At 38.1% G+C, this 144,179-nt stretch overlaps 2 protein-coding genes across 3 annotated transcripts; both read left to right on the forward strand.

Annotated features, from left to right (window-relative positions):
• The first annotated feature begins 61,352 nt into the window (after positions 1 to 61,352).
• LOC139121826 (arrestin domain-containing protein 3-like) lies at positions 61,353 to 95,925 on the forward strand. Of its 2 annotated transcripts, none has more exons than XM_070687029.1 (8): positions 61,353 to 61,529; positions 82,307 to 82,516; positions 83,005 to 83,139; positions 85,057 to 85,292; positions 87,910 to 88,092; positions 88,706 to 88,906; positions 90,283 to 90,475; positions 93,023 to 95,925. In XM_070687029.1, exons 2-8 carry the CDS (start codon positions 82,399 to 82,401, stop codon positions 93,157 to 93,159), a joined length of 1,203 nt encoding a protein of 400 aa, XP_070543130.1. In that variant the 5' UTR covers positions 61,353 to 61,529; positions 82,307 to 82,398; the 3' UTR covers positions 93,160 to 95,925. The 2 variants fall into 2 exon arrangements, with proteins under 2 accessions (XP_070543130.1, XP_070543131.1); XM_070687030.1 differs by having other exon boundaries at positions 61,375 to 61,456.
• Positions 95,926 to 103,428: 7,503 nt separating this feature from the next.
• On the forward strand, positions 103,429 to 110,800 carry LOC139121827 (arrestin domain-containing protein 3-like). Its single transcript, XM_070687031.1, has 7 exons — positions 103,429 to 103,788; positions 104,953 to 105,096; positions 106,079 to 106,320; positions 106,776 to 106,958; positions 107,094 to 107,294; positions 109,016 to 109,205; positions 109,846 to 110,800. The coding sequence occupies exons 1-7, from the start codon at positions 103,671 to 103,673 to the stop codon at positions 109,884 to 109,886; spliced, it is 1,119 nt and encodes a 372-aa protein (XP_070543132.1). The 5' UTR covers positions 103,429 to 103,670; the 3' UTR covers positions 109,887 to 110,800.
• Positions 110,801 to 144,179: the final 33,379 nt, after the last annotated feature.

Genomic DNA, 144,179 nt, shown 5'->3' on the forward strand with positions numbered 1-144,179 from the left:
AGACACAAACTGTGTGTAGCCTTAACGTCATACGTTTATTGTTACTGTAAAAGCGATGGCAAGAATGTTTGTGCATGTGACATTGAACCATTGGCCTTTGAATGAAATGTTACTGTTGCTAAATGTACTAAATTAATGTGGATACTACCACACGAGTAAAGCGTTTAGAGGAGAAAATATAGAAAAGAGATAAAGATATAATTCAAAAGGAGTGAGACAGATCGCGACTTGCCAGTGGAAACAGTAAGATCATTCAAAATACTGAAATCATAAAACCAAAGATGAGCACTTTCACTTACGAAGATGGTCTTGTTTTCCTAAACCGATCGATATTAATATCATATAGAAAGATCAACCCGCATTCAATGGTGTGCGATTGCAAGAAGGTAAAATCCACGGATTTCGTTGGTATTCTCGCGGGATTTTGCGAGATGAGCGTCACACGAGCCGAGGCTGGCTGCGGTTGACAAAAGACACACGAGGATTTAGTTGAGTTTGTTCAAAGGGTTAATCACCCGTGCCCTATCGTGGTCGGGACTGTCACTCCGCGTTTGCATGGACTTGAGTCATTGATCCTTGTGGATGATATCCGCCTGACACATGACGATTATGCCCCAGGAATATTCTAGAGTACAGGGATAAGTAGGATTAGGCTGCCATACTATTTTATCACTCGGTAAAAACACTTTGAACTCTTCTAAAGTATCTCCCGAAACGTTTGCGAATGTAGTTGCATTGTTCACTACGCCCCCTTAAGGCTACACTCACATCTCGAAGACGCATTTAGAAATAGTCACTAGTGGGTTATTTTGGTCAAACACATCACTATTCACATCTTGCAAAACGTCAAGAAAAGGTGTCTTCAGTTTTCGACAAGATGTCGTGACGCTACGTAAGGGGTCTACAATTTAATGCATTAAATACAAAATTCTCTCTTTGATGAACGTTTACTACCGTTCGAGACTAAGTCTGCAAGTAAGAGCTTTAACTTTAAGTTTATAACTCGGTAAATTCCACGCTCGTAACATCCGATCGATCGAACGGATTGCCATAAAGCCGGAATAAGCCGACTATACCCAATCGGTGATCGTTACATTTAGTAAAATCGCCATGGTTAGAAATCAGAACATTAACTTCATATATACGTCTGAAGGCATAGAAATGTACCGTTAATAGTGTAAAACGCTGAATGTGTTCATAGGATTCAAGGCCGGTGTAAATATCTTAAGGGAGATAGAAAAAAAATCGATTTTCTGTTCCTAGATGATATGGTAAAGATTCTCCCTGAATTGTTAGGAGAATTTATTATCAGCGTGAAAGTTTTTCTCTTTATCTGTCCAAATCGATATCGTTATGCGCGCCTAGAGTGTTTTAGAAATTGTCTCTACTAACAACGGGAAGTGCTCCCTTCAGAGTGTGAGCGCCTTCAAATTACAAACGTGTCCTTCAAATCATCCGATGAGTTCTCTTTTTAAAAACGACATTCTTGTACATTGAATGCCGGCATGATACAGAGAAATCTTTTCACAAGCTTAATATGAACGCGATAGTAAGTGAATGATGGCCTGTGGTGATACACAGACGGTTTTGGGATAGTGCCGATTCGATACATTTTGAAGTCTTTGAAAACAACATGAGCGAGAATCATACACTTGATTGAAAAACAAGCGACATCATAGCAGATACAGGCTCGCTGTACATGTGTTAAGTAGAGAATAATTATTTTTGACATATATGTTGATAAAGAAGGTGGAAATCTTTGACAAAAAATGGCAAAAATTGCTGAAAAACTACACAATTGAAGATTTTATCATAATTTGAACATATCACATAAAGATCATCCCAAAGAACATGTCAACTAAAGCTATCAGATGAGTAGTTTTTGAGGAACTCATTTTTTGACCAAAATGGCAAAAATTTCCCCAAAAAATACAAATTGCAGAGTTCATCATAATTTCAATATATCATATTAAAATAACGCCTAGGAATCTGTATACTTAATATCAAAGCGAGGTGTTTTTGAGAAACACATTGTTTGACCAAGAATAGCAAAAATTGCCCAAAAATACAAAATTAAAGATTTCATGATTATTTTAATACACCATAAATAGGATAACCCCTGGGAACCTTTATATCAAATATCGAAGCTGTCAGAGAAGGAGTGTTTGAGAAACAAATTTGTTAACCAAAAATGGCAAAAAAATTGCCTTCAAAATACAAAATTGCAGATTTTATCATAATTTCAATATATCACAATTAGTTCATTTGCAGGAATCTGTACACTAAATACCAATGTTGTCTAACAAGCGGTTTTATTGAAATACATTTTTGACAAAAATTGCCTGAAAATACAAATTTGCATATTACTGCACAATGTGAACAAGTTTGAAATAGGTTATCCCTAGGGACCTATATCCCAAATATCAAAGCCGTCTGACCAGCAGCTTTGACGAAGAAGATTTTTACAGTTTTTTTCGACCAAAAATGGCAAAAATTACCTAAAAATGTATAATCATTAAAATTTTACCATGATTTGAAGAAACATATATGAGGTCACCCCAAGCGAACTGCATATTAAATTTCAAAGCAATCGGACATGCTGTTTCAGGGAAGAAGGCAATTCTTGAAGGACGACGGACGGACGGACAGACGATGACGGACAATCATCTTCCTTGATAAGCTGTGCGTCGCTGACAGCGGAGCTAAACAAGGCCAAGAGCACACAAGTACAGCACGAATGGATTCATGTTTTCAGTAGGCTCTGTAGAACATACAATACCAATGTTATTATCTCTTCCGTCCAACCTTCAGAAAATATGCCACAATAGAGTATTTCCTGATTGATGACATTGTGACCATGAATTTGCCAACTTCTACAGGCATTTTTACCGGGAAGGGCGAAGGGGGCTCAGAGTTAGCACTTTGTATCATCTTGATAGACGTGAATGACATGTGGTTAGCAAGGACATAATCCTTCGATGCCAAAGTCCATGTTGAAACCAATAACAAACTTTAGTTCGGCACCAGTGACAGAGATCCGCATCTTTGAAAGCCATGATACTCTACGGACAAGATTACTTACGTCAACGAGAGGAAAAGAATTTCGGCACATCGACTTCTATATGCTAAACCAACTTGCATCGATCATTCCCTCATTATGTAGTCACTGTTATTATTCAGTCTTTCACAATATTTCTGATCAATATTTCAATCATTCCTCCTCATTGTTGTGTCATAAGGATCATCTAGTTTCATCAAAATTCAACCTTTTCGCCAATTGCAGCTCTCTCATGGGCTTAATTGTCTTTAAAAGCTAAAATCAGGCGCAGTATCTTTTTTCATATCTTTGATTTTTTGCATGTGATGATTTGAAAAAAATTTCAGCTTATGTAGAAATGCGTACTGAAGTGTGACGATAGAATATATATATATATATATATATATATATATATATATATATATATATATATATATATATATATATATATATATATATATATTATCATATATACAAGTGTGAGCACATGAATTTAATCGACCAAAGCCAGCACCAAGGATTTGAATACTGGAATTTTCAAAGAAAATACAGCTCAATTTAAGGTAAACATCTCTCTCAAGATTGGATGGTATTTGTTTAGTAAGTAAATGGAAATAAATACAGCTAAGATATCACAAAGGAATTTCATCAGCAGAACGAAAATTTGGTCACCGTCTATCCATTTTCAATAAAACTTTGTGCATGACTGATCAATAAGGAGCTACATGTGCATTGTACACTTGAGTTGCTGACTCATAGTGATCGTAAATTAAACGTTCCACATCTGTCAGGGTCATTGCCAGTAACTAGTTCAATGGCCGTAATGAATGGTTATTGCCAACTAATTGGGAGCCACATGCAGTCATTGAGCACAAGGAAACTATTCAGGGGTCTTTTAAAATTCAATTTACATAAAAGTCGTGCAAACATGGGTCATTTGTTGAATTCGTAAATTTGTAATCCTTGACGTTAACTACAACATCAGACGCCATGAAGTCATTATACTGCCAATACATATAGAGTTTTGTAATGGTGAGGACAATAATGGGGACCGTATAGCGCTCAGCCTAAAATTTAATGAAAGCTATTATGTCGCGCTTTCACCATTTGACGTATTCAGTAAATGACTTACGTGACAGAAAGCACACTTTTTTCAGAGCAATATTTCTTATCAAAGATGACATGAAATCCTCTCCATACTATATATTTTCAAAAAACACAGTGTTGAGGTTAGAAAATGAAGGGAAACGTAATTAGGGTAGAAAACTTCAATTTTGGGATCAATGATAGGGAACAATTTAAATCAAAAACTTAATACTACTTTGTGAAATTTATTATCTCATTTGAAAGTAGAGTGTATGTAAAAAAAAACGACAGTTTTGTCTTGCTTTATTTATTCTCATCCTTAAATGGCAGGGGCGAATGACTGTTATGAAAAAAGTTATTAAAATCCTGATACGTAAACTTGAAATCATCATTATTCAAAATGTAAGAAGATTATTGCCGAAAAATTATCCTTGAGTCATTTAGTATTTAAAGAGCCTAATATGAAAATTTCACAAAATTTGACCCTTCCAGAGGGGAGTTAAGATGTTTTTGAAACAGAAGAAAGAAGAAGCCGGGAAGTCAGAAGATTTGCATAAATTTGCATACATTTACACTTCTTTTTAACCCAATTTATTACTGCTTGTCATGCTAAAAGGTGATTTTCACAAACATTTAAATTTTTGGTTAAGAAATTAATATGACTGACTGAAACTTTGCAAAAACGCGATTTTGAGCAAAATATGCTCTGTTATATGCAACGCCACCTTAATCAATTCAAATGGAATGTATAATGATGATTCTTAAATACCAGACCATAGTAAATAATAAGATTATGGGTCAGCATAGAACACAAAATTCATTAGCGTACACTGATAGAAATACATGACAATAGAGGAAAGACTCTACTCGTTTACCTGTCATTGGGTAATTCATACGTTTCTTAGGCGAGTACAATAAAGGGAAAACAACTCCACATATCGTTCACATCTTGATTGTTTGCGTATAGTGTATTTTGTGTATTTTGTAACCGTATTTTAAGTTTCGCTGTTTTTATGTGTGGAGCTACTGAAGCTGTCTCTACAACGTAACCGTGCACTGACCAGCCAATGCACTACACGATCCACAAAAAATACAGACATCGCTGTCTGTAGAACATAAAACTCATCCGCGCTAAACTTCAAAAACGGGATTCTCAGATAACAAAATCAGAATACAAGGATAAGAGCTCAGTTAACAGCTAATAAAATACGATTAGCAAGAAAACTAAGAAAGAAAGAAAACTAACCAATCAACATGAAGGCGGGAACAATAGCCAACACCAATCTCGATACAAACGAGACGACACGAACGTCACAATGGTTAGTATTTCATGATAAGCGATACCGGCGGTAACCCCATTCTCTCCGTGGACGAACAGAGTGTAAGTCTGTACGAAAACGAATAGTAAAAGATCTGTAATAGAGATGGAAGACGTCATGCACATAGTTGAGAAAAACAGCAAGACATCGTCCTAGCTGATTCAATGAATCGGCAAAAAAGTCACAGCACTCCGGCAACAGCAAAATTTATACGTTGTGAACAACGTACGTAACTGGATGTCATGGGCATAACAAAGATAACAATACCAAAAGGCCTTTGAAAAGCCAGCGCATACTCAAAAGGGAGAGTTAGTGTATCAACACTGTGCTATGCCTCATGAACAACAAAAAAATTAAAATCACTACAATTCTAAACATGATATCAGTAAGTAAATATAGTCGGCCAAGATAAGATGACACAGAAACATATAGAATATAATAGACATCATGTCAACAAAAACGCCGCAATACACGAGAAAAAAATCAAATCGAACATCGATACAAACAGTAACCGTATTTGTCCTTCCAGTAACCATATTTTTCATTCCAAAACACAGAATACACTACATTGAGAACACTATCAGAAAACGGCGAGATACAAATCAAATCATTAGAAAAGGAAGTGGAACTGTTCATTAATGATTACATAATAAGGAAGCGTCAAAGATAAGCCGTCAACCAGTTATACCACATAAAGTTTACAACAGACGACTAAGAGCATATAAGGGAACATTCATTTTTTCCGGGAAAGGGGGGGGGGGCGGTGAAACTTAAGCAACAAATGAAATGTAAGAAGCGACTCCCCTCCAAATCAAATTTTGTAAAATTTGACCCCCTCAATTCATCAATTGGAAAATGTGACTCCTCCAAAAAAATCATCAGATTTGATTCGTTAACCCTTCGCACCCAGTGGCCTTGGGGTGATAAATTGGGTATTTGCAAGAAAAAGTGACCCTCCCAAATTTTCATGAACAAAAAACAGCGACCCTTTCCCAGATATCACAGTCAATATCAATGATATCTTAATTGACTTCTAATTTCCAATTTGACCTTTGAACTTTCAAAGAATCCTTTTTGAACTTTACAAATAATCACTTGGGTGATATTCCAATATCATATTTATTTTTCAGATCAAATTCTGCTCTTTCAAACAAAATATTCTCGTCATGTACATTTATATCAATTGTCAAACTTGTTTCAATCACAGATTTAGCTAGTTTTTTATTTCCTCACAGACCACAATGTATAGAGAATCAACATTTTTGGTGAAATTCCAAAATCAAATTTCTTGCACACACATGATTTATATTCACCCTAGTCTAATCAAGTACAATAATATCAATAATCAAGCATCTATAAATACAAAGAATTAGCTAGTTTTGTATTGGACAAAATTATTCATAGTTTTCTCATAGACCACCATGTATATTGAATCAACATTTTGGTGAAATTCCAAAATCCAATTTCTTGCATAAACATCCACTTGTAACCACTCTAGTCTGATCAAATACATAAACAACAATAATCAAGAGTCTACTAATATACAAAGTTTTAGCTAGTTTTGTACTAAAACACATCATTCATAGTTACCTCATAGACTAGAATGTATAGTGAATCAACATTTCGGTGAAATTCCAAAATCAAATTTCTTGTTCACACATGCACCCGTAACCACCCTAGTGTGATCAAGTACATTAATGTCAATAGTTAAGAATCTATCAATACACAGATTTAACTAGTTTTGTATTTTGAAGAAATTATTCATAGTTTCCCCATAGACTTCAATGTATGATGAATCAAGCAACATTTCGGTGAAATTGCAAAGTCTATTTTTTCCATAACTCCATTGAAACCTTCGTAATATTTGACCCCCTCCAATCATTGATTTTTAAATTTTGACCCCCCTAAAAACGGTTTCATAAAAGTCAACCCTTCTGATTTCCCACGACCCCTTTTCCTGTAAAAACGAATGCCCCTTACAGAGAAAAATACAACCTTATAACAAAAACGTACGAAACAAAACATTTTGACGACCACATTTTTTCAATGTAATAGACACAATATTTTGTACATAGTAGAACAAAATTAGACATCCTAGCTTCTTAGTAAATGAACAAACTTTAAATAGGACAACATTGTAATACATAGAATTTACAATTTATCGATATATTCCACAAATTAATCTATCGAAGATGAATTTGAGGCGACTGATGATGAAAATGTGGCAAACTCACGAAACATAGCGTTAAAGGGGAAGTTCACCAAGGATGATTTTTACATATGTGGTAGCTCTGTGGTCATTTACCCCAGAAAAGCTATTTTCACCATTTATAATTCGCTCGATTTTTACGAAAATGATATAAAATAGTACAGGAAGTTGCCAATGTAATTTGAATCATGGGAAAAAAGCCCCAAGCTTGGAGCTTGCATCATGTGATATGGAAGGGACCATCTTCGGATGGATATGGCCCCCACATTGTCCACTCACAGTAACACAGTTGTAAACAGCAACACAAAATCTGACAGTGGGCAGTTTATTATAAGTGATTCATCGTTAATGCAAGGATACTCAGTATAAACAAAAGTTATGTAAATACGCACAGCCTGGTTTAAGCATGGGTGAGTGGACAATGCCATACCCATGGGAAAATGGTGCCTTCCATATCACATTATGCAAGCTCCAAGCTTGGCGCTTTTTCCCATGATTCAAATTACATTGGCAACTTCCTGTACTATTTCTTTCGGTTTTTGTAAAAATCGTGCAAGTTATAAATGGCGAAAATAGCTTTTCCGGGGTAAGTGACCACAAAGCTAGCACATATGTAAAAATCATCCTTGGTGAACTTCCCCTTTAAAGAATCGTCTTATTACACAGTCTCTCCAGTCTTGAGTAACTACTGCACAGACACGTAACGCAGATGACAGCTGTGTCTCGATGTGTCTAATCGGTCCTATACACAAAACAGCGAAATATGAAATACATTTCAAAACAGTAAACGCAAACAACTAAGATATGAACGTGTGTGTTGAATTGCTTTCCCTTTCTTGTATTTTGAAGAGCAGAATTTACATTAAGGGACAATCGGTAAACTTCGTGAAAAAAAACATGTAAACAAACAACATTAATGTCGCTATACCTTGCTCTGACGCATTGTTTTTTATATTCTTCTGTAAATAGTTATTATAACTGAGAAAAGTCCTTAACACCAAAAAACTCAAACAAGTACTACAATCCACTGATGTAATGCATATATGTAATAGGCTGAAACACTGCACTGAACTCAGTTGGAGCGACATTGTCGACAGCTCAAGTAAAGGTTGCTGTTTTGTCGAGCTAAAACACCATCCGTTGGACGTTCAACCACCAGTTATCTTGTGATAAATAGTTGCGACATCAATTTTGGTGCTGCACTATAACATTTCTTTAAAATTCACAGCTGGCGAAAATACTGTTACAGCCGTCCAATTTTGTCGGCTGCCGGCTTCTTACTTTTTGCGAAAGCTTCTGTGTCGCCACTTGTCATCTGGTAATTTATCCGTAACTATTTAAGGGATAGTGTCTTGATTGTGACAAATTGAGATTCCTTCATCTTGACGACATTTTATCTATCACAGGAAAATTTTCAGTAAAGGGAGACTGTTTCAACACAATTTATTGTTTCGGAGTAGGAAAGCTGCAGAACAACCGGATTAACTGTAACAGGCGTTGAGGAAAACCCACAAGGAAAACATCCACAAATAGATTGCAATTATACATACACGGGAACGGTACGGTTTGGCTAAGAGACTCCCTAGGCTACTGGTAAACTGATTTTGTTGGGATAAGCACGTTTTGTCAGATTTGTCTGTTTGGAAGTCGTCGCCCTACAAATCTATCTGTTTTACCGTGTCATAGGCTTGGAAAGACCGAGCATTTTGGACGACTCACAGACCAAAGGGGAGTCCAATGTATGCTGTTACCCGAATATGTGACATATCATCCTGCTCACTGAAAATAGAAAGATTCTCAGCTACCACTCGTCTCGGTCAGACGACAACACCATCTTCCTTTACATTTTCTGTAATAGGTGCATGCGTAGATGATGCTCTCAAATTACCCGGGTAACAGTCGCCCAGTCAGGTAGCAGTTACAAAACTTTCAACCGATTACTGGCTTTTTGCATGTTGCTGCGCAAAATTACGCATTCCATGATACCATAAATCGATGAATAGCGACAGAAACTTTGGATGAGGTGTGTTACTTTATGTTTAACACGCACAGCAATATTATGACAGAATGCAGCATATTGTACAACGCCGTCCGTTTTCGGATAATGTCAAAATATATGATGAGTAGGCGGAAGTATTGTAATGTGTACAGTGAATGTATGCGTGTTCAACATATTATTTTTTGACCGTTCGGATCAGCTACACCATTTGAAGGGGACTGTACATTTATCGGATGAGAGTTGTTTTTCCCGTGGGAGGACTATGATTATGCTAGCTGTGTCTACAGTGATTGACATGTTTGCTGTAGTAGGCGAATGAACCACTTGATAATTGCCCACAAGCCGCAGTGGGTTGTCTGTTGTGGCGGAGCTGTCTTCTGCCATATATTCTGTCTACACAGCGCTTTTGTAGCGTCTGTTCAGACTTCTATTGCAGATGCCAATACTTGCACATCTCGGGTGATGCTTCACGGGAATGCAACAGTGCACGCTACGAAGTAATTTTACAACATCTCAATTTTTACTGCAATGACCCGGAGAGGTAAAGTAACAAAATCACGTAATAAAGTTGACGTCCAAGTTAAATGTGCATCGTCAAATGAATACGACGTGGAATTATAACGTTTATTTTGTGATGTCAAACTCTTTGTAAGAATTTATGAATCCAATATAGCTTGATACCATGTCAAGTTGGGTTTCATTAGCAAAACAATTCCAAGTCAATAATGAAGACAAATATTATGCATATCATCGGGTGCCCAGGGGCGACCAATTTGTGCAGCAAGTAGCAGATGATGTGCAACTGCGATTTTTCCCGAAAACAACGCTATTCGTATGCCGTTAACTTGGCAATCGAAAATTTCATATGTTTACGACCGACGGAGTTGTCTTGAAGCAAACATCAAATCAGACTTTATTCTCTACCTTGTCTGTTCGTTGTTTCAACATAAATCCATACTGCATATAGTAACCGTCTTCTGAACTGGTCTATTTTCATAGATTATATAGAGTGAAAGGTTTGAAGGAAAAGTTGACGCAGAATTCTAAAATTTCTCTTCCTCCGGGAGAGAAAGTCCACGTCCGCTTTGAGAAATTGTCATGTTTTGATGTGGTCTGAAATGTCACTCAGGGCCCCTGTTTTACCATCTCCCACTACGCATAGGACTGGTATAATTTTTTAAAATACGTGAAACTGCACAGCTCAAGTAAGAATTGGCGTTTTCGTTCAAATCGTCAAGCAATCCGGGGATGAAATTTTTACAGGGATTTTTGCGCCACGGTTATATCGCCTCTAGTTTTCTTGTAACTGGCATATTATTGTACGCGGCGGAGATATGGATACGCTGCCGGAAATTGATGCTGGTCCACCGGTAAGACCTGATGTGTTCCCCGTGGGTAACCTTTGCATTAGCGGGCTGGACGTAAACATTTGCGATTCCATATGGAGAGAAAGGAAATGATAATTTAAACATTGATGGAGTTGGAATGAATCTAGCTGCAAGCATTCACATTTTCCTCTCTTTTATTGACTTCGGGATATTGCTTCGATGGTATCTGTTCTTATTTCGCGAGGAGTGATACACTCTCGAACAGTGTAATGGCGCCAGTCTGAGAATAGAATCCGAACACAACATACAATACATATTGAGTCCTATGGAGACAATATCTCAAAGAACCGTTTGACGAAGATTGATGCCACCTCTGTGACACTGAAGAGACTGGCGGACAGACATGAGCGCCTTTAATAGACAGAGAGACGTCGAATAGAGAAAGGTTTGTCAAACAGACTCAGTATAGGCCGGCAAACTCGGCAGCATTCTAGCGAAATAGGGCAGAGATCTTATTTATGATAGCACGGAGTGAATGAGAATGAAAATGGGTGCAAAGAAGAAATCCAAGAAATGAGATAACAGCAGCCTTCAATCATTACATAAAGAAGTAATAAGAGTATAACAAAAAGGGCCAAGACGATTTGACGTACAGTCAGACCTAAAGACAGAGGGAGGGAGAGATCAGAAGGGATTTGAGATGGTATGAGAGAAAGTTGGAGATAGGACAGGGAGACAGACAGACTTGTGAGCAGACGGCAATGTAAAAAAAGAGAAGGAAATCTTAGCTAGGGAGTTTTAAAACAATCCTGTCATGGTTACATTAAACAAGAAAGTTTTAGCATCGCTTGTCAACAGTTGACAATACACCCTTCAGGCCCTACTTACCTTCAAAGAGAAGTGTTTCCAAAGTACGTTAATGACCTGTGATATCTGGAGTAGCAGTTCTTTTGAAATGCTTCATTCTGCATGGACGCTGTTGTCAGGGAGCTTCGATTTTGAGAAGATGGTAAACATTTGCGTTTTAAAGACTTGTCACCCCTTTTAAAGAATTAACAGCGGGCTTTTTAGATGATTGAAGTTGAAGCCTCGGGCTTCATGCGTTGACTCCACCAACATCGTTTACAGTTTCAAAGGATAGAATTCTAGTGAGGCTCGCTTTTCTTCCGACAGTGCTTCAACGCAAATAAGGCTAATTTGTGACAAAGCCAACAAGTAAAGACTCATCAACCACTATATCTCGAACCAAAGAGGCGCGCTTTTATCATAAACATTCCGAACGAACGACATGTCTGCGAATCAAAGCGGATTACATGGGATTCGTCTGGTTCGGTGTGCTCATTAAGCCTTTCTAAATCCCTGTCATGAAGTGCGTAGACCAGACGGCTTCAACAAGTGTACCTTTTTGTTTACTGATGATATCATTCGCGATGACTAGAAGCAGGGTCAAATAATTATGTATAATATTCATACTTGTTATTCGCATTCTCCTCGTCATCGTTACTTGGTTTTGTATTAGATTCATCTTTAGTTTTATAAACACAACTTTTTTTGCGCTCTCAACGACCAATATTAGTAAAATACATTCTTCCAAAATTGTAGTTTTAAAGTGGCATGACATGACAGCTCGTCTTTCTAGGCAAAAACGGTGCACTCCAAAAACAGAACATAAAAAATAAATTTGCAATAGTTTTACCAAGTCTTTAACACGCGTACGGTTTCGCATAGAAAGTTCGGATTTTTACCCTTTCATATATGTCTAACACATCGACATGAAACAGAAACAGCCAAATAATCATATCAACCCTTAAAGAGAGAGAGAGAGAGAGAGAGAGAGAGAGAGAGAGAGAGAGAGAGAGAGAGAGAGAGAGAGAGAGAGAGAGAGAGAGAGAGAGAGAGAGAGAGAGAAGAGAGAGAGAGAGAAGGGGGGGGGAGGGAGGATATCACCGATTGGGACTCCTCCACGCACTTATGAAGCATCATACCAATATACACATATCTGGAATACAAAGTTTATCGAAGCGAATATGTGTACATCTGGGTTACAGACAGCCTCACATTTAACCCGCTTCAGTTATATCTTGGTTTTGTCTATGAAAAGTCCCTGCTTGAATTATAGAGTACACTGCAACATTTATACTGTGCGGTTGATATATCGAATCCTTCGTAACATTACCACCAACTGTCATAAATGAACAGATAATGATATTACCGTGACTCTGTTCCGAAAATATAGAAAGTAAATGTCATTTCAATTCTTTAATACTGTACATATATCTAGATTTGGTTAATAACAACATTAATTCCCTAAGAACAAAAGAGCGCCTGATTTGGCTCGATGGAGGACACACGGGCATTTGACGTTTATTAGATTTCAAGATTTGGACTCACTACTCGTACAAGCTTTTGTAAAAAGTAAAAGTGACGATTCCGTCCTACACTGAACAAACGTTGGCAAAGTCGTCTTTGAACATACCAATACACACCTCTGAGAACACATTGTATCAAAATAAAGGTAGTGCAGTTGTTGCTTTCTGAAGTGATCCCTGACCTCATTGAACCGTCACTGTGACAAATAAAACGACTTTTCCAAAACATATATTCACGCAGGTTCCGTCGTGTATACCACAGTAAAATTCTTAATATTGGTGAGTAATTCTAAAGAGCTTTTAAGCGCTTGAATGTTCATTAAGCCCTCAGGTGGTTTAATAACGGCAAATTTACCCGTTAATGATCATTCCGAAGAGGGTTTTGAAGAGACTTGATTGCAAGTTAAAGAAATTCCTCAAAATTACCAGTATATTAATTTGAAAACATACTGAATATATGCATTCGCCTAATTATAGTATTGAATTGATACTCTACACACTGAAAGTTTAGAATACATAAAACAAGTCATTATGGATGAGATAGTCCCCGTTAGCTAATATGAGTTATCATTGTGACGTCACATGAATCACCTTAGATACCGACAAAACTGAACGATGACATTGAGAAATTCGTATAAAATATGCCATCTACTTTATTGAAAAATATTGCAAGGTCGAACTGCAGAAAGTCGTGTTAGGAAATCGGTGAACTGGCTATGGATAGGGAAAATCATAAAATCGGAGCAGCCTGTTGGGTCGTATCGCCACGTTGTATCGCGAAAAAACTGATATAAGCTTACATGTCCCAATACATCCGTCTAAGGTAGCATGCGCCTCGGGGACACACATTCGGACTCTGTAACATTTACAATTCTTTTCTGGTCTACCATTTGTGGGATTCATTTTAAAGCTCTTGGCGTAAGAAATCTTTTCACCGTCTTAGTTTTTCGAAAATCGAAAATTTAAGTTTTCTTCATGGAGTTACCACAGGGATGGCGGCCATATTGAATTTCGACCATCGGTAAATCTTAGGTAATTTGTATTTCTTGTACCAAAATTTGCAGAGGGACCCCAATACAAGTTTTAGTCTTGATTTTGAAAGAGAATGGTTGAAATATACCTTGAGAAAAGTTTGAGCAAATGTTTATGTCTCACTTTCGAGGTGCCCAGGCCTACCACCTTAAAGGAAATCAGTTCAGGCAGGTCTGAGTATTTACTTCAGATATGGAGAACATCGTAACATGGCGGCCATATTGGCTTTGGTGGCGAAACATTTCGACGTTCTTGAGCACGCCATAGCACACTCTCAATTTGCAAAGATTGTTGTTCATTTCGGGCGCTGTGACAAGCACACCCCCTGAAACAAATATTTGATAAATTAGTTGATAAAAGGTGTACAATTTTGATAACAATATTTACAAAAATGTGGGGAAAACCAAATAATTTTGCATTATTGGTGAATTTTTCCAAAGTTTAAGTACGTTGTCATCGTGTTTTCGAACTGTTACATTAAGACTCAAAGTTAACAATAGGTATTTTTTTTGTAAATTTAAAATCACCCAGGGTCCAGCGCCATATGTCATCTTCAAGTTCTCAAAACCCTGTGGTGTTCGGGTCTGCTGACGTGATATTGTGAGCTGATGAGCAGTTTCAATTGAATCTTCCTGGGTCAGAGCTGAAAGAGCTAGGCCTTATAACCTTATAAGATAAGGGAATATGTATTTATTATGCATTAGCGCTGGAAAACAAATATTCATTGCAACATTAAAAAGTAAAGACTCCTATTACTTATCTGCTTCGATGTAAATTGTTTCGATTCAAAGCAAAATGTCCAGAAGCCAAGGTGCGAGCTAGGGAATAAGAGTTTGTGTGTCAACTACATCAAATCGTTGGATCGTCTCTGTTCATCTCTCAGCACTCCTAATGAGACACACCGCGTTGCTCGTCCTGACGTGCTATGAGCATAACGGGGCTAATTCAAATCCCAGGTGTCTAAGTGAATAACTGTGATTGGAACCGTAAATGGTTCAAATTATATGAATTTACGGGGTTTCTTCCTGAGGAACGTCACATCCATTTGTCTTCAGCTGTCGCAAGCCAACGAAGAACCTACAGTTCACCGCAGCGCTCCCACACCTCAACAGTTTATAATTGTTGTTTTCAAGCACCATAGTGATCGGTGTCCACGGCAAAGAAAGGTAGCACCCTCAAGAACTTACAACGAATAAACGAGAACTGTGGACTTTATGAGGGTACAATCTTGGTGCTATATTCTCCGTGGAAAGGCTTTACAGCCAAGGCCTCAAGTTTTAAATTTAGTCTGGTCTCCTCCGGTGGTAATACGACTTACGATCGGCGATTAGGAGATAGTTTAGACTTGGGCAAGGGTAATTTGTGGGAAAGACATTCATGTCTTGGAGTCGGGATCATAGCGTTATTAACCTCCTGTCAATTTTTAATGACAAGCGACTGCCAATCATACATGCGTCTATATTACACTTTTTAAGTGCCTTCTTCTATTACAGACTGCCAATACGAGGATATCCCAATTACCTAATCACTATAAAACGTTCGTGATATTCATGTTGTGCGCGAAACATGTATTCATTTTAGTAGCAAATTTTTTTGAAAACTCATACTGAGATTTCGGACTATTAGAAATATCACTTTAACTTTCCCGATATTCTATTTTTAAGAATGCGGGTCTTTATTCACATTGACCAATCGTTACATCTCCTTCAAGATTTGTTGGAATCATCTCTTCATAATTATTCTCTCTCTCTCTCTCTCTCTCTCTCTCTCTCTCCTCTCTCTCTCTCTCTCTCTCTCTCTCTCTCTCTCTCTCTCTCTCTCTTCTAAACGTTAAATTTTCGACGTGGTGCTTTGAGCCAATGGTTGATTTGTAGTAGTGCTAAGGGTATAAGGTACACAATCGGGGACAACGCCAAACCTCACGAGAACTGATATTTATGCGCATGCGCTTATTTTTTCGTCAAGAACGTCTACGTCATCTTTAAAGTTTTGAGGCTTCACCTGATCAGAAGCCGAAACATTTCTTGAAAGGAATTGCTGACAGCGTTGAAGAATTTCAAAATTGAATATGCGACCATCGTTTATTTTCGTAAACGGCGCTAATATCGACACTACAGTGGAAAAGACAATCAACTTATGATTACATGCATGATCAAATGTTGACATTCCGTACACTATTTCGCATATGACACATAAAACAAAGGTACAGGTACCTTGGTTTATTTGATATAAAATGGTTTTTCGTCAAATTACTCTCACTAAACATCCAAAGTATCCTTCCGCCGTAGTATACATCGTGCCCATAAATATCATCTGATCTTAGAACATACATTAATTCGGCCGACAGAAAAGGAGTAATGCGGTCAATTAGTATATTCACATTTTCTTATTATTAAACAAATAAAAAAATAATTCTCATTACCAACATTTACTTTTTTCATAAAAGTTATGAAAATATAATACAAGCTAATATGTAATAAAACGACATTATACGTATCTCTCATGAGAACATTTGTTCAGGCAAATTATACGATAGCAGAACATACATTATGGAGCCTGTCGATAACACTGTCCCCTCTGGTGATCAGAATTATATCTTATTTGATGTCAACCTTAGAAGATTGTAGACAAACTACTGGATTTCGAAGGAATTGCTTCAGGTATATTATGTCCGAATAGCATACCTGGAAAATAATTGGATTATCGGATCATTTCACGAAACGAACTGACGCCCACATGTATGTTTCGCGCTGTGCTCTTGTGCCAGCCTTTAAAGTAGCTGATTTGGTAATTATCGGTCACGTCTCTTTACTCGGTATAATAAATAAACAATACAATTGCAAACTGATAACTCTGTCTGACCATTTCACGTAACACATCCACATGCATTTATCAGTTTCTCTTTGTTTTGAACTTGACGCTGTAACAAACAACGCCGACATGGGCCTTGCGCAAAGGGAATTCAGTGTACACAATGTGGCCTCTTCACATCAAATTTCTTCGTATGCAAGTGTGAGATTTTATGCAGTAGAGATTTTAAAGTTCACTTGCGTGTAGACCAAGTTGATTCAGTACAGTGACCACAGGCTGCTATTTGAAATCGTTTCAAAAATGTATGGAAAAGCCTAACACAATCATCCGGTAGTCCTTTTCGACCAAACCGTAAATAAGTAAATTGATCCGCAAATGCATGTATCACTTTATATTCTTCTTTATAAATATTCTTCCGAAAAACAAACCTATTGAGTAACTGGTACAGGAAGGGACATGTTAACATGGCCAAAAAGGCAAGGGTAAGGATAATTTGACGGCAATTCTACTCTTTGTACACACCAAACCCTAAATAAATGAATATGAGAAGGTTAAATTTATGTTACACGTCGATCATTTGGTCCGAAAAGTAGATTTTCCCAAAAAAGTGTGTAATTTTTTTTCAAAGGTTGTTTTAGAATTTGCCTTCTCTCACTGTGTTTACGAGGAACAACCATGTCTTGTTGACCACAAATTTTAATTCAGATATAAATGATAACCTATGTCATGCAAATGTCTCTTTCATGATTGACAGAATCTGTCAATGGCACTAAAAGCTAGTCAAATGGTAGATGTGCCAGTAGTAAAACAACTCAGTTGGCAACAAAACAAAACTTTCTCAAAACTAATATTTAGAAGACTTGTAATAGTATACACAGATTGTAAGGATTTGTAGATTTTTAAATTTTAGAATGCTACACCGTCTTGTCATGATGACTTGTGATAACGAACATTTTTGTGAGAACGCGCACACAAGAAGTAGTCATATTACAACAAAGGCATGCATCATGGCACCTGAAAGAAGGAAAACAAGTATTCGTTAGCGGATACACAACCGATGTATGTGAGCTTCTGAAAGCCGTTGACACCGTACATCGGTAACGGCAGAAGTAGAATTGAGATAATCGACGTTCTTCCGTTGTGATTTGATACCATCGGAAACCATTCACAGGCGCAATTTTGCTGACTTATGGTAAAGTGATCTCTTAGGAACAGATAATCTGACCCTCATGATTTCTTTGCAATACTTCTCTGGTCATCCATTTGTTTGAGCTCATTTTGAAGTTCTTTGGGTATCCGACATGTACATGTGCGGATTGTTCACTTGGCTCCGACAAACGTAAGAATAAATTTGTGTGGACAAAAAAATTGAATAAACGTTGATCTATTAAAAACTCATTGGCGCTGCAATAACACGTAGATAATGAAGTAAAAAATGGTAAAAAGTACGGTCACATTCTTCGCAAATATCTTTGCAATGCTATGAAACAGTATTAAATTTTGCACTTGAAGGGATTGTACCATCTCCCTAAATGGCACTGAAGATGCTGTTGCTCCGACGGTGAGGATCATCGTGTGTCAAGATATAATGGAAGTTGGAGTGTGAGAATGGCAGCAATAAAAAGGTGCCAGTAATTTTCCATAGATCTTAAATACTAATGCGCTACAGTTTCTAAATCGCACCGGGGATAGCAGAAAAGGTCCATTTACTTATGTTGAAACGAGGCAGGGACAGATAAAATTTGATGACTTTCCATTGAAATACAATATTACGATTGTAACTGCTCTGTTTTAAAACAAGCTAATACCAACCCAATCAAGCGCACAGCGGGAAAGTGTTGATCAAATTCTGTGTACAACACAGCGGGGATATAAAGACGTTTTGCACATAATACATGGTCGTGTTCAACGTCCTAGAAGCTTCCCTTTAAAATTTTTGCAATGGAATGACTGTAATTGTGTAACGGTACGTCGGAAAATTGTCGAGTCTTTTGTTTAAGACCCTAACTCAGAACGCAAGAAGAATTTTACACCAGTTCTGCTGACTAACAAACTTGTCACGACTTTGATTCCATTACGGATTTCCAGGGCACCTATAGTTTATAATTTACACCCGCAACCGAACCGTGTCTCTCGAGATGCAAAGCATAGCAACATAGTCGCTGATGGGCAGGACGATAAACTTACCATGAATTTTGCCTATCGTTCCAACAAGTTACCATTTTTTGAATTTTCAAATGTATCGTGATTTCGAACAAAATCATATCCGGTATCCTTCAAAGGGCTGTCCAGAACTTGACAATTTTCACAGCATGATAGCTTTTTCGGATTCTTGATATTCTTCATCTTTTGACCCTTTTATAACAGGCATTCTAATCTCGACACTTTGATGACGCTTCAATTGAAAATTACAAGTTTAAGTGTCACTATTTTGGCAGTTGTGTGGCCATCCATTGATTAACGTTGAGATGGTGAACTTTGTTGAATGGTTTGTATGTCAAGGAGTGCCAACAGTGAAGACATTTTTAAAAGCTTTTCTTTTAAAAAAATCGATGCCATTTGCTAGGACAGTCGAACCGAAAAAAATAATCTTTTAAAATCGAGTAAAACTTTGTAATCGGTACGCCAATACATTAAATTGAGATAGACTTCTGCCCACAGTTTGGAAATAACATACTTGATAAACATTTTCAAAAGTTTTATACATTCACACAAACGAACATCGCGTGACATTTTCACTCTTTCACTGAAGATCTGAAGATTCCATTCAAATATGGGAGAGGGTTTAGGATTTGCCAAAACGTCAATACTAGATTATTCCCTGGTAATCCCGGAAACAGTGAATGGATAAAAGACGAAGTACTTAGCCCTATCCAATCAGGACTCATGGTACACAATAGCTAAGGTCCCTGCTTTTAACTGAAAGGCTAAACCTCATTCCAATCATAACAAGAGATTAGTTTCAATAGCCTGGAGTAATGTACACCAGGCTGTAATCAATATGGTAGCGAACGCCAGCATCGTATTTCATAACGGCAAGTGATCTGTAATATCATACCTTTAAGATACACTAACGCCCTCGTCAGGAAGTCGATATCTTTTTCACACTGGCGTGATCGAGGAAATTTCTCAGAAAAGTTTGTCAGAAATCGGTGTCATCTAACATGATATATTGTTTATAGTCTGCCATCAGTCTTTTACAGTGTGTGTCTTCAAAATGACCACGGGCATATTTTCCCTTCGAGCTTATTTATTTCTTCCAAACGGCTGTCTCGTTATGAAACTACTTTCCAATAAAGGACGTTTATGGCCCAATCACTTATCTTTTGTAAGATTAAATTTCGACGTAACAAAATTAAATATAATTGTAACTCGCAGGCTTTTAGAAATAAGATCTTTAATGTTCATGATATTATAACCGAATTACATATTACATTACGATATTATTTAATATATATTTTTAATTGAGGCAATTTTGAAAAAGCTCAATGGCGCCACAGATAATCAATTTGTTGTGTAAACGATGGATCACAATAGTGTTTTTGTTTGCGTCACGTTAAGAACATGTTCACAATAATCTCCAATATTGAATGGTATTTTTAAGATGTTAAGATAAAATTTTAACATTACCTATCAACTGACAACAAAATTATCTGTCATGTCCTTCGGAAAAGTTCTTCTCGAATTTGCATGATGATACAGTCAATGATAGACAGTCGTTAATAAGTTTAATGTTGACCAAATGCTTCAGTACTTTGTCATCTACTTTCATGATATTAGTACACTTATTTAATTAAGCCTGGTGTTGACAACAATCGACTGATCACGTGTTTCATTATTTTTATTCATTTCGTTCAGTTAATTTGAAAGACATGATAAAAGTAATGCGAAAAAGCACAAATTATCGATATTTGAACAAAAATAATTGGTTTGATCGAGCGTGCTTATTAGGACGGCATTCTATTCTGTTTGTGCTTGGTCGCTACAGAAATTTTGAATGTTTCCTTTCATTAATCTTCAAAAGTCTCGTCGAAAATACCTTAATTGGGACCCTAGACTTCCTAGGGCAGACCATGCCGAGAAGTTCACATCAGCATCTCTTCGGCACTCAATGTTCGCCGATATGCGACTCGTATTGAAATAGGTCTAACGACTTTAACACCAGAATTTTAAAGTAAAACTGTTCTAAAGGATCTTCACAACGAGATAAACTTGAAAAAATAATCGGTTATTCTGTATCGCAAAGTTTATATCCATTTGTTGATCGTGAGGTCAGAAAGAATTATCGACAATTCCCCTTACCGATTAAAGGTATACAGTCACCTGTAATCTAAATACGCCCCTATATGGTCAAAGGGGCGTTCCTTGGCTATTCAAAATGCCCATGTGAGGGTGCTGTTTTTAAAAAGCGGCCACCCGCTAATCTGTGATTGGTTAGATTTTCTCTTTCCATGGTAACTGTGGCAAAATTGGAACAGGTGACAGTATACCTTTACAGTAGAATGCGCCCCGGAAACATATAGACAGACTCTCAAACTTTTAAAATTTTAATTTGGTTTACCACTTATAGGAGCTGATTTTGAAGCTTGAGAAGTAAAAAGAGTATTCATCGTATACTTTCTGAAAACCAAAATATAACTCTTCCTATAGCATGGGGTTGGCGGCCATTTCGAATTTCAAATATTAGTATATCTTGGGTAACTGGTCTCCATAGTGCCAAGTTTGCGAGGTGACCTCCAATTTTCATTCTCAATTTGGTAAGAGAATGGTTTAAAGTTTCACTTAGGACATTTTGAGCAAAAGTTTAAGTCTTTTACTTTCGAGGTGCATACTACCTTAATGAGCATGTAGAAAGATCGACGAAGAGCACATTGGACGTGTTCATGTTTCACCTAGGGTATAGATGGTTTATCAGAAACATCGATTCTATTCCGCGGAGGGGTTAAATTTAGTCATGGCAAAACATTCACAAAGCAGAAAGATACCTTGTCTATAACACGTAAAAGCCTATAAAATTGTGTTCGCACAACAAAAACATTAGGTGACGAAATCCTGTAAGCCCCGTGAGCTACCAATTTTCCATACTTAGTATCGTACTTGATTTTCTGATGAAGGGTGAAAAATAAATTGAACACACGGGAGACGTTGAGCGGCTTCAGCAGCCTTGAATTTTTGCGTTAAGGGTTTTCAAAACGAAACCTATAACCAGACTGTCAAATGAAATGCTCTTGGTGATAACAAAGGCTGTCCCGGTGCACAAAAACCCTTTTCAAAGAAGTGAAGGTCGAAACGGCTTGTCAGCAAAACTTCATTGACAGAACCATACTGTTGAGTCACCAACTAACTCAATTAATATTGGATGAAATATGTTCTTATACATTCTAAGCCATTAAGACCATTGTATCACATTGCTATAAGAGGCATAAGGCATCGTACGGTGATGACACTTGAATGTCCCTGATCCGCACGTGTTTTCTTTTATTGTCATTTTAATATATCATACAACGGAGAAAGACAATATTACACACGTTGAAAGGCCAACACAAAGTCATTTTAGCAAATCTAAGAAACCATGCTCCCATTTTGTGCTCAGAATTAAATATGGCGTTCGAGTATAAGCGTCATATCCTTTTAATGCGCAGACGGGGACGAATTCTGGTTACTATATTTTCCATTTTTTAAAATTTTCCTTAGATTCATTATGTGCAACCAAACTATACAACAACATTACTGGCACTGGTGGGAGTTTTTACTGAACACATTAAAACAGGGCAAATTTTCTTAAAATTTATGGACCTGTTTTGAAATGATAAAAACATCGCATTACGTACTGTTTTCAGTTCTTGATGAATTGGTCTCGCGACTTTGCATATTTGTTGCGGGGGAAAGAATTTTAAAGTGTTTATGTTTTCAATAACAGAGAAGAACGTCACGTTTTCGAACAAACTCACGGGCCATGCATTGCGGCCAGTAAAACACAGGGAAGCAATAGACGAGAAAGCATGCGGGCAAGTGCGACACGTGTCTGTTGTATTAATACGGAGGGTCTAGCTCTGTTCCAGTTGACTCGATGTAACGCTGTAGTTTAACAATGATTTGTAAATTACGACATAATAATGCAAGGTGTCTTAAAGCCTTAAAGAGGTTATACATGTATGGTGTTTTCGAATCTAAAGGCGAAGACAAAAGTTAATATCTTCAACATCTGTGTGAAATTTAAGATAGGCATGGACAATACCCTACCCCACACACATATTCGGACAAATTAATGAAACGAAATTAAAATGCCGGGTGTAACGATAGTCTTGGTAGAACTTGCACGACAAAACCTAATATATTAAAGGGGCAATAGCTGTAACTTTGAATAACATTAACATTGTTTTGTCCCGTAAAACAAGTTTTTTTTGTCGTCTTTCTAAGGAATGTGGAAATACAGATTATTAGCCTTGTACTTGTATTAACGCAGTACTTACAACTTGCGAAAAACGGTTTTAAGGTTAATAATTGAATTCTTCACTGTATTGACTACACTGCAGTGTTCAACGACATCGTAATTGGACATTGCACACAGGCTGTACTGACAAATTGAATGCTGGGTATTTTTACAAGACCGTGGGAGCAGAACAAGTATCGGTGTTTTGTAAATAGAACAAACAGAACAAAAATGCAGGTAATGAATGAAACATTGCAGCTGGTGAGGCTTCAAGTAAACGCAATGGCAATGCAACCATCGTGTTGTCATTGCCTTGGTCAGGTACGACTGAGACAAAGAAGAGGTCATGTCAGATTTTCATTGATGATTATGTTTGTAAGCAATTGACAGCAGGTGTGATGCTGGTGTGAATTTGTAATGACACAGTTGGGTGCAGACAATGCTTGGTGTGAGGCAGATAAGCCACTCTCATTGTCTGGTTTCTGAAGCGAGGTCAAACATTCGCAAATAAAGTCATAGTCATTCTCTGAAAATCGTGAAGGGGAAGCTACAGGACCATGAAAACGTCACATGTGATGGAAGTCGACAATCGATACAGTATTACCATCAAAATGTTCTGCGGCCTTTTTGCAGTGCCCAGTATATACTTGCATAAGTCGATGGCCTTCTATTTCTACGGCAGATCATGATATTGACAGAAGCTTAATGCAGTTTTTGTACCTAGGCCTATCTTTAGGCAAGTATGTCCGCGTCGAAAAGGAGTTCTCATGAGAAAAATGTTCTATTGTAACTCAGGTTTGGTTTGATGAAGCACTGCATATTAAAAAACTTATCCCGTGTTCCAAAAAACCCATGCGTTGTCTCTTTCCTTATCTGTTTATTAACCTTGTGACAATTTAAAGGCAAGTATGTCCCTGTCGAAAAGGAGCTATCATGGAAAAAGTTACAGTAACAAGTAATTTGGTGAGATATGTATCGAAATAGCAGAAGCAGAATATCGCTAATTGAAGGGTGACATCAAAAGACTATTAACTGTGAATCACTTGTCCAAAAAATGACGAAAGAAATGTATAGAGATTGACCGAAACAATACAAGGTTTGGAATGATTCACATGAAATGTATACACTGGGTTACTGCGCAGTTAACCTGTACAGAAACTATGTTTACATCCAACGGCGTTTGAGGGCAAGTCGATTGCCTTCACCAAGTTATCAAGGTTACACGTTTTTCACGTTTCACTATGCAATCACTACTTTGCTGGTGCCCAGATGAAGGTGCTTTGACAGATTTCGGGGTGACAGTCTCATCTTTCGAGTGGGCACAACCAACTTGCCATCACAAAGGGAAACACTGAATGTATATCATGAGACAGCTACGTTGAGAAGTAATCGCACAGCGTTGAGGAATTGATTCCTCGCACAGCTGTTCGCTCAGTAATCTAGTGCACTTTCCCTCATAAAATATCTTTACGACTTACAGACTATATATCAATGCTCTGTGGCAATTGAATAGCACATCCAGAGGTATGCAGAGGTATCAAAATATTATTAAAATATTTTCGAAACACAAAATATTGTTGACATCAAAATATTATCATGATTGCCCTTATTTGCATAAATATAAATATAAATATCTGAATATCAAAGGCGATACTGAACTATGAGGATATGCAAATAATATGCACGAATATTCAACATGGTACGGGCAACAAGGTTTTTTTACTTGAACGGGACCCTAATATATATTTCGTTGTAAAACTGCCTCTTACCATTTGAAATTGAATATAGTGTTTATGGATCTCGTGTCTGTGAATTTACGGAAAATCTAGCGTTAGCTAAAGTTTGATTGACATTATAAGTTATAAAAGATGTTTCTCATCAATCTGAAATAATTGACCCAGCATCGAGTGTATTACAATTTTCTCTTCCGAGTTCGGCTATTGTGAATAACATATGGCATTAAAGACGACATGGAGAGCTTTTATAGTAATTGTTCAGACAGCAAACATATATCTATAGTGTTGTCAACGTTCAAAGTCAAACGTTTCCAACGTTGACCTTGCGTCATATTTCTATTCAAACGCAAGGAAATCATGGCTAATTAAACGAAATATATACAAGAATTGTAATGACTGGACAGTTACTTGGGACCTGGAGGTCGGTATTTCGCTGTTCTGAGCACGACTATCCACCTTGTTTTCTATCGCGGGGAACATTTAACATAGAATAATGAATGTGAGAATAAGTGAATATTTACATTATCGACAGAGAATTTGTATTGGTAAACCTGGAACATTTTGATGTGAAGCAAGTTGTTTTAAAACTGAACGCGCCACGTAACAGAAAGATTAGAACTTTTGCTGTAAGTTTCTCCTGAAAAGTATACAATTCTCGTTAAAAATCAGGAATAAAATGAGGAGTCATCGTGCAAATTGCGTGGTACCGAGAAACAAGCTGCGAAAATTTACTGATTATACAAATTAAAAATGGCTGCCATCTTTACTCTGAATCGCTGTCACAGACGCGCATTTTACTTTACTAGAGCAATTGTGAACGAACGAACTTTAACAGGTTGGAACATCGAAATCAAACTATGAATTGACGTCAATGTAACATTATTTTTGTCCAAGCATGCGCAAACTGCGGCCTCAAGATTACTAAACACGCTCAAAATGCATATAATCAAACTATATATATCAGTATCAAGTATATACTGGCAACCCGTCGTTTTATCCGTCATCTGAAAATGGCTACAAGGATACCATCATCGACCTAGCGTCTGAACATCGGGTGGGCTCTACAGTATAGTGTCGACGTACAACACAGCCCGGTCTTTCAAATCACCTTTTCGGACCAATTTTATCCAAGCACTTACTTTGACTGGGACACGGTCCCTTTGTAGAGGGACCGTGACTGGGACAATGCCTTTTCAGACCTTGTTAATATAATTTCTATTTACACACATCTTTTACCAAACAATATAATCCTCACTAAGTCTTGTTTGACTGTATTTAGAATTTTAATCAACTGACAGCGGTCTAGTTTATCATTTTATTCTATTTACGTTCCTGATTATCCTTGTATTTGACCAACAGATGTTTGACACGTGCTGCCAGTCGCATGTCAGCCAAAAGGTCATCAAGAGAAGTAATAGAATTCTAGTCCTAGTATCATCTGCATTTTAGGCTCTACGATGTCTCAGTATGTTACCCTCAAATTTTAGAATATAGTGTGCTAGGATGACAATCCAACGGTCACTGACTTGTATGTACGGTAAAAAGTTTATTTCAACTTAATCGATATTCCTTCCGCCCCTTCACCCTAGTATCCAAACTATATAAACTATTTATCTTACAAGGTTTCTGCTTAATTATGTCAAGGTATGAAGTGCATGATAACGTCTTGAGAGACTGTATCTTCTAGTAATATCATGAGAGACATTAACTCATGTCAGCTAAAGTATCAAATCGGGTGTCACCCGAGCGAATGGATTGACTCCACATAAATAAAGCAGTTTTGCGGATATAACTTTTATTCATGAAACGTTTTATCCCTCGAGGACAACTTTGCAGAATCAACAAAGTACTGGACACTGGCCTACCACTGATAATAAGCTAATACGGGTCTCACAATGCCAATGATATTACATTTATATAATTCGTCATGATTTGTCAGAGAAAAACAAGCATGACATTCAAGGGTAAACATGCAAATTTGTTAATGACCTCAATTTCAATACACTTTATTGCATAAAAAAATCGCCTCATCTATTCATCTAAGAATAGAATTTTGATTTGAACAAAAAGGACGGCGAAGACTAAACCAAAATTTCCAAAAAGAGTCAACACTTTCTGCAGATCAGCAACGACTTGAAAGATTTTGGCAATTCAAAACTTTCTCCCCGGAGAAGCATTAAGCCCCGATAGTTGGTTAGTTTATTATAGTGACATGAGGTCAAAATTACATATTCTTTACAACAAACGTAGCAATGTGAATAGGGAAACCTCCCAGCCCGATGGACTTGTATGTCACTTTGAAAACAAAAACACAGGAAAACAAACGGGTGTACAATATACAATAGCAAAGGTATAAATTAAAAGGTATAAGTGAGCCTGTACAAACTTTTTCTTCGAAGAAATGCTTTTTCAATATATTTTGCTGTTTCTAACATTATATTGTTGAAATATTAGCTTTAACTTTTCTGTGTCTGAAATATAACTAACTTGAACTTCTATAAGACATTTCATATAAGTTGACCTTAAATCATCATAAAATGAACAATACAATAGAAAACGAGTCTCGTTTTCAATAGAATTACTCTGACAAAATTCACAAAGCCTTCTATCTACACTCTCGTGACGAAATCTTCCACCTTCGATCCTAAGAGGTAATACACAGGAACGAATTTGTGCCGTCACTAACCGCTGCCGACGTGACATATTCAATGTAACAAAGCTTTCTGCTCCATGATGAGATTTAAATAAAATATAGGTACGTAACTTAGCCTTTTGTCTAGCATTTTCTAGCCAATCAGATTCAAGAATTGACAACAACTTTCTTGTAACCATGGAAATGTCAATGTACAATAGGTTTTCCACATCTAAATTTAAATTTAAAATATCAAAAATCTTACATATCTCATTTGACCAATTATTGTAATCATTTAGGGTAAAGTCCCACAAGAAAACCCTTTTTGTAAATCCTTGTTCATCCATGGCAAGAAGTCTATTCCAATTAGGAACATTAACAATTAACAAGTCTGCGATTTTTACACGAGTTCCAACCAGTATGTGACCTGTAATTGCATGAGTTCCGGTAAATCTATGAACTCCAAAATAAAATCTCAAGGCACGGTTTTGGACTACATCACATTTATCATGCTTTCCAAAGCCCCAGACTGATGAACAGTAGTCAAGAACAGGGGTAACGCATGCATGATATAATTTTGTGTAAGTATCATACCCAAAGTTTTTCAAAACTTTCACTTTTGAATTCAAAGCACCCAGTGCTCTATTGGCAGCTGGAGACAAAGTCGCAGAGGTTTCAGAAAAATCTAAGAATTCATTTAATACAACCCCAAGATATTTATACTTCTGAACATAATCAATTGAATTAAAACCGAGATGAAAATCAAATACACTTCTTATCATGGTTTCTTTCATTCCAAAACGGTTTACGGGGACGCATCGGTTTCTTCATTTTACTGTTACTTATAACAAAAGAAGGGAGAGTATTCTTCATTTCATTAACTATACAATCGCATAACTTTCTATAAATACAATCGATTTCTCGTTGAGACTCTCTACAATATTGAATCTTGTCTATTACTTCTAGAATGGCATGCCTAGCAATATCCGACGACAGAAAATTAGCAGGAAAATGTCCAGTTTGAAACGACATTTTGCATCCATCACATTTGCATTTGAAGCTGTGGAATGTTGACTCTGATTACAGGAAACATTACAAAGAATGGGACGATCGCAAAAATCAAAATACAAAAGCGAATGGTCAGGAAATTTACATCTGTCATTCAGCATTCCTTGCAAGACGCGAATTTAAATAAAATACAATTGACATCATTATCATATAAATACAACTGACTCAACAGGTGTCCGAAAAATGAATCTGCATCTCTACCCCAAGGGGAATTTTCAGGCGGCAGATAACAAGAAAATAATATAAAGGAGTAACCAGACATTTTGTTAGTAAAACGAACACCAAGAATACCATCAAAGGATTTAATAATAACTGAAACAGCGTAATCATTATACACAGAATATTTCACAAAGCATCCAACTCCACCAAAACTTCTCCGTGCATTATGATGCACAAGTGATCTATTAAATCCTATCCAGCGATTAACTGTACACAATCATTTCCAGACAAATGTGTCTCATTTATTGAGATAATGTCCGCGTTTATACTAAATAAAATTTCACTTCTGAAGTCATTATTCTACTTTGTCCACCCGCCGACGTTGTGATGAGCGATTCTCAGTCCATTGAGCGATGTGTCCTATTCTGATCTATCTTCTGCATTGCCTTCGTCTTGATGTGTATTTACCTTTCTGAAAATCCTCCCGCTAGCCGTTATTCTATACTCTTTCCCATTTGGCAGCTCACTAAGTATTGTTTTCATGTTTAACTCGACCAAACTTTCAATATGGGTCTTGCTAGAACGAAGATGGACTTTTTATACAGCGCATCACAGATTTTATGCGGGTGGCCACTTTTTAAAAACAGTGCCCTCATATGGGCATTTTGAATACCAAGGAACGTCCCTTTGACCATATATGGACATATTTAGTTTACAGGTGACTGTATACCTTTAAGGCGTTGTTTCGCCTGAAGTACGAGTTCCTTTTGGTCAACATTTTCCAATGCAAATTTGACAAGACCTGGCGATTTCGTAGTCGAACGTATTCTACAACCTTTACTTTTGTACAGATATCTTCACCCAGTGCATTTAACAGCGCTTTGACTTTATCATTTACGTTCTCTCCTCTTTCTTCGTTCAAGCCTGCAGCGATAACACTGACTGCAGCCACGTCGACCGGGTTGACAACTCGGTCATTACCATGGGCCGGTAGAGTGTTCAACTTTTGCTCAAGCTCAATGAGTTTAGCATCAATTCTTCCAATATCAAGCAAAAAGTCATCTCTCAGGCTTTTTATCTTCAAATCAATCATGCTACACAGATCATTTTTCAATTTGTCAATCTTGCTATCGATAGAGCTACGAATACCTCGTTGGCCATCCCTCAACTGACGCAACAAAACCATTTCGTCAGAGTCAGCTCCAGTCGCCTTGTTCAGCTCACTGTCTGTCTCAGACCCTGTCGAGCCTAGTCGTGGTCTTTTCTCTTTGTTCGACGACATTCTAACCAAATGCCAACCTGAAGAAGTTAGTAGATATCTTCACAAGCACTTCAGGCAGCAAACTGCTCCGAGTACTGTTCTATGTAAAAAGTAGAACAGTTTTTGCGAGACCGATATGCTCACTACTCCGTCCTTTGTGTTAGCACGCCGATATGTGTAATATATCGTGTGAATGTAGGATAGACAAAATAAACTCATGCTTTTGATGTAAATCGAGGCGTCTTGTATTTTTCCTTGGTTTGGTTCTTGATTTGTTTTATTAGTCCATCATGTGACTTCCAGTCTGAGTGTACAATAGTGACTCGACTGTATATCAAGGTTATCAATGTTTGTCTTATCATTCAGGTTATCAATGTCGCTAGACTTTCCAGCCCACGGCAAGCTGCCCATATAATATGTAGACACTATTAATATTTGTACACTGAGTATCATATATAGGCTCCTTGGTATTTAGCTTGATGAAAAATATATCAAGCAATATCAAATGTTGAAGTTGCATTTATCAGAAAACGAACTGCTCCCAAATAACTAATAAGATGAAATGTCTCACGAGCTAAACTCAAAGGAGATGTGATCCTTCGGTAATGCACAGTGCAAATATAGCACAGGACATAGTATTATCCGGCATCGAGGGCTTCACGACAATGTATTGTTATTTTCTCGAGGGAATGTACACTGACTGGCGTTTTCTGGGGGGAAAGAGTAATACGCTTGTACACTAACACGGTCGCTAAACATGTGCTACATAAGACAGCTGAAACCTTCCCTGAGTATGTACGTTCTACATAGTTGTCGTTCCGCTTGGTCGCTGAAGATACACTTCAAGACAATTAAGACTCAAATTGATGGCGCCTTGAATTTGTCACAAAACATCATCTGATTTTGTTGGGACGATGGTCTTTACGTCTGATTGAGAAAAAAGAAGCTCCCGCTATGGCTACAGTTTCATGCATCTTCACAATCATGGATTGGCTGACGCATTTTCAATCAGACTGCGACAACATCGTCTGCCGGACAGTTATTTTGGTAAGGCAGCCTGGCAGACAGAAAGCATGCAGCGACACTGAATCGAAGCCCTTTCACGTACATGCAACACTGGCAGATGGCCATTAGGTTCGGTTTAAAAACAATGTCAAATTCATACGCAAATTCCTCCATATCTCACTTAAAACCATAGAAAAGATAGCAAGACTCACAAAGGCGAACGGAAAGAATTATTTATGGCCCAACATAGCATTACTACTATCGATATCCATCTAAAACTCTCCTCTGCTTCGGATCCCTCGTTCCCGAATTCGATCGTACCCGATCGTTGTATCAAGCTGGGAGTGGCGGCAATTTGTATACATTAAGACGTCAACAGGTGTCGTGCACGCGACATCACACTGTCACGTCTGGCGCTCACCAGTGCCCGCAGCTGTTTGGAGGTAGATCGTGCTGTGCGACCCTTAAAATATTTCTTGTCCGTAATATATATATATATATATATATATATATATATATATATATATATATATATATATATATATATATATATATATATATATATATAGTGTTGCACTCTATACAATGGTTAAAAACACGTACTGAAACATCGGAGGTATTACAGAAATAAGCAATTATAATAATCGTCAAATTCCTGCCATTCAGTCTTGTACTCTATGCAGATGGAAGGAATAAAAAGCGACTATTCGGTGGACTTTTTTCAACGACCAGATGTTCCAGTGACGAAATGACTGGCATACGTGTATGTTTATTTTTAAAGGCCGAAGGTCGAGGCAAGAAAAATTATTGCAGACGCATTCAAGACGGAGTTGAAATTGGACACAGAAATAAACGATGGTGTTAAAAAACAATGGACCGTGACGTAGATATTTAAACAATACAAAATCGTTAATCGAGTTATCATATTTTTAATTTACAAACGGATAATGATCACGTTTATTTAAAAGCATTTTATTCATTCGCTGCCAATTGAACCTACTTCACCATGGCGGAAGTTCCACAGAGCCAATGCCATGCTATTGCCATACTATACTATGCTTTTTCCATAGATTGAGGGCGTTTGACCAACAGAGAGAAGTTGGGATTTTGACTCTCGTCAGATACAGTGTTGTAACGCCACAGAACTCTCACCTGATGCATTGCTGGAGCCCATCGTTTGCTGGTGGGTAAAAGAGACTCACGAACACGATGTCACTGATCTGTAAATCAGGCTTTCATTTTTTCCCTTGCATTTGATGGTCTCATTTTGAGGCAACATACAGTGCTTTCTTAAAACGTCTTTATAGCTTCTTGATAGATATAGAGCTTAAGACTTATTTTATTGGCATCATGTCGGCAAAGATTCTCTCTCTGAAGCTCTCGATAAAAAGTAAGATTGGGCTGAATGTTTGCTTCTTCAAGTCGGCTAAACCCTATTATTTTAGAGGGACCGTAGCTGTAACTCGTCCATATTTTCACAGTAAAATTTTGAATTTCTTGTTTTACTCCCTATGTTTGAACACCCACATACTTCGGTACGTATACGAAAAGTGCACTCTGTTATTATTTGCATTTGAGTTTTCGTTTAGACTGGAGTTTACTTGACGACAATAACAATGCAGTCTTTATATGTACAGGCAGAGTTGACGACCGTGTATTTCAACATGCTTTGTGGAGTACGACAAGAAACATTATAGACAAGAATAGTAAAATATCTTCAAAAGTTAAAGCTACTGTCTCATCAGCCGTAGAAAGGTACATATAATGAGAAATTGTAACGATAGTGTCATCGTGATATTTTCTGTTACAACTTTTGTCCATCCACCTAACATAAAGTTCGCCAACGTTCGAATTTGCATTGGGCCGGCATTCCATCTGTCTGTCAACTACTTAGCGAGAAATATAACTTTACATATTTTATCAACTGCAAACACTTTCTTCGGTTCAATTGCCTAGTGCTCAATCGATCCTATGGACAAGGAACAGTAACAATTCTTGGCTGGGAAGGTCATAACAATGTACAGATAAGTTTGAAACCGTCAACTAAACTGTGGAAAGTGATCATAGAGAGCTTGAAATTCAATAAGAACACAACTGACGATATAAGAAGATTTTGTAAATAGAAAAGAGTCAAAATGGTAACAAATATATACATATATATATTATATATATATATATATATATATATATATATATAATATATAATATATATATATATATATATATATATATATATATATATATATATATATATATATATATATATATTTACGACTGCAGATTGTTATATGAGTGTTCAAAAAGAGTTAGCACACCACGTCGTCTTTTGATGCAGTTCGTGAAAAATTACCGAGCCACGAGAATAATAAACGTGCTGTCGTGTGTCGTGAAGGCTAAATCGTGAGTCCCTGAAAATCGTGCTCTACACGCACTTAAAATACTTATAATGACTTCCTAGGTGGCGTATCCAAGCGCTCGAGGCCTACCTTGTTGACGGCATAGCGGGATTTTAAAATAATATGGAGAAAAGTCATTCTTGAGTGACCTTTATATGCGTTCGTGAGCGATGGATGCCGGATACGCGCCTCTTCAAACCTCAGCACTCGTTCGTTTTGTTGTCACTTGGTGGTATACTCATCCACGGCAAGTACAGATCGAAGACGGACGGTGACATATTTCTGTATATTGTTTGGTTAAGGGGATTAACAACGTCGATGGAAAGCCAAGACGTTGTGTAGCCAGGCAGAAAGGTGATTATCGAGTCAAAATTTCACGATAAACTTTTTTACAGAAACTACTATCATTACGGGATTGTTTCGTTATGCACTTTGACTGAAGGCATTATCTAGTCTGAGATATTCTCTTTTATGTAAAATGAACGACAGAGAAAATAGATCCATTTAGTCACCTACATGACATATGAGAGACAATGTTGGTGAAATGCGTACCTCCTGTTTAAAAAAGTTTGCCCATTGCAGATGAAATTACATAATTATACAAAAACAATAATAAGACGAAGTGTTTTGCGGATGGCGCTATAGTGTCATTCAGACGCTGATATATGTCCAGGGATAAAATCGCTCTTTTTTTACCTTTTTGTGATATCAAGAAAACATGGAATATTTGCATGAAGTCACTCAATGTACAATATGACGACGGTACATTAAACTGCAAAAGTGTCAAACCCATTTGCTGAATACAAAGAGATTAGATGATTTCGGTTGTGACCTCAAGACATAATGGATCTTTCCTATTCCGACTTGCTTTCCTATGACAAATAAACATTTCCACAAATGGGAATCTGCTGATAGGATCCTTATCTATATGAAAGGCACCGCCGATCGAATGTTCAATACGAAAGCTTGCATATGGTCCAAACTTGATGTAACGGTGTGACGTTCAGCCATGCATGGTGAGAATTACACACTTCAATTTTTGTTCTTGATTTTTTCCACAGACCGTAAAATGTTTCAAGTGAATGTTCAATCCTGTCAGGCTGCAAGCGGAGTTGAGGTTGTGCACAGATGACCAATATTTCAACACGCTTCAAGAAGTAAAACAACACAAACTGCTTTTCATATCAAACAAAATTCATGACAAAACGCTAAAATAAAGAGCGACTCTGTTCCTTCAATACGGGGCCTTGTGGAACTTCTTATACTTGATTATTATGATGTAAGTTCTCGACTACTTTTCCATGATCTCCGATAGGTGGCGTTTTGTCTTCATTTGTCATTCTGATCAAGATATTGTTTGCTGAGCGCACTAATTCAGAATTTCGACGAAAAGTCTCAATAAAATCGCCCAAAGCTAAAAGCGATGACCCGTTGTAAGCGATAGTCGATACTTGCGGACCTGTGGGTTCTGAGTAAGATAAGCTCAGATGACTGGATTTGACAACCATTATTCGGAACAACGAGACCACAGGGAGTGTAAATCTATCGCTTTCCCAGCACTGAAAATCCAAACTCATATAGGTCCAGTTATCAGGTATTGGGGACAGTCACGACTGAATTACTTCACAAGATTTATGTTAACTTTGCTTCTAAGGCAACGGAGAAGTGATCATAACGTATTCTGACAGAAGATCATACAAGTCCCATATAATTTCCAATTTAGCATCAGTCTTAGGCCTGTGAGTGTTTTTTTTCAAATGTCGTATAGTATCCATCATCTTTCTATTTAACATTGCATACTGGAGAGAGAGAGAGAGAGAGAGAGAGAGAGAGAGAGAGAGAGAGAGAGAGAGAGAGAGAGAGAGAGAGAGAGAGAGAGAGAGAGAGAGAGAGAGAGAGAGAGAGAGAGAGAGAGAGAGAGAGAGTGTGTGTGTGTGTGTGTGTGTGTGTGTGTGTGTGTGAGTGAGTAGGGGAGGAAGAGGAGGAACACTTATGAGATAGAGAAATAAGTATATGAAAAATCACATAACATTTTTCCTCTTGGAAACACTCGAAAATGGATATATCTCAGAGAATTGCAGTAATGCAAACATCTTGATTTTCTGTACGTTGTTAAAACACAAAAGGCCAACAACGTTAACCAGTCAGTTGGTTCGTCTACATAAAATATCCCCCTCTAAACTGCACTATAGATGGCAACAAGTAACACCTTGGAAATGCAATTGGAAGAGCAAGGGGTTATAAATAGTATGACGTTATGTAAACTGCACCTTCAACATTCAGAAAACAGTTGAATGCCATCATGCATATATAAGCACACACCTCACATAAGCACACACATACATGCATACATATCCTATCTACATGCATATCCTATCTGACTTACAGATTGATATATGGCGGGTGCCACATGTGGGGCAGGATGCGCTTACTATTTTCAAAACACCTGACATCACTTCTTGGTCTTTTGGCCAGAGGCCCATATATCTTTCTTTCATGAATTTGACTTTGTTTGTGTACCGTCTATTTACTGTCTGTTCTGTGCTGTTTTGTGTCTATGTTTACAACTATTGTCTTACAAATTCTGACCTAGTGTTATTGGATTATGGATTGGTATGATTGCGATTATATATAAATACATACATGCATATATACATACATGCATGCATGCATGCATGCATGCATGCATACATACATACATACACACACACACACACACACACACACACACACATACATACATACATACATACATACATACATACATACATACATACATACATACATACATACATACATACATACATACATACATACATACATACATACATACATACATACATACATACATACATACATACATACAGACAGACAGGTTATAAGGCAGACAAGAGTGTAGTCTTCAAGAGCATTGTAAACACTCGATTCGAGTGTTCGAAACAGCTTAGACAATCAAGAGACAGGCATTGCTATGACACGCGAGTTCTAGTATGCCTCGGGACTATCCAGTGACAGCCAGCTACATAAGAAATCGAAAACTTGATAACAGTGTACGGTACATTTAGCTCGTTAATTGAACCAGAGTTTGTTGATAATGCGTCGGGAAGTTAATTTCAAATCTATATTTTATATCTGCCTGATGTGCACAAGAAAATATTTGAAGAGCATCGCTTGAAGCCGTTTTAAGAATGGCGTCACGATTGAAGCCCTCCCAAAACCGACTTTGCTTTCATCTCGCCTGAAACTTCTGCACTGACGGCGCCAGTCTGGGAAATATCTCTAATGAATAGTGAAGACGGGTACAAATGACAACAGCAATAAAAATTGGTAAATGTGCGCATGCGGTATTGTGCAAAACAAGTTGTTGTATCCTGGGTGATACAAAGTATGCGCGACAGCCGAACCATGCTGAGTGCGTCATCCCCCATTTTACTTAAACCCTGTGACACAACCAGCTACATTATGTCATCATCAATTTGACATTTCACAGATACAAAGAAAAAGACTGCCTGCAAACTTGCAAAATCTCCGAAATGATAGTCATAAAAGATCTCTCTCTCTCTCTCTCTCTCTCTGTCTCTCTGTCTCTGTCTCTCTCTCTCTCTCTCTCTCTCTCTCTCTCTCTCTCTCTCTCTCTCCTGCTATCATACATGACTCGGGTGTACGCCATAACACTGTTGAAAGTGCACAGATTATATTTATTATATTTCTTTCTGGCGGACATCGATATTCGATGTACTTGAGTTGAAAGACTGACACGCCTGGTCTGCTAAGGTGTAACACGAATCATGTTCGGGCGATGACTCACAGAAATTCTATTGGTTGGATCCACAATTCGACGTTATCGGAATTGCCCCGGGAGCAGGGTTTATCGTTAATCTTAGCTGGGATACACGGCAAGCACCAAACCGTTACTACTGTGCAATGTTGTTTGAGCATTTTGATCGCAGAGAGAGAGAGAGAGAGAGAGAGAGAGAGAGAGAGAGAGAGAGAGAGAGATTTATGACTATGTATCACTTTAAAATTTTTGCAGGCAGTCTGTTTCTTTGTTTCTGTGAAATGTCAAATTGATGGTCGACATAAAGTAGTCGGCTGTGCCACGCAGTTTGAGCATTTTGATCGCCCATAGTAAGCCATTTCTACGTGTAACTTCAGAGATCTTCATGTTTCCACTCGAGAGCTGGAAAAAAATTGAGTGTAATCGGCGTCATTATGCTAAATATTGCATCTTCAACGCAGCTTGGGTACCTTACACGAATGCTGAATAAAGCGCAACGCTGCTAAAAATAACACTTGATATGAAAACCTGAGGAACATTAGACCTAATTTGCTTTATGAAACAATGGATTTTCTCTTAGTAGGTCCTCCATAGCGGGACCACGTAGTCTATGTTGATTTTTGTAAAATTGTTTAGCGTTTTCACAGTCTTCTACAGTGTTGCCGACAAGTTAGCTCAACTCATAGGGAATTCAAAACCAGGTTGCATTGCCCTACTCACTGCACTGCCTAATGGTCACAGGTAATAAAACGCTCACAGCTGCGTAACACGGTCGGCCGAGGATGGCCTGCGACTGTACTCAAGATTTCACCGCGGGGCAACTTATCGGAGATTCGCATCTACACGGCTAAAACCAGATAAATCACAATAACTCTCATTTTAACACATTTGTAGTCAGCGAGAGTACCTATACACTCATGCCATGCATTGGAACATTTTGCGAACAAATAACCCGGACTGCTATATGTCGCTTTTGTCTTCAACAAGGCAACAGGGTTTCTAAGTGAATGAGTATTGCTATAAATTTTGGAGACATACGGCGATCATTAGCTACCATTCACAAAGGTTTACATACTGATATATATCTAAAGGTACATGTAATGATATACATATAAATGGGCAATGTGCGGAGAAACGTGTAACTGTCGGCACTGAGAGGAATTCCTCGTAAATGTAGTATTGAAAACAGTATACACTTTTCTTTCATGCTGTGTCGGTGATTTACACATGTAATTTAGAGACAAATTGATCACGCAGAAATGGTTTATGAGGATTTCCTAAATGAGCAGTTTTTTTGGCGGCTATAAAATGTATCGATGGTTAATGGGTTTGCCCTTGATGGGAAAAACGGCATTGCATTTTCAAGCACATGAACTTTACAATCATCGTCTGTAGCTTTTATGAAATCCTATGGTGACATTTCAAAAGTCGGGGCTAAATCTTGATTTGAAATCGATTGAACAAAGTCTGGCAGTTCACTTACACTTTCACTGCCACACTGAATGCACACGTGCATTTCGGCAAATTCTGGTATTTTTTTATCATTTCGACTGTTGCCCACTCAATAATCTATAGAATAACTAATAGATAACATAAATGAGCCATTATCGAGGTTGAAAAATCATCGGGTGCTGAGGCATGTGCAATCACTGCTTGAACAAACTCAGACTGTGAAGGTCATAAATAAAGAACTGAGTGTGCCGCGAACAGGGGGACGCAGAACATATTCTCTTGTATTTTCTCTTCATATCATCTACGAGGAGAGTAAACGTGGAAACGCGCCTGCGACGACTTATAAGCCAGTCTATGGTATGCGCGGTCACGGACAGAGCGTTCCCCAGAGAACGCTTGGTGTTAAATGAATCGTCAATGAAATATTGTAAACGGGCACAAGATTGTAAATTAGATCTCAATCAAGATCGAGAACGCTATACGTGGAGATGAGGATTTGACAGTACTCTGACCCTAGCTGACCGCAGATGCATGTCCCCTTGAACACAGTTGCGAGTGTAGTGATACATAGCGGCCGCCGCGTAGTATTATTCTATGCATACTACGCGGCGGCCGCTATGTATCACTACACTCGCAACTGTGCCCTTGACCATAAAATTGCAGCCCGAGAAATGAATAAATATATTAAAACACATTTCAGTACAGTAACCTGGAACAGTCGCTGAATCATTATTCCGATGTTACAGTAAAACCGTTCGCATGGTTTTATATCCACGGCAAGATTTTATTCATCAGACAACGTGCACAACAAACATGGCTTGTTTAATGCAAGACAATCTCCTGGTGTATTATCGTCAGAATACTTCCCTTCTGAAACAGAACCTGACAGCTATACATTACTATCACAATATACTTCTCTCAGACTGACATACTATTAATCATGCTATTTTTAGAGGCCTGGGGATATAAATTCGCACATCTGAAACTCTGTTCATTTTCGAGGCATGTGTGATACCCAGAGGTAGAACTTGCATATGGGACAGATATTTAGACTATTAAACTTTTACAATACTTTTCTGTTCTATACTGCTATGATGTGAGCTCATTTTGAAGCAATTGGAGTAAATGACTATTTTAATGTCTCGATTTTGTGAAAATCGAACACTTAATTTTCCGCATAATTCTGAGACAGGGATGGCCGCCTGCTGAAGTTTAAATGTCAGTAAATGTTAGGCTATTTGTTTTTATGGTAAAAAATGCATGATGACCCCTAAGTTTTTTTTATTCTTGAATTTCAAACAGATGGGTTTAAAGTTTTCTCGAGGAAATTTTGAGCGTAATCTTAAATTTTTCAGCGCTTGAGGCGCACTCTACCTTAAAGAAACACATTTGTCAAAACTGTAAAAAGTGTGTCATTTGAGTTAGCACGTCTTCCTCTTATTGAAACCAATTTCGTCTGAAAACGACCGTATGATGAAATTTCACTTTTCTAATGAAGTCTACTGAATAAGACATTCTTTAGAAAATACAGTAATGTTTTGAAGAATTTCATTTTTTTTCCGTGGAATCAACTTGCGCTTTCAAGGACAAGCTCAAATTTATAAAGGTTTCCATCAACTTTGAAGTCTTTTGTCAACCATACCGATATACAGGATGTATTACACGAGGTAAATTTCCATATATTACGTTAATATCCATATTTCCCACTTTCGAGTCAAACTGTACACTTCCGTACGACTGTGACAAACATGCTCACAGTCTTGCAAACAACTCACGTCGACATACAAATGGACTCACATTTTCGAAAAATATTTCTTGAGTTTTGTGATTCCAGTCAAATTAATCCTCAGTACATCGACGCCATATAAATGTATATCTCGGTCTGTTTAATTACTGAAGACACCATGTTGAGCTGTGCCGAATTCGCATACCATGTGCACCTGCTGCGGTATTGTTGCTGTGTACGACAAACTTAAAAGAGTTTAAGGAGAATTGAGCATAACTCAACCGTGTCCCTTCCTAATAGATTTGTTGATGACGGCAGGGAACTCAAAATGATGACGGGTACTAGAAGTTTCAACTACCTAGGAACAAAATGCCTGGACAGGATGCAGATGTAATGGTTAACTGACGGCGCGCCAAATCGTTGAAAACCTGCCATGCCCGTTGCGCTATAAATATCCGATTCGTAAAAATGTCAAATGAAGTCGTTAAATTTGCCCTCGCCCTACTAGATTCATTTGTATTCATTCCATCCGCAGAACAACGCAATTTTATATTTCGACGTGTCGAGCGTTTTTGAGCAAATTTGTAAATAATGTTCTGGTGAACTAATAGTGCATGAAAAACTTTGTGATATCGATTGGCATATACATATGTTAACGTTGGGTCGAAGGAAAGTTTCATTTCCGGAAGATTTCTTGTGCTCTCGAAACGTTTTGAAATACATGAGGGAGAAAATTTGCTGTAATGACGCAGGCAGATTCCTGGTTCTAGCGAATATGCTGAGCCCATGTGCAAAAATTCCATAATCAAATCGACCCACATATTAAAAATGAAGCAAATCAAATAAAGAAATATAGTAATTCAAACATGATGATATTAAGTAAATGGCAAGGTGAACTTTCTGTGCCTGTCTTGAAATAACCTCCGTAGTCAATAAACAAGAATTGTAGCATTGTCGAATCGGTTCAAAGTGGCCCTAGGCACCGTGTGTTCACAGACACGTGAACAGAGGACGTGTGATAATTTACAGGAAAATTTGTTTCGCGGTTAATATCCGCCAATTTTCTGTATTGTTCCGCAACGCTTGAAGCGATGTATGAGTATGCCTTAAGTTTTCATCCGTTACCTTCCTGTTTTACCAACACCTAATAAAGACATGGGGCATTTAGCATTTTACTAAACATTTTCTGTCCTCTTTTGCAAACACTCTCGTTCACTCCGGCGTTCGCGTCTTTCAGGAGTGTGTAAATTCAAGAGAAAGGTACGTATATGTCTTGCACTGATGAAATAGCCAGAGGAAAAATAGGTTCAGGGATCCCAACGTACGAGACAACATTCATTTGGAACTCGGGGAGACAGATAGCATTACAAATATGCACGAATGAATTATGAATTAATGAAGTAACGACAAATTTTTGTAAGAGACGAATTTCATTAGTAGGTCTCGATCGAAAGTAGATTTACTTAACTCGCAATAGTTTATTGGTCCTTAATTGAAAATGTGTTTTTCTCTATTTGTTGAGAAGACCGAGGGCGTAAGTTCAGCTCAATAATCTTTTCCTTCATAAATCAATATACTATCGTGTCATAAAAATAAAATGACAAATTAAATTTCTGTCTATCAAAATCGAATAATGTCCTGAATGCAACCGATTTTCAATTAAATAAACTGCTACAAATCAAATAACGCTTCGATTGCGTGGATTTCAATAAACTTACGTGACAGTACGTACATAATTTCGAATAAAAATTAATCACTCTGGCTCTAAAATGCACGTGTCTATTAAAAGATGCGTTTGGGAGAAGAAAAAAAGGTTCATGTTTTATACTGTAAACAGTCGATCAGTGGTTTTTTCATAATACTTAATGTTCAGAATCGAGTAGAGTGTGGCGTTCCGAAATTTTCAAGTTTCGACCTCGAAGAATGAATGATCGGGAAACATAAATCACATTCGCCCCACTGTGAGTCCCTGTCCCTGTGAGTCCCTGTCCCTGTGAGTCCCTGTCCCTGTGAGTCCCTGTCCCACTGTCAGTACCTGTCCCACTGTGAGTCACTGTCCCACCCTGTCCCACTGTGAGTCCCTGTCCCACTGTGAGTCCCTGTCCCTGTGAGTCCCTGTCCCTGTGAGTCCCTGTCCCACTGTGAGTCCCTGTCCCTGTGAGTCCCTGTCCCACTGTGAGTCCCTGTCCCTGTGAGTCCCTGTCCCACTGTGAGTCCCTGCATCAATTCGAAACTGTACACAGAAAATGATATTGAGCAATTTTAAATGAGGACGATGGCAACACTCATTACCGATTATAATCTACAATGGGAGCGTTTCACCTATTTTGTCCCTTTTCATGAAAAAATATACATTCCGTAAATAATTAATTGCTCAAATCAGTCCAGAAAGCAATTCTAGCAGAATATAATGGTAAGCTTAAGTACAGGCTGAAAAATCGATGGATGTTTCTCCAATATTGAAATAAATATTATCTCTTTCAACAATAAAAAATTATATGCACGTTTCACATTTTTAGTGTATTTGAAATTGTAATTATCGTACATTTTAAGACTTTTTTCTGCTCTTCCTGTACGTGTGCTAATTACTATGATCCTACTCATTTGCACGTTTACCTTTCGTGTGTTTTAGATAATACGATGCAAAGAAACGTGCTCTTCAGGTGGATGGTGCGGATTCATTTTAAAGAGTCATTTCAAAAATTCAAAACTGAGTATCATGACGACCTGTAGGCGAAAACAACATTATGTCTTCTGCAGTGAGTGCTCACACATACATTATAGTATTGTATAAAAATAATCGTCGACTTGATCATCAAACTTGATTCCAAAGATAACCGACTCCATGATGATGAGATTGATAGATTTTGGCGGAAAAATTCCGAAATCTCTAGGGTTTGTTGTCAAAAATGGCGTGTCCTCAGCGGTATTTCGGAATGAAAAACACGACAATATCCAAAACCATGAAAACAGCAAAACTAACTATGGTCGGTAGAGGTCGCCTGTCCCTTGCTAGTATGATGCCTCTCTTTCTTCCCATACATATATTATTTGAAATGAAATCGACTTAATATCCCGTTTTGACGGTCAAAACATCATAAGAAGACGAACGATTGACGGATGCACGCCCCCAACGTTGACGATGAAGTGGCTCTGAAGTTTGTGAACAGAAAATGGGCTCCGAACGTAAAGGTCGCACCGAGATTTTCATGATCACAACACGTTCTGTGTTGATTATTTAATGTGACCTCGACGATAAAAAAATCGACGAGTAAAGTGAGTGTCCGTGCAAAATAAAGTTAAAAAATACACGGATCATTTCCAGATTTCTACCAAAACACGTTTCCATGAGGAAAACCTGAAATCTCTCGAAACACCATAATTGTCAGTGACCACACTTGCCTCGAAATACAAAATGGTAAACTTTCGCTGGGACTTTCCTCTACTTTTGAATTAGCCCAACAAACTAATCAAAAATATACTGATATTTCAAATTAAAAATGATCACTATCCGTGACCTTGTGTAAGCTCTATTGGAACAATTAAACATAAACATAAACGAAAAAAATAAACTCCCATTTGTATCCAAGGTCATACTACCCTTACTATTCTACGGGATGGCAGGGTTGCTATTGAAAGTTCATGTGGCTAGGTCATATTCATGGCACGTTAACAATTACAGATTTACCCTGCAAAGCAAGATCAACTGCATGCGCACTCGACAAATGCATATAGGTCTGTCTCTACGTAAAAATGATTAAGTACAGTGACATAAATTGGTCAAAGCGTAAATGTTTTTCTCCGTCGGAAATTTCAGATATTAATTCAATTGCTAACAAAACAGTATAATTCCATTACTAACAAAACAGAAGACGAACAAATGACGGGTTACATAGTCACCTACGCTCTCCCTCTCATTTTTTTACATTTTAGCAGAGCTAGTACAAAATATTTTTATCCAATGGCTTATGTCTGGTCAGCATGTATTTGTACCGTGGGCCAAAAAGTGGCCCGAGAAAAGCTGCCATAAAGACTGTGTTGTACTTTCAAACAGTGGGTACGTAGAATTGTCAGGCTATTAAAGGGTACCATCAAAGTGCAAATTATCTTTACTGTACCATCCCTGATTTTGAACAATGTTCATTTCCGTACATGCCCCCTAAGTTATAGGTCGACCAACACCATGTTTGTCTCATAGAGGTTGAGCTGCCGGCGCCGCCGTCCTTCCTTGTCAAAATCTCGAGAGAAATCTTCACATTTTCGATGTGTGAATTAGCCGATGGGTGTAATGCCGATTACACAGATTAGGTAACACCTTACATCTGTTGTTGATCGTCGTTTTAGAATGTGTGACCTTTACTTACAACTTTCACCCACATTTTGCAGAGACGGCTCAAGGAAACGAATCGTGGAAACTCAACTTTGCTTTCCGACGCAGAAGTGTCAACTCTATAGGTTTACTTCTACCTCTCATAAGTGCTTCACCAGTCACTGTAAAGCCGTTGGCCAAAGTCTGTTCACAAGTTAGTAATACATTCTTCTCGTGTTATCTTAAATTTTGTAGCAGGAGAAATCACTTCACGTAGACGTAGACATGTTTCCGCTCTCGGATGAAAGAGTATACACGGTAGTGATGAGTGATGAGAATGACAGTGAATTCATATTTCTGTATGTTTGCAAACGTTGGCAGACGATCTACGGTCGTGTCTTTGTTGATCCTGCCGCTGAGCTCACGGACTATGTGCGTCCAAAGTAAGCGAAGTGGAAACATTTCCTGAAGGTCATCGTTGATGACACAGTCCCCACTTGTTAATGGATACTTTGAGTACAAGTCCCTAGAGAGGATAGAGTCCTATTCTTTGATTAGGTCTGTGATTAAAAACGAGTTCCATGGTGGTGAAAACGTAAAGACCGATGTGGGTTGCCACCCTAATTACAAAAGGTCATTAAATAAATCAATTAGTAATTAATCGACAGGATGTTGCCAAACATTTTTGCATTCTATTATAACGTTGAATGATTATCACGTGTACAACATTTCATCAACAATACCGCCAAGTTTCAATGAACTGTATCACAACACTGTGAGATCAACATCTGTACAAAGTTTCATCTAATTGGATGAAGCGTTTCTGGACATATCACGCTAATTAGGAAAGTTCATTAAATATATAAAATAAATATTAATTAGCATTACACTGCATAGTGTCTTTATTCATTATTCATTATTATTATTAGCTAAATCAATGTGAGCTCAACATCTGTACCAAGTTTCATGAACTTTGATGAACAATCTTTCGCCATATCAGCTTAATTACGAAAATTCATTAAATATGCAAATCAGCAGTTAATTGACACGATACTTCTACATATCTTTCCATGCCATAACACTACTGGAAGATCAACATCTGTACCATGTTCATCAAATTTGATACAGCATTTCTAGACATATCATACTAATTATGAAAATTCACCAAATATGCAAATTAGCAATCAGTTGACATGATACTGCTTAATGTCTTCCGTACCGAGTTTCATTAACTTTGATGCAGTGGTTCTGGAGATAGCCCACTAATTAGGAAAGTTCATTAAGTATGCAAGTTAGCACTTAATTCGCATGACACTGCTAAGTGTCTTTGCAAACTTATACGAGAGTATGCGCTAAAGATCTGTACAGAGTTTCATCAAATTTGTTGCAGTATTTCTAGACATAGCCCACTAATCAGAAGCGATCATTAAATATGCAAATTAGCAATTAATTTGAATGACATGGACAAATGTCTTCATTCAAATGTTCAAGCAATGTAAGCTCAACATCCGTACCAAGTTTCATGAAATTTGATGATTAATTTCTGGACATATCAGTCTGATTACGAAAATTTATTAAATATGCAAATTAGCAGTTGACTGACATGATACTACTACATATCAATGCATACCATTACATCACCAAAAGATCAACATCTATGTCACGTTTCATCAAATTTGATGCTACATTTCTAGAAATATTACAATAATTACAAAATCCATAAAATGTGCAAATTAGAAATTAATTGACATGATACTGCTTAATGTCTTCGCACAGTATTATTGTACTAAGAGATCAACATGTTTCATGAACTTTGATGCAGTGGTTCTTGAGATGGCCCACTAATTATGAAAGTTCATTAAATATGCAAATTAGCACTTCATTCGCATGACACTGCTAGGTGTCTTTGTAAACCTATATAAGACTATGTGCTGAAAATTTGTACCAAGTTTCATCAAATTTGCTGCAGTATTTCTAGACATATCACCCTAATTACAAAAAAATTAATCAAATATGCAAATCAGCAATTAATTTTTTGCAATACTGACATATCTCATTGTGTGTTATCAGAGCTCTGTGTAACAAACATCTTCACAAAGTTTCATGAAATTTAGTGCAGTCGCTCTAGAAACAGCTCTTTTCAAAAAGTCATTGTCAATGACATTGTCCCCGCTTTTTCAATAAATGGTCGTCACATCTGATCGGATCGCAAAATAAATTGACGTGCATATGTATGAGTAAGGAGTAATCCTTGTACCAAGTTTGAATGAAATAGCTCTAGGCATCTCTGAGATATCTGCGTTAACGGACGGACGGACGGACGGACTCACGGACATGGCCAAACCACGTCTGTTACTATTTCTCATGTTCTTGCTGTCATAGTTTCACAAAACGAACAAGTGCACCAAATTTCAGTGAAATCTGACCATAAAATTGTATTTATATTTGATATGTTTCTACAGTGGCCCATTGCTCTAAGTGGCGATGAAATCGTTCAGCATCGTACGGTGCATCTTAACAATTGGTAACCCTGCACAGATGACGGCCTCTCCTATGAATCTAGGGAAGCACTAGTACTCCGATAAGCAACTGCATTACATCGGTAAAAGGGAACCGAAATATAGTGAAAAATCTGTCATCTCGGTGATATTGGTATGGTCATTTGGCATCGAAAGTACAATCAACGATAATTTGTGAGAGTAGCCTTTCCGTGCACGCTACAGAGAACTGACTTAGGTATCTCTCTTAATTAAATGAAAATCTGTCTTTACGTGACATTGTAAGGTGGTCAAATTTGACACTCTAGGATTTTATGTGTAGTTTTAAAAACCCGCTTTCTTTTGTCACTGAATCTCCAGACATCGAAATTAAATCTTGCTGCGATTGCTCGGAGATCTTCCATATTCAACAAGTAACAATTTTTCACCACGACGCTTTTTGTTTGCCATTTTTGAAGTTACAAATATCACTTATATGGTCATCATACCTTCATCGAAGGCAATGGGAAGGCGCACGAATACAATAATATTCTTGATCATAGCTGAATTATTGTCGGCGGCGGTGTGTGGACGTGCACGTGCTTCCTTTCTGGTTAGGTCTAGGGCTTTGACTAATAAATTATGATACTTTAGAGCTAACAGGCTCATTTTGAACGCAAATAATGTTTCATTTAGCTTCAAGAGATCTCTCTTGATGCAGTTTGTATAGATGTTTTTTTCTTATCTTGTTACTGTCCTGTCTTCTCTTCCCTTCTGGTCTTCCGATCAAACGTTGCTGTCGCTATTCCACCTTCAAGTTTTACTTTATCTATGTCATTCTTGGCCCCTGAAAGTGTGCAGTACTTTCTAAAATAGTAGACGCCAGACACATGCTTACTTGTTCAAATGATGCAGTCATTGGTGTTCAGATTTGAACGTGCGGTTAACGTCATGTTACATTTAAGACCACTGATATTCCTCATTTTGACACCCAGAATTAATAAGCGATCTGTTCGAAGGGTTCAATACTGAAAAATTACATGTTTTTCACAAAGCATGATGGGATATTCTCAGATTTGTTGAATAAAATTCATTCGTCATACTAATAAACTGTTGTTTATCAGTTGCCAAAACATGCTATGTTAAAAAAAATTGAAGATTTATGTTTATTATTGCCCCGAGGAGTCCGTGCATTACCAGAAATACATCCATTCGCTATTCCCCGAGGCTGAGGCCGATCGAGGACCTGGGTTATAGCGATGCACGGCCTTGGGGTAATTAACTGGTGCTATGGCCCGAATAAAGACCAGGTTATAGGTGTTTTATAACACTCCACACGCTCATGTTGTGTTTAGGTTATACTATTTTATGTGTTTTGATATGCGCTGCAACAGTCCATAGTGACAAGTTTAGCTTACTTGGCGATTTCTCCACAGCGGTAACACTAGAAGCAATTTCTTCACAAAAATATCCTAAGCATGTTAGAAACATCCTTGGTTGCACATGAATCTTTGTCTTCGATGAGCTTTTCAAGGTCCTACACTGTTAGAAGGCGGAAAATCTTGCTATTTTAGAGGCTTGTCCGTCATCCCGGGCGCTCATCAAGTTCTAGTCACCCGCCATCGTTTCAAAGCTGCAGACGACACGACGCGTATTGTCACGTGACCGTGCACTTTTCCAAATTTGGCCAAAAACTTTCCCTGGAGAAACGGTCTTTCAGAAATACTCTTTGACGTCATTTTTGTCGATTCAGTGGAGACTAGACGTAATTACTACTCGTCATGTGACGTATTCTGGCGAATCGCAACTCGGAATGAGCATATGTGGCCTGCTATATAAGAACAGCTCATTGACGACAAGAATCAAGCGCAGTCAAGTTAAGGATGTTCGAAGGTATGTTTGGAATATTTTTTGAAGAAATTGGTACTACTGTTACTGCTGTGGAGAAATCGCTGAGTAAACTTGTCACGGTAGATTGTTGCGGTGCATAATATCAAAACACATCAAATGATACAATATGAGGGTCTTATAAAACACCTATAACCTGGTCGTTATTCGGGCTACAGCGCCCGTTTATTACCCCGAGGCCGTGTTTTGCCAGAAACACATCGCTAAACCCCTCGGCCAACGGCCGCGAGGAATAACGATGTGTTTCTGCAGGTCCCTCGGGGTAATAAACGGGTGCTATTAACCCTCATGACCGGGTAATAGACGTTAACTTTAGTGAGGGTACGTATCGGATTGGAACTCGCAACGTACGGAATTTTTGCATTTATTTTTAATTTTATTTACTCATGAGCAGAAAAAAGGTTGACACGGCGGGTCTGAGAAACAAACTTTATTTTTCTTTGCCTAAAGTTGCGTTAACAAGGAAATATAAGAATATGATCCTTAAGGCTCCGTCAAATTTTTCCTCTAGATTTATCACATTATCTCATGTATTTTTAGCATTTTTAATATGCCTCGTATTTTATGTTTTATGTTTTTTTGTGTGTGTTTTTGTGCTCGACCTCAACGGTTACTGAAAGCTTTCATATTCTGTGGTCAGGAATACCGGGATTGGGAAAAGTAAAAGATTTGTGTTTTTGCAACGTTGCGCTCTCCTCTTTCTCAATCAGTGAATTTGTCGTGCTACTTAAATCGCATATTAACACGCGGACCGACCAGCTTGTCAAGTAAAACTGTATCACTCTGACATCACGGTTGTGGACTGTTATTCTATGCACAGGTTCAAGCTGTAAACAGGGCCTGAGCACATGGCCAACCTCTCTCTCTCTCTCTCTCTCTCTCTCTCTCTCTCTCTCTCTCTCTCTCTCTCTCTCTCTCTCTCTCTCTCTCTCTCTCTCCAGTTTATTTTATTCTGTATACATCATGGAAAGTGACAAAATATGACAACTTGTTGTTGTAACCTTCAGCCACCCCTGGCCTTCAACGAACATTAAATTTTCGCTCACAAGCTCCCGTGGAAGGGACCATTGCTGAATAAATAAACTGTTTTACGTCTCAATATTGTATACGAAAAAAGTCTTTTATTTTTCGAAAACGTGCAAACCTGTGTCCGTTGCTCATGAGAATTTGGTGTTTTCGCAAGAAATTATAAAAATTCGTATATATCCCATTTCAAAGAAGATGAAAACCATGCCATACTCGATTGAACTTGACGAAGCGTTGGCTTTGATCGGCGACTGGAGTCTCCACAACAGCCCTAGCTATGATTGTCAATCGACAACAACTTTATGAGTACTGGTCAAAATTCCTTTACTATTGAATGACACCACTGGGTAATATTTTGCGTCTGCCTATATTGATGCATATTTTTTTTTCTCAGCGTTTTTATCTTTGATTTACAATTTCAGTTACACATGACTCAGCAGAAGTATTTTCGGTGGATGGTATGAGATTATAATGAAAAAATGGATATCGTATAATACTTGTAAGAGTGATAATATTAAATAAAAACCCTTTGCAGCAAGTATAAGGTAATTGTTGTTTTAAGGCAGTCCGCTCCTCGAAACTAAAAGACTTGAATTTTTTCTATAAATTTCATTGTGACTTTGAAACATTCCCTGTCGAAGTCAAGAATAAAAACCACCTGGGGTTCATTGTAGCATAATTGGTGCATTTGATGATAACATGCAGCTCCGTTTTGGAAGAGGCTACATCTCATACAAGCAAAAATCTAGCCCTTTGTCAGGCAGCCAAATGGAAATTGATGAACCGCTGAGCTACATTTGAAGACAGAGATACGAGCCCGAGTGTGCATTGTTTCTGTTATCTTTTGCTAAAGTGCATAAAACGTGGGCAGCTCGAAAATGAATTATTCATAGACATAAAATAACGTGCACTGGTGTGTCTGAATACCAAATGAAAAAAAAATCAGAAAAAAAAAACCGGAATATACAACATACATAACTTTATCTCAAACCTTAGTTATACTATCCCAAGAACGATATCAAAGGAATTGAGTCAATTTAAAATTGCTGTGATGTCATAAGCCTTATCATTGCATTATATATGATATAAGAACCCCTGAAAGATGAGAAAACAAATCGAACGTAGATCGATAAAAGCTACTAAGACCAAGAAATCAAGCCACAGACACCCAACCCCCTTCCTATAATTACTGTGTCCATCAGTAGATCACCTCGAACTAGATCGCACGATTTGGTAGACCAGCACAAGCGGGGCTTACAGGCCGTAATGTCACAGTGAAGTGTTTCTCTCAAATTGCATTTCATTGTTGAACTTCTTGTGAAGGTCGTAGAAAGTGGCAAGGCATCAATCACGATACTCAATGCGACACTTCTTTCAATGTCAAGTTCATTCTCTGTCCGCAATTGCAATCGTGCTGCTCGAGATACATAGTTTTTATTTATTTATTTATTTATTCTTCTACAATGATAACATTCGATGAAACGCAACCGAATCTGGGGTTCTTTCATTGCTGCAATATTTCAACGTGCCTTCATCAAATCATCCTTTTTTCAAAACTACCCCCTCCCGGCTCTTAAGGCACAAATCAGCGTTTTCAAAACCACCCAAATCCCTTCATAGCCTGTATAATCTGATCTATACGTTTACTGCAGGCTTGCAACTTCATCATTTCGACAACAACTTAAAAATATGATAGGCACATAAATAAGTAATATACTAAGTCTTGCATGGTACTAAAATTCCTGGATATGCTCATATGCATAAGCAACCTGTTACCTTATCTCAGTTCCAAGGTCACTACTCATGGTCAGTGGCCCCCGTTGATTTCATGAATACAATTACAGGCCTCATCACACAGCTAAGTGCATCAAATTGAATGTAAACAATCTGTCTATTCTATCAATGACGTAGGCCTATGTTGTGTTGTCACGTTTAGTCAGATTTGCATCACTCTTACCTGCAACTGTACACTGTAAAAATAGCGGACGCCAGACGCGTCTTTACGCGTTCAAAATGTACGTGTCGGTGTTCAAATTTGAACAGCTAGTGTTCATATTGTTAACACTAGTGTTCATATTATTAACAATGGTGTTCTTAACCTGAACACGTAGTGTTAACAACCATCTCCTTCAAGTGTTCAAAAACTCAGCTTCACAGAAATTTTACAATACTGTGAAACAATTAACAATCTTTTTTTCTTTTTACTTTACAATGGCTATATTAAATTTACTAATGCCTCGCTGTCCGGCAAACGTACACGGATTTTGGTGTAACGAATTTCCCACTAAGTGAAAAATATTTCCGGTCTACAATTGCTGAAAGCATGATTTTTCTAAAAAAGAAAGTATACAAAATAATTTTATACATTTATTACGTGTTGAAATTTTGAAAATTTGAAAAGAAAATCAGAAAACCATCATGAACGTTTTAATTTTAACATCGGCGTGCAAGAGGCGTTCTATTTCTAAACACTTGGTGTTCAAGTTTGGTGCTTTTTCCTATCCCATGATGCATCAAAACGGAAGTTGCGACATTTTTCTTGTAAGCGCACCCTGAAGTCGTGATCGTGCGGAAGCAAGACCAGAAAAGTAAGTTTTCTCCCCAAAATAGTAAAAGGTATTAGATTTTGAAGCATCTGTATTATTATCCTTGGAAATTTATTGTATTGTACTTTGAAATAGCTTAACTACGTGAAGAAACCTTTTTTCTTTTAGTGGCTGGTATACCAACAACAAGCTGTGAATACGCAGTGGTACTTTGGCCATGGCCTATCAATCGATCTCAGTCGGGTCAAGGGTCATTGCAACACAACTGTAGCGATAACCCTTGACCTGAGCGCGATCGATACGCCTTGCATAGAACCGCTGCGTAATCACAGCTAACACATGTCTTTTAGTAGAGACAATCGCATGTAAGTAATCAATTGAACATTGTAGAGTATATAATGTATTGTTCAGCATAAAAGAGTTTGGCTTTTTTATTTTAATCAGTTGATGACAAGAAGAAGCCAATATTTTGTAACAGTATTGAAAAGAGGCACTGTATATGAAAGTCTCCCCTTTTCCTTAACCTAATCAGCTCCTTGTCTTTCATTTAAAGTCTCATCTCGCCATTACCTAGTGTTGCATTATTTTCAGGATATAAAAAGTTGGATATAACTGAAAATCGAAGAGTTGTTACAGAAGCTGGTGGTACAGATAATGAAGAAGATGAATGTACAGGTAGCTGTCTGGAAACAAGTTTGAGAACCTCAGTTCATCTCTAGTGTAGATTTAAACTTCCGAGGGTCAGTAACTGAATTTAGATAAGTTTCTGTATTTTTTTCTGAATTAATTTAAGCTTTGGTAGCATGCTATGATCAACTAAATGTTGCTGGAGAATAAGCTTTCACAGACGTGTAGTCTCCTTTATCAGATGCAAGGGTGGAATGAAAAATAAGAGCTGAAAGCGACGGAAAATTCAGAGTAAAAATGTCCACTCTGAATTACTGAATTTTCTGAAATTTTCACTCTGAATTTTCTGTCACTTTCTGCTTCAATTTTTCATTCCCCCTTGCATCTGATAACGGAGACTTCACGTCTTTGGAAGCTTATGCCCTTCTAACATTTAGTTGATCATAGCATGCTACCAAACCTAAGAGAATTTTGTATTGTAGCTCAACACGTCTCTTGTTCTTAGCAACTGGTTTTTAGCTTTGCCGTCAGCTAAATAGGTGGATGTGTAGCATTGCCCTCAAATTTGTACATCCCACGGTTTTTCTTCAAAACAGCCTGTTCGAATCCTTTAATATTTGGATTACAGGTCCCCAGGGATTACCCTAATCACATATGTTCAAATTATGATGAACTATGCAAATTTATATTTTCTATTTTTGGCAAAAATCTTCTTCTCTTTTACTGACGTCTTCAATATTTGGTAAACATGTCCCTAAGAATGACCCTAGTCAAATTTGTGCTAGTTGTGATGAAATATTCAAATTTTTATGTTTCATGGCAATTTTCGTCATTTTTGGTCAAAAAATCTTTAAAAATCTTCTTCAAAACTGCTAATTGAACAGCTTTGATATTTAGGACATAGATCTCTACTGACAGCCTTTTTCAGATTGCTCAAATTATGCAGAAATTTAGAACTTTGTATTTTTAAGAAATTAAAGACATTTCAGACATTTTTAAGATATGAGGGATTACCAGAATGTGATATATATACGTTATGATGAAATCTACATTTTTTAAATTTTAAGTGTGATTTTTACCATTTTTGGTAAAAACATTTGTATAAAAATTAATAGCAAGGTACACCAGAATTTGAAAGGTCTTTACGAATATGTTTTTAATTTTTGAGTAGATTTTTGAAATGTCACCGTTTTTTATTTCATTGTTTATTTAAAGATATTACAAACAAACAAACCTCTTTGTTTATGAAGGACTTTGTTGGACAAGGAAATAGGTTTTACCGTGCCAAGGACCAATTTTCCCCACTTTCTGCATGCTGTGCCTTACAGTGACACTTTGACAACTTGCCATGTTGTGTTTACTTTAATGTGGACAACTATATACCATGTGCACTAGAGAAGCCTTGACTAACTGTTTTTTCTTCAAAATTTACAATTGTCTATACAAGAGGAAATGTCTTTAAGAAACCATCTTACAACAATGAAGTATGCATTCCATACATATATGTATTTCCAACACAATAAGTAAGCCAAATTTTGAGCTTTTTCAGATGATTTTTTGTACATTTTAAACAAGTATGAACCTTAAAACGTAATCCACAATATTTAAATAAAACCTGTCTTGTCATTACTTTGTTCATATTTTTTAAAACGATCTACAGTGTTCATGGGGATTTGTATTGCTTATGTTTTTGATAGGAGGGTGTTAACACCGTTGGTATGTTCCTCTGACAAACTTTACATACAAATTGGCAATGTTTATTTGCCCTTTTTACAGTAAATTATTGTATTTTACTCTAGAAATGCTTTGTGTATTTTTAGAATAAAATAATTTTACTGAATATCAGTGGTCTGTAATGTTATTTCAAGGCTTGAACACCCTCTGAACGCCCAAAATTAAAGGTGTTCAACAAGCGCGCATTATGTGTTCTAGCCTGTAACACACTTATCGTTGAACCGCGTCCATGCGTTCAAAAAGTGTTACAGCCCTTTGAACGCGTAAATGCGTTCAATTTTTTGAACACATTTCATGTGCAACGTGTGTTCAGATATGGAACACCATATTGTTCAATATAATGTCTGATGAACACGTAGCGTTCAAAATCTGCACACGTGTTTAAAAAATTGTCTGATGAACACGTAGCGTTCAAAATCTGCACACGTGTTTAAAAAATTGAACGTTGGTTGAACACGTAGTGTTAAATTTCTGAACGTCTGGACGCGTTCAAAAAGTGTTACAAAAAGGCGTTTAATTGGTGTTCTATCCTTGAACACTTAACTTTACAGTGTATGTGTAGCAGCTGTATAATACATTCTATTGTCATTGTCATGTTTTTAACAATAAACAAGAACGCCTATTCAGCTTCAATTTCGTGCACTTCAGATATTGCCACGAGCATTACTTGCTTAAGGGTGGACCATTTGATATCCTGGGGGGTGGGGTCTGGAAGATTTTCAAAAAAAAATATTTTCCCAGCGAATGTTAATGAAAAAAAAATTCAGCCAGAGGGGGCTTAGGAAAAAAAGATGGCTCACTTAGGTGAAAGGAAAAAAAATCTATCAAAAGTTACTATCTGGAATAGATTTTTTCATTTTTCAGTGCGCCCTTCGAGCGCAAATGGAAGGCTGTATCAGATTCTTTGGCCAACTACATTTGGGAAGCGCTATAGTTAGATTTTAATGTTTTCCTCATATAGCTCGATCCCAAGGGTGTAATTGTGGTCAGTACAAGTAGAAACTTTTGGCTTTTAAAAGATATATAAAGGAATTAAAATGAGGGCAACTACAAACATCGTTATTGAATCGATCAATGTGGTTTTATGATATGGAGAAACATGGCGAGACACCGGTGATTCGAGAGTGGTTTTACCCTGGTCATGTGATCTGGGTCCCCGAGAGAACCGGTTATATGTTAGAGTGATTAGTCTTGAGGGAGCCATCATTATTTACGGCCTGGGGTCGGAGGAATGTGAGGGAGGTCACTCAAAATATTGAAAACTTCAAGGGGGTACTCAAAATGTAGAGAGAAAGAAGGGGGTTACTCAATTTTTTGTGCCAAAGTAATTGAAACACCTCTCAGATTACACATTTGCACATATCAATATCTCCAAATTTTCTATGCGAGAGGGTCTGTACACCCCCTCTCGTACGCTTCCCCTTAGGGTGCTCTAACAGTTTTACTAGTAAAAGACAAATTGAAAACACCCGGATTGCACGACTGCCCCATTGCGCACATCAATTTCTCAAATTTTTCACAGGATCCAAGACAAAACTGAACTGTTGTGAATTCATCATTTATTATCACAAAAACATATATTTTCATTGACTTCAGTTCAATAACCATTTTGACAACTAACCATACCGTATTCAGGCTTTTCATTAGAAGCTGGCAGCTGGAGAAATAAGCCTGTCACAGATTGTATATTCCTGCGTATTCCTTGGTCTTCAATCTCTGGCAAACTGAGAACTGTTTTTCACAAGATGTATAGTGATTGTTTGGTTGTTGAATACTTTGACTCCAACACTGATCATGCAAAAAAAGTAATAAAAATATCAGTGTTCATTGTCATTTTCAGACAATTTTACCAGTGCAAAATAAATTGAAACACCTCACAGATTGCACCATTACACACATCAATTTTCAGTGCTTCGTCCCCTTGGAATGTTTTTACAGTTCCACTTAGAAAAAAAACCCAAATTAATAACACCTCACCAGACTAGCATTGCACACATCATTTCTTGAAATTTTCTATACAAGACAGGGACAGCCCCTCAGACGCTTCCCCCTCAGCATCTCGCGTGTTCTCCCCCATCCCTGTACTTTCAAATTCTGCCCAATTAGATATCCTAGTGAAAACCCTGTCATAATTCACATCCAAATTACAATACTATATGGTTGGATATATAGCGCATGAGCTTTATATCTGTGTATTGTTGTCACTTTGTGGTGTATTTTTGTATATACATGTATTGGTATTTAACTTTTCTGAGGGGGGTAAGTCAAAATTTCTGAGTTAGAGAGGGGGTTACTCAAATTCATCATGGTTGGCAGGGGAGATACTCGAAATTTCGGAGTTTCCGATGAAATTCCTCCGACCCCAGACCGTAAATAGTGACGGCTCCCTAACGGTGTTTCGGAACCAAAGGGCGGTTTCTTCATCAGTCGCTCGAATTGTTCTGTTTTCCCGCATGTTGGTAAGATGGTAAATGGTATGTACAAGTATCGTGTTCCAACTGATTATCTAATATGCAACATTTTACTCTGCACACAGTAGAGGATTGTACATTTGTTGTTTGGGGAAAAAGTTACCAGTAATCAGAGAGTGAAAAAATTGAACAGTGGATCAGGTACGAAAAAAAATGCAACCTCTTAAATCTTCCAGACCCCCCCCAGGATATCAAATGGTCCACCCTTATCTGTGACAGGTTTCGATATCAACTGTCTGCGTCTGCGTAATGCGCCAGTCAATGTAAACCCCCACCCCCCCCCACCTCGGCGATACGGGAAAAATGTGGGGGATTAGACCGTGTGTGCCATGAAACTGTGCCCGAGGGGGTGGGGCAATTGCCTCGTTTTGATCCCCCTATTCCTTTGACGGACAGGCCCAGAATATGTTCGTAAATAACTACGCATGCGCACGTATGCAGGGCCTGAAAATTACCCGAGGTCCCGGACCAGTGTTTTTATCCCGAACCAGTACTAATTTACCCCTAAAAAGTCCGCAGACCAATACAAAAAAGGAGCCAATTTATTTTGCAAGGGAATGTCCAGTGCTTTTCCCAGATTGTGTTCTAGTGTCTTTTGACGAAAAATTAGAAACTACGTCCCCCCCAAAATACCGAAGTTACTGAAACCATGGAGGTAGCAGAGACGCACTAAAGCCAGTTACACTAAAACCAAGAGCCCATTCCATTGAGAGACTACGTCTTATAGGTACAAAATTACAATAATTATCGCGTCTTTAAGTCGATCAAACATTTAAAATTTAGTCTATTTCTTTCATCACAACATAAACTCTAAAGGAAATCAGTTACTCTATTACAGTTTGCGATTCATGATATGAGCCAGGCGATGTGCGTCCACTAGCCACTGCACTGCAAAAATCAAATGACGGGCCACGTACTCATTTTACATGTAAAATTTAATGTGGTAAAAACCAGACCATAGCCTCAGCTAAAAATATCAGCAACCCCAAAATTGTGTGAAATATTATAATCTCTGTCTATTAAAGTAGTATTTTGCAGTAAAATTCTCTGGAAGGAGTCTCATTACAACTTTCCGATCGTCCGTGGCAAGCAAGCTTCTGAATTTAGAAGGTCACCATGCTGAATTCTTTATATAGTCAAGACCCCCTAGCTCGATTGTAGTTTACCTTAACAAGAACCGCCTAGCTTGTCAAAACAGCGTTATGGCAATTTGCTATTGCTATCAAAGGAAAAAGAAGTCCCTCTCAGATATTTGGTGTTTTCAACCTATTTTTTACAATTTAAATGGAAAAGAATCAACCGCTGGGCAATTATAAAAATGAAGTGAACTTTATAGCAATAGTAAAAAACATGTCAAGTGTGTGTACAAGAACTTGAGAAAACTACCAAGTAAATGTTTATGCAGTGTGTCTGTATTAAAAAGATTGGCAGTTTATGCTGTATGTAAATCCCAAGCAAATCTGATAGAAATGCATATATAACATGAGTATGAGAAATGAATCATTCTTGTATTGTTATGCAAATTTTTGAGGACCAGTGGATTTTACCTTTGGACCAGTGAAAAAAAAAACAGGTCACTGGTCCTGGGACCAGTGGGAAAAAACAGAAATTTTCAGGCCCTGGTAATGGATGTTGTTGTTCAGAGCGGTAGCATGGCAAAAGGTGGCTGTCAAGGCCATGTGGGCCGGTAAGCAGCTTTTCAACTGGCTATTGATGAATGCGATGCAGCAATATTCAGAGGTGTGTATGACAGTATATTTTGTGATTGATGGCTTAAATATCGATAACTAAATAAACGATTTTCATCCGCCGTGTATTCTTATTTTTTGGAAAACTGAACATACCATACGCAAAATTTCCCGCATTTTCCCACGTGAGCGTGACATTTCGGATGTTCACGATGCGTCATCGACATGGTCCAGCACTAAAAGACCTCCGGGTCAACTCTATTTTTGATAAAGCTTAAAGGGACAAAGTCACCCATTTTTCATGAATTTTGTTTGATACTACTTATTTTGTTTGACATGTTGAAAGATACTGAATGAATGAGTGACCATACATATATTCGACCCCAGTTTTATACAAATTAAGTAAAACCATCGCGAAAACGAATTAATGGTCATGACCATTAATTCATTTTCGCGATGGTTTGCATGTATCGTGTCTAAAACCGGGGTCGAATATAGCATGGTCAGCCATTCTTTCGGTATCTTTCGACATGTCAAACAATATAAGTAGTATCTCACATCAAACAAAATTCATGAAAAATGGCCGACTTTGTCCTTTAAATTGCTTGTGTATTTGGAAAACATGTTCGGTCACGACGGGATTCCTTTTTATGTCCGCTAAATGTATTATCAAATTTATTCATGATGACCCATATAGCTAGGGAAACAGTTCTGTTTCATCAGTGTGATCATTCTGATCATCTGTTCTGTTGAGTTTTACACAGTATCTTTCTGCCGTGTTTTATGATGAATAAACACGGATCATTATGAATTTCATTCCTCTGCTTGTTTTAAATCAGTGCATGACTGATGTAGAATGTGTCATTGTGCTTGTAACATGAGAGCGAGAAGACAAAAAAGCTGCACTTGTGAGATTGGACATCATGTATCTTGTTTATCAGCTTTAATTAGTTTATTGAGGCGACATGTCTTGTGTGATACATCTGGTGTTTTGATCTAATTAAATCAGTTGTTCTAGCCTGAAATATGTTTATGCCTGACAACATACAAGCAAACTAGACTGAAAGATATTGTAAATGTTTGCTCCAAAATAGGTGACGTGACTGTGACACCTCAACACTTTTATCTGGTCACAGTATAAGTGGCTGAAAAACAAATGCGAAAAGTATGTTATTTTCCTGGATCTATTTGTGTTGATTGTGATAGACATTTGTGAACAGCATAAATGTCACAAAACCCTGTTTTAAATGATTAAAATTGTTCTGAAGTTGAACATGAACTTTTTATATTGATGCAGGTTGTTTACGACATGAAATGAAAATTCCAAAGAGTGGTTGTGTGTAGGAATTTACAAATTCCCCACCCCCGTATGTGGGGGATTTACTTGGTTTAGGTGGGGATTTTCCGGATTGTCTTGCCCCAGGGGGTGGGGCATTTGGCAGATTTCACAGGACTAATTTCCAAATCCCCCACTAAACCCCGAGGTGGGGGGGGTGGGGGTTTACATTGACTGGCGCGTAATGCCGCGTGTTCTCGGTGCGGCGTTGTTTGTAAAACGCCGGGAACACAGCTCAGAGGTTACAATCACAGTGTTAAGGTTAAAGGCGAGACCATTTGTTGAAAACACTTGTCTTCATGCGAAATACCACAGATATGATCAAAAAGATACCTGAATTTCGTACTTGTCCCTGTGGTGAACGTTGATTCATGCAAGAAGTACACAGACATGCGCAGTACATCAGTGAGCAACGGTCAAAGTTCAATGAGGCGTGTGTCGTTCCTGTGCTTTTAGGCCCGGACTTCCAGAGCTGTCATACTTCTAAAGGGACGGAAAGTAAGGTCGTTTTTACCAGAATCAGGCTGTTTTCATTGATCGTAGATGTGCATAGAGAAACTGGTAATCGACGGTAAGCGTTCATGAACATACATCAATTTACAACAGTCAATACACACTGCATTGCTACACTAACAGTGATATCACTTTCTCCTCCTTGTAATACACATATACAGCGAATGGTGCATGTTGTTCACAGCGCAGCTTAATTGTCGTCATGTTCACAAGTTGTGGTACTGACATCAAATTGAATGTAGGGTAAGAGATGTAACATGTGCTGTGAAAAAAATAAGTTGATTTTATGTCGATCACGACATTTTTTGGACTGGCATATGTAACTAAGCACAGGGATTTTGCTGGCAGACAGTGCTCAGACAGTCCCGTCAACACTAGTCTTGCTCAAACAGTAGCCCTGCGTACGATGCTGTGTGTTCCGCTACAGCGGTGAGCGGGGCGATTAGCTGTAGCGGAACACACAGCATCGCACGCAGGGCTACTCAAACAGTAGATCCTATATACTATAGCCGATCTAGTGTAGTCGGTACTCTGAACACTAACGTGTTAACAATTTCGTTGCATTAAAGTTCAGTTTCTACTGCTCAGAACTCTCTAACGCAGTAGAAACGAGAGAGCACGGAGTACGTGATAGATTGACCGAGCCCCGGGGACCGAGCAGATGATCGATCGATCGAGCAGACCAATATGCGAGCGCCCGTGTAACCAGGTCCGGGAACCATGTGCAACCTTGATGACATGGTCCCTCGTGAATGAGAGACGAAGGACCATGACCGCTATGCATTTTAGTAAAAGTGTTCAATGGAACGATTACGAGTCGACCAGATCACAGGTTATCGTAACGTTGCTTGGATAGTCGTTCCGAGGCGGGCGGCCGCAGGTCGCCGTTTACTTGGCTTTTTTCCAAGTAAACGGCGACCTGCGGCCGCCCGCCTCGGAACGACTATCCAAGCAACGTTACGATAACCTGTGGACCAGATGGGCTAAATACGTCTGCAGGTCACACACGGAGGTTCTCCATGACGCGCTAATCCCCTATCTAATCAAATCCCAAATCTCAAATAGTCACAAACGCACTACATGTCTCCCTTCTACAATGATGGAGTTTAAAATCATGATACATAGTATACATAGCATTCATAGTAACATTCCACTTCATGATTACTGTCTATGATGTAACATCATACAGGTGATGTAATCCACTATCTGTAGCCACAGTAAAGTGATTAATGCTTCCTACCTGCAGAAGGATGAGATACAGCTGAAAGACTGGCTTTTAATTTTGATATTTGATCGATGCTATAGTTAATTTTCTAATACCTTGAAGAAAATCTTAATTTACAGACATTTGCATAATTTTTTATAGCTCCCCTCAATCAGAACCACATCCCTCTAAATTTTCAAGCAGAGGCCAAACATCCCCCTTGTGAGAGAAACCTGCAGAAACGCTGAAACTTCTAGCAATATGATAGAGTGTGACCTTGGTTTGGGGTTCGGTTGACCAGAAGAGAGCCTTGCATAGTAATTAGTATGTGACCCTGTTTGTAACATTATTTGCCTTGAACTGTAACCCTAGCAGCTAGGGATGAGGCACGCATGCATCGAGTGTCCAAGTGAAAAACGTACCACAAACACATTATTTTACTGGGCTCGATCCTTACCAAGACCAATGCATTTGGTATAAAATCCAGTATTTATCCCAGCTGATTTAAGTCATGTAGACGACAACTTGTCGAGCTTTGGTTGTTCTTTGCTGTTCTTGTATGGCTGTCTGATAGTCGGGTGGGGGTGGGGAAGGAGAACGTATGTTTCATCTCTACATCCTATTTTAATCGGGTTGGTATCTATCCCGTCATGTCAATCCATATATATTGCATTAATGTAGCACATAGATTTTAAGACAGAAAATTGTAGATGATGGCTGTCAGTTCATGTAAACGACATGAACTCATGGATACAACACATGTACAAGCCACATTCACCATAAACAGTGCAACCTGTAGGGCCCCTGATTGAGTTTTATGGCCATCAGGGACGACTTTTTCCGATGAGTTTTGTACATTGTAAGCTCTCGATCTGCAGCATATTTGGAGCAGTTTTCACTTTAGTTATAATGTGAAATGTCTAGGTACATATGTACATGTACATGTGTGCAAGCGGCTAAGCACCAGCGTTTGCGTTACCAGCCAAATTACCAAATTAGGTGGATTCATCACAGTCCCTTGACTACAGCAAGTTCATTGTTTCTTGACGCAGGTTGGCTGTCCTCGTCCTTTTTCACAGTTTCATAAACTGTCGATGTGTAATCTGATATATTGCTCCTCATGACATTATTGACAAACGCAACCAGGAAGTTTGCTGCTTCGGCCCTTTTGTCATTATGATTTGGCCCAAACCGTCGTTTATATTGTTATCAATGGTGATTGTAGACCTGTTTACAGGGAAGTAGGGTGAGTGAATGAATGAAAAGCTATTTTGCTACACACACTTCATGGTTCTAAAAATGGCTGAAAGAACAGGTAGGTACAATTTGAAATCAAACTGATGTTTGGAAGACATATTTAATGCACAGGTATATGAGGTAAAATGAAAGAATAATTCCTTGAAATTGCTGCTGCTTTTCCTGATTGTGAATTATGTTTTTCTTGAATGCCTCAAAATGGTGGTCCTACAAGTAATTTAACACCGTAAATTTTTGCAGTCCTTAATCAGTGATAATAATGTAGTAATTGTTTTCCTTCAAATGGAATAAATTCATATGAAACAAATTGAAAATTGACATGGCATCTAGTGATATTCTTTTGCAGTGACTGTACCGTTTGAATTGCTCGGAACAAACCTGTGACTGGTTTCTGAACAATGCAAAAAATTGTTCACCATTCATCACGTCATGTTGCACCTAGAAAATCCAAGGAACATCACCTTTATTTCCGTCATCGATGTATATCATATCAAAGGAGTAAAAATGAGAGTAAAATTAGAATTTGTGAAAAGGATGCTGACATGGGTCCTAAAGCCTAGTCTTACACAGGATGACTGAGCAAATGATCGAGACATTTTTACCTGTTGAGGAAAAATTGTGTCAGTAGAAATGTTAACCCTTCGAGAGCTGTAATTTTTCCCACTGAAATTCTTGTGCAACATTTTACCAATTTTTATGAATTTTCTGTACATTTTGGATACTTTTGGACCAAACTGACATTACTCTTCATCAGCAACAATTTTTGAATAAAAATTTGGGGAAGAAATGATAAAATTGTCTTCGTCTCAAAAAAAAATGTTATGGTTAAAATTTGTATAGTAAGTTGACAAAAATTGACTTTTGCACTCAAAGGGTTAAGTCACATCATGGACATCATGTGTCAGAACTACTTTACAGGAAGACCAAATGCAAGTACTTTGATAATGGAATTTCCAGAATGCAAATTATGCGCCAGGAAAGTATGTCATTGTTCATTATATAATTTCTTGCACTTGCTCCAATTCCAAGTATTTTTGACCTAAGCCTATAAGTATAAGCAGTTATGAAGTAAACATTAATTGATTATTTAATCAGAATTGCGATTAGTCTTAAAATTTATTGTAAGGTACAAAGGTCATACAATGTACATGTACGTGTGTAAGTACATTACATTTCATATGACTGACTGTCTTAATTTGTGTCTTTTTTGTCAATTTTTTGAGTGACCGGTATTGTTATTTATTATCGGTGGTTGTTTTAACCTTTGCTAAGTGGATTGTTTCACAATACGTTTGTTTTTATTTTGTACATTAAGGTTAAGTTTTGCACTTAACCAACACACTTTTTTCAAAGCAATATTTCTCATCAAAGATAACATGAAAACCAGAACATTTTACTCAAAAGATGAAGAAGGTACATATTTAGAGCAGAAAACCTCAATTTTGGTATTAATGATAAAAATTGTTATACATCAAAAACTTGATACTACTTTATGCAATTTAATGTCTCATTTGAAACTAGAGTATACGTGGAGAAAACAACAATTTAACTTTGCATTACCTATTTTCATTCTAAATGGCAGGGGTTAAAAGACTGAGTCAAAAAAGTGATTAAAATCATGATAATCAAAATTGAAATGACTTATATTTAGAATGTGAGAACTTTAATGCAAAACATAGTTTTGTTTTTTGTGATATACTATTTAAAGAATAAAATGTGAACATTTCACAAAATTTGACTCAGCGAGAGTGGAATTAAGTCAAACATATCAGAAAAAAGTAGCCAGGAAATCGGGTGATTTGCATAAATTTAGATAAATTTACACTTTTTTCTCACCCAACTTACAACAACTTGTCATGCTAAAGGATGAACCCAATCAATATTTTAATCTTGGGTTGACAAATTCATGGAAATTTAATGAATCTTTGCAAAAACAATGTTTTTGAGCAAAATGTGCTGTTACCTTATGTGCAACGCCACTTTAATATGTACGTAAATGTCAATGAATTCACCGTAGAGATCATGTGCAAATCGTACCATTAGATAGAGCATTTGCCTGTTTATTTTAGCAATACTGTACATGTATATTGATACTCAACAATGTTACATATTGTTAATCATATCATGTTACATAATACCTCTTTAAAGTCAGAATTGCCAATGTCATGTTTAAAAGCAGAAGTGAATGAAGACATAATGATATGTTGTCATTAATAGGCTGCTTTAAAGCTGACATACAGTGTGTTCCAGGTTTGTCTGCAACTTCAGTTTACACAGCGACGGCAAATCAGCTATTTCGTATTTTGTGGTGTAAATTTGCTTAACTTCAAATCGCTAACAGCTGCCAATATTATAAAGGCGAAAAAATCATGTTTGTTTCCATTAGTACGCCTTAAAGAAGGCAATAACCCAACTCTTATCTGCCCTTTGTGGAGAACATATACCGTTAAATGGCTTCCATATGAGAGTCCAACATTGTTTTCAACACGATTGTTGTAGTAGCAAACAAATTGCACTGATGATCATCAAGATATTGCATATCCAGTGTACAGATGCCTGGGTGTACAGATGCCTGGGTGAGATATACTGACTTCAAGTTCTAGGGTCCAGGCGTACAATTTAAGAAAGTGATGTATTTCAATTATGGTACACTGCACCATTTGACAATTTATCATTGAGTGGCAACAGTGTTGGCATCAACTTGCAACTGTCTACCTTCCTCAAAGCCATGAAGCAGACTGGTGACTCATTGCATTCAATCAAAAAATATTTGCTGAACGCTTCCAGGACTGCATGCACAATCATTGTTCTGTGCAAAATGCTTTCTCCTGACCCTTAACCTATGACTCACACTGCATACGTGTAGTTTTTCAGGTGATGATGTTACGTGCAGAGAAAACGAACAAAAGGGTGAACTCAGCTTAACGTTTAAACAAAATTTATTACGAAAATAAAACTAATTGCTAAGTCAGGGATAGAGTACAAGCTTTAAAAGTGTACAGACTACTTATCTCAGCTGGGACGGCAAAGCTCCAGTCTCAGAGTTGTAACAGTCAGTTGGATGAATGAACAGTCCTTTGGCTTGCAGGCTTGAAGTTGCACAAAGTCCACAGTATAAATCCAGCGTTGGCAGGAAGGTCTTGAAAAGTCTTGAGAATGACTACTGCTGGAGTTTAGTAACACACAAGAGACACGATCCCAAAAGTCTGACTGGAAGCTGTGCACGTCCCTTTTATAAAGGCATATAAGAACAATCTAGAACTTTTATTGACATGCTAATTACTGTTCTAAAATTATCTCCCTTACACAACTAATCAACTTTCCAGAACATTCCAAACATGACTAATTGAATTCAAGGTTGTGAGGTCATCAGGGCAGTGACCTTGAGAATGTTCTAGACTAATTGAACTCAGGTCATGTGAGTGTGGGGGAAATGACCTACATAACACACCCCCTCTTCAAAAAAGAAAATTTTTCAAAGAAAAATCTTTCTTTTACAAATGTAATCTTGTTCTTTTACAAATGTAATCTTGAAAAGGATTTAAGTACTCAAATTTTGTTTTACTCTGAAGTAAAATTTCTTGAAAGTGAACAACAATAAACTCTAAATACGAGAGAGACAGTCTGCAATTAAATTGTCTCTGCCTTTGATATGTCTAATGTCAAGATTAAACTCCTGTAACATTAAACTCCATCTTAGCAATCTCTGATTTTTGCCTTTAAATTTCTGCAGAAAACAAGAGGGTTGTGATCAATATAAACCACTATTGGCTGATTTGAAGAAGTAACATAAACTTCAAAATGCTGTAAAGCTAATATCAAAGATAAACACTCTTTTTCAATTGTAGAGTAGTTTCTCTGGGATTTGTTAAATTTGCGTGAAAAATAGCAAACAGGATGATCTACACCATGACTATCCTCTTGCAATAAAACAGCACCAGCAGCCGTATCACTAGCATCTACAGCTAATTTGAATGGCAAAGTGAAATCTGGTGCAGACAACACTGGGGCACTTTGCAGGTATGGCTTTAAGTGTATCAAATGCCTGTTGGCATTGCTCTGACCAAACAAACTTTACTTTCTTTTTAAGTAAGTTAGTCAAAGGCTCAGTAATTGTGGAGAAATTTGGACAGAATTTTCTGTAGTAACCAGCCATACCGAGAAAGCGCATCAGTTGTCGTTTGCAGTTTGGTATGGGAAAACTTGAAATGGCACTGATTTTAGGCATCAACAGGTTTTACCTCACCCTGTCCTACAGTATGTCCGAGGTAAGTTACCCTTGCCCAACCAAACTCAGATTTGGCAAGGTTGACAGTCAACATTGCTTTGCTCAGTCTCTCAAAGAACTTCCGCATGAGCTTGATGTGTTCCTCCCAGGTGTCACTATACAGGACGACGTCGTCAACGTAAGCTGCACATCCGTCTAGCCCGGATATGACGTCGTTGATCATCCGTTGGAACGTTGCCGGAGAGTTCTTCATTCCGAATGGCATCACCTTGTACTGGAACAATCCGTCTGGTGTAACAAAGGCGGATATTTCACGAGCACGATCCGTCAGAGGGACTTGCCAAAATCCCTTCAGTAGGTCAAATTTCGTCACATACTTGGCTTTTCCCACTCGGTCGATGCAGTCATCAATCCTCGGGATTGGGAAAGTGTCTGTCTTTGTTAAAGTGTTGACCTTCCTAAAGTCCGTGCACATACGATAACTGTGATCTGATTTGGGAACAAGTATGCACGGCGAACTCCAGTTACTTTTACTGGGTTCAATAAAGTCATTGTCCAGCAGGTATTTGACTTCTTCCTGGAGATATTTTGCTTTTGTTGGATTCAGTCTGTATGGATGTTGTTTTACAGGCTTACTGTCCCCAACATCAACGTCGTGATAGATGACGTTTGTCCTCGTTGGAACATCTTGAAATAGGTGTTTATATTCATGGAGCAGTTCTTTCACCTGTTGTTGTTGTTCTGGCTGGAGGTGTGCCAACTTTGTAGACTCCAGCTTCTCCAGGATTTCTGAGTTCTGAAGCTTGACCGAGCCCAGCTTTGAGTTTAGAGTATTATCACTCAAGTCAGTTTCAGTATCACTATCTTCATAATGGCCAGAACTGATTGTACTGACAGGCTTTGTTTTAGTAGGATTATCCCTATCCAAATATGGCTTAAGCATATTTATGTGACATAGCTGTTTTTGTTTTCGCCTGTCAGGTGTTATTATGATGTAATTTAAATCACTCAATTTCTTATCATTAGATATGGCCCAAAGTAACGAGCATGGAGTGGTTTGCCAGGAATTGGAAGTAGAACAAGAACTTTTTGACCTGGTTCAAACTTCCGTTTTGAGGTGTTTTTATCATATTTGGTTTTCATTGACTGCTGAGATGACTCAAGATTTTCTCTGGCTAATTCACATGCTTTAGAGAGTTTTGTACGAAAATCTGACACATATTGCAAAATATTCAGACAATCATCATCGTCTGATAGGAATTTCTCTTTAACGAGCTTAAGTGGGCCACGGACTGTATGTCCAAATACAAGCTCAAATGGGCTAAAACCAAGAGACTCCTGAATTGACTCTCTAACAGCAAAGAGCAAAAAATGAATTCCTTCATCCCACTGTTTCTCTGTGTCAAAACAGTAGGTCCTAATCATGTTTTTCAAAGTTTGATGAAATCGCTCAGAGCACCCTGACTTTCTGGATGATAGGCGGATGACGTATACTGTTTAATGCCTAGCTGATCCATTACTTGTTGAAAAATACCAGACATAAAGTTGGAGCCTTGATCGGACTGGACACATTTAGGGAGGCCAAATAAAGTGAAAAATTTGACTAAAGCTCTCACTATAGTCTTTGCCTTTATATTTCTCAGTGGTATGGCTTCGGGGAACCGAGTTGATGTACACATTATTGTCAGCATGTACTCATTTCCTGATCTTGTTTTTGGTAGGGGCCCAACACAGTCTATTAGTATCCTACTAAATGGTTCTTGAAATGCAGGAATTGGCTGTAAAGGGCCTTTGGAATGGTTTGATTCGGCTTTCCTACCATTTGACATGTGTGACAAGTTTTACAGAAATGTGTTACATCCTGCCTGAGATTAGGCCAATAAAAGTGACTGAGAATTTTATGATAAGTTTTCCTGACTCCTAAGTGACCAGCCCAGGGAGTTTCATGGGCCAGGCGCAATATTTCAGCACGGTAGGGCTTTGGAACCACAATTTGATGTTTTATAGCCCAATCGTCATCAACCAAAACATCTGGAGGTCTCCATTTACGCATGAGAATACCAGATTTGTATAATAGGAAACAGAGCTATCTGAAGTTTTACCTTCATCATCTACCCTGTCAAACAAAGACAAAATATCTGGGTCTTTGTGTTGTTCTGCAATGAGATTTGATCTAGAAAATGTCTGACTTTGGTCAGCAGAAGTTTTACTGGAAGTTTCAAATCCACGAGGGATAACGGAATGATCCGTGTCAAACACCTGACTGAGAAAGGTGTCATTTAAGTCAACATCTGTGACATTATTTTTAGAGTATTTTGATTCTCGGAAGTTTTCTTTGACATGGCTCGAGTAATGGCACATGAAGGAAATAAATCGGGTATCTCTTGTTCAATTGGCTCTGGATCCTGATCTAAACTAGGATTATCAGTCACAAGTGGATTAGTAATGACCTTGTCCCCAGCAAGGTCGTTTCCAAGAAGAAGGTGAATCCCTTCAAAAGGCAAAAAGGCCTAATACCTAAAGTCACAGGTCCAGAAACAAAGTCCGAAGACAAATAGAACATTATGGAGAGGAACAGGAATGTAGTCATTACAATCTACCCCCTTAATAAGAACTTTAGAACCTGAAAATGACTTTTCAGAAAACGGCAGGGTATCTGCCAACAAAAGAGACTGGGAAGCCCCGGTATCTCTTAGAATTTTGACAGGGGTAGCGGAAGAAAAATCACTAGAAAGTGATATAAAACCATTATGAATAAATGGCTCGAAAATACCCATAATGCTATCTTGAGAAGAATTGACCTTGACCTCATTAATTGGGGATAAGAGGGGTTTAACCTCAGAAAATGTGTTGCACACATTATTAGACTCTAATTGAGTTGATGAAGAAATAAAGCCGGTTGGCTTAGATCCACTTTGACCACTTTGACCTTCACGTTTTCTTTTCAATTTGAAACAATCTGACATTAAATGGCCGTCTTTCTTACAATAATTACAAGAAAGTGTACCAAACTGTTTGTCAGAAGGAGATTGAGACTTGGGATCTGATGATGTGGGAGTGTTACTTGAACTGTGTGAACTGTTGTCATTTGATTTCCTACTGTCCTTTGAGAAATTCTTGGATGAAAAGGAGGAGTTAAATTTACCTGCATTGTTTCTGTATGAAAAGGACTGGGATGGTTTGCTGAGAAATGAAGATTTGTGGGTCAATGAATAATCATCGGCCAAACGTGCAGCAACCTCTAATGTATCTGCCTTTTGTTCATTGATAAACGTCTTGATGTCACTCCGATGCACCTCTTAAATTCTTCAATCAAAACAAGCTGTCGTAATTTGTCATAATTCTGACTGACCTTTTCAGAAGAACACCAACGATCAAACAGTTGTTCTTTTGTTCGAGCAAATTCAACATAAGTTTGATCTTTCGCCTTCTCACAATCCCTAAATTTCTGACGGTACGCTTCAGGCACCAACTCATAACCCTTGAGAATTAATTCCTTCACAGAATCATAATTTGAAGCCTGCTCTACTGACAACTGAATGTAATTTCTCTGGCTTTACCCACCAAAGCACTCTGCAAAAGCATAGACCAGGACTCCTTAGGCCAATTCAGACTCTGAGCAATTTTCTCAAAATGGAGAAAATATTTGTCAACATCCTTTTCTTGGAAAGGGGGAACTAACCTGAAATGCTTAGTGATGTCAAACTTGTCTGAAGGGAAGAATTTTCCTGACTGTCCAAGCTCTAAACGTTTTATTTCTACTGTAATCGCTGTTCTTCTAATCGCAATTCTTTTTCTCTCTGTCTTTCTTCCATTTCTAATCTTTCCTGCCTTTCTTTTTCTTTCTGTCTTTCTTCCATTTGCAATTCTTTTTCTTTCATTTCCTTTTCTAATTCCAATTTCTTAAGCTCCAAATCTGCCTGTATTTCTAATTCTAATTTTTTGAGTTCGAAGGAGGACTCCCCGTCAGGCTCATAATCTTTTAAGGCAGACTCCTCAAAATGGCCAGAATTAACTAAATGTTTTGCAATCTTGAACTGTATTTCCCGCTTGCGCATAGATCTTTTGACATCTACTTTAAGGAAATTTGCCAGTGCTATGAGGTTGTCTTTTCTGAGGGAATTAAATGTGTCCTGATCAAGGTCATCCATAAATTCGTCTGGCTTGAATTCCGCCATGATTGAATTTCGCTGAGTTCAGAGTATACAGTAGTTTTGAAAAGGCAGGCCAAAATGTTGTCAAATGGCTCAAAATGTTCGTATCCCGGACAAGCCCCCAATTTGTTACGTGCAGAGAAAACGAACAAAAGGGTGAACTCAGCAGTTAACGTTTAAACAAAATTTATTACGAAAATAAAACTAATTGCTAAGTCAGGGATAGAGTACAAGCTTTAAAAGTGTACAGACTACTTATCTCAGCTGGGACGGCAAAGCTCCAGTCTCAGAGTTGTAACAGTCAGTTGGATGAATGAACAGTCCTTTGGCTTGCAGGCTTGAAGTTGCACAAAGTCCACAGTATAAATCCAGCGTTGGCAGAGAAGGTCTTGAAAAGTCTTGAGAATGACTACTGCTGGAGTTTAGTAACACACAAGAGACACGATCCCAAAAGTCTGACTGGAAGCTGTGCACGTCCCTTTTATAAAGGCATATAAGAACAATCTAGAACTTTTATTGACATGCTAATTACTGTTCTAAAATTATCTCCCTTACACAACTAATCAACTGTCCAGAACATTCCAAACATGACTAATTGAATTCAAGGTTGTGAGGTCATCAAGGGCAGTGACCTTGAGAATGTTCTAGACTAATTGAACTCAGGTCATGATGATGTGTGGGGGAATGACCTACATAACAATGAAAAGTCTAGATTGTGTGTCACTTTTGAACGTACATGTACTGAATAGCAATCAACAGCATTGAATGTGTAGGGGTATCCAAGGGCTCATTAACCCTTTGAGTGCTGTAAATTTTCCTGCCAAAATTTTTGTGCAAAATTTATTAATTTTAAAAGAATTTTTTGTAATTTTTTGACAATTTTGGACCAAATGGACATTACTTTTCATTTGCTACAGTTTTGGGTCACAATTGTGGAAATAATCTGAAAAAAATTGCCAGGGTTATATTTTATAAAGGGCAAAAATTGACTAATAGTGCTTAAAGAGTTAACATCAACTTCTGTATTTCTATCATGCATATACTTCCTGACTCCCTATGCATTTATAACACTATTAACAGCTCTACCATTTTATTACATGTCTTTGAGCATTTTGAGTTTGTGTTGGCCTAGATGTAGCAACCCGATAGCTGTTGTGCGCGAGGCTTCAAAGTCACTTTAATAACGAAACATAATCTGTATTATAGTAAAGGATATGCTTGGAACATGTCCAACTCACATAATATGTCAATGCAGAAGTAATAAGTGAAATTCAGCATAGAACATATTGCTGGGCTTACTTTCTGTAGGGTATTTAATAATTACATGCAAAATTTAAAGAAACTGTAAGTGCCCTTACATGGCACGGAGATATTGCATGTTTGTAGTTTCAATAGAGTTTGTCTTGGTAAGACGCAAGCTAGAGGTTTAGCTCTGAGCTCTGATATAGTAGCATTTAATTTTGCTTTCCTTTGTCCTTCCCTAACATGCATAACCTGAGTCCCCTTTGAAAATATTTTCTATGATATTTAAAAGCAAACAGCTTCTGATGCAGATTAATTAATTACATTATGTACAGATTTGCAATGCAGTATCATTCAAAGTATCATATAAAGATTATTCTAGCTCGAACTCTGGCTGCGGATATAAGGTCTCTATTAAAGGTACATGCTATTTGGTCTAATAAGGAGGCTAGTACATTTCCTTGGAATTTTTCCTCTAGACAAGAATCCGAACAGCCTTAAAATTCACAAGAACTGAAATTAATTTTGGACTCTCAAAAGTGCAAAGCTACCTGCAGTCTCCAAAATATACTACTGTATCAAAAAAAATTTCTGTGTCATATTAGGTTACTAAAATCATCATTATGAACCCAGTGAATCAGTTAAATGTATGTTGTACAGTGTTCAAAATAGCGGCATTGGAGACGTTTGAATTATCTTACAAATTCTTATTTTGCATAATTAAAATATCATGCTCCTGTATTCTTATGACTTTACAAAATTCTATAATCACAGCAAACTAACAGCAATGTTGTGAGTATTGTTTTGAGAAATAATTGTGAATCACATATTTAACACTTTAAGAGCTGTAATTTTTCCCACGAATATTTTAGGGCAACTGCCAACATTATACCAATTTTGAGGTATTTTTTGTAATTTTTTTGATAATTTTTGACCAAATGGACATCACATTTCATTTGTTGCAGTTCTTTTACAAAATTTTGGCACAATTCTGAAAAAGAAAATGTGAGTTTGGTATATTCTATAACGGCGACAAAAATTGACTTTGGCGCTCAAGGGGTGAAACAGTCATGTTTAAATCTTGAAAGAATATTAGAGAAAATAAATTTCACGTTTTCAGCTACCGGAATGAGTGTGTTGTGTATGGAGTTTGTTGCTTAAAAATGTGAGAAGACAGAGATTTACAGCCTTTAAAGATCTCTGATCAAGAAATGTCAGGAGGTTAGACGGATTCATGCCTGTTACAAAAGGTCAGGAGGTACATGTATGTATTCATGATGAATTTTTCAGCTTACAGTAGAGAAAAATAAGTGCTGCAGAAATTCGTTTGAGAAGGGTTATGCTATGATTGTAAAAAAATTGTCTGGCATTGCCCATTTCATCAACCTCTCATCCCCTAAATGTTTGTCAGTGATGGTTCTTGCATAATAGGGCTTGTGAAAAGGCAAACAGTTCTCCTTGAGATAAATGCAAAAAAGCATACTTATAATCATCCAAGTGTTATTGCAACATCAAGACATGCATGGACTGTCTATAGCTCAAGACATACTGTACATGTTGTATTAATGAATAAATTATTAGACTTTATTGTGTTGTTATGATAGATATGATATGTTATGTTAGAGTGAAGTGTGCAATAAATTAATAACATTGCCAGCTCTAGTGATCCATTATTAGATTAAAGTGTATGTCCCGCATAAATTCAAAGTTAATTTTGCTTAAAATGAGCCATGCTATATGATTTTGCCACCCCTACTTTATCAAATAAATGCATCACCCCAATGAAACGACGCGGTTAAATATTATTAAAATGCAATATGTTGTGCGACTTTGAAGTTAGCTGCCATTCGGGTCGTTTCGGAATTCGCGGGCATTGCCACCGGAAATGACGTAACTAATAGAATGTACGAGTGAGTGTGTTCACCTCGGCCATAGCGAATGCTTACCGCTGTGGCTTCAACATGGTGAGAAGTTACGCCTTTGGTGGCTGAAGTAACTGCAGCCATTGTCAGTTTATTGCATTTTAGGATGATGTATTAGCCGCATTTGACAAAATTACAAGAAAGGGTCGGAAAAGAGGCATTCAGACAAGCGTTTTCTGCGGTGCACATTTTCGAGTGCCGTATATAATAAACACGGTTCGGAAGCCAGATGTACGGTAAGATAGACTTTAATTCCTGGAGTTACTACATCGATTATGTAATCGCAATGCCGTACCAGTACGACCATTGTCACCAGAAAGCTTCGCGTGTATCATCATCAACTGTGGACAAGTGCGAGAACAGCAGCAAGACTGCGACAGGTTGCCCAAAACATGTCAAGGATGCGGGGGCCGCGGAGAAGTATGGCCGTGTTTACATCCCCAAGACTGATCGCCGATTCAGATGCTTTACGAAAGTGACTGTAAATAAATAAATGAATACAAGTACTAGATCCCATGCATGTGTGACTCTATAATTAGTAACGTTAGGAGATATCTAATTTTATATTCCTAAAAAGTTTACGAAGTGATTGACTGACTCTTTGCGAGACTGAACGATAGGTTGTGTATAATACAGCGCGGCGCTGCCAGTAACAGTGACACAACGTGTAGCAAAGAAGTTTATACTGTTGACGAAGCAGTCGCGTTGTCGTCATCTGTTCCCTTCTGCTCGACTAAGTCTCCCCTAAAATATTTTAGCTTCTTTGAGAATTTCGCAGTCATGAAACAATGAACACTGTGCTTTATATCGCTGACACTTAATCAAGAAAAAAAACTGCGGAAGCGTAGCTGATCACTCCGTCCATAGACCCTAAAAACGGATGCTCCGTCACAGAAATGGCCGGCTGAGCACAGGGAACTTAGTAATCTTGTTGTTGTTGTTGTTGTTGATCGTGGTGATGATGATGATGATGATGATGATGACGATAATAAAAAATATTAAAAAACAATGTCTCATTCCTTGCTGTTGTTTGTCGATGTTGTAGATAATTGTAAAAGAAAACTAATCGTGATCAAAAAACGACGTAGGTCGCCCAACGTCACTCCCATCCTATTATACAACCAAGTCAAGTGAAGCCCAAATTAGGTCAGTGAGATAAATTTCAGTGCCTATGATAGCACATTTCAATCGATCGCTCGTGAATGGGGTGTTTTTTCTGGGCCTTGAAGGTGGCTGATGAGCCTTGATCAGGGGCATCTCGATTCCACCCTTGGTTGTATAATAGGACGGGAGTGACGTTGGGCGACCTACGTCGTTTTTTGATCACGATTACAGTTTTCTTTTACAATTATCTACAACATCGACAAACAACAGCAAGGAATGAGACATTGTTTTTTAATATTTTTTATTATCGTCATCATCATCATCACCATCAACAACAACAACAACAACAACAATAACAAAAACAACAACAACAACAACAACAACAAGATTACTAAGTTCCCTGTGGTCACTGACGCGACGGTCAACAAGAGTTCCGCTCTTGTTCTCGTTTAAGTTAAGGTTCCGAATGTTAAAATTTGCAGGCCTGTAAATTCTGAACAGCTTTGTCATATCTTCTGTGACGATGATATTCTCAGTTGCACTGCTTTCACTCATGAAATTATCACTATCTCCATAGTCAATGCACGAAGTCACCATCACCCATTCTATTAGTGACGTCACAGCTACTTACGCCAAAACGGGGCGAGCTCGGCAATTTCTGGAAAATGTCGCCGTGATGGAAATCGAAAAGTGCAACTTTTCCCGTGTTTTCGTCGAAATAACATAATACAACCGTCTAAAAACCGCTCAAATAAGCTTCAGTTTGTGTGTAAATGTTTGTTTTATTAATACCAATTTCATTGACAACCAGAACTATAGTATATGCCCAAAGTCAAACGAAAAAGTCTCAAAATGTGGCAGGACTCACCCTTTAATTATATTAACATCCAATAGCCTCTATAATCAGAAAGTCATTAATAATTAATTAGTTCCATTCATTGTGATATTGCATGTGAAATACATATGGCAGAATACAAATCTAAGGTTGTTCCCAGATTAAAATTCAATGTCTCTGTAAAGCTTAATTGTTGCACCGCCACATATGACCATCATAGCATACATAATAATACATACATAATAATTCAAAATGTAAATAGGGGTGCCAATTATCGTTTCTTAAACCATGACAAAATTCAAATATCCTACGGGTATTAGAGCTAGCATTAATTACAATCCCTTCTTTGAAAATAAATATGGTGCTGAAACTGAAAGTAGATGTTATGTGTGAAAGACTCTTTTACTGACAGCTCTATTTTGATATTGTTTAGGATGAATTATCTATGTATGTACAAGGACATGGTTAGACTTGATTGCCCTAATTTCAGGGGTTCATCAATGTGTCAAATGAAGACATAAATGTCAGTGAAACATATGGTGTTTTAAGGGAGCTGTCATTATTTACGGCAGGGGGGGCCAGAGGAATTTCATCGGAAACTCCAAAATTTTGAGTACCCCCCTTGCTAACCATAAATTTGAGTACCCCTTCTCTAACTCAGAAATTTTGACTAACCCCCCCCCCCCCCCCCCCCCCCCCCCATTTGAAGAGTAAAATACCAATACATGTATTTGTAAAATTCAATTGTAAAGACCTTTCAAATCCTGATGTACCGGTACCTTGCTAGACTATTATCGGTTATCTAATGACGGTTGAAAAAGGTTAAACCAACAAAATGACATTCAAAGAGACAACAAAATACAAAATACAGAAATATAAGCTCAGGCTATAACCAGTATTCAACTATAAAAAATTGTTTAGTTTGGCTGGGTATCATGACAGGGTTTTCACCAGGATATCTGACTGGGCAGAATTTTAAAGCACATTGAAAGACCACGCGAGGGGCTGAGGGGGAATGTGACAGAGAGGGGTGCCCCTATCTTGCATGGAAAATTTTGAGAAATTGATGTGTGCAATGGTGCAGTCTAGTGCAACTTAACAGGTGTTTTTAATTTGCTTTTTATACTAAGTAAAACTGTTAGAACACGGCAAGGGGGAGAGCAAGAGAGGGGGATCCCCTCTGGTATCGAAAATTTTGAGAAATTGTTGTGTGTGATGGTGCAATCTGAGAGGTGTTTCAGTTCATTTTGCACTTGGTAAAATTGTTTGAAAATGATATTGAACGCTGTATTTTTATGAAATTTTTGCATGATCAGTATTTTAGCCACAATATTCAACAACAAACAATGACAATACATTTTGTGAAAAGACAGTTCTTAGTTTGCCAGATCAAAGACCAAAGAATATGCAGGAATGGACAACGTGTTATCTTGTGTCATTTCTCCACCTGCCAGCTTCTAATGAAAAGCCTGAAATCAATTAAAATACACATGTTTCTGTGATAATGAATGATGAATTCACAACAGTTCAATTTTTCAGATCCTGTGAAAAACTTAAGTAATCAATGTGTGCAATGGTGCAGTCTAGAGCAGTCTGAGAGGTGTTTTTCAATATGTTTTTAGCTCACATTTGGTATACCAATGTGAGGTAATCGTATAAGCTGAATTGTATAAGCTGAATCAGTTCTTTTGCATCCATTTGCATGTCTGTATGTACATGTATGTATGTATGTATGTATGTATGTACGTATGTATGTATGTATGTATGTATGTCCGTCCACATCAAAAACAGCTAAACAGCAGAACCTACTGTCTTTAGTATTTGGTGTACAGGTGCACCTAGCGGTGGAGATGTGAATTTGTTCAAATGAACTTGTCAGCGTTTGTTTAAAAGAACACCCCAAGGGGGGGGGGGGTTGTCCCCCTCTCGCCTCACAAATTTTGAGAAATTGATGTGTGCAATGGTGCAAGTTAAATTGAATAATGCCCCTTCTTCCTCTCCTCTCCACATTTTCGGCAACCCCCCTTGGAGATTTCAATTTTCTGAGTAACCCCCTTCACATTCCTCCAACTCCCCAGGCCATAAATAATGACGTCTGCCTAAATGCGTTGGTGAGTGAACACTGTTGAAGTATGATCATTCACAAAATGCAAACTTTGCCTGTGACTAATGTGACGTACACATGAAAAAAAGACACATACAAAAAAGCATCAAGGCTCGATGAACTATGCATGTACTGTACATGTATGCATGGCGTGTGAATTTCTCGTCAAAGTTAGTTTCCACATTTTCCATAAAATTCCTTTGGTGCTTTTAAACAAACGCTCAAAGTTGGTTTCAAAGTGTTGCCATCAAAATAAACATTTATTGAATTTTAATACCACAAGATGGATGAAAAAGATAAGCATAACTACTTTGGTCCCTCTCAATCAAGGTGTTCACTGTAGTAATTAATCATGTTTGTTTTTATTCCCCACGGACACCGTCCGGGGGGACTTATAGGTTTTGTCATGTCCGTCCGTCCGTCCGTCCGTTCACGCAGATATCTCAGAGATGCAAGGAGTGATTTCATTCAAACTTGGTACAAGGATTACTTCATATGTCATACAGATGCACGTCAATTTGTTTTGTGATACAATCCAATATGGCCGCCAGGCGGCCATTTTATTACAATTTTTTCATGTACAGAGCCATAAGTCAGACATGTTTCAACCGATTTTATTCAAAGTTGGTACAAGGACATTGACTAATGTCATAGATATGCACGTCGATTTGTTTTGTGATACGATCCAATATGGCCGCCAGGCGGCCATTTTATTACAATTTTTTCATGTATAGAGCCATAACTCAGGCATATCTCAACCGATTTTATTGAAAGTTGGTACAAGGACATTAACCTATGTCATACATATGTAGGTCAATTTGTTTTATGATATGATCCAATATGGCTGCATGGCAGCCATTTCGTTCCAATTTTTTCATGTCCCTAGCCAAAACTTGGGCACGTCTCAACTGATTTTATTCACCGATTTTATTCAAACTTAGTACAAGGACATTGACCTATGTCATATATATGCACATTGATTTTTTTTGTGATACTATCCAATATGGCCGCCTTGTGGCCATTTTTTTCCCGATTTTTTCATGTCCGGAACCATAACTCAGACATGTATCAAGCGAATTTATTCAAAGTTGGTACAAGGACATTGACTTATTTATACATATGTATGTTGATTGGTTTGCTGAGATGGTCCAATATGGCCACATGTTATGGTTGTTTCATGTCGAGAGCCATAACTCTGGCAAGTCTCAACTGATCTTATCCAAAGTTGGTACATGGACATTGACTTATGTCATACATATACATGTTGATTTTTTAAACAGTAAGATCAAATATCGCTGCATGGCGGTGATTTGTTACAATTTTCAAATGTACCGAGCCATAACTCAGACATATTTCCACCAGTATCATTCAAAGTTGGTACAAGGACATTGATCTATTTCATACATATGCTCGTCAATTTGTTTCACGTCATGTAGCAGTAACATGTCAATTATTGAAGTTTCGTACTAGGCTGATCTGTCAAGAAATACTGCATCAAATTCATGAAACTTTGTACAGATGTTAAGCTCAAATTGCTTTAACATTGAAAAAGACATTTATCAGTGTCATTTTAATTAATTTGTAATTGCATAAGTAATGAACTTTCCTAAATAGAGTGATATAGCCACAAATTAATACAACGTCAAATTTGATGAAACTTGATACAGATGTTGATCTCATAGTGTTTTAAATACTGCATCAAACTTTATGAAATATGGTACCAGTGATAATCTGTTAAGGTGAAGTACTACGAATTACGTCAAAATTAGGTTGTGGTGTCATTTTCTTGAAACTTTGCACAAATATTCTTGGAAGTTGTGCAAGTGCAAAAATGAAATAAAAAATGGGGGTCACCACGCCCATTTCCATGGAAACGGACCTAAAAATGGCGTTGTTAGAAATAAATAAAAATGATATAATTCACTTAAACTAAAGAAAGCAATTATAAAACGTTTAACAAATGAGTTAATTTTAATAAATACCAAGACTTAAGATCCATATCTATCGAATGCATAGTTTTCATGATGTTTGTAAAGAAATTTTAACATAAGTATCGATTACAAAATGACGATATCGAAATTATATCACTACATAATTTTCGAACTTTCTTCCTGTCGCTTTGAATGGTGTCATTTTGACCAAACTTGGCGAATAAAATTCTGACATAATACCATTTAGTTTACACTTTTAATAAAAGGGTGTCACCACGCTACTTTTTACAATATCTCCAGGTGAATGGGTAATATGCGCCATGTAAATGGGAGAGAAATGTTAATTTTGCGCTCATATTGAATAAAAACCATCTTCCTAGGGGGTCAAAATATGACAAGGTTGAAGGTCACATGTATTGCTGAGAGACTGGGTCAAAAAATTAGGTAAAAGCGCAATTTCAACAATGACAGGTGATGTTAAATACATGCGCTACAAAATAACCCATTTGCGGCAGGCTGGAGTAAATCTGCGCAGAAATGTTCTAAAGCGAGTGCGCGTCCGAATTCGTCGCCCTTTACCTTAAGTGTTAGGATTGTATGCAAAAATGTTTTGCAACATCATGTTGATTAATTCCCAGTTGACTCATTTTATGAACTTTAGGATGGTGGCCTACATTGGTTTTATGTTTTCATCACCATGGAACTCATTCTTGGCGATTGAGAGCCATCTGTATCAAAGTATTTTTATCACAGACCTAATTAATGAAGAGGACTCTATCCTCTCTGTGGACATGTAATCAAAGTACCCATTAACAAGTGGGGACTGTGTCATCAACGATGACTTGTTCTTTCAGATTTATGCTCTGATCATCACACCAGCTGATTGAGTATTACCTTAGTTGGACAAACTGTCAGTGTCTGATTGACTTGATGTAACAAGGGAATAATGGGGAAACTGAAAACTTATGTGATTACTTTCAATGGAGACAGACAAGTGTATAATCCTGGAGAAGTTGTCTCAGGCCTTGTGATTGTAGACCTAGCAGAACCATTGCAATGCCGAGGTAAGTGTATCAATGAGATGTTTTTCAATACAAATAGGTGCATAAGCTGTTGATTTTTATCACAGTATTAAACACAGTTGCGTGATTTGTAGTATTGAATGAAGGCGGTACCAATCAATGTCAGGATAGCACATTTCAGATACATATGTGCTATTGCTGTCATACAGTTCGGTACAATTAGCAACCCAACCATGGTGAATTCAAATTATCAATAAAAACACTGAATGTTTCCAGCCTAAAAATGGTAGTTTTCACCCCAGAGGCCATATATCTGCAACCAAATACCCGCTTTTGATCGCCGTTTATAACCTCATTATATACATGTAAGACATAAAGTTAAACAAAAGTGGATAATGTTGTTATTTTTGACACATTCTGAAATGATTTTGGCAGTAGAACAAGAAACTGTATTTTACAAACAGAACAAAAATGAAGCTACATAGATGTCTACATTTTGCTTTGAAAGTAATAATTCTGTTGTGCTGCAGGTGTACGTGTTAAATTCCAAGGAAAAGCGTACACACATTGGACGGAATCAGAAGGGAGCGGAGACAACAGAAGGACAATCTCATACTCAGCAACAAAGTATTATTTCAATGACGAGGTAACAGTATGGGGAAAACGTAAGTACTTTCTAATTAACAGAAATATAAATCTTTCGTGCCCGTTACTCCCGGCGTTAGGTTAGATCTCTACCAAAATGTATGAATGTCATTTGTTTCACTATTCATTCAATCATCCCTGCCGCTGTAATTATTCTCGTAATTATCATTATTATATATCTACCATTGAGAACAATAGAATTTTGCGTGCAGTAAAAAGCCATATGGAATGCCTGTTCTGTAGCATGTATGGTTTCCAGGTGCCATGCGGCTGCATCTGCACATTCACTGTTGAACAGTCTCAAGGGGCCCATCGGAAGAGTGACAGATCGTGTCTCATCCAGACCAGATGAATGTCCAAGATAGCTTTCAAACTTTGGCTATAAATCAGAAAAAAAATTGTTGACATTGCATGAAAACAGTCAATTCTCAGCCCGTTTGATGCCCCAGTCACGAATGCAAGATATTGGCACTGCTAAATGCTATGCCACGGCATTGTCTTCGGTCATCCATTGCGTATTTTTGTAATAACCACATATTATCTCATCATCGAGATCTTTTGTGCAGCAATCTCACATATATCTCTGTGAGGCTAGCGAGATACATTTGCATTACGTGCATACTAAGCAATACCGTGCACCTACATCAACTTAAATCAGGTGACAGCAGCAAGGGATCACCTCCTGGTACTATTGATACATGCCTTCAGACAGACAATTTTAAATCTTTTCTCAAATGTTCCCCTATGAAATATCAAGACAAAACATCTAGGAGTGCCTGTGCAAAGTTTGGAATATAGTTGAAAAGCAAATCATCTGAAATTTCTCAATGTTTGGAATTCAAAATGGCTGCTTTACCGTGCATTAAATTTATGGGGTATGATAAAGTTTGATCGTCAAAAAAATAACATGGTGAAAAACTTCATTTACTCAACAAGTTTCAAAATGAGTCCAAATGAGCAGAAGGCCAGAAAAGTATTGAAAAAATTTGAGTGTCTAAGAACAATCCCCTCAACACATTCTACCTGAATGCATGCACATGAAACTACATGTACATATTCTCAAGATTATATGTAGTTAGTGTAGAGTTCTTATATGGACAGCATGTACCAAAAATATATTAGCAACATATGTGTTTGCTAGGGGCCTGAAGAAATACTGGGTTACGCTTTTTGTGATAGCCAAGATTGTAGTTGAAATAACAGTGAAAACAGGTCTTTTTAGAGTCATATCACGTAGTGCAACATACGTACTATTTTTACTTTTTGACGTATGGTATGTCAGATGTTTACAGGTGTCTCAGACAGCTGTGTACCACTGTTGAATGGTCAGACTGTTGGTATGTGAAGGGATTAATCATTGTCACAATACAAATATTCCATTGTACTTTTTACATTGCCAGCTCGTATGTCAAGAATGTTTGGTTGCGCCACAGACCCTCAAGAGAAACTGGAGTGTCTATGGTCGCACACAGCTAGTCCCTCCATTTGAACATGACACAAGATCTAATGTGACACACAAGTCAGTTATTAGCGTCGTAAATTATTCAAAGAAAGGGGTCTGTGTCATTGACAATGACTTTATAGTCAGTGCTTAAAATTACCATTGGACGTGTGCTTATGCAATGAGATCGATGCATTGGTGTAATTGACAAACTGATACAATTTTCAGTATCAGTTGTAGAATGACTACACTGAATACAGAACATCTTTTAAGATATCAAAATTGAACTAAGATTACAAGATGTTTTGAATTTGTAACTATTTTTCAAGTTTCTTGGCAGAAAATATAGTAACAATATTTGACCTTGCCAACAGAGGATTGAATATTTTGTATAAAATATGAACATTTCTAATTCGAAGATACATAAAAGAAGTATAAGTCTGAATAATTTAATGTCAGTAATGCATCTTGTCATGTGACATTTATTCTTTCTCAGAGGTAGGAGACCGGAGTGGAGAGAATCCAACACTACCGGCGGGGACACATCAATTTCCCTACCAACTACAGCTTCCCATGTCTGGACTGGCCAACTCATTCGAAGGAACGGTTGGATATGTCCGATATACCATCAAATCAAACATTGATCGTCCGTGGAAATTTGATCACACCACCAAAGCAGCCTTCACGGTTACAGGGATTCAAGTGGATTTGAACAGAATTCCTAATGCTATGGTAAGCATACTAAATGCTCTACTGTGTCGCCAATCACTCATAGTTTTTCACAGACATTTGTATCTCTGTGTCTTTGCCTTATACAGCTTAGTCTTACAGAAAAATTATAAAGTTATCTTTGTATTAATCTTATCATAATTACATTCTTGACTAGGAAATGAAATAGGTCAAGTAGTGACCTTTTTAGCTCCGCTGTCAGCGACGCGGAGCTTATCAAATAGGTTGATTTTCCGTCGTCGTCCGTCGTCGTCCGTCGTCCGTCGTCCGTCGTCGTCGTCGTCGTCGTCGTCCGTCAACAATTGCCTTCTCCTCTGAAACCGCAAGTCCAATTGCTTTGAAATTTTATATGCGGTTCACTTGGGGTGACCTCACTTAAGTTTGTTCAAATCGTGGTGAAATTTGTATTTTTGGGGCATTTTTTGGTGTTTTTGGTAAAAAAATCTTCTTCTCTGAAACCGCTTGTCCGATTGCTTTGAAATTTAATATGCAGTTTACTTATGGTGACTTCAGTCAGATTTCTTCAAATCGTGGTGAAATTTGCATATTTGTATTTTTAAGGCAATTTTTGTCATTTTTGGTAAAAAATCTTTAAAAATCTTCTTCTTCAAAACTACCGGTCAGATAGCTTTGAAATTTGGTACATATGTCCCTAGGGATGATCTATTTAAGATTTGTTCAAATTGTGAAGAAATATGCAAATTTGCATTTTTAAGGCAATTTTTGCCATTTTTGGTCAAAAAATGTATTTCTCAAAAAGTACTGGTCTGATAGTTTTGAAATTTGGTATACAGGTTTCTATAGATGCACTTAGTAATATATATTGAATTTCTGATGAAATCTGTAATTTTGTATTTTTGGGCAATTTTTGCCATTTTTGGTCAAAAAATGTGTATTGCCAAAACTACTCATCTGATAGCTTTGAAATTTGGTATAGAGGTTCCTACACATGAACTAAATGATATGTATTGAAATTATGATGAAATCTGCAATTTTGTATTTTTGGGGCAATTTTTGCCATTTTTGGTCAAAAAATGTGTATTTCCAAAAGTACTCATCTGATAGCTTTGCAATTTAGTATACAGGTTCCTACAGATCACCTTAATGATATTTGTAGAAATTATGATGAAATCTGCGATTTTGTAATTTTGGGGCAATTTTTGCTATTTTTGGTCCAAAAACGTGTTTCTCAAAAAGTACTGGTCTGATAGCTTTGAAATTTGGTATACAGGTTCCTACAGATGAGCTAAGTAATATATATTTAATTTCTCCTGAAATCTGTAATTTTGTATTTTTGGGGCAATTTTTGCAATTTTAGGTCAAAAAATGTGTATTTCAACAACTGCTCATCTGATAGCTTTGAAATTTGGTATACAGGTTTCCATAGATGAACTACATGATATTTATTGAAATAATGATGAAATCTGCAATTTTGAATTTTGTGGCAATTTTTCCCATTTTTGGTCAAATATGTGTTTCTCAAAAAGTACTGGTCTAACAGCTTTGAAATTTGGTATACAGGTTTCTATAGATGAACTCAATTTGATCTTTTGAAATTATGATGAAATCTGCAATTTTATTTTGGGGGGGCAATTGTTGCCATTTTTGGTCAGAAAATTTTATTCTCAAAACACTACTCATCAGATAGCTTTGGTTGACATGTTCCTAGGGATGATCCGATGTGATATATTCAAAGTATGATGAAATCTTCAATTGTGTATTTTTGCAGCTTATTTTAGCCACTTTTTTCTGGCCACTGCATTGAGCTATCAAAGATTTCCTCCTTCTTCATCAACATGTGTCAAAAATAGTTATTCTCTACATAAACACAGCGGAGCTATATCGGCCGCTAGGTCGCTTGTTCATGTAATGTAACAACAGTTTTGACTTCTCACTGCCTGCAGTGTTTCAACCCAGAGGCATTAATGGATAGAAACAAAAGAAACTCATTAAATAACAATCACTTTTATTGTCATGTAAATATCTAGGAGAACACATTATCAGTATTCTTTTAATGAATATATATTGTATGTAAATATAAGGTTTAAACTGAATATACAATAACATCAGCGAATATATTGACTCCTAAATGTGCTATAATTTTATTGATATTTCAATGCATGCATCTGTCTGGCCTTGTCAGTATTTGAAGAGCAAATATCTATCTACATGAGTGCTTCTCAAATTTCATTCCATTGATGAACATTTTGCCAGTACTTTCCCCAGGCATGGAAAAACAAAACAGATATCGAATTAATTAAGTACACACCCTGAAACGCAACGTTAAGATATTTTACTGAAACTTTCCTCACTGAAATGTTAAACCTCTTTCTATCAAAATCAAGACTAAAATCAGAAATCACTGTGCAAATTTGGGTACTTCAGAAACATAATCTTAAATTTACTGGTATTTCCAAATAGCCCTATGTTGACTCCATAATAATGATTAAAATTTTGGATTTATACAAAAACAAGGCATTGAAAACTTTATTTACTACACAAGCTTCAAATGAGTCTACACCAAAGAAATATTGTAAAAATTTGAGAGTCCAAATATTTATCATCTAGGTGCATCCTGCCTAAAGGATACAATTGACTGGGTAGATTTTTCTTTAATCAGCTAGCACAGCAAGATGAAGATGAGAAGACAGTCTGCTGTCTGTGTTGTGCCAGTGGTCCCATCACCATGACCGCGTCAGTAGACAGAAGTGGTTACACCCCAGGTGAAAAGATTAAAGTGAATGTTGATGTCAACAATGTCAGCTCTCGAGACATCTTGGAAATGGAAGTGTCGCTCGTGCAGGTAGAGTGATGACTTTTGCCCCCCCCCCCTCCCCCCCCCCCCCCCCCCCCCCCCCCCCCGCCTTTTTGGTCAAATGTCATTTGTAATTTCATGTTCTTCAAAGGGGATACAAGAACATAGAGACATACTGTCTTAGCATACCTATTGAACATCTGTATTGTGATCAAATATAGATCCCAATCATCTATTTTTAGGCAGTGTATGCTCCAGCGACGTATGGTCTTGCATGCCAATGCTCTTTGTGTGTTTTGTAGGACATCATCAGTGTCCATCTGGTGTCTGTATCTAAATTTGAACCAATGTGTAAATATAAGTGAAGAGTGCAAGGCTGAATGTAAAATTATTGGTGCATTTGCATGTTTTTGGGAGCTAGGACCTGTGGATGATATTAACATACATGTACATGTATATCATGTTAAATTTATGCGTAAACTTTTCAGCATTAGACTTGTTGTATAATTACTGCATTGTAGAATTATCATGTAAGTAGGATACAGCGTGTGTAACACAGAAAACTCAGTTTATACATGTGTATCTCCTGCACATGTATGTCTTGAAGTAGAGGCTTTCTGGATTGGCCACTGCCTTACATCTCCCCATTTTCCCTCACCAGAAAGTCGTATATACAGCATATCGCCATGGTTCAGGGAGAGCTCACCATCGTCATAGCAAAAACAAAGTGTCGATATTAAATGGTCCCGGCTGTCAACCCAATGGTACAATCAATTGGAGAGATCAGTATCTACCTATTCCACCAATACCTGCCTCCGGCTTGGAAGGCTGTGAATTTATCGACATTTATTATGTTGTACATGTAAGTTTCTTTCCAGTCAGGGAGCCTTACCGGGCACCAGTACATAAGTGGTACTAACAATACAATGCAGTCAGTGACACTATTATGGACTATTGTGCTTTGTCTATGGCAGGTATGACATCATCAATTTGTTGCAATACCACTACTGTAATGTTGCCCATTACTGTTTTCACTATATGAAAGTGTCCATGCTGATCTCTATCACCAAACTTTAAAAAAATCAATCACTAGACTATCAGATATTTTAACCCTTTGAGCGCCGAAGACAATTTTTGTCACCTATATCAAAATATATAGCAGTCAATTTTTTTCTAATTTTTGCTAAAATTTTGATAAAAATCTGAAGCCAATAAAATGTGGTGTTCATTTGGTCCAAAATTGTCAAAAAATTACAGAAAAATTTACAAAATTGGTAAAATGCTGCACACTACAATTTTGGTGGGAAAAATTGCAGCGCTCAAAGGGTTAATTCCAGATAACAGTGCATAGTGCATGAGTGATAAAAAATCAAACAGTCAACATTGGGAGCTGGCATTTTGTATAAAGTGAAAACACAACTTTTTGCATGAAAGTTACCAGACTGGGAGTCTTATCTCCACACAAGAAGTAAGGCACTACATAAGATTATCGGACACGAATCCTTGGATATGCATAAGGGGGTTTGAACATGTAGGGATGATGCTGCTTATCCTTATGCTTTCCTGGTTACTACAATAAATGTGATGTCATGGCCATATGGTCCATGGTAACTAATACGTTGAGGGCGGTGTCAGTTCTCTGCATTCCTATACACACATATGGGTCGTGCTATCTACGTCAAAAGGCTGTGCTATTTGATGCAAATACACACTGATTTCACACTGTACATGCAAATTACGTGGTTTGCACATTAAACTTTTCAAACTTTGAAATTCACACACATTACTTAGTGTCAATATGGTTAACATGCATATATGTAAGGCTCATGGGGTGCTTTACTGTTTGTGTCAGGTAAGGTACATGTAGTTCTGCCTTATCTCTCAAAATGTAAGACACGGTATATAGCAAGATATATTTTAGACCTAATGCCAACACCATTTTGTATTTGTGAACCCTTTCTCCACATTTCCCTGTGTAGAGATCCAACTTTACAATAGAAAATTACACGTACAATGGGATTTGGCTAAACTATGGCAAAACAGAGTATCAAATTTATAATTTCTTTATAATTTTGGTGAGGGAAGAATGTACTGATGCATAAATTTTCATGTCTTATGTCTTTGCATACAGTTTGGAAAGTGAGGAAGCAAAAAATAGAATGATTGTTTTGGGCATTTAAATATTTTGCTCAGCTGTCTTTCCAATGTTGTTGAAAGTTTGTTTGCTTTGATTTGCAGTGTGAAGCCGATGTAAGTGGCACTCCGTTTGATCTAGATGTCTCCATACCGGTGACCATTGGTAACATACCTTTACAACAGTTATATGGCTTTGACTTCAGCAATGTAGCGTATCCACCGATCCCTGGAGGGCCTGCACCGTCAGCTCCACCGCCTCCTCTATCAGATTATCCTCCCGCTGAAGCTGCTTTGCGTGAGTACATGTATTTACAGATTCTGTTATGGATTTCAATCAGTGTGCGAAATTAACGTCGGTCCGACGGTCCGAGACCGACAGATTTCTCGTCGGGCCGAAAGTTTTTAGCACCATGTCGGTCCTTATGACCGACTGGAATTTGGAATAGATGATGAAAATTTCCCCGTCAAGACCTGTAAGAGATCCAGATAATGACTAACTTGAATCATATTGATTCAGAATTGAATGTCATGCACCTATCAATGTTTTCCACCGTGGGAGTGCGGGGCAACAGGGATATTGATCGCACTTCGTGTCCTGATAGACGCGTTCAATACATAAACGGTTCATAGAAGAGTTTAAGACAAAACCTACTACGAGTACAGTGCTGTTGCCTAAACATATTTAGTTTTGAACATGGGGGTATTTTTTTACCTCCATGGTTTTGAACTACGCCCAATACAAGGATAAGATGTTACACAACAGCCCAATAGTGCTACCTGCAGTCGACAGTCAAGTTCACGTTTCGCTACGTTTGTTTCTGGACCGCTAGAACATATTGCTTGCTCGTTGGTCTTCAACCAAGGTTCACAAAACCGACTGTTAGCACGATATATATCGTCGTGATAACAAGTGTAAATTTTATAAAACATAGCGTCCTTATCATAACAGTTTTGTGAAGTTGCACGATCCGTCGTGTTTACTCTCACTCTCATAGGCCGGGCCGATAGTAGGGCTTCAAATTGTTTCAATGTATACCGTTTTACGACAGGCATGCAAAACTCAACGTCATCCTGGGCTGTACGCCTAAATATCGCAAAAAATTACGTCTTTTAAGATTTTACGGTATCATTAACTGATCGTGTCGCGATCGTTTTCAGCAGTATACAGTGTCTGTCAAACTTTTCAGAATCATTTTAAAAGGCGATGAGACCCAGCAATCGCTCAGTCAAAACTTTTCAATCAGAAAATATGCATTCATTTCCGCGAGTGGCGACGTGTGCCATTCATGTTGTCTGCAATTTCTATAATCGAGAAAAAAGTTACGATACTTGTCCTTTAAATTAAAAGTATAACTTCACCTGTTTCTTCATGAATGCAACAGAGGCCACATTTAAGCACATTTATTTTTTGAAAAATTTTGAAAGTAAGCCATACGTCATATCAAAATTCATACAAAGTATTTTCTTCCTTCTGCTTTACATTACAATTAAAAAAGACGTAGTGATCAATGTTTGCATAAAAAAATATTCACACACTCCCCTTACTCATGACCGTTTTCAGGGTACTAAGGTATTCACTCACTTCTCTACCACTCACGTTGGCTAATTTCAGAAGTGATTTTTCAGCTCGCCAACCATTTTCAAATCACAATATCACATGCCCTGGTGTAGTGTACAATTTTACACAGCCATATAGAGAACACCACCTGCCATAGACTGTCATGAGAGACAAACTGTCTCGCTTTCATCACCCACACGTAGTCAGTGCATGGGCCTGTATTCGCCGGCCCCTGGGTGTTTGACATCATTTTATGGTCCGAAAGTGGGGGATTTGACATGGCTAGAAAAAAAGTCAAATTCTCCTGTTAGTCCCATAGCCCCCCCCCCGTGGTGGAAAACATTGATAAATGTGTGCGCATGACAGTGAGGAAGATGAGGGCTGTGATCTTTTTCAGATTCCAGATCATGTAGCTGAATGATGCATTCACTTACACTATTCTGCAATCTATGTGAACAATAGTCCTTTTGTATTGAAAAAAGGACAAGAAAAAATAAATATTACAACATCCAAAAGCATAGTATTAGTCGAGAGAGTGTTGACTTTAATGGTCGTTAAAAACTGCATTTATTGAGGACCGGCAGTTTTCTGTAAGGACCTGAAGCTTTGGCTTGGTGCAGGTCCTTATGACCTGAAGCTATTTTCTCTTAATTTCGCACACTGATTTCAATAGTGGCAAAGTTCATGGAAAACTGTGACCGATCATCAAAGTCCTGACAGGAATTCATTTGTCAACAATAACGGTGGTCTCTTAAAGGCTATGGTTATAAGTAGAATACTGGGCAATGAATTCACGATTGAAAGAGCAGACTAGGAAAATGTAGTCGATTCAAAGAACAATGTTACTGAAAAAATTACACCAAAGGCCAGAGGAAATTTAACAATGACTTCGTAAGAGATGACATATCAGTGGTTATACACTAGTATACATCAGACACTTTTTTATTTTGAGTTTGTATAGTGTATTTACATCACTGTAAATTGTAAATTTGTAAATCACCTTGATTTAGTAATGTGTGTTCAGGACTTTGTTTTGCGATACGTTTGTCGACAAGACAGGCTTATATTTTACACCGTGTGCAAGGTCACAGTTTGATCAACCAGGAGAGAGGTAATACTGTAGCTCAGAGATGTGCTTGAAGTCATGAAAAGTGAATGAGATCCATACACCTCTGAAAGTACGTGCCACCGAATCTGAGCTTGTATTTGCGCGACATGCTGCGACGTAGAAAATTAACATACATGTACCATTACTTGACCAGTATGCATGGTTCTCCGTTACAGCTCCACCACCGTCTTATGAAGCCATATATTCAGGACAAACTTCCATCAAGGATGATGATGACAATGACTATACCCGTGGCCAACTAGACTTTGCGCCACGCTACTCGTATTACAACTGGGATGCCCACAAGACTTGAGTCAGTCAGTCAGTCAGTCAGAACGCCATTGTAATAATTGTTCATTATAATGGTCCATGGTGTCAAATCAATTTAACATGAAATATATTCAGCTTCTTGTAAGTATAGCTTTTGTGGAGTCATCAGTGTGATGTGTAATTACAGGCATTTAACAGTGGTTGTTTAAAGTTATAACAACTGATTAATTGATATATATTTTATTGTATTATTCAATTCAAAAGTGACTTTTTATACAAAGTGTGCCTAACTTTAGCTTAACAACTGCTTCTTGTTTGCAAGTTGTATCAAAATGTATTTCCTAGACAATGAGCAGTCCTACACAACTGCCAAGATGCTATACTTTACATGTATATGCATGTTTTAAAGGCATGTATCTACGATGATGGTATTTCAGAGTTCATTCACCTGCCATGATCTAAGAAAGGAAAAATGTATGGATACACCATGGGCCCAACTATCTATAGAGTTTGTACTTTCAAGAACTGTAAATGGAGAAAAACTGCTTTTCAAATATTGTCCCCAAGATTTGGACGTGTATTACACCTGGAAGCAATGCCCTCAGAACCTGCCTAGGGAGTTTTAAAGTGTCTTGCAATCCCAAAGCATGTTCAGTTAAATCTGCCCATTCCCTTTTAATAATGGAAAGCACAAAGTCAATGCAAACATATCCTTTCTCACGAAATTATCACATGTCCAGCTTTTAAAGATCCATTCTATTCTGCATAGTAACTTGTGTTGTATTTTCCTGCCTTGTTGACCTTTAATGGCATAAATGCTCTTTTGTATGTGCCGAAAGCAAACTTGAGGATTTTCTTGCAAACAACATGGACTTCCTGCCATATACCCTTCTTCAAAATGAAAAGATGCTTTCATTAACAAAATATGCTTATTGAGTGTTTTCTAATGGAAATTTTTCATGCAACTAAATGCAAAATGCTATTAGTATGTAGACGATTCTTGTGGAATTTACCCAGTTCAGAAGATATCTGTGGTGTTGAGTTCCCAAAAATCTCTTCTTGAAATCTCCAATTTCTATCAGGGTTTGATATTTTGAGGAGGTACATTCAGTGGTTGTTGTAAAATATATTTGTTTTGCCTTTAAAAAGCTAAAGCTGGACTCCTCCTCATTTAAGATGTAACTTTGTGATGTAATGGTTGAAGGGCAGTTTTCATATGTCAATAACTGATGTTTACAACCTGTCATGTGAAACATTCCAACAAGTTTTAAGCCTAATTTTTGTAGCTCAGTAGTGAACACAGTGCACTTTTCGGGACATCAACATTTGGTGAACCGCCAGCAGATACTGTTGTGATGATAAGAAAGCTTCATAACCATTCAGAACAAACAATGCAATTTTTATTTTATTGTAGGTTATAGATTATTGATATTGAGCATGTGTTCAACCTTTCTAAGTATTTTTTGGAAGTCTGAACACTCAAAAACTATATTCTGTTGTGTTTTTATTTCATGTGCCCACTTCAAAGACTCACCTATTCTTTCATGAATTGAAAATTACATCCACCTTATAGTTCAACACAGAATTTCATTATCACCAGAAATGGCAGTACGCACCAAGAAAATACTAATTTTGGACTTTTGCTCATGTTTTACCCAAGGACATTGAAAACTATTCTCTTCCAAACTCAAGAATAATAAGTAGAGGTCACAGTGCAGCATTTTGGATCACAGAAGCAAATTACCCAACATTTTATGTACTGGAATGAAAAATGGCTTTTACTTTCTGTGTTAGCCCTACACTAAGGTTAATTTTCAATTTTCACAAACACCTCATGAATACTTAATGTACTATGTATCCAAATTTAATCATTAGTCCACACAAGCTGTACATTGGCAAAGGTTTGTATGATTTTTGGGGGTCAGGAAATCTTTCTTTGAAATGCATAACTCATCGGCTTAGCAGGGTAACTCACTTAACACTTTTACTCTCTGTATGTCTTTGTGAAATGGGATAAATTGCCATCTTCTGACATTTACACTTTGTGAATTTCCTGTTTTAGATATGAACTGCTGCTTTTTCTCAGTAACCAACTGAAATAATCTGGTACCTTGTTGTCAAAAAGCCCACTCAACTTGTGCCTACGTACATGTACATATAATACATGTCTACTCAAGTTCTGGCAACTACACTTCTCAATCTTACCCACTAATGCAAAATATACCTTAAAACAATATCTGACATCTTGGAAGAAATTATGACAACTCAGCAGGATGACTTTAGTTTTGATAGCCCAGAACAAAACAATTTTGCAGTCAGCAACACTGTCCACATATCACATGACAAATTCCCAAAATATTGTCAAAAGACTGACACTTACCTAGCTCTTTAAAGGGATAATAACAGTCATCAGAACTGCGCTCAAAGTTCGTATGGGACCCATACGCCCAATGTAAACACTGTATCCAAGGTACGATGGTGATTTATGAAAGTTAAAACATGTCTGTCGTAATCTACATTGTATAATTTAAATGTTGCAGCTATGATGATGAGGTGCATCTAGATATCGTGCATGAAATACATTGTTTGTAAACAAACTCACACAGGTGCAGGTCTGACGTCTGTTTCCCTTTAACATGCTTATGTTATTATTACAGGTTAACTTTGCTCTATGACATGAGGCTGATCAAATTTTAAGCACGTTGTCTTGTATTTCTTACCAAATGTTTCTATGTGTACAGTGTTTAGAGACTTGCTATCCATGTATTTCCTCAATAAATTATAACCTGTTTGAAGCTCCTCAAATGTATTCCGTTGCTTTTTCGTTTCTTTGTACTTACACATACTATCTGTGTAAGCTTATATCATATCCCAATCTATCAATCCCTCCATTGGCACAATATCTCAAAATCAGCTGATTAGATTAAAATGAAAAACTATGGTTCAAGAGGTAACACAGCTGTTAGTTTGCATGATGTGACTTTCATGATTGGACCTCATCAGTATATAAATGTATCCATATCTGAATAACTATTGCAACTGAATTGAATCGAATAATGGTACATTGATATAACATTGCTATGCTTGCAACTGATTGGCCATTGGTAGATTTGGCTTACGTGATCAAGGGTCATTTGCATAATCAGTAATTTTATTACTTGGAGCAATATTTCAAATCCAAACATTTTTTAAAAACTGACAAGGTGTATGACATATGGATCTCCTACAGACTTAATAATACAACCCATTATACAGGTCACAAATTAGGCTATAACTATGCCCCAAAACTTATTAAAGGAAGGATTGCTTCTAATTATCTGAACCTTCAACCTTGCAGCACGCTAACATTTCTAGCATTCCGACACTAGTAGAATACTGGGACAGATAGTGTATATTCAACATATGTATTTTGCATAGATTTGTATATTTGACCATCTATATTTTGCAACAGCATGAACATAAAAATACTACAACCTAAAGTGAAAAAATTACAAGATTTTAAAATGGCTGCTGTATCGAAACTGGTCACCACGGCTAAAACACCCTGCTAAAACAGCTTCATGTAAATTATGGCACACAACCAAAGTTTGTTTGGCAAAGTCTTGCAGTGATTGGAAAGCTACAAAACTGGTGAACTATGAACATGCATTGAAAGCTTACTGTTGTTTTACGACTTATCCGGACACCAAACTTGCTAATTACCCAGCAACTTCGCTGATGATATTGAGACTTTGATCGGTAATTACCAAAGCACTTTGGTAATTCACCTCAAACTTGATACTTGATCTGGCTGCATGAGTGCTCCATGGGGTACACAATGTGTATACAAAGTCACTGATAAGTATCATACTAGTGCCATAAACTAATTTGTGACCAGGGGTTGGCATTCCACTGAACAGCATTCCTCAGTGAAACCAACATATGTACATGTGTGCCGTTCATCCGTGCTACATGTAAAACTCAACTACGGAGAGGTAAGGAGAGTATAATGGGTCGTTAGAGTTTGTTAAATTACTTCTCAGAGCAGAAAAACTATTACTAACGTTAAAACAAGCTGACATTGGAATTTCTGTTACACCATTGTGAGGAAAATCCTACATTATCCAGTTTATTTATAATCCTATGACCCTCCGTCTCCATCACCTAAATAGAATATTCCCACTCCACGCATCGCCATTGGTTTTCCTCCTCTAAAACCTGCAGTTTCATTCATTTGAAGCAATTATCCTTTCATCCGTGAAGAGTTTTTACCGGTGACTATTACAACTTTCACTGCCAGTTGTTGTTTTCGTAAGATGCAGACCATTTGATACTGAGTTGCTTTTATGTGCAGGCAATGCAGACGCCACTTCACAGTTCACACTGTGCTGTTGATCGGCAAAGTACAAGACGTCTTTGTTTCACTTTTTTTATGTCAAGATATGATTCATGTGAAAATTTTACCAAATATCACTGATGGGATTGTGTTTTCAATTTCATTGATGCAGGGATATGAAATACTGCGTCAGTTTAGCTCTGAATCGTTGCTGATTTTGCTGCCTTTTGGCAATGGTTGTCTATCAGCATAAATGTGATCGAGGAATGCCCGTTCATGAAGATAGAGAGATTGAAAATCTTTTCTGTATTCTAGCTTCCTTTACAATTTCTTCAGGTGTAAGTTGATTTAGGAAAGTGATTGAAAGTTTTAGTGGTGTTCAATAATTGTGCCTAAATCAGCACGAATTGAGCGGAAAAAGTATTTAAGTAGGACTGTTCAATCAGACATGATGTCCATTGAAGTTACAGAAATCTTTGTGGTGCAGTGGGTAGGTTTACTGCAATGCAAGTTGTATTTGTCCTATGTCATTTTCATCACTTCGTTCAGCAATTTTTTGTATGGGTACACTGTTGAAAACTTTGAGTGCAAACTCATGTCCGTCAAATTGGTTTATGCTATCACTGTATGCACTGAGATGTCGGCGTCTGTGTTTACACTTTGCCACCCATGGAGTTAGTGCAGCCAGATCAAGTATCAAGTTTGAGGTGAATTACCAAAGTGCTTTGGTAATTACTGATCAAAGTCTCAATATCACCAGCGAAGTTGCTGGGTAATTAGCAAGTTTGGTGTCCGGATAAGTCGTAAAATCACTGTAATTTGTTTCACATTTGCCTGACATACACCGCCATTTTCTTGGGAAAAGGCAATGCGTATCGACAAGAAATTTCTGCAGACGGGACGACTAAACGATAAAATGGCTGGATTCAGCGTATCAAATTCCATCTTCTCATTTGTGAACTTGGTTCAAATATGGCAACATCAAAATCAAATTTACAAAGGGTATCAGCCTTCTAAGCGTGGATGTCTAGATGTATTTCTACTAGCGGTCTTGTCATGGTGGATGTCGCAGCTTGAAGCCGCTGTTAATTGTGCAACTCTCTGAACAGCAATCTGTGAAGTGTTCAGCTGTGTAGTAGTCAGCAGCTGTGTCCATGCTACTCTGATTTGCACATTAACAATCTTACAGTCTCACAAATATAGCAATTGCACATATTAGTATATTTGACAATTTTTTTTTTAAATTTTCATATCTGTAAATACATTTAGGACACATCGTTTACATCAAATATACAAATTTGCACAAATTTTTAATTGATATGACTTTATTGTAATCTGATAACTTATCTCCAGTTATTGTATTGCTATTTAATAAGCCATTCATTTTCTCAATTAATGAACTTTTACAATTTGCAGGTATCTGTTACCGTTTATCATAGCAAACCACCAAGCTTATCTTTGGTGAAAGGCCAAATCCTAAATTAGATTTTTGTCAATACATGTAGGTAAATTAGGTGCTCATTTGCATAAATGGTTTAGCAGATACTTGAATACATAGCACCTCTATAATCAGAAAACCTCTATTTTGAGGGGTCTCCGTACCAGTGTTCACTAGCGGGCCATGAGGAAACGGTTATGTCAAAAAGGTAAATTGCTATACTCAGGATGACGACACAAAACATGATATGGAATCTGTTTATTGGGATGATGTTAATGTAGATGCCCCTACAGGCAAACGAGAACTGTTACAACTTCTCTTCTTTGCATCCCTTGATCAGAGTCACGCGATGTGACTGACCTTGTTCCATTAAAGGACAGCGGATAAATTGAAACACTCACGTGACAAAGTGAAACACATTTCGTTTAACCTCAAACCCTCCTCCCTAAGAGCTTAAATTTAGAAAATTCGAAAAGCTGAAAAAAATTAAAATTGCTGAAATTGTTGATTATTGTAAAATGCTGGCAGGATTTCGAACTTATTAAAATACTTCACAACAAGTTTCAACATCACTAAAGGGTAGTGAAAACGAACGCATTGGATATTTTTTGGTCAGGAGGCGCTGTACATTATAGAGCGGCCGGCGGGGTTAGCATTGAAGCACTGGTGCAACTTTTCCATGGCCTGGTTTGGTAATGTGAATCTGTCCCATCTGACGAGTCCGTTTTGAATACCAAGTATCAATCCGTGCATGTATCATAGCAGTATACAGAGGGGGATGGGGGTGTCGAAACACCAGATCGCAAGGGAGCCTTCATTATTTGCAGGGAGAGGATTTGGTGGAATTTAAGAAACGTGAGAAATATAAAAATTGACACTCAAATTATTCATTATAAAATATTACCTCCCCCCCCCTCATTTCATCAATTGTAAAATGTTGGCCCATGGTCAATATTATTGATCTGATGACATTTATAAAAAGAATTCAGCCATGATTTTTCTTCAACATTAGAAGCTGGACTGTAACTACTCTACCACATAACTTTGCAATATGGACACTGCCTGTAACTTTAGCTCTTTTTCTGAATTTTACTCTCATGTTGTTAACTCTTGTTTCTTGCTCTACTCCAACAGAATCCTAAAATATTCAGTTCATTGATGTTAACCATAGCCTCCATATGTGGCACGAATTATTATTGTCTACAAATAAATTCAACTTGAGTCCGGACTTGAATGCAATTTTGGACCATTCTACTTGCACACTCATTGCCTTTGTTTTAGATAGAAGCTAAAAATATTGCATCCTCCTGTTGGCCCGGGCTTTGAACAAGAAAGTGAAGCTGGTACACAAAATACTGCAAAACTAGGTATAAATTACAGATAGCCTAACACGATTGGAACTGATTTGGTATAATTGGATTTTCATATTTTTCAAATTTCTCAAAAATGTTAGGTGCCCCATAGCTGCACAATATTACAAATTACTCATAAAAACAAGTGCATAACTTAAAAAGAAAACCATATGGACTGACATTTGCAGATTAAATCGACATTACTTCACCATCCAATAGAAGCGCATTAAACTGTATAATCTGCAAGTTGTTGTCAGGCTGTCAAACCGGGTTTATGTCACTGCATAATGGGCGTTTCTATCATTTTCATTCTTATTTTTTGAATTTTCGGTTCTATCTTAATAATTACATAGTTCCGCACAAATATTTTGCACAATGTAACTCCATCAAACTGTCTATAAATTTGCCCCCTCCATAACGTTTTATCAAACTCAACACCCTGATTTCCACCCACCCCCGTAAAATTTACGGCTCGTCTGTTTCAATTTCATCCAGTCATATGTCAATTTGTATTGTTTTGAACGTTGTTGTCAAGGTCCCGAACGGCTTTTACCTGGAAATTATTAAAAACAGTCAATGTTGTATATGAATTACAAGCAACCAAAATATAGTGCTTATATGTAATAAGTAAGAAACCGTTCTAATTAAGGTTACATTCCGTGTTTATATTGTTTAAAAAGGGAGAGCGATGATCTAAAGTTCCTCTATGCGCCAAAGTATGTTTCGTAGTTTCCCATCTTCAGTCTTACTATACTATGGTGAAAAACTCCCCAAGTCCGCTCTGATAGAGAATGATTCTATCCATGCGACGAAGGAGTTTCACACATATCTACTGGAAACGATTGGTTGAAAATTAGTACATGAACATTTTGACGAAGGGACCCTTACCGATTCATGATGTTACGGTCTGGTCTTGCTGAACGTGATTTCTTGTAACTTTCTGAGTACCAGACTTTCATCCGAGTCGCAAATGACGTCAAGATATTACGCTCATTCCACGCACTCATGCACGAATACAAGCTATCTATCGATCAGGAAAATTTGTATAGCGCCTAATATCCAAAGTTAAACAATGCTCAGTGGCGCTTAGAGTTACAATGAAAATGCTCTCTGGAAGATGGAAGTTTTTAAGCGTCTTTTGAAAATGTTGACATTAGGAGAGGTTTTTATGTCCAGGGGCAAAGAGTTCCAAAGGACAGGAGCTGCTACAGAGAAGGAGCGGCGACCATAGGTAGTCAGATTCCATCTAGGTGTGTGCAGAAGGCATTTATCAGGTGAACGAAGAACACGTGATGAGGGGTTTCCCCTACAATCTGGCCGTTGAACTTCGCTATTGTATAATGCCAGATTTATCTGGTGGTGATAACGTTTGTTGACACACTGATAGTCTTTGGTTGTAGTACAGTCCCTTTATTTTTGTAGGTACATGGTGACGTTCTTTGCAAAAGGATGGCGTAATAAACCTGTCACAAGCGTCCAGTGAGGGCGCCCGATTCCGTGAAAGGGGAGGGGGGATTTGGTCCCACTAACAAGGATCTTTCATAAAAAACACTTAAAAATAAAGACGAACGGATAGCATTGGCATTGTTTTGGTAGAATATCAAATTAAAGTATTATCAATAATGAATGGACCATCGAAGCCATTCGTGACGCCCTTCTAAAATAATTAACCTTTGGAGACAAAACTTGCATAGTTTGGTCACGGTGAGATAATGTTGATATTTTCGTTTCCGTTACAGTTTTAATAAGTATAAATAAAGGATACAAGTAGTGTTATTTTACAATTCACAGTTGTAGTGATATTTTCAAACATGAAGGCATATACGTATTACAAATTCAGGAATTATATTTGGTCAAGTGCCGACACCTCCTTGTACATTGTTGGACGTACAGGAATCTTGAGGAAAATTATAGAAGTTACTGGTAGTGACATCATTAATTTTTTTTTTTTTTTTGGGGGGGGGGTCAGTATTGCTATTTGTTCAATATCTTCATGAAACAAGTCTTCAACTATTCATTTTTATCGTGAATCTGTCTTTTACAGAGAAAATAATCATACTAGCAATATCACTGTAGTGATAATTCTTCCGGTGTTCATGTTTTTTTTTTTTGCGTCACGAACTCGTGATATCGATCCCTCAACACTGCAGTGATGTGGCACTTTACATTCATTTTCTCGATCGATGCTGGTGGCTGTTGAATTGGCGGCAAAATCACGGGCAACAATCGTCGTCGGTACTGTTAAACTATTATCGTCTATTTGACACTGTGGCGAGACACTGATGTTAGACTCTTTCTCCTTTTTTTTTAATATACCGCTCTGCAGCACACACCGTGGTTATTGAGTGACCATAGTCATGATAGTGTATGTGATAAAATTTGACACTCATGTAAATCCTTGAAAACTCTGTAAATCATTGTTTTGTCCGCACGTTTATCTGAACAGGTGTCACGGGTGGCCACGTCGACACCACCGTAGACAATTGAGCCACATCCTCCGTATATTTTGTTAGTGTGCTTCATAGTCGTGAAATACAAATACATCCCAAAATATGATGTCATACCTCTAAGGCTGCACCGCAAGGGCCCAATATTCGTCAGTTTTGCAATCAAGTCAGCGTTGTTTGCGACAGAGGTTGATGAGTTGAACATGTCTCGTAGCCACATGTACACATATGGCTAACTACAGAAAGATCCAAAATAAACGTTCAGTGAAAAAAGCTTGGATACGTAACTGAATAGCAAGCTCGCTATTGTATATGTATCCCCGAGCACTCTCTGAACTTAATAATCACGTCCGATCAGGATATCGTTGTTAATATTAACTCATGTCCTGTTTAAACTTCAAAGATATTTGCTTCCTCGTAATTCAGTAATTCGACAAATGTACTTTTCTATATCTTTGGCTATAAGCATAGGTTTCGATTCTGTACTAGGATTTTTACAGCAATCTTGACGATATAATTAGTCCTGTATAAGGCATTTTCACGTCCACCTTATAGACTGTCAAGGGAGGAATCTTTTCGGGCTATTGCCCCTCAGAAAGTTGGTCGACTACATGAGTCAAACGGACATGTTCATTTCCATAAGAAGATCCAAAGCTCAAAGTCAAGGGTTTCATAATTGGGAATACCTAAAAGTCGACCGTTAATCTGTACTATTTACTCAGTGACGCCATGTGTAACCTCGATGACGTCATCCCCAGTGCACTACTCGGAAACTGATATTTGACTGAGTTTCTTGGTTTCTCGGGGACCAAGCGCCCGTATGAACTTTGAACCGATAACATGAGATGTGAGATAAAAACCGTCGCAGCCAGGGAATAGCGTATAAAGAGGTCGAACTCGCTTCGGTAGTCATCGATCGCTCGGATCGTCGTGTTTTCCACAAAGTCAGAATACAGGCAACCATAAGTAATTCTCTCAATTGCTAATTTTCCTTCAGAAGACATGCGAACGATCGAGACATTCTCCATAAAATTCGACAACGATAATGTTGTTTACGAAGTGGGTGATGTTATTTCCGGATTCGTCCACCTCAAACTCAACGACAGCATCAAATGTAAAGGTAGGTGTATATTTAAATTCATCCCATTCAAAATAAACAGGTTTTCGCCGTACGCAATATGTAAGACTCTAAGATATATTGTCAGTTGTTCTCGTTTATAGCTCTCATTCGCAAGGAAAAACATACTAGCTAACCGCTGAAGTTAAATTAGCCATGAAAGGAAAAATAACCCGAGGTAACGGGCTCGAATCGGAAAAATACCTGTCCATTTTAGACACAGAATAAGCATCAAGCAAAAGCTCGATCGGAAAACAGCCACAGTATAGTCATTGACATTACAGGAGCATCGCCATTTTATTGTACCACATAGAAACTGTGTTATGGTACGTCATGTATCTACTTTAAGCGGTATAGTTACTAACAGTTATGAACGGCCATCTTTGATCTTACATTCGTTGAATTATTGAAAAATATCGGTGGGTGAGCTGCAAAGCTACAGGGCACGCTGCACTCTGGGTAATTATGGAAAATGCTTTCATGTTGAATCTGAAGAAACTTAAATTCGGTGAATATTTGCGCGATGTGATTTGACGGAGCCTGATTCACGCCCGGCACCGCTTCCATAGCGTTTATTGTTCAACGTGAATGTTGGATGTCTTCGTCGTGTGAGTGAACACTGAAGCTGTGAAATTATACGAATTTGATCTAACAGCTAGCCGCCAGATTCTTCCCTTCATTAGCGCAGATCTTCTTGATAGGGGAAATTTTTGATTTATGCTATATTGTGAGATATCCACCCATTACACTCAAAGACTTCTTATCAGAATCCATTCAGGGTCCTCTTATCTACTCCAGACAGGCAAAACCATTATGCACATTGAGCGCAGCTTGTGTTTGCTGTGGGTCCATATCTGTGTTTTCAGACGGTATTCTGCCTTTTAAGTGCTGATTTTGACTTCGACGACTAGGGGCCAAAAATAATCTCGTCAGAATGCAATCATAGCTATGGACCCACAGCTAGCATAGGGGTATGTGTGTTGTTTACATCGTGCCGACTTGCAAAACTCCTTCATCGAACACAAAACGAAACATTACAGCACCATTACGAAAGTAAAACTTACTCGGCCATCCCTAGGAAGTATGTGGGGGAGGGGGGGGGGTCAATTTTACTCGCACACTGATGATAATAACTGATCATGACATGTTTATGTTCAACTCTTATAGCCATCTATTTGAGATTCAGAGGAAAGGCAAGCACGGAATGGCTCGATGACATCGCGCCGATAATTCGGACTGGCTTCTCGAATATCACCAGGTGCTGCAACGACAAATTTGTGCTGGAAGAAAGGGTGAACATTTGGGGCAAAGGTGAGTTTCGTATACTCAGCGAAACAAAAAACAGCATATCACTAACACGTGATATCATCAGCTGTGAGATGTGTATGTCAGAACTTGTACGGTGTCAAGGGTTACCAAACTCAGAGAAGTGTCAAAACACAATAGAACACAAAATTTTAAGAGCGTCGTCGCGTATACGGGACAAATCACGGAAAGAATTAGATACTGGTTTAAAGGTGTGAAGATGTACCAAGGGTCAGACGAAAAACGCTTAGAACTGTATTCAACGGTATTACATGTATGGAGTGTATACGACCCTTTGGGGACGGGTATCTACCCTATATGTAGTTAACATTTTCACAAGAGTTGAAAGGTGACGCTATGTATACGATGTACCACCTGTTCGGAACGACCTTTAGTGCACCGTTTATCGAAATAATCATAGTGAGGGACCTGGATGAGTAGGTTATCACTGATGAGAAGCAATGAAATGTCAAATAAAAGAAAAACACGAACATTTTCTGGACAACATTCGTGCATTCTGACGGACAACATTCGTGCATTCTGACGGACAACATTTGTGCATTCTGACGGACAACATTCGTGCATTCTGACGGACAACATTCGTGCATTCTGACGGGCAGTGATTAAATCATTAGTTATAATGCGACAATTATGCTCTGCCATAAATTAACCACGTGATTTAAGTCAAAATAGGCAATGTCTGTCGTGAATACTTCACACAGTGTAATAGGGTGTTTTTTCGAAAACTCAGTAAAAGGCCCCAAGATTTTATATTTTATTCGAATCCAATTACGTTGACAGGTTTGCCTGCGTGTCACGGCCTTTTTTTCGTAACCACGCATTCTCTCTCTCTCTCTCTCTCTCTCTCTCTCTCTCTCTCTCCTCTCTCTCTCTCTCTCTCTCTCTCTCTCTCTCTCTCTCTCTCTCTCTCTCTCTCTCTCTCCTCAATCGTCTCACACCTGTAATGCTATTTCATATCGTTTTGTAGGCAAGGGAGGAATGTTAGGGACGACTGATGGAAAGTACTTAGCAGTTGGTGAACACCGTTTTCCTTTCCGTCTTCGCTTGCCGAGAGAGGAGCTGCCATGTTCGTTCGAAGGCCAGTACGGCTTCGTGAGATACTTTGCTAGTTGTATCTTACAGCGCCATCGTGCGGCGGATATCACTGTCCGAGAGGGCTTCACGATACTAGGCCAACCTGTTGATTTCAAGACAATGCCTGAGATTCAGGTTGGTGTTACAGTAATATGTTTTTCGCAACGTCTCATATAGGTTTGCTTACTTCAACTTCCAATCTTTCATGTTCTTGTTTTCCGAGCACTTCTTCATTTTGTGGACTTATTACATGGGTAAGAACTTCGATGTATTTTCATTAGTTTTAGTTGGCGATCTGTCTGTATTAAATATAGGTTTACATTTCACTCAAAAAATCATTTCTAAATTCTTAGTATACAACTTTCAACACAGATTGTATGTGTTCAGTATCCAGTGTAATGGTCCATGAATTTTAGTCTAGAATTGAATTCATTTCTCAACGGTAACGTTGCCTGTTATACACAAATTGAAAGAGTTGAGTTGAAAAAGGCTAACACTCGCACATGATGATAAGACAACTTTTGCTTTAAAACAAAAATAGCGAAATATCATCAAAAGTTACATCTGTTATCCCTTTAAACATATTTCAGGATCAGATGGGCAGGGAACAACAAAAGCGAGTCAGCTGCTGTGTAGGACCATCGAGTCACATAGTGTTGACGGCGGGCACCAATCGCCATGGTTACATCCCCGGTGACAAGATTGCCATCAAAGTAGATCTTGAAAATAACAGTGACAGGAGGGTGACACGGGTCAATGCAGCCCTGCTGCAGGTGAGTTTAATTTTTTGTCACTCGGCCAAAATGAATCGCACTTGAGCCAGCACGGGTCGCTACAGAGGTAGCCACCGCAACACACCTCGCTTTTCATTGAATTAACAAGACAAATATCCAATTTCTATATCTCAGGAGGTGAAGTATGAGGGTAAGAAAGTTGGCTCTGGCAAGAAGTGCGAGAGAAGTACGGTACGAATCGCCAAAGGTCTTACATCAGCCGGTTGTAGAGCGCATGGCAGGTTGACTTGGACTGGCAAGGCCATAACGCTACCACCGGTACCACCGTCAGAGCTACAAGGTTGTCCTTTCATCGACATACGCTACTTTGTACAGGTAATGCATTGTCATGTTAAACTTACAGTGCGCGATAGACGAGTGTTGAGTAATTCTGTTTGATGCAAGCGAGAACTTATTGAGGAATCGACCGTCAGATCTTTTGAGGGAGTGGTCAAGGGACTGAAAGCTTAACATATAAGGGCCAGTAATGCCAACTTTTGATTTTTTTTCATTATTTTAATTTTGTATGTCAATTGCAAGTTTTATTTTACTCCCAAAAAATGTTGAAACACCCAGTATTTAGCTTGTTAACATACATGTATCGATATATAAAATGCACCGCTATTGTTCACATTTGAATTCTAGTCCGGACCAGAATTCACTTTTCAACAATAACAACGTACCTTTAAATAACATATGTACAGATTAAGGTTCCAAGACAAGAAATATGACCTTTTTAATCTAACAATTCTCTAACGGTTAATAAGCTCAGAACCCCTGTAAAGTATACATTTTCTGAAAGCCTAGATATACGGGAACATTTTGGTTACCACAGTGTCTCCATTGTTTACATAACTATCACGTGACACGGTAATTTGCATAACCTTTCAAAAAACGGTTTTCCCTATGTTTTGTCTCAATACTTCAAAATATCTGATTCAAACTTGCTGGAATGCAAGCTGTCACAACGCTCTTCCAAAATGTGTCTCAGATTTTTTATATCTTGCTTAGTTTTTTTGGAGCACAATTTTAAAGAAATCAACTACGCTTAATTCACTGCTCTGGAAGTTTTTCTGGCATAAAAACTGTTGTAGAAGGTTTAAAAAAATTCTGAGACACGCTTTTGAAGACCCTTAGGACAGCTTGCACTCACACAAATTTCAGCCACATATCTCAAAGCATAGAAACAAAACATAAGGAAAACCGATTTTTGAAAGGTTATGCAAATTACCTGTCACGTGATAGTTATGTAAACAATGGTGACACTATGGTAACCAAACTGTTCCCCTATATCTAGGCTTTCCGAAAATATACAATTTACGGGGGTTCTGAGCTTCTTAAATACTAGAGAATTGTTGGTTTAAAATGGTCAATTTCTTGTCTTGGAACCTTAAATTGACAAGTTTACTGTGTATACCAAAATAATTATAGTTACTATTAAAAATAAAATCATCAAAAGTTACCATTGCTTGCCCTTTAAAAATTGTAGTAATGTTGCTTTTTTGAAACAAATATTTATATGAAGGTGGCCAAAAGTGGGGAAAAGTTACGGTAAGGGAGTTTGCTTGCCGTGCAAAATCCAAAAATAAATGTAAAACATTTGGAACGTGAAAGTAAATGTTTGTATGTCGGCATCCCTCCCCGAGATACAATGGTCCATCCCATGTGCAGCTTTCACCCTTCTCTCTCCCGAGAAATCTGAATGAAAAAATGTACTTAACTCTAACTTAATTAACTGCGCCTCAAATTAAGTCCGGGCCAGTTTCTGTAATGTGCTTATAGCACGCTAATCTAATTAAAGGTTGTATTTGTGAAATTACGTGGTCAACACAACAACAACAACAACAACAACAACAACAACAACAACATCATCTCTCCCACTATATGCTTTTACGACAAATCTTTGCAGATGGAAAGACAGAACATTTTGGCAATGGTAAAATCATCCTTGATGATTCCAAACACAACGTTACAATTATTTCCAATTTCTCCATCCCAGCGTGAAACCACGATGATAAAACACTCATCGTTCGTTATATCTTTCTCCCTATCGGTAGATCCAGGCTTTTATAAGCGGAGCACCGTCGTGCCTCGAAATCAACTTCCCTGTCATCGTCCAAACAGTACCGGCTAGCAGGCTTGTGCAGCAGGGTGAAGGTAGACTATTTCTTGTAGACAACGTTCACTCTGTACGCCCCACCTTGCCACCGTATCAAGAAGACGACTTCAATCATATGAGTTTGCTTCGTGAGTACTTTTGGAATTTACTTCATTTCTAGGGTTTCGGTTTCTCAAAATTCACAAAACGTTTGCTGCTGGTGATACTTGCCAGTTCACCAGAATTATAACGTTAACATCGAAGCCATACTTTATTCATCAGATGGCAAAGATGTCGACATGAAAAACGTTGAAGAAGTGCATATGAGACTTTTTGTTGCATCCAGAATACAAATATGTCTTTCGGTTAGTGCCATCGTCAGGGGTCTTCTCACATAATCGCAAAAGTTTAGTGAACGGAGTTCATTCATGTAAAACCATCCCTGAACAAAAGTTCAAAAGCGAGAAACATTGGTGTCTGACAGTGAGTGTAAAGTGACGGTTTTGATATAGTACTGAATAGTACTCGCACGTCACTGTAAGATATCACCAATTCAGCTACAAGATGGACGAAATTTAGCTCTAAAAATTGTGAAGTAAATGTCGGTTGGTCACAGTCAAGTCAATTTCAACAATTAAGTTCAAGGCCCTCCCCTAAGAATCGGAATATCGCCATTTGATCTTCTGCGCCGGTTTGAGACGGTCCCTGAGAAGACACAGGCGTTGTCGTACAAGTTTCATACTTATATATAAGTAGTCGCTAATCTGGACTTTTGTCTTGATGTTTCAGCTCCACCTCCAGCATATGACGATGTCTGCTCAGAAACGTGATAAAATCTCCACGCATACAGCCACGATATCTCCTCCATACCATGCCTGGCGGAGACATTCAATGACGAGATGTTTGGGGAAAAGGTTTCTCGATGTTGTACCACCGACGAAGTCGGTTCCTTATCCATTGCCGGGATTGTGTGAAGGAACGTCTGACCTGCCAAAACATTCGGATCACGTGCACACGAACGGAACGTTCCTGCATGAATGTGTATCTATAACACATCTGATGGTCGGCTGTAACCAATGATCTGTGATAAAACTTATAAAGCATGGCCATTCAGAGACATTGAACTTAGATGACCTTACGCGCATGACAACAGTGGCAGAATTAGATAAGAGGAGGATAACTTACAGATTTTAATTTTTCAGAAGAAATTGGAGTCCTAACTTTGTTCAATGATCAGGAATGTATACCTGGCAATGTGTTTAATTTATTGTGCACACTGACATAAATTCTAGTTTGCTTATCTTGTTGTCAAGATTATGTCAGTCGAGAAATGTTTTCTTCTTCCTGCATTGAGAGCTAACACTCCTGTAGCTTCGGAGACAATCAAGAACCACCCTTCGTCAGACGGATGCAGGCAATTTGAATAGTTGTTGTTTTTTTTAGGAACGTGTTTTACGTCCAATGCTGTTTTTGTTCGTTTTGAAAATGACCTAAAGGCCACAAGGTCTTGTAAAGATCTAAGTCTAGGACTCACAGACGATTTCCGCATAGTGGTTTCAACGTCTTGGGTATATATACATTGTTACAATACTGGGATTTGCCACGGTACCGTTGATGCACCGTTTTTTATAAGTATTGTTGTCACTACTCCAATGTATAAATGTTTTGAAGAGCAAATGTATTTTTACAATCAAACTGTCCTGGACATTCTATATTTATGAAAAGAATTTTATTTAGCAACAAACTTAATTTCAGGTTTTTATTTTGTGAAAAAAATATATGCAAATGTCTACTTCGTCAACTACTCAGCCATTGGCAAGTTCATTACTGTGATGAGGTAAAGAGTTTCACCGAGCTGCGTCAAATGCGGAGAAGCAAATGTCGAAATACTCATGATATTAGAAACCAATAATTGATGCAAACTAGCGTGCTGAAACGACCGGGGGTTTTTGTCAGTAACTGCATACAGTGTATGTATATGTACACCGAGTTTCAGTTCAGTGTTGATTGATGTCAGCATAATAACATAATCTTCAATGAGTAAACATATGAGAGAAACTATTCCATTTGATTGAGGTCATGACGCAAGTTAATAATATGACTTTTAAGAGTCAATCGATCCCATTGGTTTCTATGAAAAGTATGAGGGGGCGCGCCATGTTGCTGTGGTTCCTTTCCACTTTCTGCCACTGACGGCGCTGTGAAAATTAATCTGATAGGGAAGAACCATTTGATTTCTGAGAGGATGGAGAAAGTAAGAGTGGCAGCAAATTTCTCCCAAAACTGTAACAGCATTTTTTACGGTGTTAGTGCAACATCATATCGTTCCTTTCATTATCCAGAAACAAATATATTTTTATCGGTTTTCTATTTTGTAACCTGCGGTTTTTAATTCACTACACCTACATCTGTACACGGCACGTCGTTTGTTTTCAACAACACCAGGAAATAACCTGTAGTGTTCTCCGTAAGGTAGCAATAAGGAGAAATTTATCAATTTTACTGTTGATCCAAGTTTATGTACAAGAGATAACAGATGCAAAAAAAAATCTATGATGAGCAGACTGATTTCGGAAATGTTTTATAACTGAGCTATCTGAGTTGCTATTCTTCAAGCAGTCATAATAGCACCAGGAGTCGCAAGAAAATACCTTTCATGTGTAGTGTGATGCCAATTTCAATACGTCTAAGTATGTACAAAGTAAAATATTTCTGTTGGAATTTTTTCTGGAATCGCTATAGGATCAAATTGAGTTTGTTTCTCCTGAACATACGTTCGCCCTATAACTCTCCATTTGCCTCAAAATCGTCGATTTTTCCCCTAATATGGCCATATTGGACAATATAAAACTGACCTATAGGTTGGTCAACACAAATATTGCCATACTAATTAATTACTTAACAAAGGACCCAATTCTTGCTGCAAGCAAAATCTGCGCACTGTTTGTTCTCTTTCCAGTGTTTCAACTCTCAACTTTCAGCGTTTTGATGAATTTTAATACTTTGTCACTATGCTGTCTCTTCTGGTCGAGACCATGACTAAAATGGTGACTCGTACACCCGATCCTGTATTCGTGAATACAGCGCAGCCTGTCACAAACTAGGGCAGGGAAACCGACCACAGTAATATGAGGTGACAACTTTCGAAATGAAAGAGCGGGTAAGATTAACAGGGACCGAGGGGTTTACGACGCTCCTGCTCTGAGTGCGATATAAGCTTCCGAGATAACGTTTCAAGTAACGTTATATCTTTCGATTAGAATTGTACGACTTGTCATGATTTCGTGACAGGATTTTGCTGGATTCAGGGCCGGCTTGATGGATGGATTTCACACTCGCCCGCAGTGTATCCAGATTGGAGTCAATGCAACGTGTCCAGATACGGAGACGACAGCATGACGAGATCTCCGCGGATCAAGTTTAGAGCTACGGGAAGCGTGCTCAGACCCTTCGTCACTTTCACTCCAGTGATGTAAGTTCCACGCGTGGAGAATTAATATACCACGCTGTGGCGAACTTACAAAACTAAGAAACAAATAATCGCTGACCAATTTTGAGTATGGGTATTTTGAAAATGAGTGAGCGAAAGGTTTTAACAACATGAAAGCCCTTACATATTAGATTCGTCGAGGCTTTAAGCATGCAATTTCGATGTGCCTTGCGGTGTAGTTTTGTAATCGAACGACTGCGCAGAATTGAATGGAATACGTGGATTCTCGTCGCGTTTACCGTTAGTTATCAGATGGCGTAAAAAGCACGCACGATTTTATCGTGTACTCTCAGGCCAAGACTAGGTTAGCCCACGGGGCAGAAACTACTCGTTCATTGAATTCAGTATATCAGAGTCCCTAGAGAGAATCATAGATATGCACACAACAAGTTTGTGCCTCCTAAGGTAATGGGGGGGAGGGGGCACTACAATATCGTTGCTAGGGTAGGCCTATATGCACATGTGTACTGCCGTTGTGACTTCCTCCACTTTTCGCCAAATGTAGACTTAAGTCAAATGAAATGTTAATGAAAATGTAGATTTTTGACTAATGTTTTTGACCTATGTTTTTGACTTTCAATTCCCCACTTGCCAATTTTGAACCATCACACGGTAAAAACTGTAGATTTTTTACATTAGTGTTTAGCCAAAAATGTATGTTGTTGACTCCCCTCCCAATTTAACAGAAAATTTGAAGAATTTGCGCTCAGTCGCCAAACAATATTACAAGTAGGCTCAGTTCCGGTGAAGAAACAAGTGCACATGAAATGAACAAATGCGGCTACTCTTGCGTAAAATTCAAATTCTTTGTACATTGTACGTCCTGCTCATTTTGTACACCTTGCTTTTCAATGAAAATACCTGCTCTCAATTTTGATGTTTCGATGAGAGCGCCACCTGGAGTCAACTGCGAGGAGACACGTGGTCAAATCCAACATATGTAGCCCTGTTTTTTATCCAAAATAAGTCAAATTTTAATTTCAGTGGCCTTAAAGCTTGTCACAGTTGTAAGTAGAGACAACATTCAATTTGTTCTTAGCAATATATTCTGCAATGGGTCTAGGTCACCTCAATGGAGCCGACAATATTTTTCAATTTCGCTGGGTGTCGCATTCTCTGTAATGATGGCGCGTGCTTAAGCCTTGATCAATATCTATTGAAAACCCTGCTCTGCTTTGAAATCAAACAAAAGCGCTTTCATATTCACAGCAAAACACAACATTAAAAATCTCAACGCAATAATCTAAATGGGCTAAAAGTTTTCTAAAAATTGAATTAACCAACCCGTTCAATTCCGGAGTATAGATGCTCTAGCGAAGTTGGAATAATTCATCGATCGCGAAATGCGCCTCATTGCCTGCTACAATTTGCAGGCCCTAAAATGTCAATCACCGTTCAATAATTCGTAAGAGTACTTAAATTTATAGAGTTACATGTACGGATGAGCTACGGTGACATTGAGTTGTCTGTTTTGATCATCGTAGATCTCAGCCAAAAATCAAAGAGAGTTGTGGAATATTTTATCGCGAATTGAAACAATGGCCGGGCAACCATTACGAAGGTCTGAATTGACGTTGAGTCAACTCTTCGTCAAGTATCTTCACTGAGCGAGAATCGAGGTCGTCTACCGATACGGTTGGGGAAAATACCTGTAGAAATCAAAACGTGTTTCCTGGATATGCTCACTGCTAACCATTTTGCATTCTGCCTCCGAAAGCTGTAGGTATACGGTCAGCACCATAGTTAGATCAGTAATAGAGACGCGTGTAGATCTAGATCAAACACGGTGGTCGTCCCATGTTTGTTACTACATGCTGTCTCTACTAAAAGACTTTCAGAAAAGCTCAACCAAACTGCATAATTACATGTCATTTTTAAGGTGGCACCTGGAGATAAACAGCTTAGGCAGTAAAATGTATCTTTCAAATGTTTTTTTTTTTAAATCACGATTATAAATTAAACGAGTGTGAAATAAGGGGTTCATATTATTCTCATACCGCTACACTATTGTTTTCTCAACCATGATATGTGTAGTGATTGTAATAAAGGTTATGATTGCAGGTACGGATCAGCTACGAGATCCCGCAGAGCGAAATGATTTGCAGTTAATTATTATGCAAATGAAGCAGACTGACAAAAGATTGATAAAAGATTCCACGAGACTACACTTTTACAGTTTCTGAGTTGATCTAAATAGTATGGGTCAATCATAAATTTTGGACCTTTGATGCATGTCTTGTGAAAAAATGATGTTATCAATTATTGATCATGTCTGTGAAGCAACGTTCCTGACTTGGAGATTTCTCAGCGCGGCGTGCTGGAAAGGTGATCGCCTACTCAATGGCAAGACAGTTGCCATTTCGTTCATATTTGAATTGTGTGCCTACAGGTAGCAGTGAGCAAGCAAGAAATATGGAGGAAAAACGCGGTGTTCTAGTCTGAACGTTTTGAGAATCTTCGAATGAAACTTTCTAAGAAGAATGGATTTGATGAAAAGCGAAGCATATTCATTTCCTGTCGGTGTAGATTTCTAAATCGTGCCTCAATAGAAGTTTCTTGTAACCGTAAGACCCGGGGGACAGCGGTGGGTCGCTGCCATAGCAATGAAGACGCACAATGTTATATATCAAAGGCGATGAGAAAATTGCCGTGGTAGCCTTCTAGCATTGTATTTCGTGGAAAAAAAGAAATAATGCATTATTCTTTCACGAAGAAGCACGGTTGACATTTCAATACTTTCTTTACAAAACAAATTCATCTCCCTGGTCATAGATTTTTACAAGGTTTCAAGAAAAGAACAATATTACAACGAAATTTGTTTGCCTTTCTAAATTGTAACCTTACATATGACTTATCAACGCGTGACCGATATTCGAAAGGGTATTGAGGATAGGGTCATGGAAGGTAGAGCAGGCTCTTAATCGATGCCTTATCATTAGAGTGTTATGCTTCTCGATAGTGTCCACGACCAAAAATGTACCACATTTAAACTTTGTACGTACATAGAGTCTACTTTGTTACCTATAGCAAAACCTTCAAACGTACGCGTTACAGATGTCATTTCCAAAATACTGATCATAATCCCAATTTTTTTCCGTCTTAGAAAATGTATTTGTTCGCCATTCCCAACTGACGGAGGCGGCAGTTTCTCTGTTATGACGGGCTCTGTGATAGATTGCTTTCTTGCATTTGTTGCCATATTTACGATTAAATTTATTTATACCCCAGGCTTGTCAGAGACATGGTCAGTTTTCAGGGCTTCCATAAAATAAACCCCCCTCTTGCTTTTCTGCCTCGCTCAACAAATGCATATAAAACAGTCTGCTTGGAGGCAGTCAGCCATCCAATTTCAAAAAAAACTGCCCAAAGGGGTTTTTGCGTGTAAATATATTTTTGTACAGTATTTTGCACAAAGTCAATAGATGTTCCTGGCTGCTCTACCACAAAGTTTAGAAAATTTAATTTCCTGTCCACGGTCCACTTGTTGTTCCGCCTCCCCACCGACAATACACCCCTCTCAGGCTGGTCATCTGCTCATCACGAAAAAGTAACCACTGCCTCCTCCCTACTTCGTAATATTGCCATCCTCCTCCAGTCGGCAATTTCCAAAGTCAACCGAAGCCCACTACCTGCCCGCTCGATAGACGTTTTTTCGATGCTGCGCGCCGAGCGTTACAAAAAGGAAAAACGAACAATTCTCCGCCCGCTGATGGTAACAAATTGCTTGACCGACCCTGCCCTTCAAAAGGGAAGGAAATGTAACCGCAGGCATCAGCCAAGAAAGTGCCAGCGAACACCTGTCTGTCTCTGTATCTCTCTGTCTCTCTGTCTCTGTCTCTGTCTCCCTTCCTCTGTCTCTGTCTGTCTCTGTCTCTGTCTGTCTCCCTGTTTCTGTCTCTTTGTCTCTCTGTGTCTGTCTATCTCCCCTCTCTGTCTCTCTGTCTCTCTCTGTCTATGTCTGTCTGTCTGTCTGTCTGTCTGTCTGTCTGTCTCTGGCACGGTCTCTGAAGTTTTTTTTACTTCTTCCTGGCAATATCCTTTGCGTGGGAGAGCGCTTCACCAAATCAACATGTTCAAGGCATATGACTCTATTGATGGTTTTGAAAAGAACGCCAATTACCGAAGGCGGTTGAAAAGTACCGACATTCAATAAAAAAAGCCAAGCAATATGGAACGGGTTACAGTTGTCATTAAGTCCTTTCTAAAATTAGCTTTTTGATCGCAACAGATTCATGACAACTTAACGAAAACGGCTCCTGCTGTTCAACAACGACCTTCATAGTGCAATTTTGTGAAGCAGATCACGTCTGCAGATCTCTTTTTCAATACCCAGAGTCACGATCTCACCGTAGGAGACACTTCTGGCCAGCGTCAATCAAATCAAAGCCTAGCCTGATTTGATGTTGACTCAGGGACACATCAATCCCGTTCTAAGGTTTTCTGCAATCCTCGTCTTCGAGTAAAAAGCAGAAAAAGGACCGATACGTCGAGGGTCGTGCCAGCAACCGGAAATATCAGACACGGATAAACTCCCCGTGTTCCGCGGCGAAATCGAAATGTAGCCAGATTAAATGCGAACACGAAATTTGCCCTGGGAAGCACTTTACTCAGATCCCAATCGCCAGTGTCTCCGTTCATGTTGCAGTTTGCCGGGTGTTTTTTCGTATAAATATCGCAAAGCGATATATCATACAATGGCAGTGACCGAGACCAAAGATCACACCTGACCTAACCTTATTGAGAAATCACGTACAGTACGTCCATTAATCATACTTAAAAATAATGTGATTGGTTTACTGTTTGTGACCATGTGCAGTAAGCAATAATGGGACAAGTTTTATGATCTTTGACTAATTTTCTGACTGGACGATCACATCCTTCTGAAGAAAGGGTAAGTGGTACATCCTTTATTCAAATCACATTTGCAATATTCAAATCAGACACACGGTAGACAAATGGTGGACAAAATCAATAGATTGAGCAATATCACTCCCCTTATTTGATTGGCAGTTGTGACCCGTCTCAGGACTAAATTATGGGTCTCGTATGTTCGTTGCTCGTACTGTTCTTGTAATCTGCATATTTGAACGTTATCAAATAACAACGGCATCAAGTTCTGAAACAGACTCAAATGATAGAGATTGTTACGGCGATTGTAACTCGAGTTTCTGTCCCAAAGTGATAGCAACATGTCTCGATGATGCAACACACATGTACCTCGGAAGCGGGGAACGAATGACCGCGATGTTATTTGAACGATGTTTGATCAAAGTTCCTATGTAAGCCCTCTACCATGAGGGAAATTCCATCTTCAATTCATGCAACCACTCCTTGTCTGTGATGGAACATCCACGCAGCACATATCGAGGCGATACATGCAGTATTTGCAAACTGTTAGCAGTGGACGGACATACACACGGAAAACACAGTCTCACAGAAGCCGACTGACACGCAGATACCATAACTATCCCCACTGCGCTTAATGCACATAACAATTAGGAGAGATCTAGGCTCCTGTTTACCTTTGAAAGTAGCATATAACTTTAGAAGATGAATAAATCATTTTCTAAATATTTGGGGACTTTTAACAACAAAAAACTGAGCAACTTCTCTATACCTTTGCGATTTACTTCAACCTCTGGTGGGCTGGTTCGTTTTTTAAGTGTAAAGTCTCCTTGTAAGGTTAAACATGAACACGTTGCAATGTTTTATCTTATGTCTAAACTTAATCCTTATTCAAGAAAGGCAATGTATATCTACAAAACATGGCGAAGCTAATTACTAGATTACGCTTAGATGTTTACCGAAAATTGTTGAAGCGATGTTTTATTTACCTGCCCAGTATTCGGAGCATGAGAATCACATTCACTATTTTCCCCATTAAATTAAGCTCGCTAAAAGCCATGCACTTACTCTGAGTACTGTAGATGCCAGCAAAGGATAATTCTGCTAGGCACAGCCTCTGCATCTGTCTTTTGCAGGTTAGTCAATATTCTCTGGGTCGTGTCATCAACCGTTCGTACATGTACCGAATGGAAATTAGGGTATAGAATGCGCCATCGGGGACAGATGTTCGAACTCCTAAACTTCTCCTTTGGTCTACCCTTTGTGGGGTTAATATAAAAATCATGGAATTACTAAAGTTTTCACAGGCCCTTTTTTATGAAAATCGAAAATATATTTTTCCCGTAGAGTGAACACAAGGACGGCGGCCATTTTGAATTTTAAGAGTCAGGGCGGTATGCGATGGGGTATTTGTTTCTCAAGTTTTGCTAGGTGACCCCCGATTTTTAGTCCTAATTTTGAAAGGGAATGCTTCCAACTTTCTAACTTTCCCCACGAGAGGTTTGAACAAAAGTTTTAAGTCTTTTAATTTGAGGCGCACACTACCATAACGAATGCCGCGCATTTATCTGCACAATCGATAACAACGTCAAACCAAGAAGGATTAACATCAGACCGGTCAGACCAAGTCTACTTTCTCTGAGACAGACCGATAGCAATCAGTATTGCCCTGGTTTCGTTGACAACATTTCATCATATTGTATAGTTGAAAATCAATACTAAACGGACGAAAGAAAAGGAACCTGCAGTGACAGATTCGTTTCCCTGAATAAATCACTTTAAACTCAGAAGAATTCGGATATTTAATTTCCAAACTTAGCTTCAGTGTCGTCTTCTGCTGCTGTTTTTGTTATCAACGCGCTCATTTGTTCTCATTAGTCTGTAAGAATAACGGGCAGCCCTTGATCAACTTTAAAGGGTTATCCGACGAGGAGAGTTGCACTAAACGAGAAAAGACGTTGTACGGATGTAGTACTTATCGCTTCATCTTGCAGTGTTTCGACTGGAACACATGCACTGCATTCATCTCGTTAGCGTTGAATTCTACTCGCTAGGGACACCAGTACCACTATCAGAAAAACATTGTGAGACTGGAGCGAAAAAATGACGCTTTCTCGCAATCGGTATATCATCTCTTGTTATTCTCACTGCTATCAGTGAGAACTTTTGAGTTCTCACTGGTGAGCAGTGAGAAATGCACTCCTTGGTGAGAATCAAGTATGATAACAGATTCTCATGAGTACAGTGAGAATGGTAATTGGTGAGAATTTCTAATTTCACTAATCTCACCTTGGAGTGTATTTCTCACTACTCACCGGTGAAAATTAAACAATCTCACTAACAGCAGTTAGAATAACAAGAGATTCTCACCAATGGCGAGGAAGAGTCACTTTCGCCCTCCAGTCTAGCATTTTTTCCTAAAGTGTACCCACAAGATCTCGGGAAAGGTCGGCCACCGACAGATATAAAAAACCACGTGCAAAAAACTGATAATTAGTGAGCGATTTCTACTTCATATTAAAAGTTATTTGTGCTATTGGAGTACGTCAGACCTCCAAATCAACTAATGTGGTACATTGAGAGAGAGAGAGAGAGAGAGAGAGAGAGAGAGAGAGAGAGAAGAGAGAGAGAGAGAGAGAGAGAGAGAGAGAGAGAGAGAGAGAGAGAGAGAGAGAGAGAGAGAGTCGGAGATGCGCCCTTGCCCATTTCTTGTTTACATCAATTGTATTTCACGCACAGCATTTTATGCATCACATCATTAGAGCTGAAACATTTTAATTTACGACGTACATTATGTCAAACATATTCAATTTTTAGGTCACGTGTTCACACACGTGAGCTAATGAGTGAGCTAATGTCGTTGCGATGTGTGTCCGTTTGTTTGTGTGTTTGTATGTAAGTGTGTGTCTGTCTGTCTTTACACGAAAACTCAAAAGACGCCTGTGTAGTTACAGCATTAATTTTGATGAAACGTGCTACAGATATTGATCCTCTAGATATCCATGAAGCATTGAGCAGTGTCAAGTTAATTAACAGCTCATTTGCATATTAAATGAAGTTTTGTAATTAGTCATTGAACTCCGAGAGTACTGTGCGAAAGTTGATGAAACCTGCTACATATAATGATCTGACAGATATCTGATTGTTCTGTGAAGCGTACTACTATGTAATGAAGGTGTTGTAAACCACGTGAGCATATTCAGTTCACATCTGGTCATCAACAGCCGGCGTGTCTTGGATAAAGTGTTTACATTGGTAGTATGGCGGTATAGCGCGCACGGTTACGACGACACCCTCCCTTTTAAGTTCCCCTCCAAGGATAGATATTTTTCTCAAATAAACTGATTGTCTTGGAAACAACATTTATGTAGCTGTAGGCTTTATCTTGTTACCAAAGGAATATTACCGTTAACAAGACAATGTGATTGTATCTCGACACCTCAAAAGCTTTGACTCAATTTTCAGCGAGGTTTCCTCGGCGGGAAAGCGAGTATCTTGTATGTGTGTGCCAGCGGGTGGAAAGTTGTTTTGCAGCGGAGGGAAAATGCATTCTTTCGCTCATAGACGACTTTGAATATTCCCATCAGGTTGCTATGGGTAGGGTGTAGGATTTTTGCCGCAAGGGAGAGGAAAATCATGAAGCAGGGAAAGGTCTGTGGCGGGGAAGTATGCAAGCGGGGTGTCTTCTGTTTGCTAGAGGGAAAGGATAAAATGGTTATAAAGGGGTATAATAGGAGAAAATCGAAGATCATGGCGATTGGGCGAATGCGAACAGCTGCTACTTTCTCCTTCAAATTTTACTTATTTTTTAAAATGCTTTAAAGGTTTATTATCTGTAACAATATCCTTAACAACCGCATATCCATTTTGGCTTTCGCACGTTTAATTTTTGGTCGACCGATTTCCATACTTCCAGCTCTCTCAAAAATCCTTAGAGACATGTGTATAATGCGCTGTTTGATTATTTATCTGCCTCTAATGTTCGTTTTGATACTCAGTCTGGCTTTCGTAAGAGTAGTGTACTTTTGCTTGACCTGTCAAAGGCCTTTGACCTTGTTGACCATGATATTTTGTTAACAAAGTTATCAGTGTATTGATTATCAGATTGAGTAATGAATTGATTCAGATCTTATCTGTTAAATTATCAAATTGTTGAATAGATGGGTAGTATATTAGCCGATGTTATATAACTGCAGGGTTCGATTGTTGGACCTTTATTATTTATGTTTTATTAATGACCTTTCGTTATTTACCGACTCCTCTTCCTTACATATACGCCGACGACCATGCAAACACTACTTGCAAGGGGTAAATGTATTGGTGACGTTAATGAGGCCATAAGTAGTGACATTCGTCCGATTTCAAATTTGATGACAGCGAATTGTATGCGCATAAATATTAGTAAAACAAAGTTTCTTTTAGTTACAAACCCTTAAAAGTCCAGTCTAATAAATAAGGCTGGTAACCAGTTTTCGTCACACATTACTGATATGTTGATTCCCCAAGTTCAATCTGGAAAAAGATTGCAGTCTTCCCTTGAGGGTCGTATGGTATCATATTTTGAACTGTTCCCGGCGGAGTGCCCTTGACTATTGCAGCTGTACATAGTGTGGGGTAATGCAACATAAAAAATTGATAAAGCTTTCGTTTTCCAGAAACGAGCATTGCGTACACATTTTGAACTTCCCTTTGAACTTTCCCTTTTTTCTGTCGGAAGATTTAGTTTCATCTCCTAATGTTATGTAGATCAGACAGCGTAGTTTTTTACTTTACGACAATTGTAATGTTTAAGTGTATGAATGGAATTTTCCCACAATATTAATCCAGCTTATTCACTTTCGATTTCAACGTTCCTGATCATAATACACGGTCTGCGTATGCCGGGACCAGTGTGCACTCAAAGCCTAATTGGCGAGCCATGACTCATGAATATTGACTTAAGAAAATTTTCAATTGAATAAGAAATTACACATTGTGACTCAAGAAAATTTCTTAAATTTTTTAATTGACAATATTACCCCATAGTTTCCATCTTCTCGTACGTATTTTTGTGATCAGTAGTTATTCAGATTTTTTTCTGAATGAGCCCCGATGAAAATCGCTGTAGAGTAGCTCGGCCGCTCAACAAAAGTATAAATGAGTCATTTACATAGTTGCTGTTCGATTTAAAAAGAAACCTAATCTCAATAGCACTCTATTGGGATACAGACTTTAGTCGTCTGTGGATGTACCCGTAGAATGCTATTTTTAATGTTACATTTAATCAAATTTCGACATTGATGACTCAGCAAAAATCAAATATGCAAAGCCGAAGCCTAAACAGATGAGCGTGTGTAGACTGTTTCTCTGAAGCTGCTTATACCGACCACCCTTGACTCTTTATGTACTTTTCACGATGCGCTGTTCGAGAACAGTCACGTTCATTGCATTGTGCATTCTCTGTGCGATCTACTTAATCTTCGGTAGTCAAACTACTAGCCATTTGGGCTCGTTTCCTTTAAAAGGACGTAAACTGACCTCCTTTCTTGTAAATTCTCCACGTGACAATGATCAACGAAGTAAAAGATCTCGATTTTATTACATTTGTTTATTTCGCGTATATCTTGACGTGTAGCAGTCTCCAGTGATCTGACGCCGGAGCTCGGCGGTTGTCGTCATTTTACCTGTGAACGGTTGACACGAAAAGTCTGCGGCGATAAACCGTCAGACGTCTCGCTTCCGTCAGGTTTTACACCGGCCATGACAACTTGAATTATCTGTGTACACTTGACGTTATCAGAGAAGGAGCTGAGGAGCTCAACCAGCTCATTCTTTTTCTCCTGACGCTAACGAGTTTGCCTTTTTTCATGAAGTGCTTTTAATCAACTTTCGAAAAGAGTAAGTCATCAGTCAGCTTGAAGGTCAGTGATGACAAAATATCTAATAATGATCCCTGGTCATTAAGAAAGTACAGCACTACACCAATTAACATAACCTGCACGTTATTGTTAATTGACAACAGTTTCTATGGTAACGGCGTAGCGACCACGGGGAAGCAAGAAAGCGTCTTGAAATCGAACACTCAGTATTTTGATCTTTAACAAGCGCCAAGCACGCAGCCTATCATGGCGAACCTCATGTTCTTCTTCTACGGCAAATAAGTATTCGCCTAAATAATGAATTATCTTTTTACAGTGAAAGACTTAAGCTATCAGAAATATATACGGACTGAGAGTTAAACCTTTAAACGTTTGCTCATACTATTCTGAAAGAAGCTTAAAAGCATCCGCCACGAAAACTACGAAAAAGAGCTCTTGCCTCAAAATTTCTGATATTTCAAATTCAAGATGGCGACCTTTCTCCGTGATATTTCATTTTAACTTTTTCCCACGAATGTTTCAGAATGGTGCCACAAATCTTCAGCCTGCAGACCGGAAAGAACTAAGATTTTGTGAGTATTAAGATTTGACCTCGAGGTGCATTCTAGAGTTAATGGTGGCTACTTGTCGGCTGTGCGCGCAAGATCAAGCAATGTTAGTCTTTTATGATTGGGGTCTTTTGCCCCCAGGTAAGCAGAGCGGAGGTTATTTATGTAATCTACAGTGATACCAAAATTGTACGGTAGCGCATTTAATAAAATTACCTTGACGAACCCACAAAGTAATTAAGTAGAATGCTTATAAATTATTAAACCTTCAAACGTGGAATAACATCACTACAACTGTTGTCAAGTCTACGATGTAACAAATAGTCCAAAACAAATTCAGACAGTTTGTGGCTCAAGAAGTCTTGTCTGCAGAAGACGTTTTTGCGTATCTTGCTCGCGCATGCGCCCTAAAGCTAAAGAGTCTATAAACTCCCGCGATTTTGAAACACCAAAGTTTGTCGATCGTTTAAAAAAACATGCAAAAGAGAGGCGATCAACATATTCGATATCACATTGGTTAGTCGTGGTTGGAGGGTTTTGATAAACAGCTTGAGATCCGGTAAGGGTAACATCTTCACCGTCTTAGCAAAGCGTTGTATTTGTCAGTTTTTACTCTAATCAAATTTTAAAAATTAAAATGATGTATCAATCTATTGCCGGTTGAAGAAGTGTCCGGGACGACATTTAAAGGTGAGGTTTTAAATTAATGATGGTGTAACATGTTTCTGTGTAGGTGTCCAGTTGTTTAGAATGTTATCAACATGTTTATTTATTAAATGTGGTGTCCAAAGACCACACAGAGTATGATTAAACGGATATAATAGCTCCATTCTGAAACCATAAAAATTATGATTTTATGCAAGACCTTTAAAAACTAATCAATATACTCGACAGTAGTATTTTACTTTAATGATCTGTTACAATAACGATCCCTTGGGGATAAAATTTTACAATTGCAAGCAGTGTTGCGTTAAGGTAATATGCGCCTCCAAAGTGAAAGACTTACACCATTACTCAAATTTTCGTCAATGGAACTTTCAACCATTCCCTTACCAAAGCAAGAATAAATATCAGGGGTCACCGTACAAATTTTGGTACTAGAGAAACAAATTACCCTTGATTTAACTATATTTGAAATTCAAAATGGCCGCCATCCCTTTGGTAACTCCATGGGGAAAAATTAAAATTTTCGATTCTCGAAAAACTCAGACGGTGGAAACTTTTCTTTCATCATGCCTTTAAAATGAGCCCCACAAGTGGTAGATCAGAAGAGAATTGCTAAAATTTGAAATCCCGAATTTCTGTCCCCAAGGAGCATTTTACCTTATATAAAAAAGCTTTAAAAAAGGCCTCTTTACGTGGGTATGGATGGACACTCAATGTGTCTCAGCGGGAGAATGAATTCTATTGAATGGAACTGAGTTCCGTAAACTCATCAGAAATACCACCATTGAAAAAACATGAAAGGATTCCAAGAATCATCAGACATCGTTTTTTGCTTACCACACGTGTGTACAATTCAGTTTCTTTGGCGCACCGTAGGCGCCTAGGGCTACTACGGGAAAAAAGTGAGTTCGCATGATTACATAAATTACTCGAGTTTGAAAAGCACGCCCCTCATTATACTTGCTGCACGCCATTATATCGGTCATTGATACTAGATGAATGAAGGTCGTGTGTGATGAAAAAACTCTCCAGTCAGCTTGTATACAGATATCTGTATTTTGCTTTGAACATATCACTGCCGACTATGGAATAGGCACGACGAAAATTTGAACCAGATAAGGACCCGGACAACAATGGGTCTGATGTTCATTCCTATCGTCAAAAAATCTGATTAGAAAATCATAGCCTTTGAAAGTCGTAGAGTTTTGTTATAGAATAACGCTACTCGTCGCTGATACTTGCGTTCCTTCAAACAGAAAATAAATAAATGAGCAGAGCTGAAGTGTGACTTAAATGCAATCTAGTCGTTAAGAATGTTCACAGCTTTTGAATTGTATAAAGAGTTGTTCATTCGACCGTCGTTAACATTCACAGGAAGAAAACGAGCGACTTGCGTTGAGGATATCGTGCAAAATTATTACCCGCTGGCATGCACGCATGTCTGTCTGATGTGCATTCAAGTCATTTCAGTTTTCAAACAGTTTATTTTGTTTTTCTGCTAAATTGAACATCTAACAGAGTATCTCTAAATGTCCTTGATAGAATGGTTCTTGCAAGTGCCGATGTTCACCCGCTTTATTCACTTCAGTACACAATACTGTCTTGAATGTGTATTGTCAGAAACACGATTGGAACTAATTTGGGCTAATTTGATGGTGCAGTAATGTCGATTTAATCTACAAATGCTATCTCATCTGCTTTTCTCTTTATATTACACACTTGTTTTAATGAGTAATTTGAGATATTGCAACATTCAGCTATATGGCACCTTATAATTTTTAGAAATTTTAAAAATATGAATATCCAATTATCCCAAATTAGTTCCAATCGTGTTCAGATCTTTGGAATGCCTATGCGTGGGATTTCCACGATGTATTTTTTAAAGGGTGCGGCAAACTGGTAATACTCGATTTTATCACTTGTTATACGCTGTCATGTGGGGAATGTATGCAGGTTTCTGGCTCTATACATGAGTGATTTCATTAGTTTTTTTAAAAATGAAACACAAAACAGATGATTGAAACGGATATTATTTTATTTTCCCAACGTGCTTTGGGAACCAATACTCGGACTCTCAAATTTCACAATACCCCGCTAGTATGCTACTTATTTAGACTCCTTTCAAACCTTTGAAGTAAATTGAGTTGCAACCGTCTTGTTTTTGTAAAAAAATCGAAAATTGCATTTTCACCCATAGAGTTAACACGGCTATAGCAGCCATTTTGAATTTCAAACGTCCGAGGCAATGTGTTATTCTAGAGCGAAAACTTGAACGATAGCCCCTGGCCTATATTCATCATTTTGAAAGGAGCTGATTTCAAATTTCATAGAGGAAAGTTTGAGCAAAAGTTTTAGTCTGACAATTTCGGGCGATTCCTGCAGTAACTTGCAACGTGGCCAGATATTACTGTTTGTGAATAGCTTTCTGAACAAGAATAAAATGAGCAATTGCAAGGACTTTAATTAGATACAAATATATGTGCTATCAATTTGACTATTATTACGTTAAATTTGAATTTTTCAAAACTAACAGTTTTGTGTTTGTAATTTTTCCTGCAGAATAGTTTACTTGCTAGTATACACTAGCCACCACCAGACTAATCAGTGAAAAACCTACAGTAGTTATTTAGGACAAGTTGCTCCCAAATTTCACCAACCAAGTCATAAACTTACGGCAGCTACAGTCCAAGTTTTGGATGATAAAATCCTGCAGCTTTCGCCCTTTTGTCGAAAGACGTCGTACAAAGAAAAATATTTACTACAGTCACACTACAGGGTTAAGGTCGCCTCTGTGTTGGCCCTGGTTTGAACTGTCGGCCTTGGGAACTGCCTGATTTATGTCGATTCTAATGATTGGTTCAGAATTTACACAAAGTCGCGACCGGGCAAAAATAGTGCTTGTGAACGTTTCATGTCGCCCTGGGCCCAATAGACGACCTAACAGTTAACCTTGAGCGAGCTCGATAAGTGACTGAGAGGCAAGAGATTCAAGTATTGTGTGAGTGCGGACCAACATATTTCATTACAATTTTGGGCCAGGGCCAGAGGCGACGTATTTCATTACAATTTTGAGCCAGGGCCAGAGGCGACCCTAGGCCTGAAGAGTGTGAACCTTGCGTAAACACAGCTTTCCTTTTCAGCGCGATTGCAACCGAGACGTCATCTCAGCACGTGTACATTTCACACTACGGCTACGGTGCTGTTTCTCTTAAAAGAGCTACAGTCACTAGATGACTATCTCTCTCAGTGATTTATACACCAGGATGATAGCAAGCGGAAGATGGGAAGCAGATCAAGGGAAACATCTTATCAGCTCCTTATCCACATATTGTGGAATATGACTTACATGGATATAAATATTTGTTTGTATTTTCTGGCACATCCGAGAGCATGTAATAAAAGTAGTAACCCTTCTCGTTTGCAGTCCTTCAGCTAAACATTACACCAGTACACGATCCGTTTCTGCATCCAAAAGTCGTAGTATTCACTTAGGGGTAGGCCATTTGATATCCAGGGGGTTTGGAAGATGGGGAGATAAAATCCAAGACGTTGCCTTTGAAACTAAATATCCTGCCACAGATAACAGGAAAAACAAAAATAATTCATAGCAAACATTCTGAAATAAAAATATTGTACCTATTCTCTTCTTTCATACACTGCAACCCGTTTCTGCATTCAAAAACCGTGGTTTTTACTAAGGGTAGACCATTTGGTATCCAGGGGGTTTGGTGGAGGGGAGTGGGCGGATAAATTCCAAGAAATTGCCTTTGAAAAAATTCCTGCCACTAATGACAGGAAAAACTAAAACAATTTCCAGCAAACATGAGTGTGAAGTAAAAAATATCGTACCTATCATCTTCTTTTATGCATTACTTTAAATATCATTTTCAAGACATGTATAACTCAAAATGTTTCCTATCGTTTTCGGCAGTCAAATTGAAGCAGGCAGACAAAATAATGCTCCCCATCAATCTTCTAAGCTCTCAGAATATCAAATGATCCACCTTAATATAAATGCGCTGACGAACAAACTTGTTGGTTGAACGTGGCCTTCGCCTGTCATGGCTGACAGATTTGTGAAGGGTGGGAATTAATTGCGAGTGCCGTTCATGGTGCGGCAAATTGCTCACTTTTTTCGAAAAATCTGACGTCACTCCTTGGTTTGGTACACTGGGGGTTTCACATATTTTTTTAAATGTATCATGCCCTGTATAACGAGCCTTTTTCATTGTCTGCCACTCATTTCATGAGCACATTGCCGTACGATTGTGGTGACAACTTTACGACTTTGGGTGGACGCTTGAGGCGCCTTGTACAGTTTTCATCGGGCTAGCTGGATTTTATGAGCACTACAGTGCATGCGCAACGCCGAGTCAATTTGCTGTTGTAATAGGCGCTGACATTCAAAAGTTCGCTTTCAACAATTTCACGGACCCATATCGATGATATACAAGCACCTGCTTAAATGTAATAAAATAAAAAACTGACACAAGGTCACAAACTTGTTTGCGTGTATTACTGTCAAATTTATTACATTGTCACCAGTGGGACATGACAACGATGATCTCGTTTCCGGCGAGCCGAGCTTCAGCGTCGATAAAGTGCCGTCGGTAATGAAAGCTTTGTTTCAAGTGATCGTTCTATTGTTTTGATACCATGACAACGACCGTTCGTGGCGACGGCTTGATTGATAAAAGGAGATTGGCGCCAAAAGAAGGGCATTGCACTGATGTGAAAGGCAGGAAGTAAATTTAAACACGCATTGCCCACAATGTTGCTCCTGTGATTAATGCTCCTGCTTGCGACTGGGGCTGGGATATCGATTGATTCCTGTTGTCTCTAACTAACTCCCAAGTAAATTTAGCCAAGCGGCAGAAACTGTGATTTGCTCAGAAACAAGGTTTTGATAGAATATACAGTTTAATATCGGGTTTAGATGTTGTTTGACAGTTTATCGGATACGTGTTGGTGAGCAGGTGTCATACGATTTCAATTACAATACTAATATTTACATTTAATATGAAACTCGAAATGTATTCAATAAAACGACTCCCAATGTAATCCCTTTTAATTAGTTTTGTACCAGTCCCAGTCTCAACCTTTCAATGTGCTGATGCATTTGAATGAACCAGTCCCCAGGGGGTAACATCTAGAGTGAACGAAGAAGCAAGTCCTTGAGGTAGGTAGATCATCATACATCAGGAGCAATGTTCGTCAACACTTAAAATCCCCTGCGCTCAGCTATTCAGTAGTGTCGACAAGCTTTATTATGCCAGAACGTTCTGGTCGTCTGTCCTACTTGATTTGTGTGAACGCATCTGGTTAAAGGGACAGAGTCGGCCATTTTTTCATGAGTTTTGTTTGATACGAGATACTATGTATATTGTTTGACATGTTGAAAGATACTGAATGAATGGGTGACCATGCGTATATTTGACCCAATTTTAGACACGATACATGAAACCATCGCGAAAATGAATTAATGGTCATGACCATTAATTCATTTTCTCTATGGTTTCATTTTTTGTCCAAAACCGAAGTCGAATATATGCATGGTCACCCATTCATTCAGTATCTTTCAACATATCAAACAATATAAATAGTATCTCGTATCAAACGAAATTCATGAAAAAGTGGCCGACTTTGTCCCTTTAACATCGAGTGATATTTCAAATCTTCACAAATTTAACTCTAACTGTTACAATCATGCTCAGTGAATTTTATTTCCTCTTGAAGATCGTCTGAAAATATAACGTGGATGCGTTTTCTTGAGCATGTCCACGTTTCGAAGAGGAAAAGAGGGCCTCGCGTCAAGTATAGGGAACGGTGAAAATATATTTACTGTAAAGAATTATCCACTTCTTGAACTTATGAAGATTTAGAACTTCCTTCAGAAGGGTTTTATCGCAAAATCGATCTCAATTAAATTTCATTCATGTTCTGTCGGAAACGTTTACCCGGTGTTGTACTGTCACGAAGAAACTTAATTCAGTCTACAAATCTATGTTTTTTGTGGAAATGTTTATGTTCCACCGCTAGATAAACACAGCCTAGGGGATGAACAGAGCCACAGCGTCAGGGCAGTGCGTGGAGTGCGCCCAGTGCCTGAGAAGCTCTTAAGTAATTAAATATGTGCCATTTATAGGATAAGGAGACTTAATGTAAATGGCGATGGCACCGACAGCGAAGCAGACTGATCATAAGAAAGTTGTCGTCGATAAGGAGAAATTCAAAACATTAAGTTAAAGTAAGGTGTCCGTCGGCGAACAGCTGCGCTGCAAGCTGTCGACAACCGTATGGTAAGGAATTTATGATAATTGTTAATTGATGTTGTCAACTCTCACTGCCGATTAATTATTCATAGTTCCCTATTTGTGTCAACGTTTTGCTTCTTAAATTAATACTTCCTTTGGTAAGCGCTTAGGTTTATTAAGGGTGGATCATTTGATATCCTGGGGGTCTGAAAGATTTCCGGAAAAAAAAAAGATTCCTAGTAAATGTCAATAAAAAAATCAGCCAGAGAAAGACAGCTTGACGAAAAAAAATGACGCACCTAGTATGTGAAAGGAAAAAATCCATCTAAAGTTACTTTTCTTGAACAGATTTTTTAATTTCAGGGTACCCTTCAGGCGCAAATGTTAGGTTGCATCAGATATACTATGGCTCTTTGGCCAAATTTATGGGGGAGGGGGAGATTATATTTAGAGTACGATGTGTCCTTCCTATAGCTGGATCCGAAGGGTATAATCGTGGCCAGTGAATGGAGTTACTTTTTGCTTTTAGAACTTTTTGTTCAGTTTGTTTCTTGTTTCTTCCCACTGAAGTTTGATATCGTAAAGTAATTTGGGATGTACACATAAGATAATACCAGCATATCACATCTCTGACTGTTGACAACTATATTGTGGCACTTTACATTATGAATAATAAACAAGGCAGCTTGTATCGGTATGTAAAATGGGGAATACTCAGCAAGTATATGAAAAAAAGACAGTGATAGTCATATTCTTGCTCAAATGTATAGTTTAAGGCGACGGACAATGACATATATTTAATTTGAACTAAATGAACTTTACCCGACCGCGGGTATAAAAGGGAACGCAGCTGAACGCATCATTATGCAAAAGCATAATGATGTTTATCTCATTTGAATAGAAAAGGTTAACCGCATCAAAGGCAGCTCTGCAAAAATCCACGCAAAGCACTAATAGAAGAAAATTTTCGACACGTTTTCATGTTTCATAAACCCACAAATATCCATCGAATGCTGTTTTAACAAAACACTAAACATTTCGGTCGTAGTATGTAGGCAAAACTGCGCCAACAGAGATAGGCAGACCGCGGGACCCACTTCCGGCCGTTGGATTCAAAATTACGGGTGTGTACCGACTGAATGAACTTTGAATGATAAATTAACCTAAATAAGTTAAATAACTTTTCAAAGATAAAACTTCACTGTTTACAGTATGTAAATTTTTTTTCAGATATTGTCAACATGGCTGTTTATAATGTCTGGCACAATCATAGTGTACTGTCACAATACTGTCAACAACGTAACGTCCCTCACAAAATATCCAATTCTTCTTTGTAACAAATCCTGTCTATAATCCCGTTGATTTTTTCTTTCATCTCATACAGGCTTTCATTTTCACTGACAACTGTAGAACTGGATTGTGGGTCAAAGGTCAAAGATGGCTTTTAAAAAGGGTATTATGAGATGGTAAAGTCAGCTAATTAGGGGCCCAAGCTGACCGGCTGGGACCCTATTGTTATTGCTCAAGTTCTACTGACTTCCTCTTCTTCTTCTTCTTCTGCCGTTTCTTTGCTCACCTAGATCTCTCGAACGGCTGAACGAAACTTCTCAAACTTGCAGGGCTAATAGGAGTCAATTAGTACTCGTGCACCTGACCCTTGAAATTTGATTGGTCACGTGACCTGGCGGCCATATTGGATTTTCCAAAAACCTAAAGATGGCTTCTCCAGAAGACGTAGGGGTCTAGTCGATTTGAAATTTTTTGTATAGCAAGCATGACCTAAGGTCTTTAGAATTTGCAAATAAAATCGCATGCGGTCACATGACTTTGGCCGCCATATTGGATATTCTAAAATACTCATTTAATCTTTAAAAATCTTCTTCTCCAGAACCAAAACACCGATTGAGCTCAAATTTTACTCATGTCATCATTACAGTGATCTCTTTCAAGTTTGCAAAAATCATTTTGATCGGTCACGTGGTTTGGCCGCCATATTGGATTTTGTGAAATCACAATTTAATCTTTAAAAATCTTCTTCTCAAGAACCGATTCACCGATTGAACTAAAATTTTACATATATCATCTGAGGTGTGATCTCTTACAAGTTTGCGAAAGGCGTTTTGATCGGTCACGTGGTTTGGCCGCAATATTGGATTTTGCAAAAATTCGTAATTTAATCTTTAAAAATCTTCTTCTCCAGAACCAAAACACCGATTAATCTGAAATTTTACTCATGTCATCCTAACAGTGATCTCTTTCAAGTTTGCAAAAAGCATTTTGATCGGTCACGTGGTTTGGCCGCCATATTGGATTTTGTGAAATCACAATTTAATATTTAAAAATCTTCTTCTCCAGAACCGATTCACCGATTGAACTAAATTTTACGTCTAACATCTAAAGTGTGATCTCTTTCAAGTTTGCAAAAGGCGTTTGGATCGGTCACGTGGTTTGGCCGCCATATTGGATTTTGCAAAAAATCGTTATTTAATCTTTAAAAATATCCTTCTCAGAACCACAACACCGATTAAGCTCAAATTTTACTCATGTCATCATTACAGTGATCTCTTCAAGTTTGCAAATATCATTTCGATCGGTCACGTGGTTTGGCCGCCATATTAGATTTTGTGAAATCACAATTTAATCTTTGAAAATCTTCTACTCCAGAACCGGTTCACCGATTGAACTAAAATTTTACATATATCATCTAAAGTGTGATCTCTTTCAAGTTTCCGAAGGGCGTTTGGGTCAGTCAGAAGGTTTGTTCGCCGTAATGGATATAGAGAAAATCGCAATTTAATCATTAAAAATCTTCTTCTCAAAAACCAACACACAGATTCAACTGACATTATACTCATGTCTTTCTTAGTGCGAGCACTTTCAAGTTTGCGAAAGGCATTTGGATCGGTTAAGTCGCCTCAATGTTCATAAGGCTGCAGTTTAAAACATCGTCAGTCAGAAGATCGATCAGTGATGTATGTTATATTGTACACTTGAAAGTCAAAGACGGCACAACAGACTGCAATGCCTGCTGTCAAATTCAGCTAGCAGTCACACGAACCCTAATCTCGGCCCTTGTGTAAGGCAACTTTGGCGGCCAGCTTTTGTACGCCAGGTGACGTTGTCAAGTATACTGCCACAGAAGTACTTAGAGGAGTGTGCCACTAGCTTTAAGGGGTGGCCAACTGGTGTGATTGACTGAATAAGAGCGGGACAAGGTCCCACCAGGGCACAATTACTGGGTTCTACGCACAGCTGATATGTGAGTGTCAAGGATCATAAATGAAGCTATTCGGGTAATTTTATATGTAGATGTCTGAATGCACGCTCACTTATTCATCACGAATAAAAAAGAAAGATACATGACATTGCAAGGTGTGGTGATTTGTTTATGAATATCTATCAGACATGCATGGGGTGGCCCTTGTGCGTTATGTAACTGAGAGCATGTAGCTGATTAAAGATGTAAACAAGACCACATCAAGCCCAGCTGTTTATGTCGTAAAGATCGCTGATACACATCGATTAAAACAACACCTTGTTTTATGAAGTTCTGTAGCTTGATCGTATTTCACTGTAATTGCTTTCTGCCATTGCACGCCCGGTCTGTGAAATCGCCGAAATTTACCCGATATTTATCAGCGATTTGGGGACTCTAATATCGATACTAGACGATACTAGAATGACTTGCCCTGTGCCTCGGTAAGCCAGATCTGTGAAATCTGTGATGTTTACCTGATATTTATCGGCAATTTGGGGACTCTAATATCGATACTAGACGATAGTAGAATGACTTGCCCTAAGCTTCGGTACGCCAGATCTGTGAAATCGCCGATATTTACTCCATGTTTATAGGCAATTTGGGGACTCTGATATCGATAGTAGACGACACTAGAATGACTTGCCCTGTGCCTCGGCACGCACGGTCTGTGAAGTCGCCGATATTTACCAGATATTTATTGGCGATTTGGGGACTCAAATATCGATACTAGACGATACTAGATTCTGTCAAATCCCGGTTAAATATCCGATATATATCGTGACCTTGCATTTCTGGTCAAACCGACTTCCAAGGACTTACTCTTACTTCGATACTGGACGATACGGTACTAGATTTTTTCAAATCGCGGGTAAATATCCGATATATATCGAAGATTTCACCACCTTAATGTTCTGGTCAAACCCGACTCCCAAGGAATGACTCTGACTTCGACACTAGGCGATACTGATTCTGTCTAATCGCAGGTAAATATCCTATAGGCTATCGGACATTTCTCCACCTAATAGATCTAGCCGAGCCAATCTAACTTCGATATTGTATATAGTCTATTAGCCGTAACTATCGGATATCATGTAAAAGTGCAATGTCGCTGTGTCCTCCCCCTGACAGCCGGTGATAGACCAGTGCGAGAACGCACCAGAGTTGTCGACAACATAACAAGTTTTATAAAGGCGGCAGCCAAGGAAACACGAAATCATAAGAAAACTTCTTGATGACAATGTATCAGTGCAACGGGTGTCGATCATTCTGATGTGATCGTTGACCCACCAAACAGGTTGGAGTCACTGAACTGTTTCTAAGAGGCTGTTCAAGTTACGGATAAGTTTGGAAATCCGTGTTTGGCTGTAGGTGCCTGTATGATTATGGATAATTGCGGTTTCCACCACGCATGATTACTCCTATATAGTAAATCTTTTGCCGGTGCACGATTGTAATCTCGTTTCTTATTTTGCCCCGTTCTCGGGCTATAGGTCGAAGAACGGCGTGATTCTGGGGCTCCAGGTTCTCTACGATTTCAGGAATATGGTGCTATACAAATTGTGTGATAAAAATCCCGAAATTTGACTAAAAATGCGATTCTTTAAACTCCCGTTTCAGTCTCGCGAGAGAGATGAAATTCTATTTATTCCGTCAGTCGTCGGCACCCCCGTTGGAGGTTCCGATGGTAAATGGCTAATTAAAGCGATTTTTGCAAAAGGAAATTGTAGTCGGTAACCCCTAATTTGTATGTCATTAAATTTAGAATATTTTCATGCGCTAATTTCTTCGATTTTCGGCAGAAATTGCACTTTTCTGTAATTTTTACTCGGTCGGTCGAGCGCGTGAGTGACGCTCTTCCATTTACTGCCTGACACCATTTTCGAACGCCATTGATACGTGACCCCCTTCGCTTACCCTATGCAGTTCTGTGCTTTTACGGTGCAGAAGGACAACAAGTAAATGGCTTAGAATTGGCACATCTTGATTGATTTAACCTCTAAGGTATATTGCAAATTTGTATGTTTATCAATATTTCGCAGTTTGAATGAAGAATTACCTGCGCCTAACGACGAAAAGTATAAAACTCGACATGTTACGAGTGTATCGGTGTGCGCCCCCCTGGCGTGGTATAACCATAGGAGTCATCGAACTCTCAACAGAGGTTACGCGCGGAAATGTATAAATTTGCAGACGGACAAGCGGGAAGTTTTCGTATTCTTCGCGCCAAACATCACAAGTTTACTGACCCGGTGACCTGCTGAGGTCAGGTGTTCAGCGCTAGCGCTAGCGGGGCGGGCAGCGGAGCGAGCTACGGCCGCGGTGCCGGTGGGCGGGGATACATACGCAGTTCTGCCGTCGCGTGTCGGCTTTCATACGACTACTGAAGTTTTAAAATTCTGACACAAAATGTATTATTATGCAATGACGATTATATCTTTGCATTTTTCATAAATATTTTCTAACTCTTGCTGACTGGTCATGTACAGTACGCGTTCAATACCGTGTACCGTACCGTATACGCGTTTCTAGTAGTGAAGTGAACTGATATCGATCACAGGTGCAGGTATGGTGCGTAGAGCTTCACGGTTGCTTGGATAGTCGATCGAAAGTGTGAGGCCGAAGGCCGAATCTCGGTACTGCTAAGGGAAGATTCAGAATTTACTTCCAGGGGAGGGTGGAGGATTTTCTATTTTCTCGGTGATTTTTTTCCATGGCCCCCCCCCTAGTAAATTATAGAAAAAATCTATGCCCCCCCCCTCATCTTTCCTGGTTTTTTTTCCATGGCCCCCCTAATATATACATGCATGCTTATACGGTACATTATAGACATCTAGTCTAACAAGTTGCAGGAACTGTAGGGCCTAGTGGACATTGATCGATGATATAACAAATCATTTCAGGGTTATGTGACTATAAAAAGAATGATTTGCAGGGACTGCAAGTGGCACACTTTTGGAAAGGGTAGCAATAAACATATCTGGTTGTAAATTTCTGAAGAAAAGTTAATTACTAAATATGAATACTTTTTTCGTTATGTCTCACTGATACATATGATGCACACAAAGACAAGCAAAGATGTCAGTTAGAAATGGTGAACAGAAAATCAGAGGAGCAGATAATTGGCAAAGTGATATATATCTTGAAGTTTAATGGTACATCTCATTTGCAGATATCCAGATATTTCTGGAAAGTGAGATGTACATGTACATGCACACGTTCAGCATACATTTTCATTTGATGATGCTGAATATTTGCAGACTCACGGTGAAAGTTTTAAACATTAGGAATTAAAATTGGTGAAAGCCAACTTGTATATTGAACAAAATCTCCAACGACTATTGCGGAAAGTTAGGTCACGGCAAAAGCATACCGATTTTTTGCTCACGTGTTTACACACGTGGGCATATGTCGTAGCGATATCTGTCTGTCTGTCTGTCTGTCCGTCTGTGTGTCTGTCTGTCTGTCTGTCTGTCTGTCTGTCTGTCTGTCTATTGGTCCATTATCTCAAAAACGGCTTATCAGATCAGAATCAAATCTGGTACATATATTCAGTTAGCAAATGGCAAGAACTGATTAGTTTTTGGTGGGTCTGGCTTGCATACTTTTTGCTCATTTGCATAATTAATGATTTTAGAAAAAATGGATATATATTAAAAACAACTACCAAAATTTGATGAGATTTGCTACAAATGTTGATCACACCAAGATATATCAGCAGTGGGAACCATTAAGGGTGACATGAAAGATAAATGCTAATTTGCATATTTAATGAACTTTCCTAACTAGGTGATATATGTCTGATTTGACTTGATCAAAATTAACCAAACTTGGTATGTATATTGAAGATACTATGATTTAACATTATTGAAAGTCATTAAGCGTTTTAATTTCAGCCAATTCCTAATTTGCATATTTCATGAACTTTGTTAATTAGGAATATATATTTGAAATGACTGGACCAAAGTTGATGAAACTTGCTACATGTATTGAAGCCACTATGATACAACATTTTTGAAAGTCATTAAACATTTTTACTTCAGCCAATTCCGAATTTGCATATTTAATGAACTTTCCCAATTAGGGATATATATCTGAATTAACTTGATTGTAGTTGTTGAAACTTACTATGTACATCAAAGATACTGTGATATAACATATTGAAAGTCAAAAGACATTTTTACTTCAGCCAAAACCTAATTTAAATGAATTTTCATAATTAGGTATATTTATCTTAATGGACTTGATCAAAATTGATGAAACTTACTATGTATATTAAAGACTCTATAATTCAATATTATTGAAAGTCATCAAGCATTTTCTCTTCAGCCAATTCCAAATTTGCATATTTAATGAACTTTCCTAATTAGAGATATATGTCTGAATTGACTTGACCAAAGTTGACAAAATTTGCTACACATATTGCAGATACCATGATACAACATTACTGACAATCACTAAGCATTTTTACTAAAGCCACTTCCTAATTTACATATTTAATTAACTTTGCTTATTAGGGATATATACCGGATTTACTTGATCAAAGTTGGCAAAACATGCTATGTACATGATGATTATACCAGGTACTAGATCAAAACAATATCGAAAGTCATTTCACTTTTTCATGTCAGCTTATTTATAATTTGCATATCTAATGAGCTTTCACAGCTCAGCATATATGGCTTGAAGGACTTGGCCAACGGTAATTACACTTGCTAGATAAAGTGGTGATACAATAAGAGCAGTAAAATTACTTTAATATTTTATTTCAGCTAATTACATATTTGTATACTTCATGACCTTTTAGAATTAATCGGCGGTGATTATTGTTCATTATGTTGATCATAATAATTTCAATGAAGTTGCAAACATGTGGCAAAGGTTCAAATTTACACATAACTTCAATATATAATGAAACACGTGAGCATTTACAGTTCATATCTGGTTTTACAACGTAGCGCGAGTAAGGCACTCCTGAACGGCGAAAAATGTTGGTGGTGTATTGCTGCCAACAAGCAAATATCCCTACTGACGTTACAAACTTGTGTGAATTGGCTTCCTTAATGATCATCTGATGATGAATTCGTAAGAATTTTCAGTGTACTGTGACGTGATATCGTAATCAGGTTTTTAGAGAAGGCGCTCGCTTATCTGCCGAGTCGACGTACGATCCACATTCATGTCGTGCAAATGCGCAAGTCTTGTCGCGATATTTGAGCATTTAACTTGATCGTCAGTGAAACAAAAAGATGTTATTCCATATCAAAACATTATGTGTTTTATATTTTAGGGTTCTGTTTACGTAATAGACATAAACATTTGGATTTATGATCCGTGATTTCCGCGATCCGTGGCATGATTCAAGCTGGCCGTGAATACGCACTGACGTTTTTGGTCATGACCCCTGACCCAAGTGTCATCGATATGCTGTGCGCTGTCCGAGCATCGCTTGCTAAATTCATGGAGCTTGAAAATTGTGCTCTACCTGTAGGGGGGCACTTGAAAATTTAGTGGTCCTTTATGTTTTACATTTTCCGATTTTTAAGATTTTTGTAGGTAATTTAATGAAAAATGAATACCATCTTTATGTCATTCAAATGTTGTAATGTTAGTAATAATTTAACAGAATCTACAACCATTTTGTCACATTCCATGACTTTTATCTCGAAAAAATCTAAACATGTGTGATTGTCGTAAAAAATCAAACTTGAGCCTAGTAACAGGGCAGAAGCTGCAACCGTTGATGATTTTTGCAATCTCTATCCAATAGAGTCAACTACAGTTTCTTGCGGTGTCCCTACAGCAGCTCAAACACACAATGTTCAGTTTGTCGACAAAGCCTGTATATATAAATATATATTAGGTGATAGTTTAATTAGAGTTCAGACTGACAGTCAGTGTTGTCAGCACTGATGCATGGTACACATACACAGGCTGTGCTAGCAAGCTGAATACTGGACAGTTCAACATGCTGTTGAGAGTAGAACAAGAACACAGTTGTATATAAACTGAACAAAAATATTGTCAAAATTATCAAAGTTAATACAGCTACTGCCTATTGGCAACTGTCACTATCAGATACCGCGCTGCTACTGTAGTGTCACTGTTACTGCATACGTGAGCAGTGACAGAGATAGCTCTGACTCTGATATACATGGTAGTTGAAGAAGAGTTTGTGTCAAATGACGTTCATAGTGAAACATTACCTAAACAAGATCAGGCTAGAGAGGAAGAACACATGGAAATTTTTGAATTCTGGCATATGAGAATAATCAAATATTAAAGACAAAAGATGGGGTCACCATGCTTGATTTTCTACATTTTCACAGTCTTGTCATAAAATTATACAAAAGTAAAACTTTGAACACTAAAGATGAAATGAAAAAATATATGACTAAATGGAATTATTTATTTTTTAACCAAATTTGCAATATTACGGCCTAAATTTCAGAGATGAATACATTCATTTGATGGAATATTTTAAAATTCCAGTATTGTCAATTTTGAGTAGCATCTAATTCATATATATCTTGTACTTTTGAAACAAATTTTTGGTAGGTCACCGTGCTCAGTTTAAGACGCCATATTTGATTTCGCGAAAATCGCAATTTATCTCTAAAAATCTTCTTCTCCAGAACCAAAACACTGATGGAAGTGAAATTCCACTTTTGTCATTCTTAGTGAGAGCTCTTTCACGTTTGTGAAAGGCAATTGGATCGGTCACATGGTTTTGTCCCCATATCGTATTTTGCATGAAACAGACAAATATGAGATGATGTTCAAAATTCTTCTTTACAAGAACTTGACTGTTCTCAAGCTAAAATTTTGCACATAATGTAATCAGTGCAAGAATTGGACACCATGTTAATCGCTTGGGCCACGCCAACGCTGCTTGCAGCTTTAATTATCTTTGAAATTGTTGTTTTTGAAATGTTCAATAGGTACAGGTATATTCCATGCAGATATGTCATCTTTCCTCAGATCATGTGCATTTATTTTATCACCAGAATTACACTCAGTTCCGGAGGCATAACATTTGTATGTATAAGTATTATGTCCAAACTGATAATGATTATCTAATGTACGACATTTCAATTCACGTGCAGTAAAGGACTCTGTTCATTTATTGTTGCGGGAAAACCTACCAAATTGAAAATAAGGAGTGCAAAAAAAATTGCCAGAAATCAGATAACATGACATGACAATGGATGAGGTGAAAAATAACGCTACCCATCAATCTTCCAGACCCCCCCCCGATATCAAATGCCCCTTAGTTGTAACCTTTGTAGACTTTCAAGCAATTTTTGTTTGTAAAACAGAGGTTCTTGTGCTACTCCCAAATACCTTGTATTCAACTTGTCAACACAGTCTGCACATGCGTAATGTCAATGACGTAAGCAGCTTAATTCCAGTAAGGACTAGAATTCAATTTTCAACAATAACATAGGCATTTTACGTAATCCATTTTATAATAGTAAGGCTGTTACTCTGTATACCAACATATTATAGAAAAAAAACAGCGAATTTATTAAAAATGTTGTGTGATTGACTACTCGATCGTGATAACGGTGGTTCAGTGAAAAGATTCTGCAGGGTGGAAACTCTAGAAGAACTGTTCAGCCTTGCTTCTGTTACAATACATACTATAGTGGCTTGAAACTTAGAACGCGTCGAATACATACATGCCCGACTTATTTCGAAAAAAAAATGGGTCAAACCGTTGAAGGCGAAGACAGATCATATCGTTATTTTGAACCACACAACACCTTAATATAAAGTGATGGATCACTTTGTCAAAATGAGGATATAGAACCTTTTCACGCAGTATTTGAACGCTTTGAAACATAATCCTGAAAAGTACGGTTACGTTCTCCCCTTTCTTTATATTTTGCTAATTATCTCCTTTTAACGCAATAGTAGTATGAAGGGAGTAGTAGATATACAGAATGAGTAGAAACTAATGATAAATGTACAGTTCATGAGTGGACCGTACCTCAGTATGTTATCGAAAGAGCGTAGCGTCAAATCCACAGTATCTATCTACGCCATTATGTATGTAGTTCCTTGGACGAGATATTATCCAATTACCCTTACTGGATCAAGATTACACCCGTTGAGCGTTATAAACTGTGTCCGTGTTAACATGTTCAAACCAAGCTGACCCAGGATTCGCGTTAAAACGTATGCAAATTCAAGTTGCCCATTTAACAAGCCCACATCGGAACTACAGTGCTTTCTGTGCATAAAAATGCTTTAACTTGTAAAGCTTATTCCGCAGTGTTGGTAAGAGAAGGTGGGGAATCAGGTATTCCATGGCTATAGTGCTATTTCACCAAGTCGGCATACAACGTCTACATTTTCATATGAAGCCATACGTTGGTGACCATGTTCTGTGCTACACTTCCGTTCGAGATATTATACAATCAAATTTAGCCATGCACTGTTCCACTTTAGCACGACATTACATTGCCTTGATTTAGAAATAAGGTCAGGAATACATTGAGAAAAATCACACTTGTTGGGTTTTTAATACTTAATCTATTACATTCACCAGCCAATGATTACATCTGTCACGTACGATGCATGTACAGTCCGTTGACAGGTTAAATATCCGGTAGTACACGGCAAGCTTTAGGTGGATTGAACAAGGAAGTGTCATCCGGCACATTAAGTACAAATAGAAAGCTGTACAAACACAGTTACAGCTGATTTAGTTTAAAGGGACAAATTTAGAATCGTCGTATTTTTTTTTATTTCATACACGCCAAGAAGAAAATTCAATGCCTTATTCAAACCAACGTTGAAATATTATGTCTGACACATTACGCATATCAGGTACAACTTTGCTGTACTATGCGCTGATATCTTTTGTTGGCTCGTGTAATTGCCATGCACTATATTAGGGTTCAAGGAACATCAAACTACTTATCTTTCCGCTTTTTTCATGCTACCGATATAGAAATGACGCCCGGATAATACAAAACTGGCAAAAATAATCGGCGACTGTGTCCCATGAATTGCATGTTGATAATTTAGTCTTTATTTAGAATTTGTCACTGGACTTTAGGTTCTTGAAAGATTAACGGGTGAACGTTGAGGAAGTTCCTCGTCTGTATTTAAATACTAAATGCAGTACTTGTAAAGTTAATGTTTCGCAATATAGATTGTTGCCACGGCAAAGCAGCTTTCAGCACGTCGAGCGTATACCTTGATAAACATCGCTCGACACGAAAGACCACGGCCCGACAGGATAATGTTACTCAAGTTCACGCACTTCTCGATCTAGATATAAGGCATGTGCTCAACGGTGACCGTGCGATCATGACTCCATTACGTTAGAGTAATCCCGAGAGAACTTAACCCGGTGCGAAATTGCAACCCCGATGCGAACATGAAGATTGATTCAGCGATAAGTCCCAGGTCACTGTACACAGGGTCATTAATCGCTCGCTACACTCCAATCCGACACGATCCGGACACCGAACTCGCGATCTCAAAGCGTCGCGAGAATAAATCTCTGCCTTACACCGTATCGGTTTTAATGGACATACATCTCGCTGACAGCATTCCTCGTTACCTCCGTGTTTTACGGCAAAGATTACACGGTGTCAAAGTTTATAGCTGGTGGCTAATCCAACGAGATTACACCTTTGCAGAGCTAAGCTTTGGTCCTCGGGATATTAAATTTGCATTATATGTGAAGTGACGTTGGTCTGTGAGCAGAATGATATCTGAGACACACTTGCTTACTTGGTTGTCAACATGACTTAATATGGAATTGTTTTAGAAATTCAGGGCTCGTTTTTAAAGCGTGTAAGTCTGTCACGTTTTATTGTGCACGTCTTTGTCTTTGTAATTGTAGCGTTAGTGTGAACTGCACTTTTTGAAGCAATATCAGAATTTTCTCTTGATTCCCGTTAGGCATAAAAGTTTCAAAACTCACCACAACCCGAGGAACAACACAGTAGGTGACTCAGAAAGTCCTAACGCTGTCTTGAAGATTCAGCAAATTTCTAAGACTCTCTGAATACTGAGCGATTACAAGCTTGTTTCAGTGAGAAAACTTTGAAAGAACCAAGTTAAATTACACCTCTTTTCTTGAAATTACGAAACTACCCAGTTCACACGATATTAAAATTACTAGGAAAGACTGGTATTTCTACGCATTTCTTGTAAATTGGAAAGTTGACGAGTCGGTTATATATG

The sequence above is a fragment of the Ptychodera flava genome, chromosome 21 (genome assembly GCF_041260155.1).
Source record: "Ptychodera flava strain L36383 chromosome 21, AS_Pfla_20210202, whole genome shotgun sequence".
In the NCBI taxonomy this organism is placed as follows: Eukaryota; Metazoa; Hemichordata; class Enteropneusta; family Ptychoderidae; genus Ptychodera; species Ptychodera flava.

Coding starts and splice junctions, on each gene's coding strand:
- LOC139121826 (XM_070687029.1), top strand. CDS start 82,399: ATGGGGAAACTGAAAACTTATGTGATTACTTTCAATGGAGACAGACAA. Junction 83,140..85,056: donor GGTAACAGTATGGGGAAAAC/GTAAGTACTTTC, acceptor ATTCTTTCTCAG/AGGTAGGAGACCGGAGTGGA. Junction 85,293..87,909: donor ACAGAATTCCTAATGCTATG/GTAAGCATACTA, acceptor TTCTTTAATCAG/CTAGCACAGCAAGATGAAGA.
- LOC139121827 (XM_070687031.1), top strand. CDS start 103,671: ATGCGAACGATCGAGACATTCTCCATAAAATTCGACAACGATAATGTT. Junction 103,789..104,952: donor CGACAGCATCAAATGTAAAG/GTAGGTGTATAT, acceptor CAACTCTTATAG/CCATCTATTTGAGATTCAGA. Junction 106,321..106,775: donor AGACAATGCCTGAGATTCAG/GTTGGTGTTACA, acceptor AACATATTTCAG/GATCAGATGGGCAGGGAACA.